The sequence below is a fragment of the Hypanus sabinus genome, chromosome 21 (genome assembly GCF_030144855.1).
Source record: "Hypanus sabinus isolate sHypSab1 chromosome 21, sHypSab1.hap1, whole genome shotgun sequence".
Lineage (NCBI taxonomy): Eukaryota > Metazoa > Chordata > Chondrichthyes > Myliobatiformes > Dasyatidae > Hypanus > Hypanus sabinus.
In genome coordinates this window covers 36,716,853-36,818,046 of record NC_082726.1, presented here as the reverse complement: position 1 = coordinate 36,818,046, position 101,194 = coordinate 36,716,853, and the positions used below count along the sequence as shown (strand labels likewise).

At 41.6% G+C, this 101,194-nt stretch overlaps 1 protein-coding gene across 2 annotated transcripts; it reads right to left on the bottom strand.

The window, feature by feature from the left end:
• Positions 1-23,625: 23,625 nt before the first annotated feature.
• On the bottom strand, positions 23,626-100,360 carry LOC132378961 (transmembrane protein 150A-like). 2 transcript variants are annotated; one of them, XM_059946349.1, is made up of 8 exons: positions 100,288-100,360; positions 99,904-100,024; positions 84,182-84,229; positions 61,092-61,175; positions 55,009-55,076; positions 50,818-50,945; positions 26,713-26,890; positions 23,626-24,543 (listed from the first exon to the last, which is right to left on the bottom strand). In XM_059946349.1, exons 2-8 carry the CDS (start codon positions 99,966-99,968, stop codon positions 24,299-24,301), a joined length of 816 nt encoding a protein of 271 aa, XP_059802332.1. In that variant the 5' UTR covers positions 99,969-100,024; positions 100,288-100,360; the 3' UTR covers positions 23,626-24,298. The 2 variants fall into 2 exon arrangements, with proteins under 2 accessions (XP_059802332.1, XP_059802331.1); XM_059946348.1 differs by lacking the exons at positions 99,904-100,024; positions 100,288-100,360 and adding an exon at positions 93,707-94,214.
• Positions 100,361-101,194: the final 834 nt, after the last annotated feature.

Below are 101,194 nucleotides of genomic sequence, written 5' to 3'. Positions count from 1 at the left end.
AATTCTCCACCCATCAAAACAATAGGTTTGTTATCAAAACACCACACTGACTTCAGCAGGTCATGTAAAAGACTCCCTACAGATTTTAAAGAATTAGCAGGGATGGGAAATAATGGTTAATTTTAATAAAATCAGCACGTCTCCTTCATTTTAAAAAATTCTGTAGAAACTAATCAGGCTGTGACTACACCACCACCTCGAGTTGTTTAGTGGTATTGCATTTAACTATTTTGCAGAATATTCTGGGGCAAACTCAGTTTCCATGTGACTTGGCTCCATAATATCCAACATGGGCTGTTGCTACATGTTCAATGCACTGAGATCAGAGAGTTTGCTTTGCTTATAGTTAAATTCCTGACTTGTAATTGAATATTATGTGGAATCCACCTTTGTAACACACAGATTGCTGGAAAACATAGAAACACAGAAAACCTACAGCACAATACAGGCCCTTCGGCCCACAAAGTTGTGCCAAACATGTCCCTACCTCAGAAATTACTAGGCTTACCTATAGCCCTCTATCTTACTAATCTCCATATAATGATCTAAAAGCCTCTTAAAAGACCCAGCAGCTCAGGCAGCATCTATGGAGGGGAATAAACAGTCGATGTTTCTAGCTGAGACCCTTCATCAGGACTGGAAAAGAAGGGGGCAGAAGCCAGGATAAGAAAGAGGAAGGAGGGTGGGGAGTACAAGCTGACAGATGATAAGTGAAGAAGGTCTCAAAAGATCTTTATGGCATCAAAGGCCAGGGAGTGGGGCTGAGGAGAGAAAGAAAAAAGGATCAGCCATGATTGAATTGTGGAACAGACTCAATGGGCCAAATGGCCCAATTCTGCTCCTATGTCTTATGGTCTAAGAAGGAAAACGAGTTGTGGAGGGGGCGATGTGAGAAGCTGGGAGAAGGGGTAAAGGGCTGTAGAAGAAGGAATCTGGTAGAAGAGGACAGTGGACCATCGAATAGTGGGAAGGAAGTGGGAAACCAGAGGGAGGCAATTAGCAGGTCATAACGGTCAGGGAAGAAGAGAAGGTATGTGAGGGCCACCAGAATGAGGGAAAATCAAATATTAAAAAAGAGGTGCAGGAGGGGAGACATAGAGAGGAGTGGTTACCAGAAGTTAGAGAAATCGATGTCCATGCCATCTGATGAGTGACCACACAGACGAAATGTGAGGCATTGCTCCTCGAACCTGAGTCTGGCCTCATCATGGCAGTCGAGGAAGGCCATGGACAGACATGTTAGTATGAAAATGGAAAGCTGAATTGAAATGGGTGGTCACTGGGAGGTACTGCCTTTTGCAGTGGGCAGAACAAGGCTGCTTGATAAATCAATCCCCCAATCTGCATCAGGTCTCAACAATATAAAGGAGGCTGCACCAGGAGCACATGATACTTTAAATGACACTGCCAAACTCACAGGTGATATGCCACCTCGCCTGGAAGGACTGCAATGGGCCCTGAATCATGGTGTGGGAGAAGTGTAGGGTTAGGTGTGGCACTTTTCACAGTTGTAGTGATGAGAGAGATCTGTGGGGTAGACCAATGGACAAAGGAGTCGAGTAGAGGGCGATCTCTGTGGTAAGTGGAGGAAAGGAGAAGGGAAAGGTGTCTGGAATTCACATTTTTCTGCTTTTTGAATTGGAATCTAAGAACAGCTGTTGACCTTAAAGTGTTATTTTGGGAATTCTGGGTGGAAGGTGAGATTTGGATTTTGGAGCAGAAACCATGTCACAAAGCAGCAGGTTGAGAGGAGGAAATCTCTGCCCTTGTATCCATCTCGGGCTTGTTCATCTCCTGTTCATGTCCTTACAACCAATGAGACAGCCAAAGAGTTATTCAAGCCTTGGCTGGAGATAGTTGATAAACTCAGCGAAGGAACTTGGGAATTTGGATTCAGCGATGGAAGGTGTGGAAGAATCTTACTAAGAGTGCTCCACACACCTTTCCGCCTCATTTGAAAGCCCGTCTAAATGCCTCTTAAACATTGCTATCATTTCCGCTGCCACCTCTTCCTTTGACAACTTCTTTCAGGTCATCCTTCAGCCACCAACAGACCAGGGAAAACAATCCAATTTGTCCAAACTCTCCTTATAGCTAGAGCTTTTTAATCCAGGCAATAAGCTGTTGAACCTCTTCCACACCTCCCCAAACCCCTCACATTCTCCCGGTTCTGTGCTGACCAGAAATGCACAAATACTCCAAAAGTGTGACCTAACCAAAATTGTATACAGCTGAAACATAACATGCCAAGTTTTATACCCGTCAACAACCTCCTGAAGTATTCGGCATACTTGCCTCTCAAGAATGCAGGCTTGGTCATCTCTGTGGTGAACTTCAGGCCAGATTAAACTGCTGAGGCCAGAGAGGGGAAACAATCTGGTGTTGAGCCCAATTACTCAGTGCCCATTAAAGCGCCAAGCCAAATTAAAGTGTCAAGGCCCACGAGCAGAAAACGACCTGGTGTTCAGCGCCATCTGCCTGCATTTGACCTACCTCCCTCTCATCTTGCTACTACTACCATTGGACGGGAGATGCAGGAGTCTTGGGTGTCATGCTGCCAGATTTGGAAGATTTGGGAGCAATTGATGTCTGCAGCCATAGTCCCTTGGTCTGGTATCATTCACCTAGGCACTGAATGTAGCTGTGGACTCACTTTAGGGGACTCTGCAGCTCATGTTCCAGATAGCATATGTTTACTTTGTGCACATTTACTTTGTCCTTTTTTGCACATTGGATGTTTGTCTGTCTTTGTTGTGTATGGCTTTTCATGGATTTTATTGCATTTCTTTATTTTATGGCTGCCTGCAAGAAAATGAATCTCAAGGTTGTATATGGTGTGCGTACTTCAATAATAAATTCAAACTTTGAACTTTGCCCCCAATCAACAAAGCCAGGACTATTCACTTGTGTTGCCAATTTCAGAAAACTCTGGACTCAGACCCCATGATCCCTCTGAATGTCACTGCAGCTAAGATTCCTACCATTTACTGTATACTTTCCTCTTAAATTATGTAACCCCCTGGGTCGCCTCAGGCTCGCTCAGCTCGTTCTCATCTAGGGGGAGCAGCCTCCGGCCCCACCAAACTGGGTAATCAGCTGGTGTGGATGCTGAGTGATGTCCCTGCCTCGCCCAAAAACAGACAGTACACCATAAGCGATTAAATGAGTACAATTTATAAAGGTTACTATAACTAAGTGATTAATAATGATACAGTATATATGAAGAAAAAAATAAAGAAAAGGTGCCACACATATCAAAGTCCAAACCACTTCAAGCACAACCGTTGGAGCTCAATTACTGAAGTCTTCTGGCCACCATTCGATCCCCTCCGAACTCCTCGACTCGCAGCCTAGGACCATCTGAAGTGGTCAACCAAGCACATCTAGCTTCATCTCCTCTCCTCGGAGTACCTCCTGGCCTCGGACCCCCGCTTGGGGTCCGTTCCTCGCCCAGCTTACAACATCGCGTCCTCTCTCTCGACCCCTCGCGCCGATCTCCTCAAAAGCCCGCCAACAATAGTTTACAGACTCAGAAGAAAGAACAACATTAATCCCAATTGGTTTACAAAGGAATACAATTCTCATTATCAGTAAATTTTAACCCAAACAAGCTTCCAGTACTCTCTCGCAACAAAGAAGCATTCCTGCTTTTAACAAGACAAAGAAGCCATTTTGATTGCATACAGAGTAACAAAGAAAAAAGAAGAAACCCCCTTTACAATTAGATCTCCCAAAGTACACTTGTCCAGAATAAACACCTTCTGTCACTTCTGTCAGGTCTGTATTCTGCTGCATCCTTTGACAACCTTCTTCACTATCCATTACTCTACCAATTTTTGAGCTGTCCACAAACTTACTAATCAGTGTACCTACTGTGATATACTGTATCACAGACATAGAGGTTCTGAAATTAATCCCTATAGAACACTACTAGTCACAGATCTCCAGTCAGAATAATGTCCTTCCACCAGTACCCTCTATTGTCCTTGGTTAAGCTCATTTTGAATCCGATCTACCAAGTTACATAGATCCCATGTGCCTTATGTTACATAGCCCGTGGGTATCTTGTGACTGTCTTATGACCATGATGTAATTGAGTATCTGGTGAGCATGATGTAATGGTCTTGTGATAGTGGGGTGACATAATTTCTCGCCAGTGTGAGGTCACATGATGTAATTTTCCCACCAGTGAGAGGTCATGTGATGGCCTGTTTCAACAGGTATGAAAGGGGAAAGCCTTGCTGTGACACGAGTCAGTTCATGGTTTAGTTCGTCAGTGACTCCATTATGTTGCCAGATGTGATTTGGTTTCTACCTTTGCAATTCAGTCAGAGAGTGAGAATTTATTGAAGTACAGGAACCCAAAAGATTGAGAAAAATTGGTTCTATCGGCAGTAAAACAGGGTCAACCTTATTTAATCTTCATTAAAGGAATTGGTAACCTGCATCTGAGATAGTCCCTGCCTTGTGAAAGCAGAAAGGGCTGGATGCAGCAGTTATTTGCCAAGGAAAGGTCAGTGCCTTTAAGCCATTTTAATTTCCTTCATCGTAAATCCTTCGGGTAAGGCATATTTCAGCTGGGATCAGCTGTAACGTCATGACATTGAGGAATTCATTACTTCAAGCAAGTCTCTCCTAATTGACTGTGTAAATCATTTGGACTTTTACATTTATCACTTTTAAGAACTGTGTTTGCATTTATCGCTTTAAGAACTGTTCAAGTTGCCGTATAGCAGTTAACTTCCGGTTAAGTTAGTCGTTTGTCAATTTTTCATTTTTATTGAGTGGTGTTTAATAAATATTTTATTTGTTTATAAATAAACAGTGTCAATTTTATATTAATTGTTGCCATATCTTAACAATTGGGGGCTCATGGAATATGCACCATTTTTGAGTTTAAATGCTTGTTTAATTATCAATCAGTTTTTTGGAAAAGGGGAATATCCAGTTTTGTTTGATTGGTTTGTTGGTAGTATTCAGCAACAATGAATATTGACAACTTACTGGCATCACCAGACCCGGAGTTATTAGTGAAGGCGAAGAAGAGTGATGTATCTGAGATTGCTATCAGGTTGGAACTTAAAGGTATTCCGAAGACGACAACAAAGCCTGTAATTCAGAGAAAAATTGCATCACACTATGTAGAGTTGGGTGATTTTGATGAAGTGGCTTTAGATAAGTTTCCAATAAGTAATCTAGAGATGCAGTTACAAATCAAACAAATGAAGTTAGAACAAAGTAAAGCGGACTTGGAGCAATGTAAGTTAGAAGCTGAAAATAAAAAGAGGGAATTTGAACTTGCGATGACAGAATTAAGGTCCAAGAATCAGTCCTCTGATTCTAGGAAAACGTTTGTTGTTAGTCAGGAAATTAAATTGGATCCTCCATTTACTGAAACACAAGTAGAGAAATATTTTCAACATTTTGAAACTGTTGCTCTGATTTCAGAGTGGCTGAAAGAGAAAAGGCCAGTGTTACAGAGTGTAATTAAAGGCAAAGCACAACAAGTTTATACAGCTTTAACCGCTGAGCAAGCACTTAATTATGATATTATGAAGCAGCATATATTAAAGGTGTATCAGCTGATTCCAGAAGCATCTAGAGAAAGATTCAGAAATTTGAAGAAATCCATGGAAAAAACTTATGTTGAATTTGCCTACGATAAAGCTGTGTGTTTTGAGAGATGGGTTTCCTCTAAACATGTAAATGGGGACTTATAATAAATTGAAAGAGCTGATTTTAATGGAGGAATTTAAAAGGAGCATCTCTATTGAAGTAAGGACGTATTTAAATGAGAGGGACACTGCTACATTGCAGGAGTCTGCTAAATTAGCTGATGAGTATGCTTTAATCCACAAGAATAAATTTCCTCAGGGCAGAACTTTTAAAAGGAAAAATAGCACAAAGAGTCAAGGTAAACCAGAAATTAAATCAGAAGTTAGTGAGAAAGGTAAGGATGAAGGAAAACCTGTGAAGGAAAGACAGTTTGGTCCCATTTGTAATTGTAATGTACTGTGTGAGTATTCGTAAGTCAGAGTGCTTATGATGTCAGGATGCGGCTAAGAAAATGGAGGTCTGTTGAATAAATGTGGTTGTTCAATTTACAGCGGTGTCCAAGTCACATCAATACTACATGGTGTCAGAAGTGGTGGCAGAAAAATAGGAGTAAAAGATGTCACAGTTACAGCCACCATCAAGTTTAAGCCTACAAGGTAACCTTGCTGAGAACTGGAAAGTATGGATCCAGCAGTTTGAGCTGTTTTGCACCGCTAGCAGCGTAGCTGAGAAGACGGAAAAAGTGCAATGTGCTACGTTTCTGCATGTGGCGGGGGGCAGAGGCAATAAAGGTTTGCAACACGTTTGTCTTCCAAGATGGTGAGCAAGATAAAATTGAAGTGTTGAAGAAAAAGTTTCAAGATTACTGCGAACCGAGAAAAAAACGACCGTACATCCAACACATTTTTCACGAGGGCTCAAGGATCGACAGAGACCATAGACGCCTATGTAACAGATTTGAAGAACAAGGCAAAAAACTGAGTTCGGACAACTGCATGATTCTTTAATACACGACAGGATTGTATGCGGCATACGAGATGATCCTGCGAGAGGCAGGCTGTTGAGAGAGGTGGAGCTTACATTAGAAAAGGTGATTAATGTTTGCTGTGCCAGCGAGATCACATCAAGTCAGGTTAAAGTGCTCAATTAAGAAGTTGATGTACACAAAATAAAAACTGTGAAAACTGATAAGAGTAGGACAAAGCCAGCGCCACAGGATGATCAAAAGGAAGTTAACTGCAACAGATGTGGTTATAAACATGGATACACATGGATAAACAAACCCTGCCTTTGGTTAGAAATGCAAATTATGCAGAAAAAAATCACTTTGCAAAGATGTGCAAATCACAGGAGCACGCAAGGAAAATGCATGCTGTGGAACAGAGTGAGGGCAACAGTGATATGTTCATTGGCACAGTTGAAGTGGATCAGGAGGTATGCATCAAGAATATTGACAATGCAGAGATGGAGGATGAAGATGATTGGACTCAAGATCTGACAATAAACAGGAGGAGTGTGACATTTAAGCCTGACACTGGGGCAAAGTGCAATGTAATGTCAGCAGAAACATTCAACTCACTGGACATCAGAGGAGAAAATCCACCTGCAAGCTTGTTGCATATTTTGGCCACAAGATGGCGCCATTGAGAAAGAAAGCACTCACGTGTGAGTACAAAGGACAAAAACACAAGATAGTGTTTGAGATAGTACAGCAACATGTTCCAGCAATACTGGGCAAAGCAACATGCACAAAGCTAGGCCTGGTGAAGCGAATCTATGGTGTTGAAAAAGAAAATGACATTCTCAAGGACTTTGCTGACTTGTTTTCTGGATTAGGATGTTTACCAGGGTAACACCATATCCAGATTGATCCAACTATTGCACCAGTCGTGCATGCCCCGAGAAAGATCCCAGAAGCTCTCAGGGATCGAGCAGTGGAGCAGCTACACAGAATGGTACAGATGGGAGTCATAACAAGACAAATAGAACCGACCGACTGGGTGAGTAGTATGGTGACAGTGGTCACAGAGAAAAAGATGAGGATTTGCATGGATCCACAAGATCTCAACCGAGCCATCTAAAGAGAGCACTATCCGCTGCTCACGGTTGAAGAGGTTGTCTCCCACATGCCTAATGCAAAACACTTTTCAGTATTAGATGCAAATCTAGGTTTCTAGCAGATCAAGCTGGATGAGGAAAGTTCCATATTATGCACTTTCAGCACACCCATAGGGAGATATCGTTTCCTGCGTCTACCCTTTGGGATTTCTTCTGCATCAGAGGTATTCCAGAGGTCAGTGGCACAAGTGATTGAAGGCCTGGACGGGGCGGTCAACATCATTGATGATTTGCTAGTATTGGGTGACACGATTGAGGAACCTGATCAGAGACTGTGGAAGCTCCTGGAGAGAGCACGTGAGTACAACCTAAAACTGAACAAAAGTAAATGTAAGATCAGAACTACAGAGATCAAATACATAGGTCACGTACTCAGCGCTGATGGGCTGAAACCAGATAATGAAGTCAGGGCTGTGGTACAGCTACCACCACCCGAAGACAAGCAAGAACTATTAAGGTTCATGGGCACGATACAGTATCTTGCCAATTTCATTCCCAATTTATCAGAGGTCAGCGCTCCACTTCAAAAGCTACTAGAGAGCAACACTGAATGGCATTGGGAAGACGAACAACAGAAAAGTTTTGACATTTTGAAGTATTTGGTTACCAATGCACCAGCACTCAAGTTCTATGATGTCAATAAACCGGTGGCGATGTCTGTGGATGCCAGTTTGGAGGGAATAGGAGCTGTTATACTGCAAGATGGGAGGCCTGTGGTATATGGATCATGAGCACCTATGGGCTGTCAATGCCAATATGCTCAAATCAAGAAGGAATTACTCACCATAGTTTATGGGTGTGAGTTGAATGTTTCTGCTGACATTACATTGTACTTTGCCCCAGTGTCAGGCTTAAATGTCACACTCTTCCTGTTTATTATCAGATCTTGAGTCCAATCATCTTCATCCTCCATCTCTGCTTTGTCAATATTCTTGATGCATACCTCCTGTTCCACTTCAACTGTGCCAATGAACATGTCACTGTTGCCCTCACTCTGTTCCACAGCCTGCATTTTCCTTGCGTGCTCCTGCGATTTACACATATTTGCAAAGTGATTTTTTTTCTGTATAATTTGCATTTCTTACCAAAGGCAGGGTTTGTTTATCCATGTATATCCATGTTTATAACCACATCTGTTGCAGTTAACTTCCTTTTGATCATCCTGTGGCGCTGGCTTTGTCCTACTCTTATCAGTTTTCACAGTTTTTATTTTGTGCACATCAACTTCTTCATTAAGCACTTTAACCTGCCATATATGTATATGGCAAAGAAATCCAGGTTGAGAGTGATCACAAACCACTTGAGAGCATCTTCAAAACGCCACTTCACCAAGCTCCTGTGAGGCTGCAAAGGGGCTTCTCAGGCTACAGAGGTACACTCTCACAGTCACCTATAAGCCAGGAAAAGAACTGTACATCACTGATGTTTTGATCCGTGCTTACCTCAAAGATCAAAAGGAAGAGATGCTAGGAAGAGAGCTGGAGATCAACTGGGTTACACCTCAGCTACCCATCTCTGAGGAGAAGTTGAACATGTTCAGGAATGCGACTGCAGATGATCCTGAAATGCAAAAGTTGAGAGACGTTACAATGAATGGATGGCCAACAGAAAGAAAAGATGTTCCAAAGGAAATGCAAAAATACTGGACATTTAAAGAGGAAATCAGCTATGCATCAGGACTAATGTTCAAAGCGGCAAAACTCATCATACCAAACCAAATGAGACAGGAAATGCTCAACAGAATTCATGAGTCACACCTGGGGATAGTGAAATGTAAAGAAAGAGCAAGGGACATTCTCTATTGGCCAGGTATGTCAACTCAGATAGAGGACATTGTGTCTCAGTGTGCTGTCTGTAATGAAAACAAAAACAGCAATCTAAGAGAGCCTTTGCTTCCCCATCCACTACCAGGAAGACCATGGGAGAAGATTGGCACAGATCTCTTTCACTACAATGGTGCAGAATATCTGCTTTGTGTGGACTACTATTCAAAATATCCAGAGATCACCAAGTGACACGTCCAATCAAGGTGTCATTACCGCAATGAAGTCGACATTCGCAAGACATGGTATTCCAGATATTGTTGTTAGTGACAATGGTCCACAATATGCCAGTGGCGAGTTTAGAGGGTTCTCAGAAAGCTGGAAATTTCAACATGTTACTTCCAGTCCAGGACACGCTCAGTCTAATGGACAAGCAGAGGGAACTGTACAAACTGTCAAGAACATGCTCAAGAAGGCACAAAGCAACAACGGTGACCCTTACATTGCTCTGCTGCACAGCTGTTGATGGGACATCGTCTGAAGTCCAAACTGCCAACATCCACAACTCTACTGACTCCTGAAAGTAATGCTCAAGTATATGACAAGCTAAAGTACAAGCAAATAAAGCAAAAGAGCTACTATGACAGGCATACAAAACAGTTGCCAGATCTGCATACAGGTGAAAATGTCAGAATACAGAGAGGAGACATTTGGCAGCCAGCTGTGGTTGCGACAAACATCAGCAACCAAGATCCTTCATAGTTCGCACGCCGGATGGAAGAGTCTACAGGGGGAACAGGAAGCATCTGCTGAAGACAGGCGAGAGGGAGTTTCCACATACAGATGCACAGGACATTTCCACAGATACAGACATGGAAACAAACGACACCAAGAGTGAGGAGTGCAACGAAACCCCGCGGCACAATGAAGGTGAAGGTTCGGCGCAGGCCTCAAAGACACAGAGGTCACTCGAGAGACTGACACTGATGAAAGACAAGCACAGTCACAATCGTATCGCATATGGTCTGGGAGACAAGTCAAACTTCCAGCTAGATACAGAGACTAGACCTACCTACAGTCTCACACAGTTTGAGGCAAAGTCACACATGTTATAAGTTCCAAGGTATGAAATAAAAGATTTATTAGTCTATGTTAGTAAAAGAAAATATACTGCTGTTAGTATTGTAAGATACAATGTAGAATACAGTATAAGAAGTTAAGATTTTTTTTTAGTTTATGTCATGGTTGTTGCAATGTAAGAAAGTCATACCTAGGGCCATTGTTTTGGTAATTCACAGTGTTGTAAAAAAAGATGCTGAAAAGGGGATGTAATGTACTTTGTGAGTATTCGTAGGTCAGAGTGCAAACGACGTCAGGACGTAGTTAAGAAAATGGAAGTCTGTTGAATAAACGTGGTTGTTCAAACTACAGCAGTGTCCGAGTCACATCAATACTACAGTAATTATTGTAAGAAACCTGGTCACGTAATAGCTAACTGTTTCTGATTGAAGAAGAAGAAGAAGAAGGCAGTCCGAGATGCTTGTGTGCAACATACTGAAACACCTGTAAATCCACAGTTTGATAAATACAAATGAAGCTTTGTTAGAGTCTGACCAAGTTAAGAGGGGATATGATCATTTTCTAACTGAAGGATTTGTATCCTTGAAGGAGGGATCCACTCCGGTGCCAATAAAAATCCTTAGGGACACTGGAGCTTCTCAATCATTGATGTTAGACAGTGTATTGAAGTTTAATGAAGAGTCTGATACTGGTGAGGTAAATTATATACGAGGTGTTGGGAGTGATTTTATGCCTGTACATTTACACAGAGTAACTTTAAGGTCAGGGTTAGTTACAGGACTTGTTAAAGTAGGATTACAACCTAGCTTACCCATGAATGATATTTCTTTATTGTTAGGCAATGACTTGGCAGATGAAGTGCATTTGACAATGGAGTCAGAGGAACCACAGATGGATTCTAACACAGATTCTTCCTGTGTTGTGACTAGAGCTACGGCTAAAAAGCTTGATGTGCAGATTGAGGTTGTTACCCATGACTGTTCAACTCGGGATTCGAGTTCTGAGGATGTGTCAGAAACTTTCTTACCTTCATTGTTTGAACAAGATTCTTGGAGTAAGTCTGACCGTGAAGGTTTGTCTCTGTCTCGGAAGGAGATGATAGCAGAGCAGAGTAGAGACCCTGAGATTATCAAATTAAAGGATCAAGCTCTTCCGGATAGTGAAACTGATAAGGTGCCAGTAGGATACTATTTTGAGAAAGGAGTATTAATGAGGAAGTGGAGATCGCCTACAATTCCTGCAAGTGATGAATGGAAGGTTGTTCACCAGGTAGTAGCTCTGGAGCCTTGCTTTTAAAGCTCTGTCGGTATGCAGATAGTTGGAGTGCAGCCAAATGATCCAACTAACCAAGATGCAGTCCCAGAAAAGAAGGATAGGTATTCCCTGTTGTTGTACAGCGGTGCTCTAGTGTGTTGGGACCTCTGGTGCAACAGGTTATGTGCTGGTGATAGTTGGGCAGGAATTTCTTCAAACAGGTCTGGTTAAAGTCATCGTTTATAATTTGAAATGTGACAGGATGGGCTGCTTCTTGTCTGCAGACAGCATCATGCAGTGTCGCGAGTGCTTGCTTATAATCAGCAGTTGGTGGTATGTAAACTGTGGTCAGGATCATGGATGAGATCTCCTGAGGCAAATAGAATGGTCTGCATTCAATCATTAGGCATTTGTCAGTGGAACAAGAAGTCAACATAACCTCATGCGTCAATGAGATTTGACTAAAAAGCACACAGGACACCTCTTTCTTACCAGAGTTCCTGGTTTGATCCATTCTGAAAATCACAAAAGCATCTGGTCGTATCACTGCATCCGGAGTGTAACTCCTAACCAAGTTTCAGTGCAACCAACCGTTGAGATCTGCCTCATCTGCCTCAGATACAGCAGCCTTTGGGGAATGCTGAACAAGGAACTCCAAGTCCCTTTGCACCTCCGATTATTGAATTTTCTCCCCATTTAGAAAATACGCCTATATTCTTTATACCAAGGTGCATAACCATACACTGCCCTACACCATATTCCAACTGACACTTCCCTGTCCATTCTTATAACCCAAGTCCTTCCTGCAAACTGCCTGCTTTCCCAACACTACCTGCCTCTCCACCGATTGTCATATGTCCACAAATATGATCACAAAACCACCAATTCCTTCATCCAAATCATTGACATGTAACATGAAAAGAAGCGGTCCCAACACCGATCCTTGTGGAATATCACTGGTCACCGGCAGCCAACCAGAAAAGGCACTCTTTAGTCCCACGCTTTGCCTCCTACCAGTCAGCTAATCTATCTCTGCCAATATCTTTCCTGTAATACCACGAGCTCTTATCTTGTTTAGCAGTTTCCTGAGCAGCACTTCGTCAAATGTTTCTGAAAATCTATGTAAACAACATCCACAGACTCTCCTTTGTCTATACTGCCTACTGTTTTCTCAAATAATTCCATCAGATTTGTCAGACAAGAATTCCCCTTAAGGTAACCATGCTGACCCTGGCCTATCCTATCACGTGCCACCAAGTACCCTGAAACCTCATCCTTAATTATCGACTCCAACATCTTTCCAAACAGTGAAATCAGGTTAACTGGCCTATGATTTCCTTTCTTTTCCCTCCCACCCTTCTTAAAGGGTGGAGTACTATTTGCAATTTACCAGACCTCAGGTGCCATTCCAGAATCAAGTGATTCTTGAAGGATCATGACTAATACCTCCACAATCCTTTCAGCTACATCCATCAGAATATTGGAGTGTAGTTCTTCTGGTCCAGGTGATTTAACTACCTTCAACTTCCCAAGTACTTTCTCCTTAGTAACAGCAATGACACCCATTTCTGCCTCTGACAAGATCACTTTTCTGGCATTCTACTGTCGTCTTTAGAAGTGAAGACTGACATAAAATACTTATTAAGTTCTTCCGCCATTTCCTTGTGTCCCATTACTACCTCTCCTGCGTCATTTTCCAATGGTCCAATATCCTTGGCTACCCTTGTGTAAAACACCTTTTAAATTTTCTTTAATGCTACTTTCTGGTGACATTTCATTGCTCCTGTTAGCCCTTCAGATTCCTTGTTCACGTTCTTTCCTGCTCCCTTCATAGTCATCTTTGAGTTCCTTTGTGACATCTCCTTCCCTGTACTCTCTTGCTGAACCAAGCTAAGTGTTGATCAAGAACTGAATTAAGGAAGATCCATTGCCCCTAATAAAATGTAAATCATTAGTTTTGGAATCCATGCTCCTCATATTATCACTGATGCGTTGACACTCCTCATATAGCTTCCAGATATTCATGCACTCATCAATCAACACATAAATGTCAGCTGGGGGGTTGGTATTAGTAAAGCTGATTTTAAGACCCCGGTCATAAAAATGAATGCTATTAAGAACAGATTAATATATCAAAGTCAGAAGGTAGTTTGAGTGTTAGAACAAAGAACAAATAGAAGATTGAATAGTAGATTGGTGTTGATATCAAACCTATTGAACGTTGAACGGCTTAAATCAAGTGAATGTGTAGAGGATGTTTCCTGTGATGGGGGGGGGGGGGGCGTGGGATCTAGGATCAGAAGGCACAGGCTCAGAATAGAGGAGTATTCATTTAGGACAGAGATGAGGAAGAAGTTTTTTTTAGCCAGAGGGTGGTGAAACTGGAATTTGGTGTACTTAAGGCAGAGGTTGCTAGGTTCTTGGCCAGTTTGGATGTGAAAGGTTATGGGAAGAAGGCAAGAGAATGGGGCTGAGAAAGAAACAGATTAGCCATGATGAAATGGTGGAGCAGACTCGATGGGCTGAATGGCCTAATTCTTCTCCTACATCTTATAGTCTTATGGTCATATGCTGGTTTCTATAATCACGGAGAAAACATTTATCTTGTGGGGATGAATAATGCAAACTAATGAAGTCAATTAATCCAAAGAACAGCAGGGATTTCTGGGCAGCTTGGCTTGAAGGGCCAGAGAGCTTAATTTCATTTGAAGACTCCTTGCCCATGCCCAAATCTATCTACGTTCTTCTGAATACACCCTGCTCCCTCAACACCACCTGCCCCTCCAACTATCTTCGTATCATCCGCAAACTTGGCCACAAGCCCATTGATTCCATCACCCAAATCAAAATCAAAGAAAGGGCCCCCAACACCGAACCCTATGGCACACTACTAGTCACCAATAGCCAACCAGAAAAGGCCTTATTTATTCCCACTCTGCCTTCTGCAGAGAGTCATAGAAACAGACCCTTCGGCTCTCCGAGTCTGCACTGTGGACCAACCACCCATTTACAATCATCCAACATTAATTCCATCCTCCTTATACTCTCTCAACTTTTCCCAACCTACACTATTTACCTGAACTCTGAGAGAATTTATAGTGGCCAACCAACCCACACACACATCTTTGGATTGTGGGAGGAGATCAGAGCACCTGGAGGAAACCTATGTGGTCACTGGGAAAACATGCAAACTCCATACAGACATCACCTGCAGTCAGGTTTGAACTCAGATCTGTAACACTGTGATGCTGTGACTCTATGAGCTGTGGCACTGTGCTACCCCACATACATTTTGCACAGCAAGAACTTGATCAGCAATGCATGGATGCAGATGTAATCAAAGGTTGCAGCAAAAGTCAGAAGAACCCATCTCTTGAAGGCAGAATACAGGGTTTATGGCAGGATTCTTAACAGAGTGGAGGAACAGAGGAATCTTGGTGTCCATATCCATAGATCTGTCAAGGTTACTTCTCTCGTTGATAAGAGTGGTTAAGAAGGCCTTCATTTGTCAGGGGATGGAGTTCAAGCGAGTCAATAAAACCCTGGGTTAGAGCACACATGGAATATTGTATTCAGTTATGTTTACCTCATTATAGGAAGGATGTGGAAGCTTCAAATATTTGCCAGGATTCTGCCTGGATTAGAGAGCAAGTCTTACGAGGATAGGTTGGGTGAGCTATGACTTTTCTCTTTGGAGCAAAGGAGGATGAGAGGCTACTTGGCAGAGGTGTACAAAATAATAAGAGGCATAGATCAAGTGGATAGCCAGCGACTTTTTCACGGGCGGAAATAGCCAATACCAGGGGACGATTGGAGGAAAGTATTGGGGAGGGCCCACACCAGAGTCACTTACACCAGCTGGACCAACTGCAGCAGCGTCACCTACATTCTCTGATGAAGATCACCTGGTGAGACAAGGTCTCCAATACCAAGGTCCTCTCTCGAGCCAGAATGCCAGCGGTTTCAATTTTGGTGATGTCAGCCCAACTGCGCTGGGCAGGACGTGTTGTCAGAATGCCTGATGAAAGACTGCCCAAGGACATCTTGTACGGCAAACTGTCCAGTGGCACCCAAAAACGAGGAGGCCAGCCTCTACGGTACAAGGATGTTCTGCACAGGAGCCTCAAGAAAGCTGACATTGCCCCATCAAAATGGGAGGATCTGGCTCGAGGTCGTTCACAGTGGAGGGACACCATCAGAAAAGGTGTGGACGCTGCTGAGAACAAGCTCATAGAGGCAACAGGGGAAAGGCATAGGAAGCGCGGCAACAGAGCTTCTGCCCCTGTTGCCCCTCCAGGCCTCACTTGCCAAGTATGTGGCAAGCAGTGCCTGTCAAGGATCGGCCTGTACAGCCACTGCAGGACGCACATATCAAACCCCACTGACTGACTGAAAGGAACCATCATCATCTTATAGGATGGATAGCCAGAGAAAGAGTGAGGATGTGGAACACCGTTCCAGGGTTGGTGGCAGAGGCCGATACATAGGGAGCATTTAAGAAACTCTTAGATAGGCACATGGATGATAGAAAAATGGAGGGCTATCTGGGGGAGGGGTTAGGTTGATCTTAGTGTAGATTGAAAGGTAGGCACAACATCATAGGCTGAAGGGCCTGTTTTATGCTGTAATGTTCTATGTACTAACTTCAAGCAAATTGAGTGAGAAAAGCACCAGGAAGGAAGTTGTGCAATATATGTTTTAAATTTGAATATTCAAGTAAGTGCCTGAAAAACTTCCAAAGAGATAAAACCCAGCTTCCAGGAAAGGCTGAACAACCTACTAATTTTTTCTTTGGAACTTCATAAAAGTTCTGTAAAATTTGGGATATATTTATAGGGTATATATAAACAGGATGTTTCCACTTTTGCGTTGAATTCTAGAGACTAACAACTATTAAAAATTAGTAATTCCAAAAGAATCCAAGAAGGTGCAGTACTTTGCTTTAAGTTCAATTGGAGAAAGGTTCAGTTACAAACAAGTATGTACCCGTCAGGCCAAAGGCTTTGTAACTTCAAGGAATCAAAAATAAATAAGATTCTAATCCGCATAGTTCAGAGATTTGTAAATAAAAAGCTTGCCTTTTCTTGTTCCTTTTTTGGCTAATTTGCTTAGATCCATTATCATCTATCGTTGACCCTCCAGCCTGCAGAAAATTCAAGCAAATTCCTGCTGACTGATTAAGTAGGGACAGTATCTACAGACTGAAGAGTCAGCAAGGGATGATTCGGAGTTATGCAAATTAATGGAAAAAAGGGGCAAGAACTGGCAAGATTTTTATAAAAGCTCCTTCAAATTCTGTGCTTAACCAGGTTTTAAATGTAGGAGCTATAATGAAACTGTTACCTCATTTAGCAAATAGGGGGGGTTACCAGGAAGCAGACCATTATTGGATTAGTGCTAAGAGAAGCCAACATAGCATTGTAAATGGAAAGATACCACAAGCATGCCAGGAACCTGACATAAACTCTTACCCCCAACCCCTGCTGCAGCATGCCACAATGCTGGGAAACTGGGTGCCAGGACTCCAGCAGAAGCTGAGCACTTTTAAAGTAGGTAGATAGAGATCTTATTGATCCCAAAGGAAATTACACTGTCACAGTAGCATTACAAGTGAACAGATATTGAAAGATTAAAAAAGAAGTCAACACAAATAGCTTAACAAGAGGGGATCATCACTTCCCTGGCTATAGGTTGACTCATTGTACAGCCTATTAGCCGAGGGTAACAATGACCTCATATAGCGCTCTTTGCAGCAGTGCAGTTGTCGTTTACTTAAAGTGCTCCTCTGTTCAGCCAAGGTGGCATGCAGAGGGAGAGAAACATGACCAAAACTGAGAGAGAACACAGAGAGATGGAGTGACTTAATCATGAGTGACTTCTTCATATACAATTAATGGAATAGATTGAGCGCTGAAGAATTCTGCTCAGAATGACATCATTAAGTTGGTTTGACACATCACATCTTCCGCTCCAGATTGTGTGAGAGCATTACACACTCTTCTCTCTGAGAATAATCTGTGATGGAAGGATTCACAGGTTGTCCAGTTGTTTTACTGCATATGATTGAGGTTATTTCAGTACCTTCACAACTTCATCATGCAGTGGAAGGTGACCTGATCGAAGCATATAAGATCCTGATGAAGCTTTTACAAGGTTGATGTGGAGATGATGTTAACCTGATTGAGAATCTAGACATAGGGTTCGCAATTTAAAATTAATCAGGAACTCACTTAAGACAGATGTGAGACATTTCTTTCTGACAAATCAAATCAAGTTTAATTATCATTCAGACCATACATGGATACAGTCAAACAAGACAGCATTCCTCTGGGACCCAGGTGCATAATATAATATTTGAAATAGTGAGAGAGAAACGACACATGCACACACACATACACACACAGTTGAGTGGAAAAGCAAATTGTGCAGAGGATACAGAGAGTCTGCAGAGAGATATAGATAGGTTAAGTGAGTGGGCAAGGGTCTGGCAGATGGAGCACACAGTTGGTAAATGTGAGGTCATCCATTTTGGGAGGAATAATGGAAGATCAGACATTACTTAAATGGTAAAAGATTGCAGAATGTCGCTGTGCAGGACTTGGGAGGGCTTGTGCATGAATCACAAAAGGTTGGTTTGCAGGTGCAGCAGGCTATCAAGAATGCAAATGGAATGTTGGCCTTCATTGATAGAGGGATTGAATTGAAGAGCAGGGAGGTCATGCTGCAACTGTACAGGGTACTGGTGAGGCCGCACCTGGAGTATTGCATACAGTTCTGGTCTCTTTACTTAAGGAAGGATATACTGGCTTTGGAGGCAGTGCAGAGGAAGTTTAAGACAAGGCTGGATAGATTTTTGCATAGTAGGGGAAGTAAGGGTTATGGTGAAAAGGCAGGTAGGTGGAGATGGGTCAATGACCAGATCAGCCATGATCTTATTGAATGGTGAAGCAGGCTTGATGAGCCACATAGCCTACTCCTGCTCCTATTTCTTATATTCTTATGTTCTTAAGTTCACCAGGTTGACTCCAGAGATGTGAGGGTTAGACTATGAGGAGAGGTTGAGCCGCCTGGGACTGTACTCACTGGAATGCAGAAAGATGAGAGGAGATCTTATAGAAGCATATAAAACTATGAAGAGGATAGATAAGATAGAGGCAGGAAAGTTTGTTTCCACTGGTAGATGAGACTAGAACTAGGGGTCATAGCCTCAAGATTCTGGGGGGTAAATTTAGGATGGTGATGAGGAGGAACTGCTTTTCTCAAAGAGTGGTGAATCTGTGCAATTCTCTGGCCAATGAAGGCTATCTCAATAAATATATTTAAGACAATGTTGGATAGATTTTTGCATAGTAGGGGAATTAAGGGTTATGGGGAAAAGGCAGATAGGTAGAGATGAGTCCATCGCCAGATCAGCCATGATCTTATTGAAAGGTGGAGCAGGCTCAATGGACCAGATGGCCTACTCCTGCTCCTATTTCTTATGTTTTTTTTATGTTCTTACCTAATCCACCAAATTCCACGATAATTTACCTCATCTTCAGTATTTAGATTCTGAGGTGACTGATCAGGCCAATATGGGACCAACAGATGGGGCAGGACATATTTGGTAGAGTAGATGGATAGTTGAAGAGGTGGCATACTTATGTCACTTGGACCTGAGGATTACAGTTCTATATGAAAAGCTGCATCTCCATTTTGAGAGGTCAAGGTTTAGGAATTCCATAAATCAGCTGTTAACGTAGATTTTGAGAACATTCTGGAACATTCTCAGAACTCTGATAGAGTGCCAGTTTTGGGAGTGTACATTTGGAATGGAAATACCATGGAAAATCCAAAGGAAGCAAATTACTGAAATTAGGACATCCATACTGGGGATGTTGACTTGGGAGAGGATGCTAACTTCAGTTCAGATACCCTCCTGGTGGATTTGATAGACTTTGCAGAGACAGCATATCTCTTCCTTCCTTTGAAGACCTTGCTGTAGTCCAAGCTTCAGGAACATTCACAGAGATCCTTGTATGTAGGCACAGCAAGTAATTAGGAAGCAAGTCTAACACTGTCCGTTTTTTGCTTTATTATTTCCAGTCAGTCACCTTATGTACAACTTAGTGTTACTTTATGGACACACAATCTATGTATAGAAGCTATCTTATGTATTTACAGTATAGCTATTGTGTTTTTTATTATTATTATTATTGCACTCTTCATCTTTTGTGGGGGATTTTTGTACTGCATCAGATCTGGAGTCTCAATTATTGTATTCGCCTTTACAGTTGTGTTCAGGAAATCTTGAATCTTTTTCCCTTTTATTCCATGGTCCACTGTCATCTCCTCTCAGATTCCTTTTTCAGCCCTATACCTCTTCCACCTATCACCTCCCAGCTTCTCAAGTCATTCCTCCTCCACCACCCACCTAACTTCCCCTTCACCTGGTCTTGCCTATCACCTGCCAGTTTGTACTCCTTCTCCTCCCCCTGCTTCTTATTGTGGCTTCTTCCCCATTCCTTTCCAGTCCTGAAAAAAGGTCTGCGTTTGAAACATTGGCAGCTTATTCACTTAAACACTGCCTGACCTGCTGAATTGCTCCATCACTTCTTGTGTGTTGCTCAAAATTTGCAGCATCTGCCGAATTCCACTTCTTACAAGGTGTATTCTATAATGTGTGCATCAGTATCATTATAGCTTTGATAATGCATTCACAGTGGCATTGCTTGGGTGTTCGGTATTCAATGTCACTCTTATGTTGGAGAGGATTCAGAGGATTGCAGGTCTGGATCCAAGGATAGTCTGAAAGGACTTGTGGTCGGTTCCCATTGTGAATAGTCGACTTAATAGAGCCAGCTGTGATACCAAACATGATGACTATGTCTCCCTTTTCTATGCTAGCACAGTTCCTCCAGCTTTGTGAGTATACATAACGTACACCAAGACAGCTCTCCCAACCCTTGTCCATTATCCTGCCAATTATACCTTAAAGAAATTCCTTGATACAATGTGGTAAGATGGATCAGCAAATTTGCAGATAACATCAAGATTGTGGAAGTAGTATATAGTAAGGAAGGCTAACAAAGCTTGCAGCATGATCTCGAACAGCTGGGAAGATGGACTGAAAAGTGGCAGGTGCAATTACATCCAGGCAAGTGTGAGGTACTGTACTTTAGGAGGACAAACCAGGATTGGATTTACATGTGAACGGTAAGGCAGTGATGTGTGTGGTAGAACAAAAGGACATGGGAGTATGGACCCACAATTCCTTGAAAGTGGCATCACAAGTAGAAGGATTTGTAAAGAGCTTTTGGCACATAGACCTTCATAAATCAGGACATTGAGTACAGGAGTTGGGATTTTATGTTGAAGTTGAACAAGATGCTGGAGAGGCCAAATTTAGAGTATTGCATGCATTTCTGGTCATCTACCTATAGTAAAAATATCAATAAGCTGGAAAGATTGCAAAGAAAATTTACAAGAATGTTGCTGGGGGTTGAGGACCTGAGTTATAGAGAAAGACTGAATAGTTTAGGACTTTATTCTGTGGAACGCAGGAGAATGAGGGAAGATCTTATACAAGTATATGCAGTTTGAAGGATATAGATAGGCTGAATGCAGGGTTTTTGTCCCCCTTCAGTTTGGATGAGACTAGAACTGGAGGTCATAGGTTTAGGTGAAAGGGAATCAAGAGGGAAACTTTCCAGTCAGAGAGTGATACAAGTGTGGAGCAAGCTGTATGGGTTCAACTGTAACACAGAGAAGTTTGGATAGCTTACATGGATGGGTAGGTTTGGAGGAATAAGATCTGGAAGCAGGTGGATGGGACTCTAAAGAAGATTGGGTTAGTATTTGCTGGCTGGGCCGAAGGTCCTATTTCCATGCTGTAATATTCTATGACTCTATGACTTCGCACCTTGTTGGTATTGATAGTTTATTTCATATTGGCTTTCAATGTAAATATACATCTAAATACAGTATAAAGTTAGATCCACAGCTATTATAGTATTATATGAACAGTGAGGAAATAAGGTAGAAGGGCTTTTGGTATCATGTATCTCAGCCACTTCAGTTCTTCCACCATCTCAGTAAAAATACAATAGCAACAAACAAGAGTAGTGCTCCAAAATTCAGTAAGGTCATGGCTTATGTGATCTTGGTCTCAACTCACATTGCTGATTGATCTCTTCACTTTGAAACTGTATTCTCTGATCAGCTTGTCCTTGGTAAAGATTTCAATCAGGTAAATATCCTTTGGCAATCATTTTGATGTTGCACCAGTTTGTCTTTCTTCATTGAGTTGTTAAATGATTTGACAGTTCATCTCAGTGGGATTCAAACACATCATATCAGCTCTTCCACCATTTTTAGCCCATTTCCCTAACCAGGTTAATGATTTTTTTGTTAATCTTTGGAGAAAATGTCACAAAATCTTTTGAAGTTTTGACTCATTCAGGCTGCACATTTCACCAAACAAAATTTCCTTATTATTGGCTAATCTTCACCACTGTTGATGATCTCTGAGAAGGTATTAAGTAAACAATAAGCCCTGAATATTGCTACTACCTTGTGATCCAGCAATGATATTGTGTAGCAGGAAATCAAGCTTAACATTTTCTAATAACTATCAAGTCTGCCAGACCTAGAGTTTTATCTCAGATAAACAATAACTTAACTTCAAGGTTCTATTTGGTACAAATTCATTCCCACATAAGATTTGCACAAAGAGAAAGCCAATTTAATTTTCCTAACCTTAAACCTTCACACATCATTTTTAATTGTTTTTCCATTTCTCCCCTTGTGGCTTTGCACAATCAATTTTATCCTTACACCGAGAATTTGATAACTGATAAAATTTGGGCTTTCTCAGCTAGATCTTGCCTTACCAGTCGAGGCCATGTGCCTTTTCTTGCACTTTGAAATATTTTGCTTCTCTGATTTGGCATACCCCTGCTCTACACCAATCCAGCTTTTCCCATCTCTCACTTCTCACCACAATTCCCTCATGTGACTCAGGTTTAATACGGGAACCTCTTCATTGCTACTGGTGTTTGCCAACATACAATGTTAACAATATGCAGTTGCCAAATTCTTTTAACATTTTTGGAATTTCCATCCATGTGGCAATGTTACATGAACATTGAAATGCTAACTCCTGTGCATCCAACAATTTACATTGAATTTCTTTGTTAGACCACACAGAAACTTGCCCCATAGCAGTTAATTCAGGAAGCCAGTAAAATTGGGGTCAAGATATAATTACAGTCCATTAATCACTAATGGTCTCTGCTGACCTTTACTTTCATATATCTTCCCATAATCTCTGCAAAAACAATAACCTCATGGAATTATTTTTTATTTTTTTATTTTGCATAATGTCAGAAGATCTTTTCCAGCTGAACACCCACAAGTATCTGAGCACGTTTGGTTTCTTATCGTTTTGAAGGGCCACATTATGAACAGGCACACTATCACTTTCACCCACAACTTCAATTACATTGTTTGCTCTAAAGCACATCTCCATCAATTCTACATAAGAAATGCAAGGTTCATTGTTTTAGATTCTTGATGGAGTTGTATTAGATTTGAGTTGTCACCTTCCCAATTAAACAGATTAGGAGGTTGATCCCATTGCATTCTGCACGCATTTCTGCTGCTTTCAAGTCTGAATTTGAGGTCCGTCATTTCAAGCCTGTACTTTAAAATTTCTGTAACTAACCCTACCATCGCTAATACACAATCAGTAGATGTATTTGATAACTTTATTACTCTGGGTATCTAAGTTTCCAAGTGTCTGGTGGAACAGGGTGAATTGCGTGCGGAGTAATAAGCAGGCACCACAGCAAGTTTCAAAAAGTATATTTGGTTTATTCAAGGTTGTTCTCAGACCATGTATATAACATGTGTACACAACAGTATATATTGGGACATAATATTCTTATACAATACTACAAAGGATGTAATTGAATGGATGCTTAAAATAACAGGGGAGAGGGACAGCAGAAGATAAGTTTATTAAAGGAATTCCAAATCTTGAAGGCATGATAGCCAGAAACAAGACAAATTAAACTGGGGATCAGAAAAGAATATGGAGTGATGGAAACAAAGAGGCTATAGAGATATAAATGAGTGATATGGATAATGAGGATGTTTTATCATCACAGAGAATACAGGATCAATACCAAATGTAATACCGTTTTTAAAAAGTTATCATTATAACTAAAATATGGCCGTTTAGCCATCCATTTACATTGGCCAGTGCTAGAAACATTTCAATTGCTGCCAAAAATATATAATTCATTCTATTATAAAAATCAAACCTTTATTAAAAAAATTAAAGATAAATGTTTCAAAAATACCAATGGAAATAGACAAGCTTGTCTTCTCAAGATGGCTTCAACTGTAGTGTTTTGATTACGTCGAGACTTTCTTTGCCATTTTACTCCAAACAGGAATGCCACAGAGATATCCTGATCATTACGATTTTTATGGTGCTTTAAGGCAAAAACTACAGATCAACCTGCCTGTTGATATTTCAAAGTCTAGATCATAGCCACAGCCTCTTGTGTGCAGTTGCCGTGTGTGCTGGGAACTCTGCTGTTGTCTGATTTACAGTGGGTCTGTTGATTTTCCTTTGTCAGCATTTCCAGAAGGGTGTTTTGAGTAATAGAGCCAAACTCCACTGCGAAGGTCCCATAGAAAACGAGGATAATAATAGTGAAAATCCATTCGCAAATAGCTGCTGCATGCTGAAGATCTGAGCTGTGCTGAATGAAGAAGACCCCACCTAATAAGGCTGTTAAGGAACTATACGAGAGGTTAAATTGGATAAGGGTATTGCCTTCATACTGAAATTCGGCATTGTATTCTGGGTATAATTTATACTTCAGGTTTTTTTGTAAAGGTTTGATCTGCTTAATATTTCAGATGATTGAGCTGCATCATGTTGCACTGAGTAAATAGGGTCGTGGACCATGGTCGCCATACTGTATATGTGTACCTAACTGCACCAAGTGCTGTACAAAGAGCCATACTTGCTGGCCTCCACATTCTTAAACACAAGAAAATCTGCTGATGCTGGAAATCCAAGCAACACACACAAGATGCTGGAGGAACTCAGCAGGCCAGGCTGCATCTTTGGAAAAGAGTAAACAGTCGAAGTTTCAGGCTAAGACAGTCCTGATGAAGGGTCTTGGCCTGAAACCTTGACAGTTTACTCTTTTCCATAGATGCTGCCTGGCCTGCTGAGTTCTTCCAGCATTTTGTGTGCTTCCTCCACATTCTTAAGGTGGCAAAAGACCAACAAAACCTCTGGTCGTATGATGCTGAGGTTCCACCTCTAAAATGCTTCTGACAGGTTTCAACATAATGCAAAGTTCATGTCAAAACCGTTGAGGAAGTTGAATTAATAAGTCCTTTAAAGTTGAAGTGACTGATAGAAATACCATAAAGTTAAATAAAATGCAGTAAACCTCAAATTAAAACGAACTATTTTTAAGACTTACTCTTCCTACTAACCACTGGCCTGATGGCCCCACTGAAGTCAATATGATTTAAGATACAGTACCTGGACTTTCTTGGCATAGAATCCAAGTGGTGGTCTTCCAGCATAACACTGGGAAACCCAGGAGGGTGCAACCCTTCCACTGAATTTCATGTGAATCAGAAGGTGCGGTGGAAGATGCATGGAAATCGTCAGCTCTCTGAAATGCTAGTGCCTGAATATTGGCAGCTGCAGTCAGAGTTGCTGACTTCAGCTATCAAGATAATTCTTTATGCTCCAGATTAAATTCCAATTATTATTTTGGATTGCAATCTTGGTAGCTCTCAATGGAAGCCGGAAATATTTCAGCATTAGTCCTAATTTCCACAGTCTGTAGAGAAAATGATAACTTACTATGCTCTCTGAAGCACACAGACATTAAGCAGGTTGTATTGAGACAAGTCCAGAATGCTACTGGTAATTCCATGAGCTCACAAACTAGTTGTGCAAAAGAGGATGTTGTTAATTCTGCATCATTCCTAGAGTTTCATTTGCTCTAAAGTAAAATTGACTCTAATTTTCTAAGCTCTAATCTTCAATTTTTAATGACTCATAAACAAAATAGGTGAAAATAAAAGAGAAGAACAGTTTAGTTTAAGGCTCCGTAATTTTCTGCAGTTTACTTGCGTTAGCATCTAGGAAAATTCAGAAGTATATGATCAGCATGTATAGATCTTAATGCAAAAAGAAGTTTAAAAGATATGCCACCAAATTGCAGTAGGGTGTAAAAAGAGTAGGGTTGTAACAATGGAGGATTTTAACTTTCCCAATTTTGATTGTCATTGTGTAAAGAGCCTAGATGGGGTGGAACTCAGAAAATGTATTTGAGAGAGAGGGTCCCACTGGGGAAGGACTATATTCGATCTTATGTGAGGGAATGAGGAAGGGCAAGCGGTGGAAGTACCTGTTGAGGAACCCTCTGGAGTCAGCAACCGTGGTTCAGAAAGTTTTAAAAGTTAGGTTTTTGAGTTATGGTCTTAAATGGTGGGATAAGCTGATTTCAACAGTATAAGGTGAAAGTAGATTCAGAGAAACTGTTAAGTGGAAAAACAACATCTGATCAATGGAAGGCTAGATCTGAAGGAGGAAAAGAGCCTGAAGAGATTGTAAAGGAAGAAGGATGAGTAGGATGTCAGTGGAAAATAGCTGTTGAAAATGGCTGTTATTGACACTTAAAAGGAAGAACTAAAGAGCAGCAAAAACATAAAGATGTTGAATTGAAAGTCAGGAGTGAGGCAATGTTGCTGAAAGGTAAGAGAACAGATGAAATTGGGTTGCAGTAAACTCAAATCAGTGGATTGCTGGAGTACGGATTGATCTGAGAGTAGCTGAGAAGAAAGTGTCAATGATCTGCAGAATTTATACTGCTGATTCTGCACGCTGCTTTAAAGAGATGTTCGAAGAAAAGGATACTAAGGGTAAGGTTGATGAAAGCCAGAACGGTAAGAAGGGTTCGGCAGTGACCTATCCGATAGTCCAGCGGATTCTTTGCAATCTTGTAGGTGAGGATGGTTTGGAAAAAGATGAACAACATACTATTGGGAAATCCCATCCCAGCACCAATGTAGTGTAGCACTTTAGCATTGCCAACCTGCAGGCACAAGAAAATACAGCTGTTAAATACAATTTTCTTTCAGTTTTTTTTTAAATCAGAATGTCACCTCTGATGAAAGCAACATGTGCTTACCTTCCTACCAACTGACACTGACACATCCTTTTATGAAGTCATATAGCCTAAGTTACTACTTCAAGGTTACTTTGTGGACCTATTGGCATCGGGGCCGGTGCACTTCACCAGTGGTGGTGTGGCACCACGTCCAGGCTGGACTGGTGCCCCCCAGTGTTCGCTCAGCAGAACAGAAGCTCTATTGTGGTTGAATGAACATTTCGATAGGCTGGAGGGGTCTGGGTTTGGACTACGTTTGTGTGGTTTGATTTTACTGATATTCTATACTAGCTTGTTGTCTTGTATGTGCGAGGACTGGGCTTCAACCCAGGGTGTTGCGGGGGTGGTGTGTGGCACCGGGGTCAGTGTGGCACAGTGCCCAGTCTAGAGTCAGTGCTGCCCCCCCAAGTGTTCGATTGGTAGGAGAAAGGCTCCATTGTGGTTTACAGTGGATTGATGGTGCAAGTTTTGGTCTCTTTTTTGCATGAATGGGATGCCATTTGTACATGCTATCTTGTGTGTGCTTTGTGCTGTGTGTGACTGTTGGTACTGTATCTTGCACATTGATCCCAGCATAATGCTGTTTCATTTGGCTGCATTCATGAGTTTTCATTTATGGTTGACTGGCAATTAAGCCTAAATTGAATTGAATAAAAGAGTTAAATAATTTGAATGTATGAAGGTGTAGTGTGATGAAGTACCACAGAAGTATGTTAGCAGCAATAGGATAAACTGGATCAATATCATATAATTCATTTCACTTTCAATCACAACAAAAATTCCAAGCAACACACAAAGCACTGAAGGAACTTAGTGTGTCAAGCAACTTCTATAGATTGAAATGGACAGATGATGTTTCAAGTTGGACCATCTGGACCTTCATCTGGACCAAGGTGACTTAGATGCAAGCTCCAAAAGGAGCTTGCATTTATCAAGAACTCCAAGTTGCCATGATCAGAGTAAAAGGGTTTTTCTGTAGGGTCTTTAAGGAGGATCTTGGCATGGAGTTTCCAGCTGAACATCAGTATACGCCAATAGCATATTTTTGTATTTATTTTGTGATTCCCTCAGCTTGCAATGGTAATTACCCATTTTTCTCCCGTCTTTTGTTAATTATCTTGGATGGAATTTACAAATACCCTTTTCTATTTTTAAACAAAAGCATGATTAAAGAAAATTCAATGAATAAATTAAGTTAGCCGAGCAAAAGCTGAAGCAAAGTTTTGGGTATTAAGAAGTACTTTAGAGAAGAAGGTGGAAGAAAGGTTGAGAAGTTTGGAGCTAAGAAGGTGAGAGGTAGAAAAAGGAAATTGCTCACCGAATGTTCTAGACTACAAAAGATATCGGTCTCAATGATGGATCATTAAAACTGAAGAAAAGATGTGAAATGGCAAAATGTTAGAGCTCTTGGAAGGTTACAGTGCAAGGGGATATTACAGAGACAGATGGTTAAGAATTCTAGTATGTACGGTTTTAATTTAAATTTAAAAAGCAAGTATTATTGGCATGGCCTGAATTTATAATCAACTCTAATTGTGCTTGAGACAGTTTTACAAATGGTAACAGTTCATTCATTAGAGGGGAGCTACAAAAAGAATAGGACAGGAGTGAACCACAGAATTAACGTCTCATAGGCTGGAAGAAAGAAGCATCTATGAAATTGCTCCATGTTATTGAGAATGGAGGCAGAGGTTAAGGTTCACAGAATGATTTAAATTTACAGAATGTTAGGTGATAACTTGGCCCGTTATGTCCACACTTGTTAAAATTGGACCAGATGTATCCCGTTCCCAGTTCTTGGTTCATAGACTTGGAAGTTATGGCTGAGAGTTTCTGCCTCCACTACCCTTTCAGGCAGTGAATTTCACACCTTCATTAATGGTTGACAACACTCCTCTAACACATCACAGTAAACTTCCAATCACCCAAAATCAGATAATTTGGAAATCCCAAGGGTTCACCCAGTACTTTCCCATCACTGAGACTTTGATCACACACACCCTTCCATTCATTGGTGCCTGTTTTTCTGTGCATGACTATTGCTCTTAAGGCCTCAGCTCCCATTTTTTCATGTTCCTCTCTTACTCATTGGGGTCCCACTACTTGTGTTTCTTTCCTATTTACTGCATCTCCTGTTCCTGCACTCCTTTCCCATCACTAGAGCCCTAGTTCCCAATCAGCATTACCACTCACAGCTATGCTCACTCCTGCATGCCAGGGACCCAGCTCCCACATGTCCCTGCCGCTCACAGTGGTCTCAGTCACTGTGCTCCTTGTAAACTTACCTGGTTCACTGGATACTGAGTAACATCTGAAAAAATTTTAATTAAAAATATGCATGGGTTGTTATAAAAATAATTTCCAATAGCTCAGAAAGTCTGTCAGTCAAGTGTCATCAAAGGCCTGACTTACATTGAATTACCTGTGAGTTACGGTCCTCAAGTCTATGCCCTCCCCTCTGCCAAGAGGGTCAGATCACTCTCAGTCTCACATTCTTTTATACCATTTTAATAAAATCTTGCCTTTAAGATAATTTAAAATGATTTTCAGACTGAGACCTGTAAGGAACAATTAGGACAGGTGACCATGTTTTCATGAAGCATCTTTAACAGAGTGACGAGAGGTAGACAGACTCAGGGAGAGTATTACAGTCTTTACGGCCTAGTCAGCTATATCGAGAAATGATTAAAACTCGAAGTCAGGCAGCATCTATGGAAGTAGAAACAGATTTGATGTTTTAGGGCAAAGAGCCAACAGAGTCTACGTTGATTCTATTTCTCTTTCCACGGATACAGTCTGAAAAGCTGAGTATTTCCAGCGTTTCTATTTTTATTTCAGATTTCCTGAGCCATAGAGTCAAACAGCACAGAAACTGTCTCTTTGGCCCAGCTTGACCAGGCCAACCACCATCTATACCAATCATATTACCAACATGTGATCCATAATTTATACATGACAATTCAAGTGCTCATCCATATATTTTGTCACTTCATAAACTTCGATCAGTTAGACAGAATCCTTTACCAACAAAATCATGCTGATGATCATTGGTATATTCCCATTTTTCATATTGTAGATTTGTATCACCCTTCAGAAGGTTTTCTAATAAATTCTCAACACTAATATTAGACACACTGGCCTCTAACTTCCTGGTTTATCCCTACTGCCTTTCCAATCAAATGCATCGCATTTTCTATCATCTGGCACCTTAGTTGTGGGCAGTGAGAATTGAACAAACTCCATCAAGGACCTAGTGATCTTCCCTCTTGCTAACAGCCTGGAGTACATCTCATCTAGCTCAATAACGCCCACTGAGGTATCTAATAACTCCTTTTTAATCTTAATGCGCACAACAATTTCATTGTTCCAAATGAAATATCCAACTATAATGATATTCTCCTTAGTTAACACACATGTGGCCTTCATCAGCCAATGCATTGAGCACAAGAGTTTGGGCATCATGGCACAGTTATGCAAACTGTTGGTATATTTTGTGCAGTTCTGATCACTGCACCACCAAAAGGTGTGATTGAGATAGGGAGAGGATTCACAAAGGTGTTGCATGGATTAAGAGGCTTGAGTTACAAGGCTAAGTGTGTTGTTGTAGCAGTGAAGGAGGGTTGACACAATAGGCATTAATTTCCCATGGTAGGGGTGTCTAAAGCTAGACGGCATAGGTTTAAGGCGAGAGAGAGGAGGCTTAAAGGGGCTCTGAGGGGAACATATTTCACACAAAGAGTAGATGGCTTCTAGAATGAGCTGCCTGAGGAGATGGTGGAGGAAGGGACAGTAACGGCATTTAAGAGGCCGGTGAACAGGTACCTGAATGAGCAGGACACAGAGGGATGCAGAACCAATGCAGCCAAGTGTTATTAACATAAATAGGCATGATGGTCAACACAGACATTGTGGGCTGAAGGCCTGTTTCTATGAATCTTTGTATTAATTTAAAACCTCATCTATGTTCTCAAGCTCTATGCACAGTTTGTCTCTCTGCTCACTAATGTTACCCTCTCGTTCTTAATAAAAATGACTTGAGAATTTCCTTAATCTTGTCTGCCATAGATATTTTGTGACCTCTTTACCTTTCTAATTTCTTTTTAAGTACTGTCCTACACATTATATTTCGGTGCTCCATTCTACCATACACTTCCTTTCCTAATCAAACTTTCTGCTTACCTGGATCTATCTCTTTGAACTTAAGAAGTTGCCCCTGAGTTCTCACTATTTCACTTTTAAATGAATCTATTCTGTCTGATGTCAATCTACCTGTAAATATTTGCTCCTAGTTTATTTTCATGATAAACTTCAACTGCTTATTCCTCACATAGATGCTGCCTGACCTGAGTTTCTCCAGCATTTTGTGTATGTCACTCAAGATTTCTAGTATCTCCACAGCTTTTTGTGTCTGGCAAACCCTTGCCAGATCCTGTCTTATCATGTTGATATCAGCCTTTCCCCAATTCAGAACTTTACTTTCAAACCACCCTTATCCCTTTCTATAACTTATTTGAAACTTAACAGAGTCCCAGTCAACATTCCCAAATTGCTGACCCACAGACACTGCAACCTGCATAGGCCCCAGCTATGCTTGTGTCTTCGTTGGCAGTGTAGAACAGTCCATGTTCAAAGCTTTCCCTGCTAATGCACCCCAACTCTTCCTCCACTACATTGAAGACTGCATTGGTCTTGCTTCATACACCCATGCTGAGCTCATCAATTTCATCAACTTTGCCTCCAACTTCCACCCCAATGTTAAATTCACTTGGTCCATCTCTGACATCTCCCTCCCCTTTTTTTGATCTCTCTGTCTCCATATCTGGAGACAAAATGTCAACTGACATCTTTTATAAACATACTGATTCCCACAGGTATCTCAACTCTACCTCTTCGCATCCTATCTCCTTTAAAAATTCTATTCCCTTTTCTCAGTTCTGTCACCTCCACCAGATCTGTTCCAGGATGCAGCTTTGCCTTCCAGGACATCAGAAATGTCCTCCTTCTTTAAAGAAGAGAGTTTCCCTCCCTCTGCTATTGATGCTGTCCATACCTGCATCTCCTCCTGATGGCATGAATATTGATTTCTCCTTTCAGTGAAAAAATATCCCCCCTCCCTCCTCTATTCCCGACTCTGACCCTTTACCTCTTCTCACCTTCCTAATACTTCTCCCAGGTCCCCTCCTCAAGAATAAACACCGACTGTTTATTCATTTCCATAGATCTGCCTTACCGACTGAGTTCCTCCAGCATGTTATGTGTTGTTTGGAATTCCAGTATCTGCAGACTTTCTCATGTTTATGATTAACCACTTGCCTGGATATATTCCTTCAGGTTAGATCCAACAGAAGCAAGTCTTGACTTGCTCAGAAGTTCTCCTGCTACACTTCTAAACATACCACATGCTCTAATCCTTTCACACTAAGCCAGCCTCTGACTCCATGTGCCCTGTATCTCCTTGACTATAAGGAAGTCTGTGGTATAAACCCAGCAGACTAATTACATTTTTATTTTTAATTTTTACACATTGGGTCTTATTGGTAGAAGCTTCTCGAACATCCTTCTTTGTTACTGCAACTAAGAGTCTTCATAATCAACAACGCGAAGCCTCCAGTCTTGGACATTAAGACCATAAGATGCAGGAGCAGACTTAGCCCATTTGGCCTGATGAGTCTGCTCCACCATTTCATCATGGCTGATCCTTTTTCCCTCTCAGCCCCAATCTCCTCACTTCTCATTATTAATGCTGCCATAATCTCTTCAGCCATAGTGTATACCATCTGTTCCAGGTAACTTATCTACATTCAGACCTCTCAGTTTCCTAAGACCCTTTTCCCTAGTAATAACAACTTCACACATCTCTGCCCCTTGATACACTTGAACTTCCAGCACACTGCTAGTGTCTTCCACAGTGAAGAGTGAAGCAAAGTACTTATTCAGTTTGTCTGCCTTTTTGTTATCCCCCATTACTACCTCTCTAGCATTGTTTTCCAGTGATTCAATATTTACTCTCATCTCTCTTTTACACTTTATATATCTGAAGAAACTTTTGGTATCTTCTTTAATATTATTGACGAGCTTACCTTCATATTTGATCTTTTTCTTCTTCATGACTTCTTTAATTGCCATCTGTTGGTTTCTAAAAGCTTCGCTATCTTCTAACTTCCCACTAATTTTTGCTCTATTATACACCCTCACTTTGACTTTTATGTTGTCTTTGACTTCTCTTGTCAGCCACGGTTGTGTCATCCTACCTTTCGAATACTTCTTCCTCTTTGGGATGTATATATCCTGCAGCTTCAGAATTGTTGCCATAAATTCCAGCCATTGCTGCTTTGCCATCATCCCTGCTAGAGTTTCTTTCCAATCAGTTCTGGTCAACTCCTCTCTCATGCCTCTGTAATTCCCTTTACGCCACTGTAATACTGATATATCTGACTTTAGCTTCTCCTTCTCAAAGTGCAGGGTTAATTTGATCATATTGTGATCTCTGTCTCCTACTTACCATAAGCTGCTCTGGAAAAACATCTCGTAGGCATTATATAAATTCCCTCTCTTGGGATTTTCTCAATCTACCTGCATATTGAAATCCCCCATGACTAATGTAACATTGCCCTTTTGGTAAGCATTTTCTATCTTCCATTATAATTTATAGACCACATCTATACTACCGTTTAGGGGTCTGTATATAACTCCTATCAGGGTCTTTTGACCCCAGCGGTTCCTTAGCTCTAGCCACAATGTTTCAACACCTTCTGATTCTATGTTACCTCTTTCTAATGATCTGATTTCACTTTTTACCAACGGGGCCATGCCACCCTCCTCTGCCTATCTGCTTGTCCTTTTGATAAAACATGCATCCTTGGATGTCAAGCTCCCACCTATAATCTTCTTTCAGTCATGATTCAGTGACGCACACAACGTTATACATGCTGGCAATCTGTAACTGTGCTGCAAGTTCATCTACCTTATTCTGTAAACTGTGTGCATTCAAATGCAACACCCTCAGTTCTACATTCACCCTCTTTGATTTTGTCCACCCTTTATGTTGCAACTCATCTCATTGACTACAATTTTGCCCTATCAACAGCCTCTCCTTGCTACTAATCTCACTACTTTACACTATATTTAGTTTTCTCTATGATCTACTCAACCTTGGAAAACTGAATTGCCAGACCAAATCTGAGGGGATATAACATTTTTTAAAAAGAAAAATGATGAAGCCAGTGAGATTTTTTAAAGTTTCTATGCTGGGATGACAGGAATTTAGAATTGGAGGCTGGAGGCTGATAAAGGTTGGGGCAGGGGGTGGAGGTCATTGCATAGTAATCTTTTAACAGCAGAACACAGAGTGAAATAGCAACCTTGTGAAAATTCAAAGTTCTACAACAGTCTCATCAAAGTCACTGATTACTACTTTACTATCAACAGGAAGTGCATCTTGTTTATAGATAAAAAGTGAAACAAGTAATATTTATAATCTACAAAATGAATACAAACTCCCTACACAGCTCAAAAACAGTCTGAAGTGTACAAAGCACATCAGGCCTAGAACCAGCTACCAATTGTTTTCACACAAACAGCAAGAAATTTGACAGCAGTAAAGAAATATGGATTGGTGCTGTTGAGATTGAACAGGTATTCTTTGGGTATGTGTTAAAATGGATCTTTTCCATGTACATGATGTTTCCAAGCGTCAGCACATACATGAGTCAAAGGATTCTGGGGTGAAGTATTAATTCAGAACAGGTCCCCAGGCTAGAATTGTCAGGAATCTGGAAGCTAAAATTTCATTTTATAATGATATAATTTAATGATTCTCTAATTATTATCCTCAGGAGCCCAGCATGAGGGAAGAATTACCTTCTAATACTGTGCCACAACAGCATGTTCAATCCTGTGCTCCAACAGGACCATCAGCTACTGAATTATGGCAGCTGTATGGTATTCAGTGAGATTGTGTGAAATGCTTGCAATCAAAATATCTTTATCAAAGGCTACCTTTCTGAAACAGTTTTAAAATATTTCAATTTGTGATGTATAAATATCTTCATGCTTAATGCACTTTACAAGGAAGAGTAAATTTCACAGTTGTTTAGCCATTATCAAATAAAAACTCCATTTTATCTTTAGGATTAATCCTTTGATCTTATGTAAACTGTCAGAGCAACACCCTGTTCTCAAATATTGAGCCAACAGATATGAATACTCTACGTTTGAACTGTAATTCCTTTGTTCTGCCAATATAATTTTATTTTGTAATTTCAACAGAAAAGCAGCTATTAATTTTCATTCCCCAGCTAATACACTTAAGAATGTTCTGTTTCAGGAAAGTACTTGAGCTGCTTAGAGCGGCAAACAGCCGTCCAAAACTAAACTTGTGCAGATGGTGCAAGTGTGAAATAAAAATAGCAAATGGTGGAAATGCAGTAAGTCAGACAGTAGTTGTGGGAGAGAGAAACATTTAAAGTCACTGATCTTTTGTCAGAATCAGAACTGTAAAATAAAGCTAAAACCATGGGGGTAGCATGGTAGGATAGCAGTTTGTTTTTAGTGGCTGGGATTCAATTCCTACTAGTGTCTGTAAGGAGTTTGTACTTTATCCCTGGGTTTCCTCCCGGAGCTCTGGGTTCCTCCCACAATTCAGTAAGTCATGGGCATGATACCCTGGCACTGAAAGTGTAGTGACTCCCCTTTCTTGATTGCTCTGTCTCCATCTCTGGAGAAAAAACTGTCTACTGGCATATTTTTATAAACCAGACAGCCTCAGCACAATCCGCGCTGATTGATTTGATACCAATGGCACACTTCACTGTACGTTTCAAAGAGCATGTAACAAATAAAGCTAATTTTGATCTCCAGAAACCTGCTACCAGCCGTGAGTCAGCTAAATGGACAAGTATAAACTTATCTTTCCAGGTCACTCAACGACATAATACAGCAGGAAAGCATTGAGCAATATAATGTGATCACAAGAGTGATTCTTTGATTTTAAACCACTGGAAAGAACACTGACAACCGGCTAAACAATTTATTCAAAATTTGCTGTTTGTTATATTAAAAACATTTCAAAAATTCAAATATGTAAAACATTTATTGATATTTTAGCCAAAATTAATTTTATAAATGTAAATTAACAGCTTTCTCTTTCCATCAGATGGATTGTCAATGGAAACACCAACAAGAAAAAAGCCAACAGGTTAACACACACAAAATGCTGGAGGAACTCAGCAGGTGGACAGCATCTATGGAAAAGAATAAGCAGTCGATGTTCTGTGCCAACACCCTTCTTCAGGACTGGAAAGGAAGGGGGGAAAGATGGAGGGAGGGGAAGGAGGATATGTGAAGCCAGGAGGGTGAGAAAGGTAAAGAGCTGGTGAAGAAGGAATCTGATAGGAAAGGATTACCAGAAGGAGAAATTGATGTGTATGCCATCAGGTTGGAGGCTACCAAATTGGATTATGAGGTGTTGCTTCTCCACACTAAGGGTGGCTTCATCTTGGCACAAGAGAAGGCCATGGACCGACATTTCAAAACAGGAATGGAGATTGGAATTAAGATGGCTGGCCACCAGGAAATTCTGCTTTTGGAGGATGGAGTGGAGGTTCTCAGCAAAGCGGGCCCCTACTTATGTCGGGTCTGACCAACGTAGAGGAGGCCTCTCTGGGATACAATAGACGACCCCAAAAAATCTGCCAATGAAGTGTTGCCTAACCTGGAAGGACTGTTTGTGGCCCTGAATGGAGGTGAGGGAGGAAGTGAATGGGCAGGTGTATCATTTCTGTTGTTTGCAGGGATATAAGCCAGGAAGGAGATTAGTGCGGAGGAACGAGTGGACACGGGAATCAGTGGGGATCAGTGGGGAATGCAGGGAAGTAAAGATGCATTTAGAGGTGGGATCCCTTTGAAGAAGTTGCAGAGAATGATGTGTTGGATCCGAAGGCTCATGGTATGGTAGGTGAGGACAAGAGGAACTCTCTCCCTGTTAAGTTGGCTGGAAGATAGTGTGACCGTGGATGAATTGGAAATGGTGAAGATGCGGGTGAGGTGGATGAAGGAAAACCCTGTTCTTTGAAGAAGGAGGACATCTCTAATGTCCTGGAAAGGAAAATCTCATCCTGGGAACAGATGTGGTGGAAACAAAGGAACGGAGAAAATGGTATAGCATTTTTTCAGGAGACAGGGTGGGAAGAGATATAGTCAAGATAGCCATGGGAATCAGTAGGTTTATAAAAATATGTCAGTAGACAGTTTTTCGCCAGAGATGGAGACAGAGCAATCAAGAAAGGGGAGGCAGGTGTCAGGAATAGACCAAATAAATTTAAGGGCAGGGTGGAAGTTGAAAACAAAGTTGATTAAATTAACGAACTCAGCATGGGTGCAGTCATTAATGTAGTGCAGGAAGGGTTTGGGAGTGCAATTCTTCTGCATTCTTCGGGAATTCAGCATTCCTGATACTTATAGAGGTTAATGCCAGTAGCCCAGTGCAAAATATTTCCAGCTAATATTTTCTAAGTGCATTAGCAGGGAAAGAGGGAGAGAATGAAAGAACAAGGGAGAAGGTCTGCAAATAAGTAAAGGCCATGGGACGTTACATAACACAAAGGATAATGGTGGAAGGTGTGAGGTTGTGGCCATGGAACAAGAAAAGATATACAGACAGGATGTAAAGGATTAATAATGATCTCATCTCTTTCCAAAGATGCCGCCTGACCTGTCAAGGGTTCGAGCAATTTGTTGTTACTTTGAACCTAATAGAAGCATTAATTGGAACAAGAGAATCATCACCATCTCTGGTAACACAATAATCAGCCAGGGTGTTGACCAAGCTTAGTGCTGTAAGTGACAGTGATTGATTTCATGCACAACTATCCTTAGTTCCTCGCATTTTCCAAGAGAAATTTACCCCGTTTCAATGAAAGAACTTACAGTGTTTTCCTTTCCTTGAATTATTTACTGAATACATTAACTTTTCCTGCTGAACTGTTCACTGTGAGATTGTTTATTCTGATGATACATCCCAGTCTAAATCAAACTCACTGGCAGATGCCGTGTTGCAAAGGCAAAAACCCTGCCAATAATACTGGGAAGATTTCATCACAAATTCCAAAAGTCATTGCTTTGTACAGCATTTGAAGTTCTCTCAGAGAACTGGTAGGGCTGGAGAGAGCAAAGTCTATGGTAAGGGGTATACCAAGAGAGTTGATATGACGAAAATTCTAGGAGTGTTGGCTGAATGGCGTGGTGAATCATAGCTCATCTGTCCTGAGGGTTTGTAAATAGAAGAAGATGAAATAGGGTGGGAGGGAAAGAAATGTCGGAACTATGTGGTACATTTGCTGCATATTTGAAAAGCCAATCAACTGCTGTCATCTGCAAACCCTCCAAGTTCAAGTGAAATTATTATTCAACCATAAACAAAGCTGACCTCTTTCTCAATATCGCAGAGGAATTTGGATACATTGAACAAATCATTGCAAAAGCAGTATGTAGTGCAGGATGAAGTTAATTTTTTTGTGGCTAGTTGTTGCTGAAGTATACAATTCCAACATTGTTCACCAACCTTACCCAGACTGGATCATTCAATGTTGGAACTCTTCACTGACTTCAATTTGACAAGGCTACAGCTTGGACTAGGTTCATTGAAAAAAAAACTTCTTTTTCAGAGGCAATGTTTACACTCAGTTGTTTAACTAAAGTTGCATTTAAACAGACCATTATGGAGCTTCTGGATGCCAACGTGACCACAAGTGGAAATATCCAGTGTGCATTAGTTCATCCAAATCAAGCAACCACAATCAAGTTTTTTTAATTTGCAGTAATTAGGAAACGCAGTGTTTAGTGAAATAGGAGATAGCGTAGCTCCAGTTGCCATAAAGAGCTTGGAAGTACATAAGTCTGATGGAAAATTCCCGATTTCTCTCAATCAGAGCTATGCTTACCAGCTGCCCTTTCAATATGACTGAGCACTTTTCAGACACGTGCTTGCCTAGTTGGCTTGTGAAAAGATTTCCTGTTTGTTCAAATCACTGAGAACTATGAGGAATATATGCTGGGCTACAGAATTGCCATGCCTTGAGGAATTGCTAAAATCACGAAGAGATCACTGGTCCCCAAACTGTCCTTGGATTCTAAGGGTATGGGGGTGGGAACATTTTTAAAAACTCGCATTTATTTATGAGACACAAGAGATACTGCAGATGCAGATCTTAAGCAACACACACACAAAATGCTGGAGGAGCAGTTAGGCAGCGTCTATAAAGGGAAATGTCCAGTCAATGTTTTGGGCTGAGACCCTTTATTAGTCCTGATGCTGCCTGACCTGCCAGATTCCTCCAGCATTTTATGTGTGTTTCTCACATTTATTTAACTTATTTCAATATCCTTCAATACTTTGCAGCTAGCTGAGTTATTTTAGTAATCCATTCTTTGCAATTGACCCCACAACTTCCTGACTCAGAGGAACAACTGAAACATACTGTATCTGATGTTGTCACTGCTGGGAAAATACAGTGATTCTGAAATCAACTGCTTGTAAACTTTGTACTAAACACATGGAAAAATGACTTATTTAAATTTGGTTGTCACTACATTGATTTCAAAAAAGGAATTTATATTTATATAGGACCTATTGATCTCTGTAACGCCACACCAGGTCCCTGTCTTGCTTTGTTTTCTTTCACAGCATAAAGGAATGTTTGTCATGGATAATTAATACCATCTGGTGTCATTAAAGAAACAGATAAATTTCTAGACTGCTTTATGAATCAAGACGTTGTTGCACAGCTAATCAATTCATGCCAAAATACAGTCACTGCTATTAAGTAAGAAAACACAGCAGTCAATTACAGCAATTACCCAAAAAGTAAAGGAATTATATGACTGGTACATTCATTTCTTGATGATTTTGGTCAAAAATGAATATTATTAAGCTAGCTGCCCTATTTTAATAATCAATGGCATAAATGATTTCTGTGCTATGAAAATAAGCAAACTTTCAGTTATTTCTAACAATAATAGAAGAAATAAATAAAATGGCCCTTTTAGACCTGGTCTCCCATTCAATATTGTGGCTTGCTTCATTTCTACCTTCTCATACCCCTTGGAAGCTGAGAATTTATTCTGTCAATCCTGAGAATGATTGAGCAACTGCAGCTCTCAGAGCAGAGTATTTCAAAGACACACAATTGAATGAAATGCTTAGGCAATTATGTCCTATTTCAGACTATCTAGTTATGGCAGGTAGGGTGATGTGGTGGAGATATGTCTGGACCAAAGGAGGTGTAAGACATTCCTTCCCTACACTAGCCCACAGGTCACCTTTGAGCAAGGTGTAGCACCTGTTTAACCACCCAGTTAGGGTCATGTGAAGCCATGGGAGCTGGTGGTGAATGGTCATGTGAGCAGCTGGTGAATATCACAAGTCCTGGTTATGTGACCACTGACTCCAGGCAGAAAACCTCTGAAGAATATTGATAATGGCCAGGGTCACCCATCTTGTAAAGACACTGCTTAGAAGAAGGCATTAGCAACTATTTCTGTAGAAAAATTTGCCGAGAACAATCATGGTCATAAACCATGATCATCCAGGTCATACGACACAGCACACAATAATGATGTGTTGGGGATATAGTCTCATAGTAGCAACCCTAAGGATTTTCACACATTTCTAAAATCAATCCCTCATTCTCTTAAACTCCAGAATACATGTCCCATCCCATTCATTTTCTCCTCATGTTAAAGAGCACCACATGAAATGCTGGAGGAACTCTGCAGGTCAGTTCAACCCCTCATCCGTCACCTTCTAGCTTGTACTCCTTTGTCTCCCCCACCTTCTTATTCTGCCTTTATCCCCACCCCCTTCCTTTCAAGTCCTCGTGAAGAGTCTCGGAATGAAATGTTGGTTCCTTACTCCTCTCCACAGATGCTGCCCGACTTGCTGATTTTCTCCAGCATTTTGTGTATGGTACTCTAGATTTTCAGCATCTGTAGAATCTCATGTTGTTTATGTCTTCAGTTAAAGTTTTGCCAGGACCTGACTGAATAACCCATGGTTTTTAATAAGGTTATCCTAACATATCTGAGATTGCAGTACCAAGTTATATTCTAGAGATATGATCATAATCAAATCTAAGGCAGCAATACACATAGCCTTGTTTAAGACAGGCCTCTAGGATGTTTCTTATCCCTGCCAACAGACCATACACCTCCTCCCTCACGTCAGTTCAGGGCTCCAAACAGTCCTTCCAGGTGAGGCAACACTTCACCTGCAAATTGTGTCTGGTACTCCTGATGTGGCCTCCTCTACATTGTTGAGACCCGCTGTAAATTGGGGGAGCATTTCATCGAGAACATCCGCACCATCCATCACAAGTGTGACTTCCCAGTGGCCAACCATTTTAAATCCCATTCCCATTCCAACATATCAATCTATGACCTCCTCTTGTGCCAAGGTGAGGCCACCCGCAGTGTTGAGGAGCAACACCTTATATTCCGTCTGGGTAGCCTCCAACCTGTTGGCATGAACATTGATTTCTTCTTCCAGTGAATAATTCCCAACACTGCTTACTCTATTCCCCACTCTGACCTTTTACTTCTTCTCACCTGCCTATAACTTCCTCCTTGGTCCCCTCCTCCTTCTCTTCCTCCAATTGTCCACCCTCCTCTCTTATCAAATTCTTTCTTCATCAGCCCTTGACTTCACCTATTATCTTCCAACTCTTTCCCCTCCCCCCACATTTTTATTTGGTATCCTTCCCCTACCTTTCCAGTCCTGACGAAAGGTCTCGGCCCAAAACGTCGACTGTTCATTCTTCTCCATAGATGCTGCCTGACCTGCTGAGTTCCTCCAGCATTTTGTGTGTGTTGCTCTAGGATGAGACATTAAGCCAAGGCCTTGTCTGCACTCTTGGGTTGCAAGAGATTCCACACACAATTCAAAGAAGAGGAGAGAGGTCCTCTTGGTGTCCTGGTCAATTGTGACACCCAGAGCAACATCAAAAACAGAAGATTTAATCAATTATTTCATTGTTGTTTTGGGATCTACTGTAAATACCTTGTTGCTACATTTCAAGGATGACCATCAGAGGTAAAGCCTGAGATGGAGAAAAGTAGTTTTCAAAACATTACATTTTTGTACCTGACACCAAAACCTGCTGAGTCAGGTGAGATATGGCTGACGTGGTCAATTTTGAGGAAGAAATTACAATATTATGATTCCACTGTCAACTATTTAAAGTCTACAGATATAAAAACTCATCTGGAAAAATAGTTCAATCCAATCTCACCATGAGAATGCTTATGTGAAAAGGTAAAATAGTACTTGAGCAGAATCATTTGCTCTGTCATCTGCAAACCCTCCAAGTTCAAGTGAAATTATTATTCAACCACACATGAATACAGCCAAATGAAACAGCACTCCTTCAGGGCCAAGGTGCAAAACACATTACCAACAGCACAGGGCACACTGTACATAGCGCATAGCATAAATAGTTATGATTTCAGAAAAATGGCACAAATATCATTACAATTTCAGAAAAAAAATACTGTCATAAAGAAAAAAATAACATAGCCCAAGTCCCTGGGTGGCATCACTATAGATTGATGGTAAGTTGTCCAGATTCAGCTTGTTCTTCCACTGAGTGAACACTGGAGGGCAGCATTGATAGGGAGGACCAGCCCCCAAACCAGTACAGATTCCAGCGTCCCCACAAAGCCCTTGATTTCTGCCACACCGACTTGGAATCTCCCCTCCCCCCACCCCCCCCCCCCCCCCCCGGGTGGCTGTAACGGCCAGCACTGTGTCAGGAGGGCCTCATCCTTGTCACAACCGAGGCAACATGGCTCTCCTGCCATCGGTCTCGCTAACAAACCAGTGAATCAGACTTGCAGTGTTCTAAGTTGCCATTGTCCAACAGGGCCTTGCAATCACAATAAAGATGTCCGAGACAATCACTCGTACTGCTCACTGTCCAACAGTACACAACAAATCCAGATGACAACACAGCAACGGTACGCAATAAGCCCAGTTCCATCAATTATCAAGCAACTCAGTTATCGAGTGCTCCTGTAGTACTTGATGTTCTCAGTATCCAGCAGTGACTTGCGATCATACAAGACGAACAAATACACTTTTGACTGGACCCAGAGAGGCCACTGTGTCCGAGCACAACACCGTCCTACCAGCCCCACCCCCTATTCCAAGTCTTGAGTTTTCCATGCAATGTGCTGTTTTAATGATATCAGGTGCCATTAAAGGCATCGTAAAAGGGCATTAATATAAGATGTACGAATCCTAAATTAAGATTCATACTATCTTAATTTAAGATAGTTTACAATAAAATTAAGGTTTGTAACGTCTCTCCTTGGTGGTCATTTATTCACCAGACCATTCTTTTAACTTTCCTTCCCTAACATTTAAATCTCATTTTACACTTTTAGCTAAAATTGATGTTTTAACATATGCTTTATCTTTGTGTATTTTGTATTCAAGATTGAAATTAGACTTTCTGCAGAACTCCATTACATCCTGATTTGAACTGGGACTTGAAACCTCAAAGATTCACTTTTCATAGCGAGTAAAATGCTCTCTGAAGGCCAGCATTACTGCGAATTGCTTATTACTCCAGTGTGTTTTGACAGGTAATATCACATGGATGAGTGGGTCAAACTTGTGAGGTAAGTCTGTCCTGGAGATGAGTTCTAAGTTTGTATCTACATAGTCTTGTATCTGCACCAACTAGTGCAAAATGCTGTAGGACTACACTTATTGTTGACAAACCAGCATGGCATACTAATATCATCCAAGTGCATGGAATTGAACTAAGAGATGGTATTTTTCCCCAATGTGTTCCAGATTTAAGAAAAAGCAGGAATGTATACTTGCACAGATTTGATAACACTAGGATATCATAAAGTGTTTACTAGAAGAGGAGAAAAAAAAAGGGTAAATCAGTGTTAGGTGAGCATCCTAAAAGAGGTTTAACATTCCACTGGGATTTTTGTTAGAACTGAAAATGTGAGCTGCATGCCTGGGAAGTCCTAGGCCTTGTTCCCTGAGATGTCAGATAGTCAAGTGCATATTAGAGGTCCAAATACTCTCAATAGGTGCCCTGCAGTTAAAGACACTCTTCTTGTGAAGAAGTATTTTCTGAAATTATCAATTTGAAGCCTCGTCTCCTAAGTTTACTCTATCAGTATATCTTAACATATATTTTCTGTATGGTCTATAGAAAATAATTTATAGAGCCCATGGAAAGAAATATTAACTTTTTCTATAGAGGTGTTAGTTTATAATTCCTATAGTCACCATTCAGAAGCCACTACTCAAGGGCTAAACATTCAGAACTGTAACAAATTTATTGGCTCTAAATGGGCTTGAAACTCATTAAGGTGAGTGATATATCCACAGAGTCACCTCAGCATTCCTTAATGAAATTCTTCATCCCCCTGAAATTCACATTCAGCTATCAGCTCTTCAGTTACCCATCTCTTCTCCAAGGACCTATCACATCCATCTGCTGCCAACAACAAATTCAAATTTGTTGCAAAGAAGGCCTGGCATTCTGTATGTGACAGACTTCTGCTTCCTCACAGGCCTGGTGCTAATCAATTCCTGGGCCCAAACTTTTCTCCTCTTTTATCATTAGTAAATTCTCTGACATTGGAGATGCACCTCACTGCTATTTGCTGTACTGCCCCCATTACCTGAACAAAACTGTGCGCAATATTGAAAGTACGAACTAAACAGAGTACAGCACAATTTCATGGTTACCATTGCACTTTGTCTACTAAGAGTTTTGTTCTGTTTTATTCAATACCTTTGTCAATAAATTTAAGACTCATATCCACTCAGCTACAGTTTAGCTATTATGCCCTCCCTCCATTCAAAATGTGTGGTGTTTAATTTTTCTTTCATGTGGCTGTTGAGCTACTATTGACATTGATTGGTCTACTTGACTTCATAAGTATTTTTATTACCTTAGAATACCCCAAGTAGGAGAGCTATCTGTAGCATTTTCTGGACTGAATTAGCAGATTGTCACTATAAAACACCAACGCAGCTCCAGCTATTAGGTTGAAAACTTACAACCAAAAGAGGGAAGAAATATTTCCTAACCTCAAACCTATACAGCCATTTCCTTATTTTAAGATTATTCCCCCAATTCTAGACTCTCCACTAAGGAAAAGAAGCTTTCAGCGTCTCTATGGTCAAGTTCTCTCAGAATCTCAAATGTTTCAATGCATTCACCTCTTATTTCTTTACATTCTAGAGAGTATAGCTTACTTTCACATGAGAAAATCTTTTGGAAATCAATGAAACTTCACTGCACCACTTCTAAAGCAAATAAAATGAGTTTAACATGTGACAGATCCTCCAAGAGGACCTGAAGGCTTCTGTGCCCCAATGACCCAGAGAGCTATGCTGGCTGGAGTCATGGCTCTTGGCAGGATCACCCATCCCGAAAAGGTAAAAGGTAGAGGCTAGATAGACTAAGAGCGGTCCACCAGTCCACCATGTTTAGGGGTTCAGCCCAGGGCTAACAATCCTGGCATTGATTCTTTCAACTATCCAGGGGATTTGGAGGAGGTTGAGGAGACATCTCTCCATTGCCTTGCAGAGGCTACGAGTAATCCAAGTCTCCGTTGAAGAGAAGAGGGCAGGGATCATTGCTCCCAGTCAGCAGTAAGGTTTGAGGTAGTGATCTTCAAACAGCCTTTTCCTCTGTTGGACAAAGGCTGTGCTGGCCACTGCAGGCCAAGGTGAATTTCATCTGACTTTGCTGAGAGACGGTAACTGGGATGTGGGAAGGAGTGGGAATCTCTTGATTTCTTGAATTGTTTATTCCAGAGGTCTGTAAAAGGTAAGTCACAGGAGATGTTTAAAGAAGGTAGATACTTATTTGAAAAATAGGGGTCTCTGGGTCCCTAGCACAGAAGAGGAGCTGAGCCTGGGATAGATCAGCCATGACCATATTAACATGGCAGGACAGGACAGATTGACTGCTCCTTCTCCAATCTGTGAAAGGATATGGTTGTATAGTAGAAAGAATATGTTAGTGTTCACGAATGTTGAGCACATTCCCTGGCCTCTCTAATGCTTTAGTGAACAAATCAGCAATGACTAGGAGTGTGTCCAAGTGTCATTGTGTACTACAGCTCAAGTACTGCAGTGGGAGTGACCTCAGTTTCAGAGAGGATCCAACATGCATTGAACAGTTTCCTATTTATCCTGCAGGTAATTTGCACAGTAGGAGGAAACATGCTGGAGATGACATGCATCAGTGCAGGGAAAAAGATTATCTTCCAGTTTCTCTTACAGCTCCTCCCACTTTCTCCAGTCCTAATGAGAAGACATGGGAACTTGCATGGGCCCCAGCTATCCTTGGCTATGTGGAACAGTCCATGTTCCAAGCCTTCACTGGTAACGCTCCCCAAATCTTTCTGTGCTCCGTTGATGACTGCATTGGTGCTATTCAGGCATTCAAGGTGAGCTTGTCAATTTCATCAACTTTGCTTCCAATGTCCACCCTGTCCTTAAGTTCACTTAGTCCATTTCTGATAACTCTCTTCCTTGTCTCGATCTTTCTGTTTCTATCTCATCTCCCTCAGCTCCATTCAGAGCTACCAACAGTCCTTCCAGGTGAGGCAACACTTCACCTGCGAGACTGTCACGGTCATCTACTGTATGCTCTACATCGCTGAGACACAGTGTAGACTGGAGCACTGCTTTGCTGAACACCTTCACTCTGTACCAACCATTTTAATTCCAATCCCCATAAACAATCCGACTTATTGGTCAATGGCCTCCCTTACTGCCACAATGAGGCCACTCTCAAGCTGAGGGAGCAACATCTCATATTCTGTCTGGGTAGCCTCCAGTTGACAACATGAATGATTTCTCTCACTGTTGGTAATTTTTCCCCCTCCCTCTCCTTTCTTTTTCCAATCCCCTTTCTGGCTCCCCTCTTACCTCTTCTCTTCTCCTCACCTACCTTTCACCTTCCTCTGGTGCCCATCCTCCTTACCTTTCTTAAATGGACCCCTTTCCTCTCCTATCAGCTTCCTTCTTTGTCGGCCCTTTACCTTTCAACCTTCTCGCTTTATTCCTCTCTCCACCTGCCCCCCATGTACCTTAAACCTCACCTGGCTTCACCTATCATCTACCAGGTTGTACTCTTTCCCCTCCATCCGCCTTCTTATTCTGGCATCTTCCCCCTTCCTTGCCAGTCCTGATGAAGGGTCTTGGCCTGAAGTAACGACTCTTTCTTTCTTTCCCTAGATGCTGCCTGACCTGTTGAGTTTCTCCAGCATTATTACTTTGGGTTTCCAGCATCTGCAGAATCTCTTGTCTTTGCCAAAGATTGAAAGACTTGTTGGGGCATTGATGCAGATTTACCGGTGCACTGAAATTGGATCAACCGAGGGTAGGTCAGTTAAGTTCGTGAACAAATATAAGATGGCAGCAAATACTTTGGCCAGCTGAATTTGAGGAAGGTTCGCACAATCTCTTGCAGTTGGAGTAAAAGGATCTTATACAGAGATTTGTGCTGCTGAATTTCTCTTGGAATTGCTTGGCAATGAAGATCATATCCACTGTTCTCAAAATCAATAGCATCCTGTGAGCAGCCCTGAGGCCAGTGGAGGAGATGGTTGGGAGAATCTCGACAATGACATTCTGTGTGGCAAAGAGTCCTATGAGGTACCACAGTCCTTTCATAAATATGATCATGACTATGATATCTAGAGTATTCCCTTGCAATACTATCCCCTTCTCACGTGCAAATGATCAGGCTGTGAATTTATGACTTCAGCAGCGATATGCATAATCGCCTTCCAAATCTTTGTTGTGTTTCATTTGGCACATAGCCCTTTGGATTTCTTAGTCAGAGCAGTTCTAAGGCTACACCAAATACCAAATAAATCAAGGGGTACTTATGTCAATGAAAGAGGCATGATTAAGCTCATCTTCAAACAGTTTCATTCAGCAGGCACTGAGTGCTCCTTTGACCTTAATAAATTCATAAGACCATAAGACATAGGAGCAGGATTAGGTTTAGGGTTAGGGTGAGTATGCAACATCATTGGATCATGGGTGAATTATTATCCCTCTCCTCCCATTCTCCTGCCTTCTCTCAACAACCTTTGACAACCTCAATAATTATGAACCTATCATTCTTTGCCTTAATGATTTAAAGATAAAGATTAGCTTTATTGTCACATCAAAACATACAGTGAAATGGTTTGTTTGCATCAACAATCCGAAGATATGCTGGGGGCAGCCCACAAGAGTCACCATGATTCTGCTGTCAACACTGCTTGCCCATAACTTTCTAATTCTAATCTATATGCCTTTGGAATTTTGGGAAGAAACTGGAGCACCTGGAGGAAACCCATGCAGTCATGGAGGAAACGTACAAACTCCTTACAGACAACGACAGGAATGGAACCCAGGTCATTGGTGCTGCAAGGAACTATTCCGATGCTACCCTACAATGCCACTCCAATATACCCAGATATACCCATCTATTTGTCCTCCAAAGCCATCTGTGGCAATTCCCCAGATTCCATAAGATTATAAGACATAAGAACAGAATTCACCATCCTCTGGCTAAAGAAGTTCCTCATCTCTGTCCTAAAGGAATGTCCTTCTATTCTGAAGCTGCGCTCTCTGATCCTAGACACTCTTGCTATTTGAAACACCCTCTCCATTCTTCTGAACCCCAGTGACTACAGGCCCAAAACAGTCAAATTAATCCTCACAGATTAACCCTTTTCATTCCTGGGATTATTCTCATAAACATCCTCTGATCCGCCTCCAATGCCAACACATCCTTCCTTAGATATGCGACCCAGAAATGCTCACAATAATCCAAACCTGGTCTAACGAATGCCTTATAAATTCTGAGCATTATGTCCTTGCTTCTATACTTCTGTCCTCTTGAAATGAATGCCAACATACGTGACTGTCAGTGGGATAGTGCCTTGACAGAAATGAAAATCCTGTGTATATCATGGCAGTCAGCAATTTGTTGGCCCTCTGGTGCTCTTTCTGCCTCCCTCTATCCTTTAGGTCACTGGCTTTCTGCTCAATCTTCAGATACCTGTTTCTTTTCTCTTGAGGTTGGGTGGAGCCTCTAATCCCAGAACACCTTGAGTCTTTGATGAATGAGTTCCTGAATACCCCTAGTTAATGCCACTGCATCCTCTTGGAAGCCAAGCCAATAGTCTCTTCAAGGACTAATTAAAGTGAATTACACATGAGTTCATATGTTGTAGATGACTGAGGCTCCTATTGGCTGAGATTGGACTGGTTTTGTGAGGATCTAAGAGGAGCCCTTGAGTTACCTACCATGACATTAATTTCCTTGCTGCAAGATTTCTGTTGAGGTTGACGTTTTCAAGGCCATGTTGGTGGAAATGATAGAGTGATACAGGCAGTGGTCTTTCCAATGGTCCTGAGTACCTGCCATGGTGTTTGTAATACAGTATCTTTGCCATATGCCATTCAAATGATGATATTTGAAACAGTTTCCAGTAAAATGGTGGCACGCTTGGTTGCAGTGGTCCGACAAATGTACAAATACTTTTCTTGTGATCGCAAGACCGTGATGGATATTGGTAATACAAAATACTGTAATTTCAATTCATTGGTTTATTGGCGAGACTGACAGCATCGGAGCTAAATGTCCTTGGCTGTTGCCCAGACCAGCCCTTAAGCTGCAGCATGTTACAGCCTTCAAGGGAAGGAGGCACCAAAGAAGGTGTGGGAGAGAACTGAGGCGTGGTGGACGTGCTGAAGCCCTTGCTGAGGTTTGAGGTTGGCTCTCCTATTGGTGCTGCTCTCCAGTGTTCACTTATTGGAGGACGTTGGATTGCTTTAATCTGTGGCTGACCCAGCACGACACGAGATGAGGAACTGCTATATGCTTGTTCTTGCAGAAACGTGGTTCCATGACAACAATCCATGCATCATCAATCTACAGGCCATGCCACTCAGGAACATGTTAATATTAATTTTGTGACTGTATGTGCTATTGTAATCATATGTACTGTGTAATGTATGTACTGTAACTGTATGCACCTTGGCCCCAGAGGAACGCTATTTCATTTAACTGTATACATGTGTATGGTTGAAAGACAATTAAATTTGAACTTGAATTTGAACTTAATAGTATCTAAAATGGTGCCAGTCCCTTAACTGGAGGTGTTGCCATAAGGTTTAATGCTTGCCTTTCTGACAGAGTATTGGTTACAACAAGAACATGCTCTGAGCATTTTATGAGGAGGTGGGCACATTTAGAGTTAGGTTTCTGTAGGCTATTTAATATTTCAGTAAAATTTGAGTAATATTATAAATATACTTTATAATTAAGTATTCTTTGTTGTTTAATAATTTATGATTAGTTATATGTAAAAGTACGTGAATGGCATCCGTGAATGGCATACGTCATTACGCCACCACGTCGCGTGTGAGTGCCTCACTAAAAGTAAAACAAAGTAGACACATTTCCCTGGACTCCCTTGTTTTCCTTTTGATTAGTTTTTGGAGTTACAAAAAATAACAGCCTCCTTTTTCTTGCCCTGACAACTATACTATACTAAAAAAAGACTAATGCTATGGAGTATTTCGATAGCTGAGATATCCTGAAATCTTGTAAAGTGACTCTCTACTGCTCTTGGTTTACTTCTTGTTGTAGAATTATTTTGAAATGCAATTCATGTTGCAGTGTAGAGGTGGAGTTAGCTGTTTCAATGAAGTTCTTACCTTACTAATAGAGAAAAACAATTTCATCAAAAGGACTAACAGGTAGGCAAAAGTCTCTTCTCCACCTAAAGTTTCTTGATGTTTTTACCTGGAAGTTTCCCACAACGATGAGGCCTGCAGCACAGCTCCAACACGTGACCAGCGCTGCAGTATTCAGTACGGACTTCTGGTGTCTCTCCTTCACATGTGCATAGCGTAGTAAACCGAGCAACATCACTGAAACACAAGGACAGTGTGACACACTGGCTGATTAATCTGCAATATTTTAAATAAGGCAGGATTAAAGAGGAAACCTCTTGCCATACACCTTGGAATTACTGCAGACTACTCATCCACTCAGACAACATTCAGGGTTTACGAAAAGATCGTTTACCCAAAAAAATTTTCAAACACTCACAGGTACTCCTTTAATCTCTTGGGCAATATTGGATAAGTTCAGTTATAATTTATTTCCTTTTTAAACACTGCACCCTGAGAACTTATTCAAATACTGTATATTTTATATTTATGGATCCATTCTCAAAGGCCAAGTTTCATTCATTGCCTCCATCTATTTGTTGGGGAAATGATGTGACAGACTTTTTACATCTGATCTCAAAAGTACTGACTCACATAAGTGGCCACAGCAATATAAGATTAAAAAATAAAATAAATATAATGGGTCTTAAATTACTTTTTAAAATACAAGGGGTGATTGATAAGTTCATGGCCTAAGGTAGAAGGAGTCAATTTTAGAAAACCTAGCACATTTATTTTTCGATATAGTCCCCTCCTACATTTACACACTTAGTCCAGCGGTCATGGAGCATACGGATCTTGGCCCTCCAGAAAGTGTACACAGATGGGTGATTGATAAGTTCATGGCTTAAGGTAGAAGGAGATGAGTTATACAGCTCTCGTTACAGGCACGTGCAGTTCAACTCTTTGAGTGATTATACAGAAAATTTGAAGTTAATAACATCGCCTTCTACCTTAGGCCATGAACTTATCAATCACCCTCGTAATGTGATGTTCAGAAGCCATATACAAAAACTTGGTTAATAAACTTAGCATTTCTTATGATCTCAGTTCGGCAAACTACACTGACGTCAAGTAAAAGTATTTTCAAGTTCAGTAGGTGTTAAGATATGAGGAAACAATGGACATGAGGATGATTGTTCTTTGAGAATTGTTCTTAACGCTGATTTGCCATCGTCTGCAAAAGATTGTGCACCAGCAGTTATGCAGAATAATAGTTACTTTTGATTTGCTTATATTTTAAAAATGTGTTCTCTACTGCGATGTAGAGACTGTGGCAGCCAATTTGTACTCTGATAAATAGAATTGAATAAAAAGACTAGATAATTTGTTTAGGTGTTGATGAATGATATACAGAATCTATGGATTATTCCAGCTTCGTGAAAAATGTATACATTTCTAAAATATCTCTTCACACAGCAGGTAAAGCTTTGAATTCCCATTTCATCCATAAGGTGGCATTTCTGACAGTATAGTACTACTGCATTAATTTCAAATCCCTCGAGTCGGATTTTAACCCAGCCTTCAAACCGAGATATCACAGTGCCAGTAACTGAGCCACAGCTGGAATCTTGATACTGGTGGGTTACATTGTAACAAGGAGAGGTTGATAATCTGGTGTTACATCCAGTCTAATGATTGCTACAGAAAGGTGGAAAAGATTACGAGAAACAGGTTTCTCAGCAGCATTGACTAGAGTTAAGAAACACAGAACAGGAATGGTTCCACAGTCCTATTTATCAACTGGTTGGCAGTGGTGACCCAAAAGTCCACAGAATCATTCTCTTAATATATGTGGCTTGTGCTGTAAAATACCGAAATGTTCTTTTTTTTATCTTATCTGCATAATTCTGAACCCACGATCAATCCTGCAGTTTCTGTGAACTGCTTCTTATTGGGATAATGGACATAGACTTCCTTTATAATATAGAAATAATACTCCTGAATTCTCAAAACTAACCAAAAAATACACACTAAGCTACCAATTTAGCATTCACTGAAGACTGTAAACCCCTGGCAAGTTAGAAGTCTAGCTTAGAGAAGTTAATGATATCACAGTGGGAATAACATTTGGCTGAGTAGGAAAACTCATTTACATAAAGAATGTCTGTTAAACTAGAGCAGGGGTTGCCAACCTTTTTTATGCCATGGACCAATACCATTAAGCAAGGGGTCCATGGATTCCTGAACTAGACCATGACAAGTATAAAAAGGGAAGAAGCTGCAAATATTACATGAAACAACATCCATAGATTTCCACAGAAAAACCACCAGAAACACGGCCAAAATTTCCTCTAAATTTTCCAGAACATTTATGGGTTGGTGAGCAACATTTGTTTCAACGTTGTGTTTTTTTACCGTTGGACAGTCAGCAGTTCTACAACATGCTGAGTGTCATCAGAATGGAGAAAGCACATTCCATGTGACAGGCCTCCATAAGCAACCATTCCCTCTTCCACCTGTGATCTGTGATGGAAGCACTTATTAATCTTCGCTGAATTTGAGACCCAAACTAGCAAACTTTCCCACAAAAAGAACAAAGACAGCAGGTATGTTGGAACAGGTTTCTCTACAAATGGCACATCTTTCTGAATTGGACAGATATTGTGGTTACTTTGTGGTTGCTGGGTCTAAATCCTGGAATTCTTCACACAACACCCTTGTGAGAGTATATTCACCAGACAGAATCATTCAAGAAGGCAATTTTCCTTGACAGTAACACTCACATTCCAATTAATAATACTTCAAAAAAACATGGAGCTGTAGAACTAAATATACTGTTTTTGCACTGCAAATCTTATGTGTTATTCTTGGGTTTCCTCCCCACTTCTAACCGTTGAACTCCAGTCCAATTGCATACAATTATATTCCAATAATTACAAAGCACCCATCTAACCAACCCTGACTCCAGAGTTCCCTTTATCTGTTGATTAAATTCCAAATCCACTCCCTGTGTGGGCAAGTCTCTCGGCCACAATCTCCCTCCTGGCAATGATTGTCGGCTAATTGCATTTCTCCACTGGCTCTGAAATGGTGGAGCTGGCGGATTAAATCTGAATGGGTAACTTTGGTTTTGTAACAATGCTACTACCTTTTAGTTAAAAAAAAGGGAAACAGTACAATAATGAGGAAGGATATTAGCTAGAGGAATATGGATTTGAAATCTATATGGGTGGAGATAAGGAGCACTAATAGGCAGACTAGGAGAGGTAATGGGGATTTTATAAAGACCCCCAAACAATAGTGGTTATGTCTGGAATGGTATTGCACATGAGATTTGAAACATATGCAAAATGGATACAACTCTAATTATAAGTGACTTGAATCAACATGAAAACAGGGCAAACCAGATCAGCAATTCTGATTCAGAGCATTCTACAGTGCAAGTGCTTTTTGGAACAGTATGCTGAGAAATTCTAGTCTGGATACTGTGCAATAATGAAGGATTAATAAACCATGGGTGACCCATTAGACAATGCAGCAGGTTCATGCAGGTAACGTAGGAATTCCCTGCAGCTATCCCCCTCGCAAACAGATATACCACTCTGAATGCTATTGAGGGGGATTGGTCTCCCAGAGGAAAGCAGCAGGAGCCAAGTTCATGGCACCACTGCAGGGGAGGGAGAGACTAGGAGAGCTATTGAAACCTGGAAACATGGCCGTGTGGGAAATGGCAGGAATAGGAGCATCTGGGAGAAAATATGCATACCGCACTAGGGTTCACGGACAGAGTGGGTCGCTGGAGCCATGCAACGGCTGCATGTACTGTAACACCCCTTTAGGCATCACAAACAGTGGGACAATTCTTCAATCTCACTGGCACTGGGAGCATCCTCAAAAGCCAATGGAAGACAACATCCATTTTCAAGGACCATCACCATCTAGGACATGCACTCTTCTCATCACTATCATCAGGGAGGAAGTGTAGGAGCCTGGAGATGCAAACTCAATGTTTCAGGAACAGCTTCTTCCACTTTGCCATGAGATTTCCAAATGGTCCATGAACCCATGAACAATGAACTCTACCTCACTATTTTGCTCTCCTGTTGTACTATTGTTTATATATATTTTATTGTGACTTATAGTAATGTTTTATGCTTTGCATGTACTGCTGCAAAAGCACAAAATTCACAGCAAATGTCAATGGTTATAGATCTGATTTTAATCAATAAGCTAATGAGCATCATTTTCACATGGAAAATAAGTTGAGCAAATTGTAGTCACTCACCCTCCTTCCACTGTATTTTAGTGCAGGACTTACCCATAAAAGAACCAGTGTTGCAGATCAAACTGAAGAGACAGCTCTCGGGAGGGAGGGTGCCACATTTACTGTAGGGGGAGAGGAAGGAGGGAGAAAGGGAGAAAAGGCTTGAACATTGTGCATATAAAAGCAGCCACATGAACTTTTAACTGAATTGCTCAAAGCAAAAAGCACGAGGAATTTAGTGCGTTCTCAAAAGATGCCAGCATTACAGCCTGACTAGAAGTGTGGCTTATTTTTCAATTACAAGTCCTTGGCACTACAGTTGGAATCATCTAGTATTACTGAATGTCTCAGCTTCCAATTATCTGGCAGTAACAACTGTAATGCATACCGCAGTGAGCCACTCAGTAAAGCTTCATCAATCACCAAATTCTTGATGGCCTCCAGTCATCTTGCCATTCACAGTGTGGTGAACTACATATACCTGTCTGGACACGCCCCCCCCCCGCCCCCCGTCGACTGCTCCTGTGGCTCCTCCCACTGACTGTGGCTCCTCCCACAGACCCCGGTATAAAGGCAATTGGGGCCTGAGCCCTGCCATCAGTCTCCAGGATACAGTGTGGTGGTCAATTGTTGCTTGTTCTTTCTTCCAGCCAATAAAAGTCTATATCTCGCCTCATGTCTCTGAGAGTTATTGATGGTGCATCACACAGATTGTGGCATTGGTCTCATCAGCTGGAGTGGAGTCATATTTCCAGCCTCAAAGGCACTGTTACTGATAGTTTTAAAGGCACATCCCAAAAGATATGTTTACCCATTGGACAGGCAATGCAAATACCTCAATTTCCTGTATTATTAAGAAATGTGGGAACAAAATTTCCAAACTATTAAGTTCTGCCTCAGTAAATTTTGTGAATGTAGTTAGATATTTAAAATCTATATCATGACACATCACACAGGACCCAGCCTTCAGTATCAAGCATTATTACTTACTTTTATCACATCCTGGTGTCTCATATGTAAATGAGTCTTTTTTAATAAGATTTAATTACCCAACTGCTTCATCAAAATTTTTAATAACAGCACCTGTCATTAATAACATTATATGAAATGGATCCCATATCCTGGGGCTGCCATAAATCTTTACCATTGGAGAGCATTGGAAGGGTTATTAGTGGAGCTTGCGTTGGCGGTGTTGAGCTAATGCCCACACTCTGATGTGCTTCAGTGAACAAGTCAGTGATGGTTTAGAGCTCAGCCTCTCTGCTCCAGTGGCACAATTGTAATCCAATTCAAGCAAAGGGTTAAATGTGAATTGTCCACTGATGCATGGGGTGAACTCAGTTTATCTCCAGCAACCCCAATTTCTTCATTAATGCAAGGTATGACTACAACAATTACAGTCTTCCACTCTTGATTCCCATTGACTTTGTTCTGAACTTTGAGGTCACAGCTGGTATAACATAGCCATGATGTCATTGACTGTCACTCTCAACCCACTTTTGAATTTGGGTCCTTGGTCTATGATTAAACTAAGGAGGTGGTGAAGAGCAATTGAGCCTTGTCAAATCCACATTATATGCCAGCCAGCAAGTTAGAAGCAAGATCATACCAGTTTATTACACTATCAAAAACACCTTTATTATTTTGTTGATGACTGAGAATGCAATGATTAGCTGGAATGCATTTTATCCCGCATACTGTGGACAGAACAAGATAAATGCCCATGTTGTAACTGCACTGGAGACTCCGCCAGTTCTACTGTAGACTGAAAGTCTATATAAAAATAGTTGTCGACAGTTTTATGCTCCCATAAAATCATTCAGTCTTCCCCAACCAGAAGCCCTGGATGAACCATGAGATCCACAAGCTGTTGACAGCCAATCAAAGGCATTCAGGTCTGGTGACCACGTAAAATACAAGAGGTCCAGGTACGATCTCCAGAAATTCATCTCAAGTGTGATGTGGCAATCCAGACCAATCTTGAATCACTACAGGATGCTGGACAGCTGTGGCAGAGCTTGAATACTATCACCTTCTACAAAGTGAAAGCAAGCAACATGGGTGACAACAGTGCTTCGCTCCCAGATGAGCTCAATGTCTTCTATGTTCGCTTTGACCGTTGTAAAATGGAGGAACCTTCAGGAACTCCCACAACCCCTCGATAATCCTGTGATTTCAGTCTCTGAGGCAGATGTGAGAGGATTCTTCAGGGTGGGGGGGGGGGGGGGAACCATGGAAAGCATCCAGCCCAAACAGGGAACCTGGCCGAGTACTAAAGACCTATGCTGATCGACTGGCTTGAGAGTTCACTGAAAGCTTTACCCTCTCTCATCTCCAATCTGAGACAGCCACCTGCTTCAAAGGCTTTAATGATATCAGTGCTTAAGAAGAACGTGGTAACCTGTCTCAATGGCTATCATTCAGTAACACTTATATCCACAGTGATGAAGTGTTCTGATAGGTTGATGATGAAACGTATTAATTCCTGCCTGAGAAATGACTTGGATCCACTCCAATTTTCCCTCCGTCACAACAGGTCAACAGCAGATGCCATTTAATTGGCTCTTCACTCATTTCTGCAACATCTGGAAGATGCACACATAGGATGCTCTTCATTGACTACAGCTTGGCATTCAATACCATCACCGCCTCAAAGCTAATCAATACCTCCTTGTGCAACTCCATCTTTGATTTCCTCACTTGCAGACCCCAGTCAGTTCAGAATGGCAAAACCAATCTGCATCAGCACAAGGCTGCACACTTTATACTTGCTCTACACACTTTAAACTCATAACTGCGAGGATAAGCACAGCTCCAATCCATATTTAGGTCTGCTGATGACACAATGTTGTCATCCGAATCAAAGGTGATGACAAGTCAGCACGCAGGAGGAAATTGAAGAACTGTCTGAGTGATGCCACAACAACAACCTCTCGCTCAATGTCAGCACAACAAAGGACCTGTTTATTGACTTCAGGAAGAGGAAACTGGAGGTCCCTTGAGCCAGTCCGCATAGGCGAATCTGAGGTGGAGAGAGTCAGCAACTTTGAATCCTTCAGTGTTATCATTTCAGAGGATCTGCCATGTGCTCAGCACATATGTGCAATTACATTTGTAGATTAGATTAGATTAGATACAACTTTATTGTCATTGTGCTGAGTACAGTTACAAAGCCAATGAAATGCAGTTAGCATCCAACCAGAAGTGCAAAAGAATAGTGTTATTTACAAAATAATTGTGAATAAAAAGTGAGTGCTGCAGCACACAATTATAAAAGTACTGAGACTGTACAATATGGGTACAATACTGCTTAGCGCTGTGATGTGAGGTTCAGCAGGGTCACAGCCTGAGGGAAGAAGCTCTTCCTGAGTCCGCTGGTGTGGGAGCGGAGGCTCCTGAAGCACCTACTGGATGGGAGGAGAGTAAAAAGTTCATGGTTAGGGTGAGATGCATCCTTGATGATGCTTTTCACCCTGCCCAGGAAGCAATTATGATAGATGTTCTCAATGGTGGGCAACTGGGAACTGATGCTGGGCAGTTTTCACCACCTGCCGGAGTGCTTTGCGGTCCGATACGGGACAATTGCCATACCACACTGAGATGCAGTTGGTGAGTATGGTATAGCGGTAAAAGTCCGTCAGTATCCTGGGACAGAGGTGAGCTTTCTTGATGCTTCACAGGAAATAAGTGCGCTGTTGTGCCTTTTTGATCAGGATGGAGTAGTTCAGGGACCAGGTGAGGTCATCAGAAACTATGAAGAAAGCACAGCAGTGCCTCTGCTTTCTTAGAAGTTTGAGTAGATTTGGCATGTCATCAAAAAGTCAGACAAACTTCTATGGATGTGTGGTGGAGAGTATCATGGTTGCATCGTGACCTGATATAGAAACACAAATGCCTCTGAATGGAAAAGCCTACAAAAAGTAGTGGATACAGCCCAGTCCCATCATGGGTAAAGCCCTCCTCACCACTGGGTGCATCTGTACAGAGTGCTGTCACAGGAAAGCAGCATGCATCACCAAGGACCCTCACTATCCAGGCAAGACTTTCACTGCTGCATCTGGAAGAAGGTACAGGACCCACACCACCAGGTTCAAGAACAGCTATTACCTCTCAGCCATCAGGCCCTTGAACCAGAGGGGATAACTTCACTCAACTTCACCTTCAAAGACTCTTCATCTCATGTTCTCCATATTTATTGCTTACTTATTTATCATTATTATTATTATTATTATGATTATTACTTCTTTTGTACATACAATTTGCTGTCATTTGCACATTGGTTGTTTGTCTGTTCTGTTGGGTGTGGTCTTTCACTGATTCTATTGTGTGTTTTGTATTTACTATGAATGTCTGCAAGAAGATGAATCTCAGGGTCGTATATGGTGACATATACGTACTTCGTTGATAAATTTACTTTGAACTTTGAAGTCTCAAGTATTAGAGATAGGATTTTGATTGCCTCCAAGCTTTTGTTCCATCAACGTATGGACTGAAGAAATACAATGTATTGACTATAGGCATACAAACTGAATTAAATTGACTGAAGGCTGGCTTTGGTAATGGAAGAAATCTCATGTGGTAGCTGAGATAGATTATCCACTTGGAACTTAGTTGAACATGATCTTCAGTTGTTGAAGTTGAGCTCATTCAGGTAAATGGAGAGTCCTCTATTACACTCCTAACTTATGCCTTGCACTGTTGGAAAGGGATGGCAGGATGTGAGTTATTCGCTGAAGTTGAGGATGGACTTGATTTTGGGTCTACCTAGTCCTAATAGATATTTAGTTGACCACTGCTGTTTGTCATTAGATATGGTAGGACATCAGATCTTTGAACTACTTTGCTTGTTGTGAGATTACCTGGCTTTGTTACTTGCTGCTTTTGCTATTTAGCATGATCTATACTGGGACCAGTACTTTGATGCAATCATGAAAAAGGCATAACAGTGACTATACTTCATTAGGAGATTGAGGAGATTTGTTGTCCCACCAAAGATATTTGTCGATTTCTCCAGATGTACAGTGGAGAGTATTCTGACTAGAATGGAGTCCCCAGTACACAAGATTGAAAGAGGCTGCAGAGAGCTGTAGACTCAGTCAACTCCATCACAAGACAGCCCTCCAATTTCAAAGATTAAGGACATCTTCAAAAGGAGGTATCTCAAGAAGGCAGCATTTGTCAGTAAAGACACTTACGATCTGGGATATGCTCCTCCTCATTATGACTGTCAGTGTGGAGGTACAGGAGCACTGAAGACCCAGACTCAACGTTCACTGACAGCTTCTTGTCCTCTGTCATCATCAGATTTCCAAACACTACCTCACTATTCCTCTTTTCATGTTTTGCACCATATTGGCTCAAAACAACAAATTTCACAACAAATGCCAGTGATAATAAATCTGAATGTGAATTGACTGTTGTGCTGCATCTTCATTGGGTTGGTAGCTCATTTTCGGTGTGCTGGGTACTGCTCCTTGTAGAACCAGGTTCATCCCTTGAACTGATTAGAATCTGTATGTTCCCAGCTCTGAGGTTGCAAATTGCAATGAATTATATTTCTGTTGCTACGGGTGATTCACAGAACACAGTTTTGAGCTGCCAGACCTGCCCTATCTCTTCCCCCGTTCAGCACAACGTCATGATGAATGTTCTTGTCGTGAAGATGGGACTTTGTCTCCAGAAGGACGGCGTTTCCTACTAATGATATCATGAGCAGGTTGATGAGATGAGGTCAAGTCAATTTATTTCTCATGTTGCTCACCACCTGCTGAAATTGTCCTTCAGAGCCCGGACTGATCAGTCAGTACTGGTACTAACAATCCATTCCTCATCTCCACCACACAGAGGACAGTCAATGTCTTTGGTACTTGTTCCAAACAAGTAGGTGTTAATTGGATAGTTTCTTTGTCTGTGTTTAACCTAGAAAGGAATGTGTCAAAGCAACATTTCTTTTTCTGAGAGAATAGCTACAAAGAAGAAATTTACTAGAATTTGGCAAAAGAGAAGCAGAATGGGAATACTTGCATCATTCAATCAAATCGCCAGCACTGGCAAAATGGATTGTCTCCTCCTACTCTGTATGAACTGATGTTTTTATTAATATTAACTTCAGAGAGTAGCATTCGGTGCTACCTTACCTGACCAATGGGATGTCATCTAATGTACAGCAGATTTTAGGTTCATCTTGGTCAAATTTCTCATCACATGAGTCATTGTAGATCCTACAGGGTGAATCAAAATATAATAAGAAAATCTTTTCTATTTCACCACTTCACTGGAAGAAAATACTTCTTTTTCACCTTCTCAAGTATCCATTGCTTGTCATCTACCCACCAGCCCCGCCTCCACCTTGATCCATCTATCATCTACCCTGTCTCATTCCACCACCTCACTTCTATACACTAAGCTAATCTCTTTCAGTGTATAAACATATGTGAGAGGAAGGGTGATATACAGGTGGGTAGGTGATAGGTGGAACAAGGTAAGGAAAGGGGAGGGGATGACAGACATTGGAGTCAGTTGGGGTTGATAGGATAGAGGTTAGTGCAATGGTTTACAGCTACAGCTGCAAGATTGGGTTCAATTCCTGCCACTGGCCGTAAGTTCTCCTTGTGACTGCATGTCTTTCCTCCCATGCTCCAGTTTCCTCCCACATTCCAAAGATGTACGAGTTAGGGTTGATAAGTTATGGGCATGTTATGTTGGTACCAGAACTGTGGTGACACTTGCGGGCTCCTGATGCAAGTAACGCATTTCACTGTATATTTTGATGTTTCAATGCACAAGTTACAAATAAAGGTATAAATCTAATAAAGATAATCTCTTTAGATTGGCTGAATAGCCAAAATCTTAAAGTGAGATGGGGAAGATTTAAAGGGGACCTGAGGGGCAACTTTTTCAAACAGAGGGTGGTGAGTATATGGAATGAGTTGTAGAGGTGGGTAAAATTATGAAATATACAAAACACCTGGAAAATTTCAAAGATAGTAAAGACTTAGAGGGATATAGGCCAATACAGGCAAATAGGACTCAATCAATTAGGCAACTTGGTCGGCACAGGGTTGTGCCTAAAGGACCTGCTTCTGTTGTATTTAACTCTATGACTCTAAAACTAATATTCTGCTCTCATAAATGCAAAATTTTAAGTTTCTAGATCAAATATTGACACAAAAGTTAAACCAGGAAGCATATAACATCAGTTATATTTTCATTGATCTTCATTCCAGATGTATTCCTTAAAGAGCTATTATCAGCCATGACGGAATGCCAGAGCTGACTCAATGGGCTGAATAGCTGAATTCTGCTCCTACATCGTGGTCTTATGGTTTAAGAGAAATAAAATGGCATTCAAAAAGATGGACATTTTACATTATCTTAAGTACTTCAGAATGCATGCATACTAGAACCATAGAACATTACAGCACAGAAACAGGCCTTTTGGCCCTTCTTGGCTGTGCCAAACCATTTTTCTGCCTAGTCCCACTGAACTGCACCTGGCCCATATCCCTCCACACATCTCTCATCCATATACCTGTCCAAGTTTTTCTTAAATGTTAAAAGTGAGCCCACATTTACCACTTCATCTGGCAGCTCATCCCACCACTCTCTTAGTGAAGAAGCCCCCCCAATGTTCCCTTTAAACTTTTCCCCTTTCACCCTGAACCCATGTCCTCTGTTTTTTTTCTCCCCTAGCCTCAGTGAAAAAAAGCCTGCTTGCATTCATTCTATCTATGCCCATCATTATTTTATATAGCTCTATCAAGTCTCCTCTCATTCTTCTACACTCCAGGAAATAAAGTCCTAACCAGTTCAACCTTTCTCTGTAACTCAGTTTCTCGAGTCCCGGCAACACCTTGTAAACCTTCTCTGCACTCTTTCAACCTCATTAATATCCTTCCTGTAATTCGGTGACCAAAACTGCACACAACACTAATTTTAGGAAATCTTGGCTTTTTTCCTAATTTGAATAATAACGATCACAAATATGTCAATATTAATTAAATTCTAATTGATACCCTATCTCATAATGATCACTTCTCCATAGAGAACACCTGAACCATGGTCTTAAAGGACAGGTTGAACACTGAGACCCTCCATTGGTTGGAGGTTGTGTCCTAGCTGATACACAGTCCAGGACAGTACAATATGGAGAGCAAATATTGCCCAAGAAGCTGATGAATCCAAAGGAATGGCAGAGACCAATACACTTTGTCACAGGTGGCATCTGTTGCCAGTCAGTGTTGAACTTAACATAGAAATGTGTGAAGGACTCCAGCTCCGGATTTTTCCTTGGGGTTTACCCCAGAAGCCTTCCCTATGAATGGATATAGTCACAAGAGAGCCGAGGTTTGAGTTCTGAGTTTTCCTTCTCCACAGCTAACCACAGCTGACGAGCCCTATCTGCCTGAAGCGACTGATTTTAAGGCACCAGTAACCCACCTTTGCCCCTTCTCCTGTCAATAGAAACAGTTCCGCCAGGCTTAGTAGCTAAGCCACACATGAAGGCCAGGAGTTGGATTTGCATTTCTTATACCCTTAAGTACCTCATTTGTTCCTACCTTCACATTCCTGCTCTGCACCTCCTTCTTTTACTTAACCAGGGCCTCAAGATCTCTTGAAAACCAAGCTCCCTAAACCTGATATCCTGGCCTTTTATTCTGAAAGGAACATACAAACTGTACTCTCAAAATTTCACTTTTTGAAGGCTTCCCACTTACCAAGTACAACTTTACCGGAAAACAGCCTGTCACAATCCACACTTGCCAGATCCTTTCTGATACCATCAAAGTTGGTCTTTCTCCAATTTAAAATCCCAGCCCAAAGACCAGATCTATCCTTTTCCATAATTACCTTGAAACTAAAGACGTTATGGTCACTACATGCAAAGTGTGATCTGACAGTCTGGTTCCCATCCGCCTGCAACTTTAGTTTAACCCTCCTCTAACCCCACCTTGCCCACCCCCATGCAGCACCAGCATACCTTCCCACTAGGATATTAGTTCTCGTCCAGTTTAGGTGCAAACTGTCCCTTCTGTACAGGTCCCACCTTCTCTGAAAAAGAGCCCAATGATCCAAAAATCTGAAGACTTTCCTCCTGCACCATCTCCTTAGCCACATAAACTGTAGAACCTTCCTACTTCTGGCCTCACTAGCACGTAGCAGGGGTAGCAATCCTGAGATCGCAACCCTAGAGGTCCTGTCCTATAACTTAGCACCTAACTCCCTAAGCTCACTTTACAGGGCCTCATCACCCCTCCTGCCCAAGTCATTGGTACAACTGGCTAGTCACCCTCCCACTTAAAAATGCAATGGACTTGATTCAAGAAGTCTCTGACCCTGGCACCTGGGAGGCAACATACAATCTGGGAATCTCCTTCTTGTCCATGGACCTTCCTTTCAGTTCCCCTAACCAATGAATCCCCTGTCCTACAGCTTGCCTTTTCTTCCCTCCTCCATTCCTCTCTGAGCCACAGAGCCAGACTCAGCGCGAGAGACCTGACTGCTGTGGCTTTCCTCTGCTAGGTCATCCCCCACCCCAACCGTATTAAAGCAGTGTCCAAAGTATATCTACTGTTGAGGGGATTGGCTACAGAGCACCCTGCACTGACTGCCTATCCCCTCTTGACGGACACCCAGTTACCTGCGTCCTGCACCTTGAATGGAATTATCTCCCTGTATGTCCTGTCCATCAAACCCTCAACTCCCGAATGATCCAGATTCATCCAGTTCCAGCTCCAACTTCTTACTGTTAGAAGATGCAGGGGAAAGCACTTCTTGTAGATATAGTCATCAGGGACACTGGAGATCCCCGTGCCTTCCCACACCCCACAAGAGGACTATTCCACTATCCTGCCTGGCATCCCCACAGCTTTAAATGTGCAAAAGAAGACAGAAAGAATAAATGATGAAAAATATTCTACCTAAGGCTGACACCTCTCCTTTCCGAAGCCTCAACTCCCACTCTTAACACTTGCCCACTCATACAATGGCTGTTCCACGTAAGCCTAACTTCTTTTTATAAGACCTTGTCAAGTGCCTAATTGTGCACAATTCAAAGTCTCCTCGGGAACTATGGCATACACAATGTGCCAACTGCCCTTGTTCACTTCTTTTAAACTCTCTCTGATTCTACACAATCCAATGACTCCTCAGAAATTACGGCGCAAAATGTGCCAACTGACCCAGTTTATTTCTGTTAAACTCGATCTCCCTCTATGTAATCCAGTGTCACCTAAGGAACTGCAGCACACAAAATAAGCTAACTGCTCCAGCTTGCTTCTTTTAAGCTCTTTCTCCATCCAGTCTAATGTCTCCGTGGGGACTTTGGTGTGCAAACTATGCTGAATGCCCCCGCTCACTTATCACTTAGTGATTTTTGGGAAGACTATGGCATGAACCTGCCCTGCACCAGAACTCTGAAATCCTCTGTATTGAATTATGTCATAGCACAAGAGTATGAAGAGAATAGAGGAAAATAATCATAATAACACAAAAGAAAGAAGCAGGAGTTTGGCCCTTTGTGCTTGCTGCTCTAGTCAATGAGACTACGGCTAATCTTCTCCCTTTGTGTTAAGCCCATAACCTTTGATTCCTTCAAGAAAGTTCTCATGGCTCTATCAAGAAAGTGCAGCATCCCTACTGACTACTGGAACTCTTTGGCATGTCCACTCAAAGTGTAGAAACATTAAGTTTGGTGCAGAGAACCTTGAATCCAGGCATTGGGAGCACATGGAAACCCAGAATAGAGACCAAGAGGAGCCCACTAGCTCACAAATTACTCACCGCCCACCACTTCAAGCACTTCCTGCCTCACTGAAGCCTCTGGATCCCACGCTCAGTCAGCACAGAGTTCTCAGAACTAGAGTGGAAACATTCCATTCTTGATTTCAGGGAATGCTTATAAAGAGGATCTTAATCAGAAACATATTGTATGATTGAATTTGATTGTGTACAGACTAAATAGACATTATCTGGAATTTACATCACTCATGAATAGAAAAGGCTTGCCAAAAGGGCAGTGTTATGATAATTGTGGGGGATTTTAATATGTGAGTGGATTGGGAAAGTCAGGTCGGCACTGGATCTCAAGAGAGAGAGTTTGTAGAATGTCTATGAGATGGCTTTTTGGAACAGCTTGTTGTTGAACCCACTAGGGGATTGGCTGTACTGGATTGGGTATTGTGTAATGAACCAGAGGTGATTAGAGAGATGGAGGTGAAGGAACCATTAGGAGACAGTGATCATAACATGATCGGGTTCACTGTGAAATTTGAGAAAGAGAAGCCGAAATCCGATGTGCCGGTATTTCAGTGGAGTAAAGGAAATTACAGTGGCATGAGAGAGGAACTGGTCAAAGTTGACTGGAAAGGGACACTAGTGGGAAGGACAGCAGAGCAGCAGTGGCTGGAGTTTATGCGAGAAGTGAGGAAGGTGCAAAACAGATATATTCCAAAAAAGAAGAAATTTTTGAATGGAAAAAGGATGCAACCATAGCTGACAAGAGAAGTCAAAGCCAAAGTAAAAGCAAAGGAGAGGGCATACAAGGAAGCAAAAATTAGTGGGAAGACAGAGGATTGGGAAGTTTTAAAAGCTTACAAAAGGAAACTAAGAAGGTCATTAAGAGGGAAAAGATGAACTATGAAAAGAAGGTAGCAAATAATATCAAAGATGAGAGTAGATATAGTACCGATAGAAAATGATACTGGAGAAATTGTAATAGGAGATAAGGAGATGGTGGAGGAACTAAACGAGTATTTTGCATCAGTCTTCACTGAGGAAGACATCAGCAATATACCGGACACTCAAGGGTATCAGGGAAGAGAAATATGCTCAGTCACAATTACAACAGAGGAAGTACTCAGGAAGCTGAATAGTCTAAGGGTAGATAAATCTCCCAGATGTTCTGAAGGAAGTAGCTGTGGAGATTGCGGAGGCATTAGCAATGATCTTTCAAAAGTCGATAGATTCTGGCCTGGTTCTAGAGGACTGGAAGATTGCAAATGTCACTCCACTATTTAAGAAAGGGGCAAGGAAGCAAAAAAGGAAATTATAGACCTGTTAGCTTGACATCGGTGGTTGGGAAGTTGTTGGAGTCGATTGTCGAGGATGAGGTTACGGAGTACCTGGAGCATATGACAAGACAGGCAGAACTCAGCATGGTTTCCTTAAAGGAAAATCCTGCCTGACAAACCTAGTGCAAACACGACGAGATCTGCAGATGCTGGAAATTCAAACAACACACACAAAATGCTGGTGGAACACAGCAGGCCAGACAGCATCTATAAGGAGAAGCACTGTTGACGTTTTGGGCCAAGACCCTTCATCAGGACCAATTTTTCGATGAAATTACAAGAGATGCATTGGATGTTGTGTATTTGGATTTTCAGAAGGCCTTTGACAAGGTGCCACAAATGAGGCTGCTAAACAAGAGCCCCATGGAATTACGGGAAAGTTACATACGTGGATAGGGCGTTGGCTGATTGGCAAGAAACAGAGAGTGGGAATAAAGGGATTCCATTCTGGTTGGCTGCCGGTTACCAGTGGTGTTCCACAGGGGTCCGTGTTGGAGCCGTTTCTTTTTACACTGTATATCAACGATTTGAATTATGGAAGAGATGACTTTGTGGCTAAGTTTGCTGATGATACAAAGATAGGTGGAGAAGCCGGTAGTGCTGAGGAAACAGAGAGTCTGCAGAGAGACTTGGATAGATTGGGGGAATGGGCAAAGAAGTGGCAAATGAATTACAAAGTTGGAAAGTGTACCTTCATGCACTTTGGTAGAAGAAATAAATGGGCAGACTATTATTTAAATGGGGAGAGAATTCAAAGTTCTGAGATGCAATGGGACTTGGGAGTCCTCATGCAGGATACCTTTAAGGTTAACCTCCAGGTTGAGTCAGTGGTGAAGAAGGCAAATGCATTCATTTCTAGAGGAATAGAGTATAGGAGCAGGGATGTGATGTTGAGGCTCTATAGGGCACTGGTAAAACCTCACTTAGGGTACTGTGTGCAGTTTTGGGATCCTTATTTAAGAAAGGATGTGCTGACATTGGAGAGGCTTCAGAGAAGATTCACTGGAATGATTTCAGGAATGAGAGGGTTAATATATGAGGAACGTTTGACTGCTCTTGGACTGTACTCCTTGGAGTTTAGAAGAATGAGGGGGGACCTCATAGAAACATTTTGGATGTTGAAAGGCATGGACAGAGTGGATGTGGCAAAGTTGTTTCCCATGGTGGGGGAGTCTAGTACAAGAGGGCATGACTTAAGGATTGAAGGGCGCCCATTCAGAACAGAGATGCGAAGAAATTTTTTTAGCCAGAGGGTGGTGAATCTGTGGAATTTGTTCCCACAGGGGGGGCAGTGGAGGCCAAGTCATTGGGTGTATTTAAGGCAGAGATTGATAGGTATCTGAGTAGCCAGGGCATAAAAGGTTATGGTGAGAAGGCGGGGGAATGGGACTAAAGGGGAGATTGGATCAGCTCATGATAAAATGGCGGAGCAGAGTCGATGGGCCGAATGGCCAACTTCTGCTCCTTTGTCTTGTGTGTGGGCACACAGACCTCATGAAAGTAGCACCAAATGTAAATGCTTTACTTAATATTCACTTACATACTGTGTAAAAAGATTGAGTTTCCAGGGTACCCTCATAAAGTATAATTTAAACTGAAGCCCAAGTAACAGAGGCCCCAGCACATCCAAGGTCGTTGACACAGATAACACATTTTGCCATGTGTTTTAATGTTTTGATGTATATGTACAAATAAAGTTCATCTTTATAAATTGGGAGCAAGAAGGTGCAGATATTCTCCCTAACTCCAAGTATTTCCCAAACCTGATGTCAGAATCACACTTAGACACCGTATCCGCCAATCCCACCCTGCACCGTTATTTTACAAATTGCTAGCCGTCATGCAGAGCCCGATTCCCAGCAGTGATCCAGTCAGTGCTCTCTGCCAGATTCAAGGATGGCACAGAACCTCACAGGAAAACAGAATTTGAAAGTGAAAATATATTCAGCCTTTCACATGGGAGCTTATTTCTTGCCCTTGTCTCTTCTATACAAATTGATCCAACCCCAAGATAAAATTTAGAAATAATCCAGTGGAAATGTACTTTAGATATGGTAATAATAGGTTAGTTGAAGATGAGTTTACAGTGTTCCATTCCATCATGGCTGATATATTACCAGTCCCCTGCCTTCTTCCCGTTACCTTTGATGCCTTGACTAATCAAGAATGCTTCAACTTCTACATTAAATATACCCAATGACTTGACCACCACAGCAGCCATAGGCAAAGGATTCAACTGATTCACTACCCTTTTCATCTCTGTTCTAAATTGACACCTCTCTATTCAGAAGCTGTACCCTCCGGTCCTAGACTCCCCCGCTGTAAGAAGCATTCTCTCCACATCCACTTTATCTAAACCTTTCAATATTTGTTAAGTTCAATGATATCCTCCCTCATTCCTGTAAACTCCAGTGAATATAGGCTCAGAGCCATCAAACATTCCTCATATGTTAACCATTTCATTCCCAAAATCAGTCTTGTGAACTTCTTCTGAACCCTCTCCAATGCTGGCATATTTTTTATTAGAAAAGAAGCCCGAAGCTGCTTACAATACTCCAAATGTGGTCTGACCAATGCCTTATAAAGCCTTGATATTACATCCTACTCTTGAAATGCATGCTAACATTCCTTACCATGGACTCAACCTGCAAGTTAACTTTTAAGGAATCCTGCACAAGGACTCCTAAATCCCCTTGCACGTCTGATTCTTGAGACCAGTGAACTAGAACTATGCAAGAAGTCCAGGTACAACCTGCAGAAAGCTATTTTAAGAGTGAAAAATCAGTTCCGAATGACATTAGAGATGGAATCGGATGTATGTCATCTCTGGCAGGGTTTGCATCCTACAAAGCCACAAGTGGCTATGATGCTTCACTCCCAGATGAGAGAGAAGCTCAATGTCTTTTACGCACACTTTGAAAGGGAGAATAAAACCAATCCTGTGCAAATTCCTGCAACATCTGGTGGCCCTGTGATCTTGTCTCAAAGGCCGACATCTTTTAAGAAGGTGAACTCTCTCAAAGCGTCGGGCACTGATGATGTACTTGGTAAGGTATTGCTCCCAGAAACTGCAGCTCCTCTTTTGTGAGTCTGTAATTTCCTTTACTCCACAGTAACACTGATACATCTAACTTTTGCTTCTCCCACTCAAATTGCAGGGTGAATTCTATCATATAATGATCATTGATCTCTGCCTCCTAAGGGTTCCTTTACCTTAAGCTCCTTACTCAAACCTAATTTACTACACAACACCCAATCCAGAATTGCCTTTCCTCTTATGGGGTCCAGCACAAGTTGCTCTGAAAAGTGACTTCATAGGCATTTTACAAGTTCCTTCTTATGGAATCCAGCACCAACCTGATTTTCTCAATCTACCTGCATATTGTAATACCCCATGACTATCATAACATTGTCCTTTCTGCATTCCTTTTCTATCTCCTGCTGTAATTTGTACCCACATCTTGGCTACTATTCAGCGGCCTGGATACAATTCCTATCGAAGGTCTTTTTTACCCTTGCAGTTTCTTAACTCTATCCACTAGGATTGTACATCTTCTGATACTATGTCACCTCTTTCAAAGGATTTGATTTCATTTTTTACCAACAGAGCCATCCCACCTCCTCTGCCTACCTGCCTGTGCTTTCAATATAATGTGTATCCTTGGATGTTAAGCTCTCAACTATGACCTTACTTCAGCCACGTCTCAGTGATGCCCACAACATCATACCTGCCAATCTCTAACTGAGCTCCAAGATCATCTACTTTATTCTGCATTCTACGTGCATTCAAATATAGTATCTTCAGTCCTGTATTCATAACCTTCTCAATTTTGCTGCATTTTACACTTCAACTCATCCCACTGCCTACAATTTTGCCCTATCATCATGACTTCTTCATTGTCTCACTACACATTGCATCGACTTCAAAACCAACATCCCCTATTCCTTAGTCCCATACCCCTGCTAAATGAGTTTAAACCCTCCCAAACAGCTCCAGCAAACCTCCCTGCAAAGATACTGGTCTGCCTCGGATTCAGGTGTAACCTGTCCTTTTCATACAAATTATACCTTCTCCAGAAGAGATCCCAATAATCCAGAAATCTGAAACTTTGCCCCCGCACCAATTCCTCAAACACTCATTCATCTGCCAAATCACTCTACTGTTACCCTCACTGACAAGTGGCACGGATATCAATCCACAGATTACTACCCTGGAGGTCCTGCTTTTCATTGTTCTGCTTAACTCCTTATATGCTCTCTTCAGGGCTTCTTCCCTTTTCCTACCTATGTCATTCTACCAACATGTACCACGATTTCTGGCTACCCACTCTCCATTTTTAGAATGCTGTGAACTCATTCTGAAACATTCCTGACCCTGGCCCCTGGGAGGCAACGTACCATCTGTGTGTCTCTTTCATCTCCACAGAATTTACTGTCTGCTTCTCTAACTATGGAATCCCCTATCTCTACTGCACTCCTCCCCCCACCCCACCTCCTCTTCTGAGCCACAGAGCCAGACTCAGTGCCAGAGACCTGAACACTGTCGCTCTCCTCTGCTAGGTCATCCCCCACCACCCAACCCCCAATGGTATCCAACCCCCAACCTGTTGTTGTGTAGGAAGTCCACACAGGCTGCCTATCCCCGTTCCCCCTCCTCACGATCATCCAGTTACCTGTGTCCTGCACCTTGGGTGTAACTATGTCCCTGTCAATCAACCCCTCAGCCTCTCAAATGGTTCAGAGTTCATCCAGCTCAAGGATAACCGAAGCAAGAACTCCTACTTTTGTAAAGTATTCCCCTACCACAAACAACAATATTCTGTTAGGTTTCTTGGTCACTTGCTTCACCTGCATGACCATGAACATACAGATCCCTCTGTATCTTAGAACTCTGCAAAACATCACCAGTTAGATGATTTTATTGCCAAAGTAGGCAATATCATATTTTCTCACATTTGCCAAGATTTTGCTCATTCACTTCACCTGTCATCATCCTCATTGTAGAAAAAACATAAAATACCAGGATATTCAGCAGTTCGGGCAAGTTCTACAGAGTAAGGAACAGAGGGCTAGTCAGTGCACTGCTTCTACAAAGTGTAGAAGGAGCACACTTCTACACTTTGGGCAAGTAATGACTCAATAATTATAAAAGTTAAACATTTTTCATTTACAATATTGTCAGCGCTGGGTACTGAATATTTTAGTCTCAGACAGCACTGTACAAGGCTTGCTAATCTGGATACAATTGTTAGGGTCACAACCCAACCTTATTGTTTAAAGTACCTAATTTAAATGACACTGATAAGCCATGGGCATCAACAGTTTAGGGCAATGATGCTTTGGATTTTGGGCTGCTGGGTCACTAGAAGTGACCTGCAGGAAGACCTTGAAAGGGAATAGTCATTGGGTAGATGAAGGAAAATTACTGAGGTTTGACAGAGCTATCAGATGAAGGAAAATTTGGAGAAAAGGAAGAGATAATTTAGAAAATGGAAAGATTTCCTGGGGAAAATTGCCAATAGGAAAAAATAAGAGTGAATGTGTGCAGAAGAACATAAATGTGAATGAGTATAGTGATCAGAGGAGGGTGTACGATCAAGAGAGGGAATCGGGAGTAGAAGGATCTAATATGCATTGGAAAGGTCAATCCAGAGAGGAGATGTGAACAAGAAAGAGAGGATCAGGATTGATATTTTCCAACATTTTTGTTCTTATTTAACATTTCCAACACCTTCTGTTCACTTTGATTTTTTTTGATAATTGGAACTCTATAAATGACATCCAAACTTTTGCAAAGTCTTTATGCTATTGCTGTTTGCTGGATTGAGAACACTGACATGGTACTTCTTAGAAAATAAATGCATAACATTCATTTAACATTAACTATTCTGGTGGGTATTCTGAGTAAATTTTTGAAGTGGTCATGCTGCATGGCGAAGTGACTGTTTTCTTTGAAACTTCAATAACAAACAAGCCCACCTGCAGCTGAACAATCCTTTACAATAGAGGTAACATGTCTAGGGTTGCAACTTAAACTTGTTCGAGCAACTTTCTGTCCTATAAAGGTGCTCACTGATGTGATCATATTTTTCCCGTGAAGGCAAAACTAGATTGTGAGCATTGAGTGCGATACTCTGGGTTGAAAGCAGTGCACTAACAAACCCTCCCCCACCATCTCTGCTACTGAAAACTAACTGGGAACTAGAACATTAACTGATCCTCTTTTCTCCGACGCCGCCTAACCTGCTGCGCATTTCCAATTATCATCCGTTTTTATTAACAAAAATTGAGTGGGATCTGTTGAACAATCTAATTTGAGCACAAAAAAAATCACATCAATATTTCCTGTGGATAAGGAAATGCAATATATAAGCCAGATTAATCCATCCATTTCGTACAGATCCTAGCTGAATCCTGCTAATTCACTGGATAAATGCTCTAGAACATAAATCAGTACAGCACAGGAACAGACCTTTTGGCTCATGATGTCTGTACCAACCATGATGCCAATTTACACTCATCCCATCTGTGTGCACATAGTCTATATATCCCTGTTCCTCGCCTGTTAACGTGTCTGTAAAATGCCACTATCATGTCTGCTTCTTCCACCTCCCTTGGCAACATGTTCCAGGCACCTATCACTCTGTGTAAAACACGTGTCTCTCAAATCTCCTTTAAACTACCCCCCCCCCACCTTAAATCGATGTCCTTTAGTATTTGATGTAACCACTGTCTCCAAAGCCTTCACATCCTTCCAGTAATACAGTAACCAGAACTACACACAATACTCTGGACAAAGCCCTGCAGTTTATACAATGGCAATCCGGTCTAATTCTTCTAATATGCGAGGTCCAGTTTCCAGTTAAATCTTTTCAGTTTCTCATCATACATTGACTGTCAAAGAAATTTATTTGCTTTGAAACCAAACCAGTAAAACATTATTTCTCATAGACTTGTGCTAGTTTTAAATGATGTCAAAGCATAATGACTACAGTAGCCCGGGTGTTTTTTATTCTCAAAATGCTGAAAATCGATCTGTCCTAATGAAAATATCCAATGCAATTTAACATAGTTGTTTACAGTAGGCCTATAGCTGTAGTCTTTGGCCTTTAATCCTTATTGTGAACCATGCCACATGCATATGTCACTGCTGCAACTTACTAAAATGATATTGTATTAAAAGTGGTACAGAGACGAAAGCACAGAGTAAATTCCAGAGTCAAAGAACAAGGCAGAGGGATCATTTTTGATGTGGGGAATGTGCTGCAGTCGTGGGTGGGAAGGGGATAAAGGATTATAATTGGTGGAGTGAGTGTGCATTAAGAAGGCTTGTCAGGAATGGTCAGGAGGAAGAGTATAGGAAACTGATACAGGACTTTGTGATATGGTGCAACTCAAACTACCTGCGTCTCAATATCACCAAGACCAAGGAGATGGTGGTGGAATTGAGGAGACCTAGGCCTCATATGGAGCCAGTGATCATTAATAGAGAATGTGTGGAGCAGGTTAAGACCTACAAGTATCTGGGAGTGCAGTTAGACAAGAAGCTAGACTGGACTGCCAACACAGATGCCCTGTGCAGGAAAGCACAGAGTTGACTGTACTTCCTCAGAAGGCTGGCGTCATTCAATGTTTTGTAGTGAGATGCTGAAGATGTTCTATCGGTCAGTTGTGGAGAGCGCCCTCTTCTTTGTGGTGGCATGCTGGGGAGGCAGCATTAAGAAGAGGGACGCCTCACGTCTTAATAAGCTGGTAAGGAAGGCAGGCTCTGTCGTGGGCACAGGACTGGAGAGTATGACATCGGTGGCAGAGCGGAGGGCGCTACGGTCAATCATGGAAAACCCTGAACATCCTCTGCACAGCACCATCCAGAGACGGAGAAGCAGCTTCAGCGGCAGGTTGCTGTCAATGCAATGCTCCTCAGACAGGATGAAGAGATCATTACTCCCCCACGCCATTTGGCTCTACAATTCAACCACCAGGGGCAAGACATGTTAAAGTGCCGGGGTTAGGACTGAGCTTAAGTTACCACTCAATGCACTTTAGTAAACTATTTAAGAACTTTTTAAAAGCTATTTATTAATGCTTTTTGGGAGGGTGATTTTAATGCATATCATATTTATACTGAGTTAAATACTGTAGGTAATTAGTTTTGCTACAATAAGTGTATGGGACACTGGAAAAATGTTTGAATTTCCCCTTGGGGATGAATAAAGTATCTATCTATCTATCTAGCCAAGGGTGGCAAACTTCTGGCACATGTGCCCAAGATGGCTCATGCTAAAATTTTATTGACACACAGCATGCAGTGCCACCCCTCAATACTTTAAACCTATCCATAATAAAAAAGACACACAACGGTTATCTTTAGTGCCAAATTAAGCAACAAATTCTCTTTTACAACCCAAACCAGTGAAACACTTTCATAGGAAATTCCTCATGCCAGCTTGGCACCAGCTAGACCGTTGTGAGGACACGTGATTTCAATTGTCTTTTTAAAAAATTATTAACAATTTTAGAAAAGTTTTCTAAAATAATTCACTTATTTAAATCTGTTTATGTTATACTTTTTTTCTAGTCAAGTCAAGTCAAGTCACTTTTTATTGTCATTCCAACCATAACTGCTGATACTGTACACAGTTAAAACGAGACAATGTTTTTCAGGACCCGTGATGCGACATGAAACAATACAAAAACTACACTGAACTACGTAAAAAAAATGCAAGAACTACACTAGACTACAGACCTACCCAGGACTGCATGAAGTGCACAAAACAGTGCAGGCATTACAATAAATAATAAACAAATCAATAGGCTCAGAATTACCATGGCAAGCAAAAGAGCTTTTTAGTATATTATCACCAGTTTGGGCACACACTCTCAAAGAGTTCACCACCCCTGGTCTAGAATAACAATTAGAAGTACTTGGTAGGAGATAACAATAAATTTCACCTCCAGAACTAACATACCCTGAGATATGGAACAATGCTTAAAGATGTGTAAAATCTAACAAGGTATGTGAGGGTGAAATTGTTACATTCTGCCTTTTTAATTGGCAGCTGTCTCCTTAACCTACACGATTCCTCCCTTCCCCAAACTAGTCAATCAGTGAACAGCCAGCCATTAACAGTTCTCACTACACCTTACCTGTCCGCTCATGGAGAGCAGTATACAGTATATCTATATCACATCTATCTATCTATTTATCAATACATACATATACCCCAGACATGAGAGGGACCCTCTCTTAGTCTATAATAGTGATGGCTTTGCAGGAAGGATTCTCCTCCTGATGGGCTATGGGACAGCCATGCTCTAGATTTAGTATCAGAATTACCTTTGAAAGTATCTTACAAATTACCTCCACCATTATTGGCTGGGCACTAAAGAATCCTGAATACACTATAGTCATATTATTGTCTTTATCTTTAGCATCGCTGACTTGGCAGGGAGATACTCTTCATCTATGTCAATGGGATCCTTGAGGAGAGAGAGAAGCAAATGGAGCCGTAGGATTACTCAGAGGGTAACGAGTCTCTGGCTGATAGGGTGAGAAAAGGGCAATCAGCTTCATTGTGTCACAAAAAAGGGAGAAAACCATTAAATATGTCCCACAAGGGGAGACCCCTGGCTGTCATGAAGTAGCAGGTGAAGGGCATCTATTATTTCGGCTCACAGACAGGTGAGTCCACACTATAAAAATGCCCCAAATGAGAATGCAAGCAGTGATGCACAGCAAAATATTCAGTGCATTGCCTAGTTTGTCGACTGAATGTGCAAGATGACACAGAACAGGGAGGAGTCTAAGACCCTTGTCTTGCTGCAAGTTCAAAGGACCCAACAGAGCCTTGGTTCTACCCAGGGTATGACACACGCTTCTGTGTTAGCCACTGTCGACACTTCAGCATCACAGCAATTATTGCTTTCATGAAGGCACCAATGGTATGAAATAAAAGAAAGGGAAAATGCTGGAAATGGTTATTAAGTCAACAGATTTAATGTTGCAAGTCAAAGATAGATTCCCCTTTGACAGAGCACTGAGAAACTCCTATGTGGATGTGCTGGGACAGGAATAATTGACCTCTGATGGTCAAGGTGTGCATCCAAGCATCACAGTATTTTCCCCATGATGCCAATTGCCTTCAGATAAAATACAGGGATCATCAGGCAGTCGTATTCTGATGCTCTTGATGGTTTTGCTCTTCTTACTGTTAAAAAATGGAGGTTTGTAAGGTATCGCCAGCACCACAGGAGTGTAACTGGATTGCACTTAATTGATGATACTAACAGCAGCCACTGAGCACAAATAATAAGGAGAATGAAGTCATAATTGTCATTGCATTCATTGATTTAGCAATACAGAAATCAGGAAATAATTTAAACAATGTGAACCAGAGGGTAATGATTCAGGATTAGACCTGAACAGAATGCTGGCAGAGTACTGTGCTCCTGGGCCAGATCTAGAAAGGTATGGACTGAATTGAATGACTTAGCTGTCTTAAATTGCTACTCAACGTTCTTGCTGCAAGTCGAGCAGAAGGAAATTTAGAATGACAGGCTAACATGAAGGTGTGGGTGGGTGGAAGTCAAGGAAGGAAGAAGATAGTATGGGCAGGATCTGGAGGAGAAGGCAAATAGAAACGTGGGGCTTTAGGAAAGAACAGATTAACAGAAAATCAAATTTATAACCATTGAGTTTAAAACTATGTAAGTGAATGGTCAAGAGATTGAAAACAAAATGGAAAACCAGAAACATGAATTGCAATAGAAGGACACAATCTCTGGCTGTGCATTTGCATAGTCACAGCCTGGAAGGTGTGTAACTCTTGTTTGATTGTTATATACACAGTGGACAGAATGATCTGCTTCTGTATCACAATTTTTCAAAAATATGAATTTAAATTTTTAAACCAGATGTGCAAAAGAAAACCTTATTTCTGCCCATGTATGGGTTTTTAGAGTGACTTGGGAAAATAATGCATGATAAATATAGAGAGCTGGGATTTTTGCAGGTATCCTTGCCAACAATTTGGAGAGCCATAGGCTAAAGTATTACTTGGACCAAAACCAACCCATGCTGAAAATTCCCCTGAAAATAATAAAAAAAAACAAGCCCATTCAACCCAGCATGCCCGTGCAGCTTTTCGGAATAGCAATTCAATTAATTCCACTCCTCTAAACTTTCTACAGTCCTTCAGATGTCTTATGTTTATGTACGTTAACTATTTTTTCTGGAAGTTACATTTGAATCTGCCTCAATGCCTCTTTAAACAGTGCATTGCAGTTTCTCCTTATCGCTATTATTGTTATTTTACCAGTTCTAAAACTGCATCCTCTTGCTCACAACTCTGCCAATGAAAGTATTTTGTGAAAATCCCTTTTATTTCTGAACTCTTCCACTATTAAATCGTCCATTACCTTTTTCTGCTTTAAGAAGGAGAATCCTATTTCCAAGTTAATTTGGAGAAGGAAGTTTGAGGATCAGAACGGGAGTGCGGCGGGAGCCATTTTGATTTTTTCTTCTTCTTATCGGGAGTTAAGAGAGGCGGGACTGCGCAGGCATGTGACGTTGGGCAGTGAAGCATGGAAGATTTAAAAGAAACACATACAGCGGGCAGTGGAGTGAGCCAGGAACACGGTGAAGGCTTAAGGGCTTTGGCTCAATGGGCTTAGGTGGAAACGGGCGAGGCAATGTAGGTTTAGGTTTCAGTTTTTCCTGTTATTTGAGGAAAGGGGGAAGTATGAGTGTGAGGGCAGCTTGTTGTTCTCGGTGTCGGATGTGGGAGGTCCTGGAGTCTCCTAGACTCCCGGACGTCCACACCTGCACCAGGTGCGCTGAGCCGCAGCTCCTAAGGGACCGTGTTAGGGAACTGGAGCTGCAGCTCGATGACCTTCGTCTGGTCAAGGAGAGTAAGGAGTTGATAGAGAGGAGTTACAGGCAGGTGGTCACACCGGGGCCACGGGAGACAGACAAGTGGGTCACGGTTAGGAGAAGGAAGGGGAAGAGTCAGGTACTAGAGAGTACCCCAGTGGCTGTACCTCTTGACAATTAACACTCATGTTTGAGTACTGTTGGAAGGGGACAGCCTACCTGGGGGAAGCAACAGTGGCCGTGCCTCTGGCACCGAGTCTGGCCCTGTAGCTCAGAAGGGTAGGGAAAGGAAGAGGAAGGCAGTAGTAATGGGGGACTCGATAGTTAGGGGGTCAGATAGGCAATTCTGTGGATGCAGTCAGGAGACCCAAATGGTAGTTTGCCTCCCTGATGCCAGGATCCGGGATGTTTCTGATCGTGTCCAAGATATCCTGAAGTGGGAGGGTGAGGAGCCAGAGGTCATGGTACACATAGGTACCAAAGACATAGGTAGAAAAAGAGAAGAGGTCCTGAAAGGAGAATATAGGAAGTTAGGAAGGGAGTTGAGAAGAAGGACCGCAGAGGTAGTAATCTCAGGATTACTGCCTGTGCCACACGACAGTGAGAGTAGGAATAGAATGAGGTGGTGGATAAATGCATGGCTGAGGGATTGGAGCAGGGGGCAGGGATTCAAGTTTCTGGATCATTGGGACCTCTTTTGGGGAGGTGTGCAAAAAGGACGGGTTGTACTTGAATCCTAGGGGGACCAATATCCTGGCAGGGAGATTTGCTACGGCTACTAGGGAGACTTTAAACTAGAATTGTTGGGGGTTGGGAATCAAGTTGAAGAGACGATGAGAGAGGAGGTTAGTTCAAAAATAGAGAAAGCTAGTAGACAGTGTGTGAGGGAGGATAGACAGGTGATAGAGAAGGGGAGCGCTCAGACCAAAGATGTAGGGGAGAAGGAAGAAAAAGATAATAAAGTTGTTGCACCGTTACGGATAAACAGAGAGTAAGAGGTGGAGAATTTCTTAAACGCATCTATTTTAATGCTAGGAGCATTGTAAAAATGGTGGATGAGCTTAGAGCATGGATTGATACCTGGAAATACGATGTTGTAGCTATTAGTGAAACACGGTTGCAGGAGGGGCGTAATTGGCAACTAAATATTCCTGGATTTCATTGCTTCAGGTGTGATAGAGTCAGAGGGGCAAGAGGTGGAGGTGTTGCATTGCTTGTCAGAGAAAATATTACAGCAATGCTTTGGCAGGATAGATTACAGAACTTGTCTAGGGAGGCTATTTGGGTGGACTTGAGGAATGGGAAAGGTGTAGTAACACTTATAGGGGTTTATTATAGACCACCTAATGGGGAGCGAGAATTGGAGGAGCAAATTTGTAAGGAGATAGCAGATATTTGTAGTAAGCACAAGGTTGTGGTTGTGGGAGATTATAATTTTCCACACATAGACTGGGAAGCCCATTCTGTAAAAGGGCTGGATGGTTTGGAGTTTGTAAAATGTGTGCAAGATAGTTTTTTGCAGCAATACATAGAGGTACCAACTAGATAAGGGCAGTGTTGGATCTCCTGTTAGGGAATGAGATAGGTCAGGTGATGAGGTATGTGTTGGGGAGCACTTTGGGTCCAGTGATCACAATGCCATTAGTTTCAATATAATTATGGAGAAGGATAGGACTGGACCCAGGGTTGAGATTTTTGATTGGAGAAAGACTAACTTTGAGGAGATGCAAAAGGATTTAGAAGGAGTGGTTTGGGACAATTTGTTTTATGGGAAGGATGTAACAGAGAAATGGAAGTCATTTAAAGGTGAAATTTTGAGGGTACAGAATCAGTTAGGTTGAAAGGAAAGGTTAAAAGTTTGAGAGAGCCATGGTTTTCAAGGGATATTGGAAACTTGGTTCAGAAAAAGAGAGAGATCTGCAATAAATATAGGCAGCATGGAGTAAATGAGGTGCTCGAGGAATATAAAGAATGTAGAAAGAATCTTGAAAGAAATTAGAAAAGCTAAAAGAAGATAAGAGGTTGCTTTTGCAAGTAAGGTGAAAATAAATCCAAAGGGTTTCTACAGTTATATTAATAGCAAAAGGATAGTGAGGGATAAAATTGGTCCTTTACAGAATCAGAGTGGACAGCTATGAGCCAAGAGAGATGGGGGAGATTTTGAACAATTTCATTTCTTCGGTATTCACTAAGGAGAAGGATATTGAATTGTGTAAGGTAAGGGAAACAAGTAGGGTAGTAGTTATGGAAACTATGATGATTAAAGAAGAGAAGGTACTGGCACTTTTAAGGAATATAAAAGTGGATATGTCTCCGGATCCTGACAGGATATTCCCTGGGACCTTGAGGGAAATTAGTACAGAAATAGCACGGGCTCTGACAGAAATATTTCAAATATCATTAGAAACGGGGATGGTGCCAGAGGATTTGTGTATTGCTCATGTGGTTCCATTGTTTGAAAAGGGCTCTAAGAGTAAACCTTGCAATTATTGGCCTGTAAGTTTGACGTCAGTAGTGGGTAAATTAATGGAAAGTATTCTTAGAGATGTATATAAAATTATCTGGATAGACAGGGTCTGAATAGGAAGTCAACAAGGATTTGTGCATGGAAGGTCATGTTTGACAAATCTTATAGGATTTTTTGAAGAGGTTACTAGGAAAGTTGGCAAGGGTAAAGCAGTGGATGTTGTCTATATAGACTTCAGGAAGGCCTTTGACAAGGTTCCACATGGAAGGTTAGTTAGGAAGGTTCAATTGTTAGGTATTAATAATGAAGTAGTAAAATGGATTCAACAGTGGCTGGGTGGGAGATACCAGAGAGTAATGGTGGATAACCGTTTGTCAGGTTGGAGGCCGGTTACTAGTGGTGTGCTTCAGGGATCTGTACTGGGTCCAATGTTGTTTGTCATATACATTAATGATCTGGATGATGGGGTGGTAAATTGGATTAGTAAGTATGCAGATGATACTAACATAAGTGGCATTGTGGATAATGAAGTAGGTTTTCAAAGCTTACAGAGAGCTTTAAGCCAGTTAGAAGAGTGGGCTGAAAGATGGCAGATGGAGTTTAATGCTGATAAGTGTGAGGTGCTACATTTAATAGGATTAATCAAAATAGGACATACATGGTAAATGGTAGGGCATTGAAGAATGCAGTAGAACAGAGTGATCTAGGAATAATGATGCATAGTTCCCTGAAGGTGGAATCTCATGTGGATAGGGTGGTGAAGAAAGCTTTTGGTATGCTGGCCTTTATAAATCAGAGCATTGAGTATAGGAGTTGGGATGTAATGTTAAAATTGTACAAGGCATTGGTGAGGCTAAATTTGGAGTATTGTGTACAGTTCTGGTCATCGAATTATAGGAAAGATGTCAACAAAATAGAGAGAGTACAGAGGAGATTTACTAGAATGTTACCTGGGTTTCAGCACCTAAGTTACAGAGAAAGGTTGAACAAGTTAGGTCTTTATTCTTTGGAGTGTAGAAGGTTGAGGGGGGACTTTATAGAGGTATTTAAAATTATGAGGGGTTAGATAGAGTTGACGTGGATAGGCTTTTTCCATCGAGAGTAGGGGAGATACAAACAAGAGGACATGAGTTGAGGATTAAGGGGCAAAAGTTTAAGGGCAACACGAGGGGGAACTTCTTTACTCAGAGAGTGGTAGCTGTGTGGAATGAGCTTCCAGTAGAAGTGGTAGAGGCAGGTTCGGTATTGTCATTTAAAGTAAAATTGGATAGGTATATGGACAGCAAAAAGAATGGAGGGTTATGGGCTGAGTGCAGGTCGGTGGGACTAAGTGAGAGTAAGCATTCGGCATGGACTAGAAGGTCCGAGATGGCCTGTTTCCGTGCTGTAATTGTTATATGGTTATATGGTTAAGGAACTGCTTTCCTACACTTCTTTGCTTCCCTATACATTATTTCTTCTTTAGAGTAATTAAATCAAAGAGACACAGAGTCACAGAAAAGTACAGCACAGAAACAGGCCCTTTGGCCTATCAAGTTCATGCTGAACCATTTAAACTTCCCACTCCCATCAACCCGCACTGAGACCATAGGCCTCCATACCCCTACCATCCATGCACCCATCCAAAATTCTCTTAAACACTGAAATCAAGCTCACATGCACCACTTGTGCTGGCAGCTCGTTCCACACTTTCACGATGCTCTAAGTGAAAAAGTTTCCCCTCATGCTCTCCTTAGACTTTACACCTTTCACTCTTAACCCATGACCTCTAGTTGTAGTCCCACCCAACCTCAGCGGGAAAAACCTGCTTGACTTACCCTATCTATACCTCTCATTATTTTGTAATAATAGGCATCCTTTAGTCTCGTGAGACCATGGATTTGTGCCTTGGAAGGTTTCCAGGGCACAGACCTGGGCAGGGTTGCATGGGAGACCGGCAGTTGCCCAAGCTGCAAGCCTTCCCCTCTCTAGGTTTCCAATGTTGTCCAAGGGAAGGGCACTAGGACCCAAGCAGCTTGGCACTGGTGTCGTCACAGAGCAATGTGTTGTTTATTGCCTTGCTCAAGGACACAACACACTGCTTCAGCTGAGGCTCGACCTTCAGATCACTAGAACGATGCCTTATCCACTAGGCCACATAATTTTGTATACCTCTATCAAATCTCCCCTCAATCTTCTACATTCCAAGCAATGAAGTCCTAACCTATTCAAATTTTCCATATAACTCAGGTCCTCCACTTCGCCACCTTTAAAAATGTTTGATGCAAACACGAGGAAATCTGCAGATGCTGGAAATTCAAGCAACACACACAAAGTGCTGGTGGAACGCAGCAGGCCAGGCAGCATCTATAGGGAGAAGCGCTGTCGACGTTTCAGGGTGAAACCCTTCCCTATAGATGCTGCCTGGCCTGCTGCGTTCCACCAGCATTAAAATGTTTGATGGTTGTGTATCACAATGTGTAGCTTGATGACAAATATTGTTTGATATCATTGCTTGGTATACTATGAACATAGGTTGTTGCCATTGTTCCAAAAACTTAGAAATCTATTTTAGTGAGCATTTGATAAATTTCAGAAACATTTTAAGGACCATCCCATGATGAACTACTTATACTTCTATTCTTAAACCTAATAAAGGACAATGAATGGCACAAGTCCAAATCTGTTAGTGTGATATTTTAACACAATAGTGACAACTGAGTAGACGCTGAAAATCAGATTTGTTGGAATATTCAGACTAGATAGGCCTTTGGAAAACTCTAAGATATTGTACCCCTATCTTTCCAATGCAAAGCAGGAAATGCCAGATTACCGTACCAGTTGTCCACAGGGCAAACGTGATGATTCCGCACTGCCACGGCATACCTGTGCAAAAGAGAAATCAGAGATCAACTGATCAGTTCATCAAAGCAGTTCAGAAATACCTGCTGAGGGCTGTTGGTAATGGTAATTAGAACATTTCACTTTGCTCGTACACAGACAGGAGAAAGCCGCTCACCCCATCAAACCTATTCCATGATCCAGACACTAACTTCACCTGCAATCTAACTTCACCTCCCTATCTTGCCATATCCTAATAAAAAAAATCTACCAATCTCCATTTAATTCTGTTTTCTTTATCTCAAGGCTCAACCATTTATTTTATTGGAGAGAGATGTAGAACTGAAGATGTAGAGCAGTGAGAGGACGGAAGGAAGGAACAATTTCAGATATTCACATCCTTTATGTAAGGAGCTGCTTCCCTGAATAGTCTACATCCGACTCTTATTCTGGTCTTCACCGCCAAGTCAAAGTTGAATCCTTCCATTGTTTGATATGAACACTCACGTGGCTAGCTGTGTTTTAATCAAAACAATAATGGAAGTTTGTCTGCAAACTTATGGCAGTGATTCAGTTAGGTAACAAAAACACATTATTTAGATTGTATAAGTTCAGTTTGTAGCTAAATCATATTTTTCTGTACAAAACATTCTGCTCTAGAAAGTGTCCTGTCTTATCAATATCAACTCAGCTCAATGTCAGAACATGCCTCAATGTCAGAATGCTGTAAGTTCAAATATAATGGCTGATGCTTTAGTGCAGTGGGGGAAAGGGGATGCATTATTACGTGGGAATGATGGCAAATTGATTGCCTTTTTTTTTTGACTGACTTCACAACTTAACTTCTAAAAATAAAAGAAAGATAGACCTGCAATATGAAGCCACTGAATGTGCCAAAGTATTCCACTGTCTGTGAGTAGAATTGAAATTGAAATTGCTGTAATAATGTATTTAGTACATTGGGAGTGAGACATGCTAAAGTTCTACTTCAGGCCGAAGCTGATCATTCATGAGTTAAGAAGTCTGTCATCATCCAATATTTCTTCAAATGGAAACATTTTTTTTTAAAACAAGCTGGAATGAAGTCAAAAAAACTCAAAAGGAAAAGCTTTCATAAGCTGGGAATTTGAAATGGAAGCAAAAACTACTGGAAGTATCGACAAGCCAAACTATATCTGTGGAGGGTTGAGCATTCCACAGATGCTGTCTGACCTCCAGTTTTATCAGTTTCTGTTTCTATCACAGGAAAAATAAAGATAGATTTAGATGAAAGTATTGGCACATTTTATTTAACTTCCGTTACCATAAACAATGAAAGCGAAACAAACTTTTCAGTCTTAGTTCCTTTGGAGACTTGTTTACAGATAGATTGCCAATGATTCAGCCACTATATAAAATTTTCACAGTTTAACCATATCCACATCACATTAAGAATAAAATCTAAAAATGAATTAAGAGCATTACACCAGGGCATAGTCTATACTGTTTTCCCCTACCGTCTTTCAAAGACATGCAGGTTGGTAAGTTAACTGGCTTCTGTAAATTGCCCTTAATGTAATTGGATGTGTGGACACACAGGGTGATGTTGATGGGCTTGTGAGAGAGAATAGGTTGCAGGGAAATGCATGGGCATGGGATTGATAAATTTGGTCTGAAAGCTGACAAAGACTCAATATGCTGAACAAGCTCTGTCAATATTTGAAATGCAAAATTAAAAAAGAATGTAAGGTAAACACATTTACACTGGGCAATCTCAACAGAAATATGCATCAAGACATTCTTCATGGATGGTATCTTAGTCTCCTGTCCATTCTTCCCAATCTCATTCAGTTGGAGGACACGTTCTCCTCAATATTTACTGGAAGAGGGGTGGAGGGTAGATTCAATGCAGCCACAAAATGAGCAGATTCAGTAACTCCACAATCAGGTAGAATGAGCAAGATGTTTATTAAGGCCAGTCCTAGTTAGGAAAGACAGCAAGTTTGCCCCTGGGAGCAAGAAGAAGCATTGCTTGTTCTCTGTCTTTGCCCACAAACACAGCTGTAAATAGCTTACCTTCCTCAGTTTCATTCATCTGGCAGATTTGCTGATTCCGGGGAAGCATGGCCCTAACCATTTATGATTTTTCTTGCAACATCTCACCAGCAAATTTAAATTACTGATCCACCTACACTGATCATCCACGATTTAAGACGAAGATGCAGCACACATTCAAGGGCAGATTGTTGCCGGATTCTCAAACAATGGAGCATCCCGCTGCACTATTTAATCCAAAGGTTGGCAATTTTTCTCCGTGCTGCTTCTAATTACTGCACAAATATTATCCAAGTTTCTCCACCTCAGAATTTTCAATTCATCAGTGGAAAAGCCAGGTTTCTAAACTAATTTCTAAACTAATTGAAAGAAAGCACTGGCAACTTCAGCATAATTGCCAGAAGAGCTGTGTGCAGAGGACTTCACACAGTGGACTTTCCATGAGGGAAACTGTAATTAGAAGTGTTATAAGAGCCAATCACCAGCAACAGCTAAAGAGAAGAAAGCTGCTTCTGAGCTTGTAATACCTCTCATGAGTGTTGAACAAAGATGAACAAATAGGCAAAATGAGTTTCACTCTCTCCATGAAGATCCGTCCCTCAAGCAATTCAGCAAGTAAATAAGGCAAGTACTCTCTAAGAAAATGTTATTTCCCTGAGCATATCTGGCATTGACCATGATAGCTTTCTTCTCATGTCCACCAAGAGCTGTCAATTAAGAGAATGATTCATGTAGAACTCATTGAAAGGTTAGCCCAGGAACCACATGAACACAATCTATCGCTTTCTATACCTTTGGAAAATCTCTAGTCTTTGCAAATGTGTTTAGCCTCTTTGCTGAATTGCCTCTTCTGAAGGAAAAGTATAGCAAAACAAAGATTTCGTTTAGTCTGGCAGGCAGGGTAGGACCTAAAGTTGTAGATAAGAAACATGAAACAAATATAGTGGTTCAAGCAAGTGAGTTCAGTAGAAAGGACAAGCAGGGACAGGGCAGGGAGCTTGGCTGGACTAAAGTGTATTGACTGTAATACAAAAAGAGAGATGAGCTCAGAGCATGGGTTGGCAAATTGGCGCAATACTTCAAAATAGTCATGGGAAACAAGAAGTCTGGTTTACAGATCCTAAATTGATGGAAAGGCTCATTTCAATTGCAGTAGACAGGAATTCTCAAATGCTGATTGGGGGAGGTAAGGGAATTTCTGGCAAGCGGGAAAGATTTAAAAAGTGGGATTAGTACCATATGTGCCTGTCGGAGTGAAGGGCAAGGCTGTCAAGATTAGTGAACCTTGCTTCAAGAGGGATATTGAGGTTTGTTCAGGAAAAAGGAGGAATAGGTCCCCTGAGGAGTCCAGATGATAAAGGAAATTAATAGCACAAAAAGGGGCCATGATATATTTCTTGGTGGATAGATTAAGTAGAATCCTATAAGATTCTATAAATATATTAGGAGTAAAAAGTTAGCAAAGAAATGTGTTTATAATTCTGAGGTCCTAACCTGGTGTGCTCTTGGAGTGTTGTTGAAAAGGGAGGTATTGAAGTTCAAGTTTATAGTAGTTGAAAGTTTTAACACAGGTAAGGAGAGTGGTGAAGAAGGCATAAGCTATTCTTACTTTCATTAGCCAAAGAATTGAGTGTAAGAGTTAGGCTATCTCATCACAGTTGTACATGTTAGACTACACCATGAGAATCATGAGCAAGATATGATAAAACTAATAAGGGTGCAGGAAAGATTCACACAGACGTTGCCTATATTGGAGGTCCTGAATTACAAAGATCGATTAGATAGTCCGGTCTTTTTCCCTGGAACAAAGGAGGTTGAGAGATTATTTGTTAGAGGTAAATACAATTATGAGAAATATTGATAAAGTTGGTTGATAGCCAAGAGGTCATAGGTTTAGGGTGAGAGGGAAGAGGCTTAAAGGGGATCTGAGGAGTAAATTTTTCTCACAAAGATTGGTTGATCTCTGGAATAGGCTGCCAGATGAGTAATAACATGTAAGAGGTTTCCAGACAGGTAATTAAAAGGGCAAGGTATAGAAGGGTATGGAATTAATGCAGCCAAAAGGGATTTGTATAAATAGGCATGACGGTTGGCACAGATGTGATGGACTGAATGGTCTGTTTCGATGCTGATAAATCTATGACTCTAATTTTCAGGATCTAGGCTTCACTAGCAAAGCCAACACTTATTGCATTTCTCTAATTGCCCTAGGGATAGTGATGGTCAGCTGACTTCTTTTCAACTCATAGAGTTGGACTTGGGAGTTCCGGAAATTATATCCAGCGATAACAATGTATTTCCTTATCAGACGGAAACCTGTAGATAGTGACCTATCTCCACTAACCTGCTGTCCTTATCTTGATGTGAGCAGTGAGGCCCTGTTAGAATAGTCTGGCTATGAAACTGGTGCATTTTGTAAACTGTGCATGCTGCAGCACTGTGAATGAATGCTTAAGTTGTTTTTTGGGGCTGCAAATTAAGCAGTTTGTGTTACCCTGAATAGTGCAGATTTCTTGAAAGTTATTGGCATTGCAATGATCCAGGCAAGTGGTAATTACTCCATTGTGTTGCTAATTTGGTCCTTGTAAACTTTAGAAATGTCTTGGGGTGTCAGGAACTATATCACTCACCGCAGGATTCTCAGCCACTGAACAGCTTTTGTCACCACATTACCACATTATTTATACAGCTGCGGTTCGGTTCTTGTTAATAGAGATATTTGAACACTATTAGCAAGTTGGGTTTCCAAGCTGTAGACTCAATGAGAAAAAGGAACATATTCCACCCAGCCCCACTATTGGGCACATCTGCAAGAAGCACTTTCGCAGGAAAGCAGCATGCATCATTGAAGACCCCCACCCAGCAGGCCATGTTCTCTTCTTGCTGCTACCATCAGGAAGGAGGTGGAAGAGCCTCAAGACTTGCACCACCAGGTTCAGAAACAGTTATTACCTCTGAACTATCAGGCTCTTGAACCAAAGAGGATAACTTCACTCAACTTCACTTACCCCCATTACCAAATTGTTCCCACAATCTATGGACTGGCTTTCAAGGACTCATCTCATGTTCTCAATATTTAATGTTTATTTATTCATTCATTCTTTCTTTCATTTATTTATCTTCCTTTTTTGCATTTGTACAGCTTATTGTTATTTTTTCTATTTGTTTGTTGTCCCTCCTGGTTGATGTGGTCTATCATTGATTCCATGGTGCTTCTTGTATTTAATGTGATTACCAGTAAGAAAATGAATCTCAGGGTTGTATATGATGACATACATGTACTTTGATAACAAATCTATTTTCATCTTTGAAATTTAAATGAACTGTGATTTGGAGGGTAACCTGTATGTGGTAATGTCACCATCTGCCTCCTCCTCTTGATTATGGGAGTCAAAGGTTTGAGAGGTCAGTGTATCATAAGTAATTATCTGCAGTATATTTTGTAGATAGTGCATGGTTGGTGCACTCATGTTGGAGGGATGAACATTATTCAGGAACAGTTATTACCCTGCAACCATCAGGCTCCTGAACTAGTATGGATAACTTCACTCACCTCAACTCAAAACTGATACCACAACCCGTGGACTCTACACCTCATGTTTTCAGTATTATTTTTATTTATTATTATGATTGATGTTATTTTGTACTTGTACCGGTTGCCTTCTTTTGCACACTGGTTGTTTGTTAGTCTTTGTGTTTAATTTTTCAATGATGTTATGCCATTTCTTTCTTCTACTGTGACTGCCCGCAAGAAAATGAATCTCAGGGTAATATATGTCAAGAGTAGGTGGTTACTCACTTGTTAGAGATCAATGTTACTTGCCACTTATCAGCAATGACAGATGGTCAACTTCTGAGGAGATCCAATTGAAATTGGACTATTATCAAAAAACACTCCTATTTGTGATCTTCCATTGGAAGGAATTCCATTGATGATGAAAAAAGACATTTTAGCTGAGGACAATAAGCTGACAAAATCCTGTGCTATGTCCTGGTCTCATGTTACCCCAAGTGATATGATCAGAAGATGCTGGAACTATGGCAAATCAACCTAAAAATAATATTTCATCCAAGCTTGGAGTCCATCAACAAGTTCTGACATGAAAACATTTAATCAACAAACCCTCAGTTAAACATTATAGGTACAATCTGTCACAAGTGCCTGAATTTACAGTAATGTCTCAAAAAATTTAAAAATCTGACAAAAGTTATTAACAATGCAAACAACAATTAAAGGACTTGGAAATCTGCTAATACTAGTTAAGAAAACTGCTTTCTGTGTGTTTCTTTGGGCATGCCTCAAAACCAACTTGGAGGAAGGAATCGAATATAGTTCAACTCAGCTCTAAAATGAGTGCAAATGATAAGTCTGACTGATACCAATTATGTGATTAGTTTAAATGAATACTGAACAACTAAGCAAAAGGTAAGCTATGCACTTGAACCCATCCAGATTTCATTTGTCAGCTTTCAGCAGAAAAGTGAAAGAATTTTCCATGAAGTCATTTAGAATCATTGAGTGCAATTCCAATTATAGGGTGCGATCTCTCATCCACACTGGGTACAAAACACATTCTGTCATGAGCAGGTGAAACTCCAACCATTTTAAACAATTGAATGTCTGCAATTAAGCATCACATCAGAAGTTTCTGAAGGCAAATTTAAAGTAGGTCACGGTCTAGGTGACATGTAGATGGCATTAACAGATAATTGATGGCATTAAGGGTTCCTTCAGTTTGTCATAGCTGTGAGTCATGGTAGTGGGGATCATCCCCCACTACCTATTAAATGCTCCCAATGGTGTGCCTCTCAAATAGCCTTTTACAACCAGGTTCAGCTCCTGGTCTTCACATGTCTCTTAGCTACTAAACCTGGCAGAACCACTTCTACTGACAGGAGAAGGGACAAAGGTGAGCTATTGGCCCCTTAAAACCAGTCACTTCAGGCAGATAAGGCTCGTCAGTCATGGCTGGCAGCTCATCTAGGAGAAGGAAGACTCTGGTCTCAAACCTCCTCTGCCTTGCAGCCATACCTTCTCATGGGGAAGGCTTCGGGAGTAGACCCCGAGGAAAACCCCAAAGCTGGAGTGCCTAAGGCAGTCTAACATTGAGTTCAACATGGCCGGCAACTCCTGTGATGCCACTGGTGCAAAACTGTATCAGTCTTTGCTGTTCCTCAACTGCATGGGCAACAGCTTGCTCTCCATCTCATACTGCCCTGGCTTGCAAATTGGCTTGTGTATCAACTGTACATAGACAGATAGGACACAACAACTGTGGTCAATACCGACCAACCGAGGCCTCATTGAGAGTTGGTAACTGTTTAGGACTGTATGGTCCATACTGAGTACACGTAGCAGTAGAGGTGATATCACAAGTGGCTGTTAGTAGAAATCATAGTAATAATTGATAACAGTACTGTCGTGAACAGTGGCAGCACGGACAGCAGTTTTGGATCAATAAAATTGGATTGGATCAGCCGTGATGAAGTGGTGGAGCAGACTTGATGGGCCAAAAGGCCTAATTCTGCTCCTATATCTAATGGTCTTAAGTAGGTGTCTCTAGAGGTCATGTATGAATCAAATTGCATTAATGTACTGTAGCTAAAATACATACGTACCAGTATAACCTACATCATGATTAAATGACAATATAGTTTGTATCAAGAAATGTAGGCACAGAAAGGAGGTTGTTTGACCTGATATATTTATCCACTGTGATAAAGTGCTTTGAAAGGTTAATCATGCCTGTCTGATCCTGTCTGAGGAGTGACTTAGATCTGCTCCAATTTGCCTACTATCACAACAGGTCGACAACAGATGTCATTTCGCTAGCTCTTCACTCAGCCATGGAACAGCTGGATAGTGAAGTTGCATATATCAGGTTACCCTTCAATGATTACAGCTCTGCATTCAATACTATCATGCATGAAAACTCAATAAAACGCTCCAAGACCTAGACCTCAATACCTCCTTGTGCAACTGGATCCTCGAAATTTGTTAAACCCCTTAGTACAGTCCTTTCCTACCTACATCCATGACACCTCACATGCTCTGGATCTTTTCAATGATTTCAGGTTCCATGGCCCTCATCATCTTATTTTTACTATGGATGTCCAGTCCCTCTACACCTCCATATCCCACCAGGAAGGCCTCAAAGCTCTGTTTTTTTCTGGATACCAGAACTAACCAGTTCCCCTCCACCACCACTCTCCTCCACCTAGTGGAACTTGTCCTTACTCTAACTAATTTCTCCTTTGGCTCCTCCCAATTCCTTCAAACAAAAGGGGTAGCCTTGGGGACTTGCATGGGTCCCAGCAATGCCTGCCTATCAGCTACTTGGAACAGTCTATGTTCCAAGCCTACACCGGTGACCATCCCGTACTTTTCCTATGCTACATTGATGACTGCATTGGTGCTGCTTCCTGCACCCATGCTGAATTCGTCAACTTCATCCACTTGCCTCCAACTTCCACCCTGCTCTCAAATATACCAGGTCCATTTTCAACACCTCCCTTCCCTTTCTTGATCTTACTGTCTTTATCTCTGGTGACAGCTTATCTACTGATGTCTATTATAAACCCATGGACTCTCACCACCACCTGGACAATATCTCTTCCCAGCCTGTTACTTGTAAAAATTCCATCCCCTTCTCTCAGTTCCCTCGACTCCACCGCATCTGCTCTCAGAATGAGGCTTTTCATTCTAGAACGAAGGAGATGTCCTTCTTTTTCAAAGAAAAGAGCTTCCCTTCCTCCACCATCAGTGCTACCCTCATCCGCATCCCACCAGCCTCCGCGTCAAGCACATAATTCTCTGAAACTTCCACCATCTCCCACCATCAAGCACATCTTCCACTCTAAGCCGCTTTATTCTTTCCGTAAAGATCGCTCCCTACACAACTCCCCTTTCCATTTGTCCCTCCTGGCACTTATCCTTAGAAGCGGAACAAATGCTACACCTGCCCCTATGCCACCTCCCTCACTACCATGCAGGACCCCAAACAATCCTTCCAGGTGAGGCGACACTTCACCTGTGAATCCATTGGGGTCATCTACTGTGTCTGGTGTCCTGGTGTGGCCTCCTAGATGTCGATGAGACACAATGTAGATTGGGAGACCATTTCTCTGCCAGAAAAAGCTGGATCTCCCAGAGGCCACTCACTTTAATTCCACTTCCCATTCCCATTCCGATATATCCAGCCATGACCTCCTCCTCTGTCATGATGAGGCCACACTTAGGTTGGAGGAACAACACCTTATATTCCATTTGGTTAGCCTCCAACCTGATGGCATGAATATCAATTTCTCAAACTTCCAGTATGATCCTTACCCCTCCCCCCTTCACCTTTTCCCTCTCTCACCTTTGCCCACCCTTTGCCTCCCTCTGGTACACCTCCCCCTTTCTTTCTTCCTGGCCTTTTGTCTCTCTCACCAATCAACTTCCCAGCTCAGTACTTCATCCCTCCCCTTTCAGGTTTCAGCCATCACCTTGTGTTTCTCTCTCCCCTTCTTTTCTTCTCCAATCCTGCTGAAGGGTTTCGGCCCAAATCGTTGATTGTACTCTTCTCCATTGATGCTGCCTGGCTTGTTGAGTTCCTCCAGCATTTTGTGTGTGTTCCTCAACATCTTCACTTGCAGACGCCAGTCAGTATGGATTGGCAACAACATCTCCTCCACAATCACCATCAGTACAGAATGGTTGATACAACAACAACCTTTCACTCAATGTCAGCAAAGTCAAAGAGTTTATTATTGACTACAGGAAGAAGAAACCAGAAGTCCATGAGCCAGACCTCAACAGAGGACCAGAGGTGGAGAGGGTCAGCAACTTTAAATTCCTTGGTGTTATTATTTCAGACTATTTGTCCTGGGACCACCAAGTAAGGCCATTACAAAGAAGGCATGGTGTACCTCTACTTTCTTCAAGGTTTGCACAGATTCATCATGCAATCTAAAACTATGACAAACTTCTACAGATGCAGAGTGGAGAATATCCTCACTAGATTCATCATGGCCTGTTATGGAAACACCAATGCACAAGAATGGGAGAAAGAAACTATAAAAAGTAGTGGAGATAGTCCAGTCCATCAGAGGAAAATCCCTCTCCACCAATGAGCACAAGATAGAAGTATCCATCATCAAGGACCCCCACCATCCAGGCCACACTATCTTCCCATTGCTGCCATCAGAAACGATGTACAGGAGCCTTAGGACCCACACCGCCATGTTCATAAGCAGTTAATACCCTACAACCATCAGGCTCCTGAACCATTTATGGATAACTTCACTCAGCTCAACACTGAACTGATTCCACAACTGACTCTGCAACTCATGTTCTCAATATTAGATGATTCTTCTTATTAGTAATTGTTTTGATTTGTATTTGCAGAGTTTGTCTTCTTTTCCACGTTGGTTGTTTGTCCCTCTTTGAGTACAGCTTTTTTTTGATTCCATGTGTTTCTTTGTATCCACTGTGAACGTCCACAGATGAATGTACACACTGACAGTAATTGACAGAAGTGATAATTGACAGTGGGTTGTAATCCATATCACATTGAATACAGGGCAAATTGCAACAGTTTGTGACACCACAGTTCATTATGAGAATACAATAACAGTATCTTGTGTTATCAAGAGGAGGTAACAGTGTGCATTGGAAAACTGACACAGTGCAGATCATAGCAAGATTAGGTGGTAATATAGATTGTGGAAAAGTGCAAATGTTCTCATGATGCACCTGGTAGTTCTGACCATATCAAGAAAGGGTGACAATACAGATCAAATCAAGAGTGGATGGAAGACTCACCACGGCTATGCAGCCGCAGAGAGTTTGAGATAGTATAGACTGTATTGAGATTAAGGTGACTGTACATACAATGAGCAATAGTACAGATCATATCAAATGGAGATGAAAGGGCAAGTCTACAAACTAAATTTCTGTAGATAACATTGCAGACTGTACTGAAGGCCCATGTTGCAATTTAGAATAAATCCAGTGTACTTGACAATACATATTATTGTCAAAACTTAGCATTTCAAAATGTTCTGTCTATTGATGACTGTAAAGGCAATTTTTCTTGTATGTGAGGGCACAGACCATAAAGATAATTGCTTACAGAATCTTTGGAATTTAAGATTGGATGATTGGACAGAAAACATTGACTGTAAGCATACAGCAAAGACCAGACTGTGTTTATAAAACATCTTTTACAAAGTAAAAATGACTCATAAAACTTTACTAGAGCAATTTCAAATGAAATTACAAAATTACACTACAAACAAGACGGTGACCTTTAAGATCACATCAGACTATGATCATGCTGAACTGGATAGACTCAGAAGAGATCTGACAGCTCAAAACTGTACATCCATGAAGAAATATCACCTGCAGCAAAAATGTACACCATTGCAATTTATAGTCTCAATATCTAGTGTAATCCTCATTCTACCATTAATTTAAAGTCAGGGGATTACCAGTGGTTCATGCAGGAATGAAGGACTACTAGGAGCAGCAGTGCAGTCATAACATAGCACACACCAGAGTTTTAAAAAACTGAGGGTGGGATCTCTTTGAAACATTGAAACATCTAGATAGAGTGGATGTGGAGGATGTTTCCTACAGCGGCTGAATCTAGGATCAGAGGGCACAGCCTCAGAATAGACAGACAACCTTTTAGAACAGAGAGCAGGGGGAATTTCTTTAGCTGGAGGGTAGTTAATCTCTGTAATTCATTGTCACAGACAGCTGTGGAGGCCAAATAATTGGGTATATTTAAAAGAGTGGTTGATAGGTTCTTGATTAGCAAAGTTGTTAAAGGTTATGGAGAGAAGGCAGAGAATAGGGTTGAGAATGAAAATAAGCAGGCCATAATAGACCATGGAGCAGACTTGATGAGGCAAATAATCTAATTCTGCTCCTATGTCTTATGGTCTCATGGTTTTTCTAGCATCTTTATACTACACTCTGTTAAATGCTGTCTGGTCTGCTGATACTTCTTTCATTTAGTTTTTATGGTAGGTCTCTTCCAAGCAATGATTAAATTATACTTAAAGATGATTTAAAATCACTGCATTTACTAAAGTGCCTAATTCTGTTCCTGTGCCTCATGATCTTATGGTTGAGCATGCCTGAATGGTAGAGGACAATTAAACTACCAATTTAACATCCTGAATCTCAACAATGATGGGGTTCAGCATCTCAATGCTAAAGACAAGGAGCGAAGCATTTGTGACCCTGAATGAATTCTTCTCGCGCTTCCAGCTAAGTACGCAGCTTTTGGGATCACCTGGTGAAGGAAGCCATTGAAATAAAACTAGAAGGAAAGAATTTTAACAAAGACGAAGGTCTTGATCGATGGAAGAACTGGAATTTGATTGTAAGCAAGGTGAGACAGCAGAAACCTGATTGGATGAGGACTAACCAATCATGAGGGATGGACGATGGGGGCATAAATACCACCAGACCCAGGCATCATCCCTGATGAAGATGCCAGAGTTTGTCATGAAAATGTCAGTTAAAATCGATATTTGTACCCAGCTGGAAGCCCAAGAAGAGTTCATTGGTCATATACACTGGGAAAGCCCTAGATCCTTTTTCATTTGTGACCATGGTCAGCCACAATTGCCATCCAAAAATTTATCTCAGCCAGGTCCCATCACCAGAAAAGCTAGTCTTCAATCAATTCAATTCACCCCACATGATGTGTAGAAACAGCAGGGATCTAGGCCCAAACAAGTCAACTGTTTCATCAATGACATTCCTTCTCACAAATTCTGACAGCACAGAGGGAGCCTGTTCACCTCACCATACCCATAGTGACCATTAGATACCCAGTTGCACTAATCTCATTTATCTGCAGCCTTCAGGATTCTGGCAATTCAAATGAATTTCCAGATACTTTTTAAACTTTGTGAGAATGCTTACTTCCACCACCTACTTAGACACTGCAGTTTCCAGCTACTCTAGAAAATAATTCCTCAAGGAATCTCTAAGCCTCCTTCCCCTTATTCTAAACCTATAGTCAATAGTTTTTAACATTTCTATTAGAGGAAAAAGTGTTTTTTGTTATCTATCCTGCCTGAGTTGCTCATAAGATTTCAATCAGCTCCTCCCTCAGGTCTATACAGCTCTATCCAGTCTCCCTTTGTCTCTGAATTCACCAGGATGAGCCCAGGGAACATCCTGGGTGAATTCCATCTACAGCCTCTCCATTGTAATCCTGTCTCTTCTGTAGTGTTGTGACTGGAACTGCACGCAGTTATCCAGCTGTGTCCTAGTCAATACTTTATAAAACCAGAGTATATCTTTCCAGCTTTACTGTATATTCCATGCCCCAGATGATGAAGGTGAGTATCCTGTCTCCTTTCCAAATTGCCCTATTTAACTGCCACTTTTAGGGAATCTTGGACTTGTACAGAAACTGGCCCCTCAATCCTCCATGTTTTACATGTTGGACAAACCTTCCTGAAGTTCATGTAAACCACATCAACCACACAGCCCTCGTTGATATCTTTATTTTGTTTGTTCATTATGTGCCATATCATATGATGAAGGCAATCATGGTCCTTGACCATGATCGTTCTTAGCAAATTTTTCTACAGAAGTGGTTTGCCATTGCCTTCTTTTGGGCAGCGACTTTACAAAACAGGTGACCCCAACCATGATCAATACTCTTCAGAGAATGATTGTGCAACCAGGACTTGTGAAATACACCAGATCCTCATACGACCATCTGCTCCCGTGGCTTCAAGGGACACGGATTGGGGGGCTAAGCAGGTGCTACACCTTGACCAAAGGTGACCTGCAGGCTAACAGAGGGAAGGAGCAACTTACACCCCCTGTGGTAGAGACATATCTCCACCACATCACCCACATCTTTATTTATCTCTTCAAAAATCTCAATTACATTAGTCAGAGAGGATCACCCCCAATAAATCTGTGCTGACTATCCCTGATAAATCCCAGTTCTGTGAGTGTAGGTTAATCCTGCCTCTTAGAACTTTTCCTATTAAGTTCTCTATCACTCACATGAGAATAATTGTCCTATAATTATCTGCTTTGTCCCTGATGAACAAAAGTACTACATTAGCTGTCTTCTGTACATCCATCCCCTCACCTGTAGCCAGTGAAGATTTAAATACCTTCTGTTGGGACCCAACAATCTCCTCCCTTGCCTGAGGAGTAAGTGGCAGTACAAACAGGCAGGTGAGAGCACTTACACTGCTGAGAGTAAAGGCCACAACAGTTCACGCTGAGGGTGATAGACAGTCCCAGTATTTACAAGAGTAGATGGTGGGTCACAGCATCAAGAGAAGATAGCAATATAATCCATACTGACAGCAGGTGACAGGAGACTGTGCTAAGTGTAGTTAACAACATCATAAAGAGATGGCCACACAGATGTGAGCATACAGATGTGACAGTAAATAGCAGGTGTAGTTCACACTGTGACAGTACTAACAGTATTGGGAGTGACTAATAGTGTAAGCCTGACTCATGAATGTCTTACATTGAGCGTCAGTTCCAATGACGAGAATAAAGAGCCAAACTGAAAGCAGATGACCATGTAGACAGCAGTAAAGACAACTTCAAATGGACAGTACTGAACCTTTCAAGAGAGGATATAGTATAAACCAAGTGGAGTATAAGTGGCATTACTGAGAATAGATTGTAATCTTGCCCGTGGTGAGAACAAGAGTATCTAGCGACAATGTTGACCACCCTGAGAACAGACGACAGTAGTCTATGAGTGTGATTGACTCAGGAATGGATGGCAATGTAGATGACACTTCAGAGAGATAGTGAGACTAAGGAGCCAATTACAGTAAGCAGTGACAGCGTTGAAGGTAATGACAGTACTGAGAGTGAATACTAAAATGGACCATACTGAGTGTAGATAAAGGTACCAGCATCAGGAGTCCATGAGAGTACTGACCTCAGGGAGAGTGGAATGGGAGTGCAGACCTGCAGGGTGTCAGTGACAGTACCAATATGAATAGTGTTGAGAGTGGGTTGCAGACAGAGGACAAGAATAGTTTGCAGTGACAAAGCTAACAGTATGAGGAGTCGGGACAGTACGGATTGAATCCAGAAGTGGTTGATAGTGCAAACCACGTAGCTGTTGGGCTGAGGGGTTAGGACCTCAGCGGCATCATGATTTGCTGGCGGTATAGACAGTGGCGAGAGCAGGGAACAGAACTGCCAGGATTGAATACACTGACAGTAACGGGAACGGATGGCAGCTCGATAATGACAACCGCACTCGGTACAGAGCATACCGACAGTGCCGGAATGATCAAGAATTAGCGATGCATACAGTGCTGGGTGTGGGTAACATTGCAGACAGTTGACAGTTCAAGCCAGGCTGATTGTAGGTGACAAGTAGGGACGGTGGACGGAATGGATGAGCGCGGAGAGAATATCCAGAACAGAGAGTGGTGTGTGATTGCAGCGACAGGAGGCTATGGTGCGATCTAAACTGAGTCTGCGATGGCACAAACTTTATAAACAAGAAGCCATCAAAAGTTTCAGAGAAGAGGCAAAAGAGATATCTGTGCAGCCGCGGTAGAAGCCTTGGGTTGGTGCTGTGCAGAGAGAAGACACGCGTACAACTTGACGCAGAAATCCAGTTGTGGCTACGAGGAAATGCTAATGGAAGCCGGTTATGTTCGTGCCGGATACTCACACGACCCACAATGCTGTGATGGTGGAGACGGACAGGCTAACGGGAAGGATGACCCAGGCTGTCATTCCAGGAGGCAGATGGTATGTAGGTTTCTATACATGTGAACGAGCTCCGCCAGTCACTGTAACAGAACCCCGAGCAAGGATCAGTGAGTAATCGCCCGTGCAGACAAATCCAGGAGCAGTAAGATCGACCTAAACTCTCCACAGTCCCACATAACTGCTCGTTTATTTTCCTTCAGCTGAAACATTCCACGCAAATGCCTGGTTTCTGGAGCCGGAATGTTTCAACTCCGTTTAACTGCCGGAGGGGCTCGAGGTCCGAAGTTCATCCCGGGGATGATATAGCCCCTTTCCCTCCCCACCATTCCACGCCTCCACTTACTGATCCCTCTCTTTCCCCTGGACTGCTCAGCACCAGACCGCCCAGGACTCCAGCAACGCCGCGCCGCACAAACCACAACCCAATGGGCGGGGAGCTCTAGAGGGCGCCCCTGAGAGAAGCAGCCCGATCGGATGTGGGGGGGGAAGAGGGAGAAATGTTTTTATGGGAGAGACACATGGAGATAGAGAGGCAGAATCCAACAAAGTGGGAGAACGTGGCTTTTAATGGGAGTGAGATGTAGAGATAGAGAGACAAAATCTAACAAAAAAACGGGAGAACAGTGAAAGGCAGATACTAATAAAGTGAGAAAGTGGCGTATTGTCTTGCACATTTTAGAAAATGCAGACTTCCCACCCTGCAAAAACTCATTTCAGGGAGGTAGCACCACCCCCACAATCCCCTATCTCCCCCCTCCCCCCCGATCGACCTCCAAGGGTGTATGTATACAGGACATTTGATTATGAAAGAACACAATTTATTTGATCACGTATTGAAACTATTTACACACACACACACACACACAAACACACACACACACACACACACACACACACACACACACACAAACACACACACACACACACACACACACACACACACACACACACACACACACACACACACACACACACACACACACACACACACAGAGTCATGGTCCGGTCCGTGGACTCCAGACTCCGGGTCTTCCTGCTGTCCCTTGTTTCATTTGGGCTTAATCATAGGCACCTGATTCTCGTCTTAGGGCCAGGAATACTGTATAAGTGGCCCTGGGTTCGTGTGTAGGTGTTGGTTTGCCTTGTCAGTATCCTGCCCTTGCCTCTGGGGCTTGTCTTGTCAGTATCCTGCCCTTGCCTCTGTGGGGTAAGTCAGGCTGTCCTTGCTGTTACCTTATGGTGTGATCTGC

Excerpts from the sequence above, each read along its gene's own strand:
- LOC132378961 (XM_059946348.1), bottom strand. The coding sequence starts at position 93,789 with ATGGAGAAGAGTACAATCAACGATTTGGGCCGAAACCCTTCAGCAGGA. Across the intron at positions 61,176-84,181 it reads GTTTGCCCTGTGGACAACTG|GATCTACAATGACTCATGTG; the intron begins GTACGGTAATCT and ends TTCACCCTGTAG. Across the intron at positions 55,077-61,091 it reads GATGACATCCCATTGGTCAG|TAAATGTGGCACCCTCCCTC; the intron begins GTAAGGTAGCAC and ends CTCCCCCTACAG.